This window comes from Scatophagus argus, chromosome 18 (assembly GCF_020382885.2).
Source record: "Scatophagus argus isolate fScaArg1 chromosome 18, fScaArg1.pri, whole genome shotgun sequence".
Taxonomy (NCBI): Eukaryota; Metazoa; Chordata; class Actinopteri; family Scatophagidae; genus Scatophagus; species Scatophagus argus.
The window spans coordinates 2,968,044-3,112,222 of NC_058510.1; the positions used below are offsets into that span (position 1 = coordinate 2,968,044).

Sequence of the window (144,179 nt, forward strand, 5' to 3'; positions counted from 1 at the left end):
ACTGCATCGCTTCTCTGCAACTCTTAGCACAGTTTGATTGATGTTTGTAACAGATGAGATGCACAAAAGCTCGTTTACATTATCATGTGAAAATTTAGCTTCAATCATAATTTTCCCAGCTGACAAATATAAAACAAAGGGATTTATTTTCAGACTGGAGAAACCTCCTGTTTTGATTGTATCTGTAACACAAGGAGGAGGAACAATCATAGTTCTTTTTTAGTTCCTGCTCAGTAGGTACTTTCCAAGCACAAGAGGAATGTTGAGTTCTCCGAGTGTGCTGTGATTGGTTTAGATTGGATTAGTGGAACAGTGAACACATTAGCCAGTGCAACACCATAAAATGCCATTTTTAAAAACCTGTGTGAAGCATAAGCTGTCACTTCAGCTTTCCTATTGATGGTGCGGATCCAAACAGAATTAAGCCCCTTAAAGGTATGTGATTCAAAGGAGATCCCCAGTAGGCACTTCCTCCCAGAAAGTACCCAGAACTGTTTGGTCTAACAACACCCAATGAGGTTCATGTTTGTTTAACAGGAAGACAATGTATCAACTAATTTTGCAGCTTTGGTTGTAAGCTTGTGAGTGTCTTCTCTTTTTGTGCAGTTCATCCTTTTCACCGTGAATACTATTGATTGACTGTGTTCTGTTCAGGGTGATAAGGACTTCACCCCTGCAGCTGCCCAGGTGGCCCACCAGAAGCCCCAGCCTTGTGTCCCCAAGCTGCCCCATGTGCAGCACATCAACCAGCACATCCACCAGCCCCGCAAGTGAGCCAGGCAGCAGGCTACAACGGCTACGCTAACTCCACCAGCCAGCCTTCCCCAATGGAACACATAGGATGAAGATGTTTCCCCAGCAGACACAGATCTCCAAAAAAAATCAAAGTAGTTTTTCTTAGGCTGTTGCATTATGTCCTGGCAATTTATCAATCAATAGACAACCACTGCCAACACAGCCATTGTACAAGTCCCACTCTTTACACCCCTGCTGCATTGGTGGTTCTGCACTTTTGGATCCTCTCCTCAAGAGGGACTGTTTTGACACTTAAGGTTGGATAAGTGGGCGATGGGTCTTCTAAAATGGCTTTCACTGTAGAATTAAACATTAACGTAGAAAGTGATTACAGATCTGAGTCTGTGGGGGAAAACTCTCACCCCAGCAATGTGCCGACCAATACCACACATCACAGTAACCAGCCAATCACAGAAACATATCAGTCAGACCAACTAACCAACCAATCACCTTGCAGTGATGAGCCTAAGCTCCAACCTTCTACCTATGATCTTCGCTGACCAAAAAAAAACAAATCACAAGGTTTAAACCAGTTTTACATCATTGACACTGTGTTGGAGACTGTTGCAAAATTGCACGACTACCGCATGGATCGGGTTAAAGTAGCCAATTATGAACAGATATTAAAGGTATAGTAACAATCAGTGCAGACAAGAAGTTTAAATATTATTGATGCTCAATAAGCAGAACCACTGAGATGCCGAACATGACCGATTTCTCAGTGATGATGGCTACTTGTTGGTGTCATGACTAAAGATATCCAGCTGTGGTTATAGCAGCAGTCCATATAACTTTCGGGCCATATCAAAGCCTGTTTAGCTTTTGCTACAAATTCCTTCAGTATTCTTCTGTTTTATTTGTCTTACTGGTCTCTGATCTGCTCTCCATCTTTGCTTGCCTTGTTGGAGTTGTCATCATGCCCATCCTTTACTGGAAATGTTGAAGGGTAACTTTTTATTTTCAACCCGGATCCTATTTTCCCATGTTTTGTGTCTAAATGACTAATGGAGACCACAGTTTTTAAAATTGGACCAGTCGCAACATGGGCTGAAATGTAATGCATGCAGGCACCATCAAAGTACATCCACTTAAAGTGCTTGTTTTTGCGACTGACAAGCTCAGATTGTTATTCTAAATATCGGACAAAATATGGAAAGGTTCTATACGCAGACAGACCTTTTTATTAAAGAGTAAGATCCTCTTTGGTTTAATCAGAAACAGCTGCTGTCACTTTCACCAGTCACCAGACTCCATTTACAGAGTCAGTAATTTCATCATTGTAAAATAAACTCCATTCAATTTCAGCCCAAAAACAAAATTAAACTCACCAAAACATCCTAATTCATCTTTTCCCAACAGTCACCAACTATGTTTTGGTCAAAATAAACCGTTAATTCTAAGATCCAGGTTGAAACATAGGTTGAAAATTTACCCTTTAACTAATTTTAATGCAAACTTCATAGTAAAATGCTTACCAACAGTGCCTCATTGCTTGGATTTCTGATTTTTTTTTTCTCATTTGACTCACATGTCTGTTGTGTCTGCTGCAAAATGCATTCAGTTACAGTGAAGCAACTGCAGGGTGCTTTGTGTTTGCATTAACATTAACATTAGTCTGAACATCATGAGGGAGTAATGCACTTTGATTACAAGTTGAACAAAGCTTTGGCAGGGAAGCAGTTGAGGCTCTCAAGATGAAGTTACATTCCATAAAAAAGTGTTTAAACAAACACGCCAACCGTGTGGCGGTTTGTCGGTGTATAAGGAGTGTTTTTCTTATTTCTACTTTCCAGAATATCTGCAGCTGTGGCTTGTTGCATATCACAGATCTTTATCAGTGCCCAAAGTCTAGATTTCCATTTTACCTTATAAACGATGCATATCAACACATACAAACACATGACCTTTATGCTTAATCACCCATCCCCTTACACTTAAGTGTCATTTATGGCAACACTAATGTTCAGGTTTCCAGGACAGAAAGAAAGAAATTTATCTAGCCAAGAATGAATAATTTCCTTTGTTAATTTAAGTTTGAAAGAGTTTTATTTTTGTTTTTGCTCAGTTCTTTTTCTTGAGTAAATTGTTCAAATTGTACAAATCTTTAATCATTGAGTGGACTTAGGTATTAGGTGTGGTTGTGATAGTAAATAAAGGTATAGACTATCTTAAAAATGACTGGACTCATTTATAACATTTGCGGTTCCAATATTTTGTACTCTGATGAAGTTCAAAGTAGTCCTGCTTGATGGGTTGTGTACGGTGGCCGGGAAGTGCAAAACATTACAAAATGTGAAACACTTTTACAACGTTTGACACAAATTTACATTTTAGAAAACATTTTTACATATCACAAAACAAAATTACGTTACCAAACCAAATTTGCGAGTCCGAAACAATTTTACATTTCAGAAAACAAATTAACATCACAGGAAACACTTTTACAAACGCCGAAACAAATCTACAAGTGGCGAAACACTTTTACGTTTTCAAGAATCAACCGGAAAGGGAATGTACCAACTCCGGAATTGGACCGGAAGTGATAGCAGGGAGCGGCTAATACGAATTATTGTCGTTGATGGAGTTCACGGTCATCCAAGATGGACAGCGAAAGAGTGAAGTTTTGCCCGTTCTGTGGACAACATATGGGCCGCTTTACGCGGTTTTGTTTTTCGTGCGGTCAGTCTTTAGCGTTTTTTAAATAGCATGGACCAGTCGGAAGGACCAGATATGCTGCCGCAGTGCTAAGATACTTTAACGAGGGACACTCGTACGCTGTAATCTCAGACATGATGTCATGTTTGCACGGTGTTCATTTCAGCTTGAGGTCTCTGAAAAGCAAACTGAATGAAGCCGGGTTATATCGCAGAAAGGATTACTCCTCTACAAACGCCGTAATAAGGGCCATCCGACTGGAACTTCGTTCACCTGGAGAGCTGTTTGGCTAGCGCGTGATGTCGCAGGTACTCAAACAAAAGCTCAATCTGAGTGAAGAGGGATCACGTGATGAATTTGCTCAGGGAGCTCAGTCCTCGATGGTGTGAGAGAGGAAAGCGTAGCACTCATTGTTATGATAAACTTAAGACATTCGGTTTGGCTCAGGCTATCTGGATGGATTTTCACGTAAAGTGCTGTGACTTGCATGTGGACCGACAGATAATAACCCAGGTGTGCTCGCCCACTATTTTCTGTCTTGTGTGCGAAACCTTGATGTCACTCCCCTGAGACTGAGGACTGAATGCGGCGTGGGGAACGGTATCATGGCTACAAGTCAGTGCACCCTACGCCAAGACCACAATGACTACCACTCTGAAGCGTCCAGCCACATGTATGGCTCATCCACAGACAACCAGAGGACTGAGTCCTGGTGGTCCATGTTCACAGTGATGTTCACGGTAAGTGGCCTTCATTAAATCATTTAAGATTCAAGAGTCTTTATTGTCATTATGCGAGCACAACGAAATTTTGTAAAGATTCTCGGCTCAAATGCACACATATAAATAGCAGTAAAAAAATTAAAATGAACACTTAAGAAAAATATAAAACACAAATTAAAGTAAATAAAGTGCACTTAGTGCCAGTCTAATTATGTGTAACCTTTGATTTCATTCATTCACTCATATGCTGAAAATTGTAAGTTATTATTTAATCAATTTCTGTAGGTGTCAGTTCTGGGTGGAGCTATTTGCAGACCTTAGAGATGCTGGATACTTCAATGGGAGTCATGAGCATCAGTGTACTGAGATATTGCTTTGGTGATGTTATTCAGAAGGACTTGGATGAGTGTGTGAGACTGTGGGGCAGCTGTGGCCTAGAGGTTGGAAAAGCGGCTTGTGATCGGAGGGTCACCGGTTCGATTCCCTCACCAGACGGGCAGAAAAAATTTGGGTGTGGTGGAGTGATTAATGCGAAAAATGCTTCCTCCCCCTTCATTAGCCGGCTGATGTGCTCTTGAGCAAGGCACGTAACCCCCCAGTATGCTCCCCGGGCGCTTGACGCTGCCCACTGCTCCTGTGTGTGTTTCACTGCATGTAATTTGCCGAGTGTTGCATGTGTTCAACTAAGGATGGGTTAAATGCAGAAGTCAAATTCAGTATGTGTATGTAAAAAATATATATACTGCCAAAAAAGTTGATTCTTCTTCTTCTGTGCATCAGTCACAGGATTCAGCCCTCCAGAACAGCTTCAGGTCCAGGAGGAGTGCCTAATGCTCTACTACTTACCACACAGGTAACACTTTGATATTTGTATTTGTTTTCCTTCTATCTTGAATTTAAATAAATGTAATTATGTTTTGTGTTCAACATAGGTTTGGCTCCAGAGGCTGTGGATTTAAAATTGAACAGGCTGAAGTGGATGCCTTTCCTGAGGCTCGCCTGACAAGAGCTCCATGTGGGGACGCAAACATGCAGGAGTACTTCGACTTAGTCATGGAGCACAATCGTTTACAGAACCCAGCGTACTGGCAGTCTGCAACTGAACTGTATCTAAGACTAAAAGAAATTGCTCAACTGTGAATGGAAGAAAGGTTTATTGTAATAGTGTAACATGTACACAAAGTGTGTGAATTTGTCACCCACAGCTTAATTATTTCAAAGTGGGAAACATGAAAAAAAAAAAAAAAAAAAAGCAAAGTAACTAGTTATTACATTTTTGTATAGAGAACAAAATCTCTTGAAACACTTGTTTGTTTTTTCATTCTAAAACTAAAACAGTGATTCATAAAGAGACAACAGTTTGAGAATCATGGATCTACAACAATTGACTGAGCAAAAAAAACATGCTCACATACTTTTAACATTTTAAAAGCGTCGTTAACAAAAGCTACTGCACATTTAGGTGCACCAATGACAACAGCAAGAACAAACAAGATTTTTAGAGTCTGAGCTCTAGGGGACATCCAGTCATATGGCTTACTTAAACACACTGTATGTAATCTAGGAGTGGTAATTTCAACAAATTTGAACATGTATTTGCCATTGGGAATGGAGAGTCATCCAGGAACTCTGTTTGTGGTAGTGGTTCCAAGCCAGAAGGGGGAAGTGATGTCAGCCCAGTTGAAAACATCAAAACATCCACAGACACAGCAGCCTCGCCTTCTGCAAAGAAAAAAAAAATGTTAAATGTTCAGATATACCATGGTAATGTGGTTTTCCAAGTAGTTACAAAAAACATACTAACCTTCACAATCTATGAGACAGTCTGCCCAGTAGACCAAGGTTTGAATTTCTTTTAGTCTCCTGTTACCACCTGAAGGGTTGAGGTCAGGTTTGAAGAGTCTCTCAAGCTCAAAGCCGGTGAGTCGATTTCCAGAGTGGCAAAGGACAGGGCCCAGCAAAGACAGGTGTTGCTTTAGTGCAGTGAGAAACTGAAGGGCTGAAAGACCATCTTTGAATCTACAAAGTGAACACAAACACTGTTTCACTGCTGTGTAGCGCCAACTGCATTTAAATAATCTAAAGAAAACTCTTCCAGAAAATTGCGATCCACCTGAACAAATGTACATTGGGGGTTGGCTGTGTGCTAATTAAATAAACAAAACAAAAACATTCTTTTGATTTGCACATGGAAAGGTAATTGTTACAAACAAAAATGACACAGAAACACACCTGGACGAATGACACAGAGGTGGCTGATTATTTATAGATTGGCACAAGACAGGGAATGGAGAGACAGACATCACATAGGCTATCAGTTGTAACACTACAGTACAAATTTTGTCACAGTGACTAACTGATAACAAATATAACATACCAAGAAAATCACATCAATAAAAATATGATCTTACCTGTCAATTGCAGATGAGTTACGGTCAATAATATACCATCAGAGGAAGTCTGCCACGATTTCTTTCTTTTCTTCCACAGCAGCCACATGTCTCAGACAGCCTGCTGTCTGTAACTTGTGCTGTGTCTCATGATACATTCTTGCAGAGCATCCAGTGAAGCAGCGTTCTCAATCTGAAAGAGATCACGAAAGACAAACACCAGTGAATAACTATGTATATGCATATTTTCATTCAGTGACATACATAGCATGGTGTAACCCTACCCCATCAAAAACTAATAAATGAAGCCAATTCTGTGTATGTGATATAGGTAGTAAAACTGTCCTAAAACACTACAGGACCTATGTAAAACCTACCACACTGTAGCTTTATGCTATTCTCACCTCTCACAAAGCTTTTCCTATTTCTTCATCAGTTATTAAATTAACTGTTGATTTGAATGAAGGCTGGCCAGCAAGATAATGTACAAGATCTTCTGACAGGAAATGGGGTCCTGGACCTCCATGTACAACTGACACTGCGATCATCTTTCCTACCAGGAAGTATTTATCCTCCCTAACAGCTGTGAAAGAATTCATATTGCAAAATTAAAACATATAATACATTATATAAACATGTGTTTAATTATCATTAACCAACCATTAGTGTAGTACACATCTAACCCTATGCATACCATTTGCATTGTAGACCAAGAACCAATGTCCTTGGTTCTTTCACGGTCTTTCACGTGTTTCATTAGCAGAGTTAAAAATTCTTGTCTTGGACCACCTGAGTCAATTCCCTCCTCAAAAACACCAGCATCATCTGTAAATCTGACCAGCATGTCACAGGTTTCAAAATATGTTCTACACTTGAAACCTCTGACTGCGCCATCCCAAACATTGGGATGTTGAACCTGCTGACCCTATTGGGATCAACAGGAAGCGACGGGTTTGCCACAATGTCAGCTAGTGTAATGCTCATCATCCTATAACGACCTTAGAGACGCCGGATACGTCAATGGGAGTCATGAGCATCAGTGTACTGAGATATTGCTTTGGTGATGTTATTCAGAAGGACTTGGATGAGTGTGTGACACTGAATCAGTCACAGGAATTGCCCTGTCCATTCAATGTTTATCTAAAAAAATGCAAAGATAAGGTTAATTTCACATAGGTAATATAAAAGAGTATACATACATCAGTGTTTCCCATTAATTATGGAGAATGTGGTGACTAGAAACTACACTCCAAATCGTTACACTGATATGCCCAGTTGCTTCAGCAAAGCATCTAATCTTGCACGAGAGCTGCTGTTATCCTGCCAAGAGTGCTATATGCTCTAAAATCTACGCACAGATGCACGCGCAAAGATATTAATTTTTCTTTTTAACTTAATTCAATCTGTACAAAAAATCTGACATGATACAAATCCACTTCTGAGTCGCCTCAAGTCAGACAGTCGAGTAAAACGAAGTACAAATACTTCGTTACCTTACTTAAGTAGAATGATTGGGTATTTCTACTTTACTCAACTATTTACTTTTGTACCTACCTTTTACTTCTATTCGTTACATTTTCACACAAATATCTGTACTTTCTACTAATTACGTCTTAAAAACAGTCTCGTTAGCCGTGTTTCCTTTCATTTAGGCCTATTTTGGAATTTTCGTCGTTTAAAAAAGCTGCAGCGCCATCCAGGTAGAGACAACTCGGTAAGGAGTAACAACATACCCTTCAGACATCCTATTGGTTTGTACGTGATACGCCTCCTCCGCACGCGACCAATGAACGCGCCTCGAAACAAGAAAGACGCGCACACACGCAGTTAAGTGGGGAAACTGACGACAGAATCTGTCCGCGCCAGAGAAACCTGAAATAACAAACGAAATGTGGGGAAGCGAGGAGGCTGGATTAGACATTAGATTTTGGTGGTAATCTGGCTGACCATCATTGTTTTTGGTTTAAACTGTTAAGTGTTAACATAATTTTCCACAGCAACACAACAATGACAAACATTTACAGCCTAATTAAACTGTCTAACAAACCCAGTGGCTAAATTTGGTGGCTATTGATGTGTATTGAGCATATTGAATAATAAAATGGGAATGCATGTACATTCAAATAAAGTGTGTTTAAAAACATGCCTACGTGCCTCACAATATTTAGGAGTACAGGTCATCATATCTATCACTGTAACATTTGTTGATGGAGCTCAACAAGCTCAAGTCGCTATAGTGATGTGACTTCCACCTAGTTTTGCCCTTAAATGTTTTTGCTTTTTTTTTTTGTTGCTTACTTTAAGGTATTTTTCAAACCCCATACTCCTGTACTTCAACTTGAGTAGAAATTTTGTGTCTGTACTTCATTTTATACCAAACTATTGTTAAACCCTTGCATCTATACTTCCACTTGAGTGACAAATTTGTGTACTTTTGACACCACTGAAAACAACTAAGACAGTTAGTACAACCTACCTGGACGTGTCTTCTTTCTTTAGCCCGATGTCTTCCTCTTGGCCCGTAGTTAAAAGACTGACGTTCTTTTGACTTGGAGTTTCTGGACTCCGGGAACTGCTTATGTGATGGGCAAGGTTTTTCTGCTGAAATGAACAAAGCTCCGTTTCAAAACAGAAAGCTAACAGCCGCTAACCAATAGCGCTATTCATGTTCATTCGCATACTTCAGATAGCCACCGCTATGCTACACTTACTTTGTTTAGCTTTATCCGGCTGTTGAGGTGGCCCTTGCGCGTTTGGTCCTTCCGACTGGTCCATGCTATTTAAGAAACGCTACAGACTGACCGCACGAAAAACAAAACCGCGTAAAGCTGCCCATATGTTGTCCACAGAACGGGCAAAACTTCACTCTTTCGCTGTCCATCTTGGATAACCGTGAACTCCATCAACGACAACAATTCGTATTAGCCGCTCCCTGCTATCACTTCCGGTCCAATTCCGGAGTTGGTACATTCCCTTTCCGGTTGATTCTTGAAAACGTAAAAGTGTTTCGCCACTTGTAGATTTGTTTCGGCGTTTATAAAAGTGTTTGGTGTGATGTTAATTTGTTTTCTGAAATATAAAATTGTTTCGGACTCGTAAATTTGTAAATTTGTTTTGGTAATGTAATTTTGTTTTGTGATATGTAAAAATGTTTTGTGAAATGCAAATTTGTGTCAAACGTTATGAAAGTGTTTCACGTTTTGTAATCTTGATTTGCACTTCCCGGCCACCGTAGATGTGACCTGTACTTCACCTGGAGTATTTGAGCATCCCATGGCAAATTAGCACCATGCACTGAGGGATTAGGGCTCAGGTGGTATTTTGAAATGAAACAGAAGCATCTCCAAGAGCTGTCTGCCCTTTTTCTTCCCTCCTTCAGTTCATACACACACACATACACACACACACACACACATACCCTCGATACACAGTGTGCACCAGGTGTTAGTGCATGTAATCCATCTATACACAAGCATCTGCGACCAGGTGTTCTGTCAGCTTATGTTAGCCCAATAAACAAGTCATTGCAGGCTTAGTTGGTGCGAGCCACTGTCAGCAAGCTGAAACACCCCATTAAAGCAGGCAAAATCTCCTCCACTCTCCATGGTTGTGTATAGTTGTCTCAGTGTGGCAGCGCTCTCATCCCCTGCCATGCCATGTTAGACTGGCTGGGAGAGCACACACTGGAAAGATGGGTTCACTTGTAGCTATCACCACTCACACAAGAAGCTGCTGGTTGTGGTGCTGCAGAAATGCTTTGAAATACCCATGAGATTTAATGGAATTAGGCATCTACTTAAACGTACCTTAAAAATTAAAAATTGTCTATTAAATATCAAATGAAAGGCCTGTAGGTTTACTTTTTCTCCCTCTTTTTGAAGTCTGTAGACAGAGGTTTTTCTAAGCTGGTAGATCTATGCATTGACTTGTAATGCAAAGCTGAATTACATTTTTGCATGCGTTTTTGTAATGGTCAAGGTCACAGTTACAGACACTTTAACCTCAGCACTAAGTCCTTCTCATTTAGAGGCGCTTTATTACATGAGCCGTGAGTATACACCACCAGCTGTTGACCATGTGGTCCTCCTGAGCATTAGAACTGGCTTCAACTAGCTGAGACCGGTCTGTGAACCCGGCTGAAAACCTTCCGCCGACGGAGAAGGTTTACTCGGTCAACAGTGTGGGAGGAAAAGGTTTTTAGTCATTTAGATCAGGAGCTTTGTGGATCTGCTCATAGTCATTTAGATAGGGCGACAGTGTTAACATCAAGTCAAGTCAAGTGGGGTTTATTGTCGTCTCAGTCATATACAAGTACACAGTGAGATGAAATTACGTTTCCCCAGGAACAATTTGGTGCTACATCTAACACTTTAGAAAGACAGTGAGACAGGACAAGACAAAATCTCTGCACAATCTATACTCTAAATATACACATTTAGGACACGAACACAGAACAAGACTGTTTTTTGTAGATATAGTAAGTTCACAGTTGAAAAGTAGTTAATATGTACAAAGTGTGTAGCAGTATATGCAAAGTATTTATAAATATATAGATATATAAACAGCAGCAGAGTAATATATGCAGAGTATTGTAAATATATAAATAGCAGCTGAGAGAAACATGACAAAGTCACAGTGACATTTTGGCTCCAGCTTCAACAAACTTCCATTTAAAAAAAAAAAAAAATATTCCAAGCATCAGCTCATGCCATGGGAGGTGCTGCTCATCCAGTGCTTTAAGTGGATTTTATGTGAAACTAACCTATTTGCTGTGGTGTTGCTGTTGAAAATGTCAAACAGAAAGTGTAATTCATCTTTTTGTATCAAGTTTGGGCTAAAGAAAAGCTCCTGGGAGTTCATTTTTTGTGTAAGAGAGCTGCTCTCCACCAACTTTTCTTCCCTTTTTATCAGCGAGGGCACCGCAGCTTGAGGTTCATCTTTAGTTCGCGCCTTGTAGATAATTCTGATTTAATTGTGAGACATATTCATTTATTCATACTTTTAAGTAATTTCAGAAATGGAATTCATTAAGAAGGACCTACTTTATTCCTGATTGCATCACAGTATCATTTCAAAGAACACTACAAAAAGAAATTGGATAGCTTCCATACCCTGAGCACTGGACCAGATTATATTCAGTTCTTACTAAATCAGAGAAAGTATCATCAGTATCATCATGACCCTTAGGATCACGTTTCTCACTCTCAGTGTGTATCGTTAATAACAAGATTGATCATTTAAGATTTGAGAGGTATGTTTTGTGGCAGTGTAATGTAATGGCAATAATGTCTCATCTTATCCCCTAAAAATATGCTAATTTACGTGTTAATCAAAAAACTTGTATAAAACTTCAAATTATTTCTTATAATGAATTAAAGGCGAGACATCTTTTAGTTAAAGAGCATGTAAAAAGGGAACACTAATGCAATGCTTCAGTTGCTACTTTATCGTACTTACAGATTATTTAATTACTGGACATTATTACTCATCAATACAAATGTTAGAGTTCTTACTTACTTACTTATTGATTGTTGATTATTCAGGAATGTAAATCCCACTCAAAATATCTTTTCTGTCACGTATCTAATAGAGGATTAGTGTCATCTTGATAAACACGCATCTTGTCACTTCTGGCAGGCAGAAATGCTTTAGTGTTGAATCAAAACAAACCAGCAGAGGGCCCCAACCGAGGATTCTCCTCGAGTTCACAGGTTGGACAGAAGCACTTATTGGGTGCTGATCTAGAATCAGGTCACCTCATCTAAATCCTTGTCTGTAGCATCACGGCACGACATGATGGCTGTCGCGCATCAGTGGATGGTGACCTGTTTGTTTGGTCACTTCTGAATTTAAGGGAGGGATTTGGGTCAGGGGAGTGGAGGGGGTGGAGGGGATCGCTGACCAAGGCCGAAGGGCTTCATAATCTCAGGTTACAATCTGAGCCCACAGCTGTTTGAGCTATAACGATGACCTAAATATCATCTGATGCATTCAGGACTAATAGGTTTGGTGTCTCTCCCACACAGCCAACACCCTCATGCACTTCATGGCACCTCACTTTGAGTCCACTGTTAATCAACATACAAAACACAAATATATTATGCACAAATAACACCAAAATTCAACAGTTTGTCATGAATGCAGGGAAGTGATGTCTGTAAAGATAAATCAACTTTTATATTCCAAAGACACTTATCACCAGTTCCCAGAAACACTGTGTGAAAATGTCCCATTCTGACCAAGAAACACCAACAAAACGAATCTGGTCAGCAAACCCTGATGAGCTGCACACTGCAGAGTGTTGGTCATGATACTGGCTTGCCAGCAAAAAAGCCATTTTCACAAGAAACATTCCCTCATGTCCTGCAACATGCAGAGTTAAGTAAGGGTGCACTTTGCTCATCTTTGGTCGCATTCAAATGACTTCCACTGGGCAGCATCTAAGCAGATTGCCAACTCAGAAGTCAGTGAAGTGTATTCGAAGAAATGATTTGACTGCGCAGTCGCCTTGTAACCCGGTAGCAAGTCATCACTGTGTATATTAGACACACACTCTTGGATGGCATTTAAACTGCTATCGCCACGAGGAGTTAGGACCGTGAAATTGTGCTCTCAAAAATCCCAACAACGTGTCACTGCTCTTCCCCTGGCTCAGTGTGTTTGAACTCACTTAATTTTTTCCCCCATTATTTTCACTGTTCTAATGTTAAAACATGCAGATGACCTCTTGTCCCATAATAGTTTGGCTGTTTTTTTTATCAGAGGAGTTCACATGTCGGCGATTATCACCAGCTCTGCTCTTACTGCACGTCGACCGAGGCTCACTCTGCTTCCTCAAACACCACTATTGAGTTCTTTTTTACGCGGTTGTTACTGGATGAAGCACGCCCTCGGTGCTAAGATGATTTATGAAAATCAAGAAGAGCAAAAGAATCTCATTATTTCCCCGTTAACTTTCCAGTAAAGATGGTGGAGGCCTTTCAAATTAGCAATAAGGAGTCACAGTCACCATCAGCAGAAGTGTTTATTTTGTCCACATCATCCACACCCTGTAACTTAGCCTTGTTCATTGCATGTTAGTTTACTGTCATTACAAGCAGTGTTAATGTGGTATAGTAATGTAAACACGATAAGATTTGAGTGTTACCACACAATAATGACCTACATTTCAGGTGCTCGTTTCCTGAACATTAAGACTAGAAAACACAGCAGTTTGTATATTATGTGGAAAAATCCATATTGAATAAAAATATTCGTCATCAAAAAGAATTAAAATCTCTAATATAAAATATATAAGCAAAATACATTCATGGGTTGGTCATTATAAAGCAAACCAAAAAGCATCTAAAACAATTCTGCCATTAGATTCTATATAAGCTTAGGTTTAGTATTCTCAGTCAATATGACATGCCCATTAGCATTCTCCTTTGAATTATTATGAAGACATTATTCCATTACAGCTTTAATAAACTGCTTCCATTTTTTAAGCAGAAAGAAGAACACATTTCTGCAGGAATGTGTGTTAATAAGTGTCTTCCCTCCAATACAGTCTAACACCCTGCAGAAACACTACTGTATCAAGCACCCAAAGTTTAACAAAATGTAGACTTGGCCATTCATCAAAAAGCAATAAATATGAAAAATAAGTTAGCTACAAACATTTCAAGTATCAAATCCCCTGGGTATTCACTGTTGGACATCACAACAGTGACACTGAACATCAAGCACTTCTCTCAAAGCTCAGGCAGCCATTTTTAAAAGGCCAGCCAGCGCGCCCCCCCACCCCCGCCTCGCAAAACTGAGCAAACAAAAACGACCTTCGTTCCTCCTTCTTTCAGGAAACACTGCTGGTAATTCTGGGCTCAACCTGAGCACATAAATTGTAGAAAAAACATTAAAGCCACAAATGTATCAGACTTAATGGTCTGTGCAGATGTTGTCTCTTTTTGGGATAGTATTCATGACATCCTCTGAGGCAATGATATTATTTCCTTTTCCCAACAGCAAGGTGTCTCTTGGTTACAGCCTCCAGCCTCCTCCTCTCAGCCTCTTCGGCTTTCCTCCTTTCTTCTTTTAGCTCCTTGTACCGCCACTTTGGAATCTGCAGCAGGTGCCGCCCTCCATCTTTGGCGCTGCTCTTCCTCCGGATCTTTTCTGGTTGGTAAGTGGGGGTGGGGGCCCTGGTCACCCTCACTTTGGGAATGCTGAACCCCGGCCTGACGCTGCTCCTCCTCAGCACCATGTGCATGGGCAGCAGGCTGGTTCTGCGCAGCTCCAGGGCTTCGTTATAAACCGCCATCCCCGGGCTGGAGCTCCTGCGCCGAGGCACCAGGCTCTGGGCCTGAAGGCTGGCCCGGCGGTCTGTTGCGTTCTTGACCACCAGTGTGATGCGAGAGTTCTGGAAGAGTTTGAGGTGGCTGTCCACCCTGTCAGGATTGATGGAGCGAAGCTCTTTGGCACGCTGCTGGCGAATGATCTCAGGAACTGCATGGCGCCGTTTGCCCACACTTGGAGGGCTGTCAGGACACACCTGAAACAAAATCCACAGTCTCTGATTGGCATTACAAGTTATAATAACAACACCATGTATATTAGACATTATACTGGATTTGTGGGTGCTTCATTCTGAAAAGGCAGCTCTCTGTCTCCCTTTTGTTTGCAGTATTTCAGCTGGTAATCTTGCATGAATAACCTGCTTATCAGATAAGACTGGTGTTAATTATATCCTTTAATAACTCTGAACAAATTCTATGAAAAAGCAGAGAATTTTTTGATAAAATGAAAGATAAATTAGTGCCAGATTTATCCTTTAATAGCATTATAACCATAAAGCTGTCATTACAGCAGTGATAGAGCAACTTCTTCCTTCTGCTTGACAGAAACAAAAGCAGGAGCAAAAGCACACAAATATTGACTGTTCAGTCAAACTTCAAGTCTGCCGAAGGCGATTTGCACATTGTACAAAAATATTTGGCTACAAGATGAGAAAATAAGCTCTGATATCTCCAACTATGCTGAGTATGTGTAGACACCGCAAGGAGTAATGCAGAGGACAGCAACTTTACAGACTTAAAAAAATCTTTCCTTATCACAAAGAGTAGTCATCTGCATCTGAATTGCTTCACTTTATCTTGGCTTACATTTGTGAGGTCATTCAGTGGGGGACGCCTGGGTTGTGGTCAAGGTGTTCTTGGACCTTGTGGGACTAGTATTTAATGCTGACTGGAGCAGCTAGTGAAGAGTAAACGTGAACTAAAGCTTGGTCACTCACTGTGTGGCATGCCACAGCGATCAAAGGGCTCCTCATGGCAGTCGTGACAGAAACCATGTGATCAATGACACCTTCGTCCTCAGGGTTGGTGACATTCGCGATGTTGAACACCTGCCGCACCGTGTCAGACAGCCGCTTCAGGCAGCCGCGGGGCTCCTGGGCTTTGGCCACCAGGGACTTAAGTGGGGGCCACTCTAGACTGGGAGAGCAAATTTGACATTAATACACTGCACTCTGTGGGGTTTACTCTTCAACATCATAAAATAAGTCTCTCAAGGCTATTTCTGTGTTTTTATGTGGCTTAATGCACGTTTATTGTATTTTCTGTACTGAGGGAGTACAGTTGCCTCGTCCCGCAATGTACTCTTCTCCCTCTGTCATGAATCAATGGCCACTAACACTGACCCTCGTTTTATCTACCACACATCTTTTCACCTCCTGTGCATGTAAATCCCCTGCGGCAAAGAAAAAAATGCAGAGTAAAAGAGCTGAGTTGTCAGACCAGACCTGTCCAGAAATGATTATAAGGAGATGACCTGTGCCCAAAAATGCTACAAATTCTAGTCAGAATTATTTATTTTCTACAAAGCCGGCTGGCAGGGATAGACAGTCTTCATAATCGGTTGTGGAATTGTTCAAGGGATGAGCTAGTGAAAAGAACTTGTAAAATAACTCAGTACCTTGAGGCAAAGCATTGCATCATCACCACATATGTTTCTGTAGCATAACTGTGTAACATAAACTAGTCTGTAATGTTTTCTCTATACATGAAATTCCATCTGCCTTCTATCTAATCCTTTAAATACTGCAGTGCAGTATTCAATTCTTCGAGACAGAGATACTGAGAAAACTCTGAGCTTACCTGTATGTGTCACTGTACTGATGGGGGCAGGGCCGCTCCGTCAGGCGTGACATTGCCCATACAGTTTCGTAACGGCCCGTAAATAAGGCCCACTCCCTCGCGGTCAAGTTGCGGCCAAAGTCACGGGCATTCAGGGAAGCTCCTGGTGGATGCCACAAAGAAGGTCAAAGATGTCAACATAAGGACACAGCAGAAGGTGGATGCATAAAGATGTGAGTTTAAAGATGAGGAGGATAAGTTAGAAAGAGTTGCAGTGAGTGAAGTGAATTAAAGATTTTGGTCTAGACCTGCTCTAATTGGAAAGTGTCATGAGATGACTTTTGCTGTGAATTGGCCCTGCATAAATAAACTGAATTGAACTGAAGTGAAAAGGAAAGCAAAGAAATGACTGAAGAGTTAAACATTTGTGTTGTGGCTCTAACTCTTGCAGAACCAGCTGATAGATAAGTGCAAATAGTAGCCAAAATAAACATGTTGAAAAGTTAATCTCAAGGAGTCATTTTATCGTTCAAATAAAATCCCAACAATGAAACCTGTTTTGATGATTTGGTATCAGAACTCTCCATTAGTTTCACAGTAAAAGGAGAATAATCGTCTAACAGCGGCGGTCTGGATCACAGCCAAAACTCATTCAAAGTGTCCATCTGTCCAACAGTTTTCTGAAAATCTGTTCACAGTTTTCTGCTGCCCTGATGCAGATACAGTAATGGCAAAATAAACATGTTTTGTAATCAGTGAGACATTTTTGGTTGTGTCTGCGTATGAAAATCCACACATTTCCTCCTTCCAGGTTGATGTAGAGGTTTTGCACCTCACCTGCCATCATGAGCGAGCGCACACATTCCACCCTGCCCTGCATGGCGGCTTTCATCAGAGCAGTGAAGCCATGGCAGTTTCTCCTCTCGATGTCCAGCCCGGCGTAGTAGTTGAGCAGGTAGTTTGTGATTGTTATGTGGCCTTTGAGAACAGAGAGACAGTCACAACATACACAGTAATCATGACGTTGGACTGGATGAAAGATGAGCTGCCCTTTTCATATTTCGGACGGGGAAAATCCACATCCATACGGCTGGTCCTTATTTGCTTTCACACACACTCGTCGCTTCTCTTTCAAAAAATACAACAAGTCTTTTTCATGCTCATCTGTGTGTGTTCATCTGTGTTAGCATTAGTGCCAAGCTGTGTGTGTGTGTGTATATGCATCTGTCCATGCATGTGCTCAACAGCACTGTGAACCAGCCTGTCAGTGTGTGTGTGTGTCTGCTGTGTCCTCTCGTGTGTGTTACCTGCTTGAGCGGCAGTGATGAGAGCTGTGTTCCCCTCGCTGTCCTGCCAGTTGACATCCAGATAGGGACACTGAGACAGCGCTATGACCACGTCCACGTAGCCTTGATAGCATGCAACCAGCAGCCCTATCTGAAGCAAAAAGTGACAGGGGAGGAGACAGGAGTTAAAAGACGAGGAGGAGGGAGAGGGAAGGTGGAATCAGCAAAAATGTTCCTGAAAAAGAAATTGCCAAAGGAGATAAAGTAAAACTGCAGTAAAGTGCTGACATGGGGAAAGTGGTGAAAAAAATGTGATCACGGCAGTGTCAGGAGGAATCCACAAGACCCGAGGATCTTCATGCATCTTTCAAAACTAATACCCCCAAATAAATATGACAACTTGACGACTGAAGCGTCTTGAAGTCGGCGGAAAAACTGGCAGCCTCTTTGTGTCTGATGTTCTGGTGTACCTTTGTGTTTATGTGCGCCTGTGTGTGTGTGTTCAAGCCTTTGAAGGGTGTGTGGACATATGTGTAAACGTTAGTCTGTGAGTCTTGGAGAAACTCCTGCAAAAAGTTGGGTGCTTTCTGGAAGGTGCACACCTCATCTGCCAAGACAAACAAGTTTAACCACAAGAGAGGGAGGAGGGACGGTGGGGATGGAGGAGGGGTCGGGGGTGCGAGCAGAACTCAGGAACATAGAGTTCTCACCTGACATACCGTATACACGCCGTGTTTACACATTTATATGAATTATTCAAGTCAGAAAGGAATGGCTTTGAGCACACGTGGATAAATGCCCATTTGGATTCTTTTCAAATTTGTCATTATGAGTATACGATGCAAGTAATGTGATGAGAAACACTTTTAAGGTAGGCCGTTGCATCTCTCCATCACTCACACGGCACAAAACTAAATAATACGAATGGGCTTTGCATCCGCAGGTTCACGAGCATAACTTCAGAAGCCGAAACTGTCGGAAAACCTGAATTTGCAACCAACTCAAACAAACAGCAAAGCGTTGTACATAAGGACCTGTTAATTGGCGAGCATTGAGAGACTCTACAGGGACTCTTCATTAGTGTGTTATTAAAGCCAGGTGTGCTGCAAAGGTCAACCAGTCAGACCTACTGCATGTTAAATCACGCATAAACAGAGCATGCATCGGCTGCAAAACAAATCTGTATTCCACTCCACGTACCTGCTGAGACTAACCGAGACGTAGTATAGTGTGTTCATTTTCAGCTTTAAAGGATTTCGCAATTAATGCTTGAGATTAAACCACCTTTGCTAAATTGAGGGCGAAAGTCAGCTGATTAAAACATTTGCAGAATCAGCTGTACCCTCCCAGCTGCTGTGAAAACTCACTGCAGAACAGACTGATGTATAAAACACCATCAAACTAAATTTGTGCATATCTAATACCACATGAGTATTAGTTCTGTGCCACAAAACAGACTTTGGAGAAATCAGTCCAAACTTCACTGGCAAAAGTTTTACAGTGCCATGTAAATTGTTACAGTTTGTACAAGTTTGACATTCCTCGAGTAGATTGATTTGTGAACTGGCTCCTGATGTTCTCTTCATGAGCCAACTCATAAAAACTATGTGTTACTTTGCACCTCTTGGCACGATGCGTTTTAAGTCCAAGTTCCCAAGCACACTGTGTTACTCCAGTATTTTATTCATTCAAACTCTGGTATGGACATGATCAAAAGTTCTGTCTCGCTGCAGTGAACAGACACAATGACTAAAGACTGGTACAGCGAGGGCCTGGAGGTTTATACAAAACTTGTGCCAACCTCCCCACTATCTGCCATCCACCCACACACACGATACTGACAGTTTGTGTGAAAGGATAAGAGTTATATGTGCATCTCCACATACATAACTCTAAAAAAATGTCACCACTCAAGTCCAAGTCAAACATGCAAAATGTTTACACTTTACTATATAAATCCTACCCTCTTATCCTCGATTTAACCAGCATGGAGACCATGTGAGCACAGTGTCACCTCAGCATGTGACGAATCAAAACAGACCCAAAACATATGTCAGGCTGGTAAATCCTAGAATTGCAGCTGTGTGAGTAGGATGGCCCCACCACTGCATTTATTTGTGTTAATCAGACTCAACACATAGTTTCGGATAAAGAAACAACAGCTAAGCTTTTGGCCCAGTTAAAACAGAGCGTTGCAGCCTTTACAGTACATGTGTGGCAGTTGTTTTCTCACCTTTTGGCTAAAACAAGCCAGGCAGTCAGCCAGCTGGAGATGTGCTCACATTAGACTTGTCAGTCCTGACAGTTTTAAGGGGAAAAGGTGCAGCGAGGTCTTGTGGAGTAAATGGTGGATTGTCTGAAGAAGTTCACTTACACTGGCACAGCTCCAGATAGCTCTGTCTCTGCACATGGAGAGCTTGTCTTTGTCTGTCTCTCGCTTTCTCAAACACACACACACACAAACACACACACACACATTGTTGGCAACCCTCCAGCCTCGCTATGATGTACTTTAGCAGCATGCCCTGCAGCACGTCTGGAGCAATCTCAGTCGTCTAACGATGTCCTATTTTCTCCGTGAACTTTTCTCACACACAGCATTTGACTTATCGTTTACAGCTTTCTCCCAGGCTCTGGCTCTCTACTCAGCTCATCCCGATCACACACGCAAGAATGTTTGTGACATCTACTGGGCTCTGAAGCACTTCATCAGTGGCTGCTGCGATTCTTGGTGACTGAAGAAGCTGAGACGAGAGCGCCAGTGAGTTGCAAGCACAAGCATACGACAGCAGAGGCAAACATGACTCAAGAAATGGAAATCATGTGCTACATATTATTATCCACTCAGCGGCTAACACTGAGGCTGAAGGGATAAAAATAACAACACTACCAGGTAACTCAGTGAGCCCGAAACAATCAGGAGAGAGAGGTACTGCCAGGGATGGACGATGAGTGTGTGTGTGTGTGAGACACAGTGACATGTATGGAGAGACTCTGAGCATGACTGAGGTTCAGATCGTCGTTTGCTGAGGGTTGTGTTTCTTGTGTGTAGGCCAAATGACATGCGCAGTACAGAAATTTCAAAGCTTTTCACAACTTGATGGTGATGGATGTCGACACATTTCCTCCCCTGACTGTGAATCTCCTCTGTTCCATTACACTGGACGGATTTTTACCCCTGGAGTTAACACACACATTTTCTTTTAAAATATAATAAGTAGTAAAAGTGAGGGTTGAACTCAAACCCAAATGCCCTGTAATGTGAAGTATGTGGCCTCCCGCTAAATGACAAGCCAGATGTGATACTACAGGAGAGTAGGATGCTATTTTATGTTTGTGCATGTATAGGGCCTATAAATGTGACATATGAGATGACAGGTTCAGCCTGAGCTCTTCCTGTTCAAATGGAGTCATATAGTAAACTATTTCTTTGTGCCAAATAGATAACAGTCAAACTACATCATCAGTCAGTACCAAGAAGACAAGCCGACTGAAGCACATCAGTATCAGAGGTGCAGTCACCGCATGAAAACAAATAAAATATACATTTTGTTTTCACAAGGACAATTTTGACTAAATAAGTACACGTGACACAAAGCAGTATGGCTGAAATAGCAAAAATGCATTTTAACTTCAGCTGAACTTTAACTAAAGCTTGCATTTGCAATCAAGGTTAGTGAGTTCTGATGCACTTCGATACGCAAACACACACAAAAAGTAATTACAGTCAACTTATTATTAGCCCATACAGACACATATACACAGACAAACAGACAAAGACAAACACACACACACACACACAAAGTAATCTGGGGAAGATCCAGAGCTAGGAATAGAAAGGCTTAGCCGTATCAGTCAGCAACAGAGCGATAGAGTGGTGGAGGGAGAGAGACGGAGCTCAGTGTCGTCACTTAATGTGAGAATGCTATAACAACCGGCTTCAACCACGATGACACAATATCCAACGTAACCCTAAAAATCCCTTGTACACTTTGAATAAATTCGGGTTTCCCAGCTTGCTGTTCAACTGTGTTATTAATAACATCTTAATCAAAACACATAAAGCAGACCTGAGTGCACGTTTGTGCTCGTAGCAGATTGACTGCAGCTGCTACTCAGATGAAAGACAATGCAGGATATTCAACTTCACAGATACTGTAACTAACTTGTAACCAATTATCACTTTACAGTTTTTGCTTAGAATAGGTTTTAAAATTGCTGCAAATAATCAGCTTCATCATGTACACAAAAAACAACTAGAATCTTCCCAAACAAGCAGAAACCTGTTTAATCTCCCCCACAATCTCTGGTGTTGGCCTTCAACTGCAATCTTACTCCTGCAAATCATAACCTGCATCTCTGCAGCCTGCATAAACCAAAACATCACTTTTGTATTTTACAGTAAACCAAGAACACAAACACACACACACACACACACACAGGCCATCACAGACACTATTGTACTGGGTCATGTTTCTCTCAACAGGCTCCCTGTTAACCGTCTTTCTGTCTGCATCTGAGCGTGCATGTGGCTGCGTCAAATCAAATGTGTATGACCGTCACTTTGATTTTTCCACTCGTCTATACTTGCTAGGAGCATCACTGCTACCATCTGTAGAGGCCAGTTTCTGCCTCTCTCCCTGACTGTGCCTCATTTAGTCTGCCCGCCGTTCGGCCCAGTGGTCGATCTGCGTGTTGGTCAGCTGAGCTTTCTGCCTGTCTGACACTCTGATGTTAACTGGTGCCTGCAAAATACTGTATGTGTCCTTGTTCTTCACCTGATTTCACCCTATTTGGAAAATTTGATCATCTTGTAGAGGAGTGAGAGAGTGTGTGTGTGCGTGTGTGTATGAGAGATAGAAAACAAATGAGCACGATGGCCTCATTTACGGTGATTGGATTCTGTGTGTGTGTGTGTGTGTGTGTTTTCATGTCCTAAACAGGGTCAGAGATGCCTGAGGACATTGATATATTAATGTGATACAAACACACACACACACACACACATATCTCTGAATAGTCAACATTCAGAAGAGATGGCCCTGATGTTTATTGACTTGCATTCATTTTTCTACTTTTTGCACAAAGCTAATAGTTTGCTGAAATCTCATCTAGCACCTCAGTCACAGTCACTACACTGACAATGCAGAGGTCTTGACACTGACAACAGAAATAATCACTAATTACATACAATAATTACATACACAAACTTGAATGTGGCCGACATGATGGCTTGCATGTTCGGCACTGACACTGTGTTTGAATTACACGTGGCCTGTCCCTCCTCGTCTTCTGAGGGTACACGGGATGGCAACGTTTGATTTAATTGCCTTTCAAAGGCCCAGCTGTGACTGGATTATTACACCAACTTTTCATAATAATAATGATAATGATAATGATAATGATTTAATAATGATTGCTTAAGTTTCATTTTGAAAGTTCTGATTTTTCCTGTTATGTCACAGCAGTTCCTTTATACCAAATGTGGCTTCAGGCTATTGGACTTGTTTTTCCATCCTCTCTACGTCTTATCCTTTAGCCATCTATTTTGTCTACGCGAGGGATTGCTGGATTAACTTTTTATCATGAAACCTCTTTCTTGACCGTATTAATGTGATGTAATTGATTCCGGCCTTGTGCTGTGCCCCATGGTACCAAACTCTACCTTTTCTGCTTGCCACAACATGTCAAACTGCACATATCTCGTATCTCATGGTACCCACATGCTTTAATAACTGATACAACGCTCTGTGCAGTAGGTAGTGAATGTACTAACTGGGCTACCATTAATCACAGGCTCAGGGCTAATCTCCTGTGTTGGCAGATATTCACCTTGCTGTACAACCTTTATGCAAAACTACTGGGCTGACCCCAACATCTGACCTCAGAAAACAGGCAACACATTCTTATCTGTGCACTGGGCAAATGTGGGCTCTTTTCTGCACTTTTAGAGTCTATTTAGCTCTTCAGCACAGTCTGCTAAATATTTACAAAGCCATCTTTTTGGTCCCACCTGTTTAATCCACTTTAAGTACAAAAGAGACATATATATTTATTATTTATTTGAATTAGTTCCTACATGAAGCTGCTCACAATAAGATCTGTGAATCATCTTAAGTAAAGTCATGATTTCTGGAAAGAAACATTACTGCTTTTCAAGTGCGTTTTTTTGGTTCTTTTTAGCATCACAAGTGAAGTGCCATCTTGTCCCATTATATTCATGAAAAGACGGACGTCTCTACCGCCGATATCTCCCAAACTCAGCAACTCACACCAAAACAGTCCAGACGGATAAAAAAATTTCACTACAGGTAAAGACGATGAAAAATAAGTATTTTTGATGTGTCCCTTTAACAACTCTACTGACATGAACTGCTGGTGAGACAAAGGGAAAATGTCCAAGCCTGTTGTGTAACACTCCTCTTTGTCTTGCACACCACATTATCAAGCTGTGTGCTATAATTAGGATGTTGACATCTGTGTTCAAATGCTGAACACACAAACACACACTAACTAACTAGCTTAACAGATTCATGTAATCGTGTGTTTCCAAGAAATGGCTTGCCTAACCTGTATTGTGTCTGGGTATGTGCACGAGGTCAGGTGGAATAGCAAAGCAAATGCAAATGAATTATCACACATCCTGATTATCGATACAAACCACTGACTGCATGTACAGATCAATGACATGACATGAGACATGAGAGCTTCCCAGAGGTGAAGCCAAAACAAAACATCCCCCCCCCGGTGGCTGGCTGCAGTACAGCTCGTAAGCCCCTTCATGTTAGCCAATGGGACATGGGCCAAATTAAAATTTCAAAGTACATGTTCACTAGTTTTTCCCCAGAGATGGTTTTCGTTATTTTAGGCAGTTCTTATCACACTGATGTATGTTCAAGTCTTCATTTTTCTGATCAGTTTGGCTTTACTATAAAAAGGGGGTGAAACATGCTCCTGACTGGGTCAGGTGGGTGTATGGGCAGGAACGTGCAACTATGCAACTCCACAGCCTGATCACTACTGCACAGACTCTGGCTCCACATGATGTCATCAGAACAAGACAGCAAACTTTAAACTGCAAACTGTTTGTTTTTCACACACACAATCATACAATGCAGGTGTGTGTTTTCACCTTTGGTAAAATCTACTGCTGTGTTTCTACTCTTCCTCCCCATGAAGCAAGGAGTGAGAGGTGGTGAGAGATATATGGACCAGTGAAAGAGTAGAAGAGACACAGACAGATGGGAGTAGCCTGGAGGTTAGAGACACATATCTGTGACATCAGCTCAGTACTATGAGAACTCAGCTGAGAAGGATGTAAAATAATAAAACATATCTCTCTCTTAGCAAATACAAGTTAGTTGCCTGTGATCAAGGCACTGCCCCCCAAGTGTCTCTACTGGAGCACTTTGCCAGCGGTAGAAACATTTACAGTATGTGCGGGTATAACAGTTTTCTGACAGTAAGAAAAAGGTGCTTTGCCAGCTCCTGTTGGGATAAAATGGGAGAACTTAAAACAACAGTACATAAAAAGCACGTGATTCCTGTTCAGCATAGGGCCTGTTGCCAATTCAATTACTATTTGTCAAATGTCCAGATGAATGAAAAGTAATCCATTGTTCTGTCATTATGGATTCATCTCTTTGCTCTGGGCTGCAGTTCTTTGGCAGGAGTGAAGTGATACACAAGGCATAACGGCATGCACACCCTGCCCGCACTGCAGATAACACTCCTAATGAGCAGGAACACGTCTGAGAAATTAATAATAAATTAGCTTCAGTGAAAAATTTACACTTTTTCCTATAATTTAAAGTCAGAAAACTGAATCTGTAAATAATCAGCCAACAGGCACTGCTACTTAGCTATTGTGGAATCCATGTTAAAATGCATGTTGGGTCATTAGCATGACTGCTCTCAGAGACAGTAACGCCATCATCTCATTGGTGGAAAATGTGTTTACCCACGGCCTCCCACAGAGCCAATCCAAATCTGGAAATACAATAAATGTAGTCACATGTACGCTCACATATGAATGCACCTGGATTGTGGACGGTGTGTTCTGCTAACTGAGAGAGACTTTTGTGTCTTTATAAAGGCTGAGGTTCCTCACACCGACCTGTTAGAATACCAGTATGATATTAAATAATGATCTCAGGATAAAACTGTTGGCTCATCATGAAAATAAAGCTACAGCAAGAATGATGCAAAGATTTAAAATGTGGCATTTTCAAGTGAACTGGTGAGAAAAAGTCCATTCAACTCACATGTACCTTTCAATCAATACCACACAAAGATTTGTTAATTAATTGATTCGTGTAATTCATGTAAGAACTTAAGTTCCGCACTGTGCCAAGCTCAGGCACCTCAGCAGCCACCAAATCTGTGAAATGTGAGACTTCTGAACAGAACCTGTTGCACAGAGAGACAGGAGGCTGATCATCACTGTCTGAGGATGGACTTCAGATTTCGTATTAATACACAGAAAATCAAGAATTAACAAAACGTGTTATTAAATTATGTAGGCTAACTAATATCTCTTGTGCTCTGTAATTCAACACAGCCTTGTCCTCCACCATCTGCTATGAGAGACGGTGACAAAGAGGACTCAAAGAAGGCCTTTCAGCTACTTGTAAGAAGTTACTCAGAGTGGTCCTGTTGTGTGCTCCATACCCTGTTATTCCTGTCCTTCTCCTTGACCTCCTCCTCCTTCACTCCATGCCGTATCATTAATCGGACGATAGTCGCGTTGTTGGTGCAGCACGCCTGGAAAAAAGACAGCGGCTGCGGGCTTTCCGGGGACGGCGTGCGCTCCGAGTCCGCGAACACATCATCCGGCGGGTAGAAGGAGTCGTCCGACGTGATGCTCCGACAATCTTCCAAGTCCTCGAAGTCAACTTCTTCGAATTCCTCATCGTCTTCCTCCCCGTCGCCGTCGTCTTCATCGTCCTCATCGCAGGAGCTCAGGTAGTCCTCGTCAGAGTTGGACGGCGGCTCCACGGCTAAGGTCGGGTAAACTTGGGTGATGTTGCCCCCGACTTTTTGCTGCTGTTGGAGCTGTTTGAGCCGGACAGACGAAGCGCCTCCTCCATCTCTGTCGTCTGTGATCAGCACCATCTAACCCCCGAGCCTTGGGCACTGTCCCCGGGGCAGAGTGCAGCCTGGAACGCGGGGCGCGGGCATGGGACTGGCTGTCTCTCCGGACAAGAGCGGAACCAAACTACTCCACCTCCAAAAAAGTCACTTACACCTCCAACTAGCGCTTAAATTAATGAAACTCTTCGAGCTGTGGTAGGTCACCTACCATTCAAGCATATTAGGCGTGCAGTTACCCGCCAGTCACCTCCGGAGAGTTGTTGAAACTGCGCCCATCTGCGCCGTGAACGTCCCACGAAGTGCGCCCTCAAAGCGAAACCACGTTGTAGCTGCAGTTACCCGGATCCGGAGCACAACAATGGAAATACGACAGTTAGTTACAAAGAGAAAGTGGAAGCAGAAAGTAAAACTGCTGCATGTAGGACGGAGAGAGACAGCAGGCTGTTAACCTACAGTCGCCTAATCCGATTAGATGGGACTAGGATCTCCCTCCCTCTCTCTCTGTCTATCGTACTGTGTGTGTGTGTGTGTGTGTGTGTGTGTGCTGACAAGAGATTAATTCAACTCTCAGCTACTACTCGTGAAACATGGATGTTCTAAGAATATTCACGCACGGCTCGCCTGTACGTTTGCAGTTCAGTTTAAAATACACACTTTCTCTGCATCCTACAGACCTTTAAGTAAGATGAGAGAAGAAAGTCTTACGTGTGACTTCCTCCCTATTGCTTTCACGCAACAAACACTGCAAAAGTCACACTTCTGTATGCTCGTTGTCTGTCATGATATGTTGGGCAAATAGTTTCTGTGGCTTTCATGTGATATTCAAATAAATAAATAAACAAGAACCTGATGCTCCACTCCTTTTAGAAACCCCCCTCCATGACTACTGATATGTGGTACTTTACATCTGATTCATAAAGCTTGGGGAAAACCAGCTCTGAAGTTCCACCTTACGGTGAGTCATTTGATTTGAGAATCAATAAGCTGTTGTTTTACTGTAAACCAAAAGGGATTCAAACAGTTAAAAACTAAAGAGAGACAGATGAAGCAGGTAAAGTTATGAAAGTGAGTCTGACATGCCGATTACGTTTCCCCTGATTGTATTAAGATCATATTTTGACTGGGAGATTTTACACCCAGCCTCAGTGTGTTGTGTTCAGCAGAATCTCGTTTTCTTGGCCTCCAGCCTGCTGAGATGATCGACACGTAGACTGGCCTCTGTTACTGTGGAGAGAGTTGGACTTGTGTTCATGCGTGTGTGTAACCAGTTTCAAATTCATACTAATCTGTAGGAAAGGAATTTTTTTTTTTTTTTTAGTTTAGAAGAAAAAGAACAACAGCAGGGGCTTCACCACAGAGAGTGAGCAAAACCGTGACCGAAACAATGTGTAAAAAATAACTTTGGTGGCCAAACAGTAACCCCAGAACAGGGAAGTAAAACTGTAAGGTGTCAAGATTGTACTGGAATAAAAGACTTTCAAAGTAATGCATGGAATATAAATTCATTATCAAACAGTTGGTGTCATTACAATTAGATATCATGTTCATATTGATCCTTTTCTCGATGTGCTGGGCTGCTTTGGGCTTCACCCGTGAATGTGGAGGACCTTGCTATTACATGATAAAGCAGAACCAAGAGGTTACACCAACACACAGTACACATTTGACCTCTGCATCCTGTTTTGATGTTAAAATATCTTTTACATAAGTAGCTGTTTTCATCATGCACTAAAAGTTAGCACCACAAACAGGCTAAAGTGAGAAGAGATTAGAATAATTTGCTGTTTCCGGATGTACGTGGTGTCCGCCTGCGTACAGAACCTGTACATCCTGTTAATGACACAACCAGATTTATAGACATGATCCATTTTTCTCTCAACAATTAATAACAGCAGTTCACTGACATCACCTGCTGTGGAAAAAACGAGTGCATAACAGTCCCAGTGTGGACCCATTACTGTTCTACCTTCATCTACCCCCAGCTGAGAGCTCTGCTGTGCTCTCCTGTGGCTCCTCCATCTCTATGGCATCAGGCTGCTGCTGCTGCTGCTGCTGCATGGCTGACAGTCGGCGGAGGAACTTCCAGAGATAAAAATCTGTGAAAAGTTTCACTGTCTGCTCAGGCCACAGACGCAATCACCAGAGAATAACAGCGTTATACTGTTCATGTTTGGTTAGAATTTGTGTTAGGTGAAATGTCTGTGGTGAAGGTTTGGGTGCGAGCAAAGATTGTTGGCATGTTATTGTTTTCAGATAACAACCTATAGAAATGAAATCCAAATTTTAAAAGTGACCTCCGGCCCAGAAACATCCAGGGACCCCAACTGTAAGGCCAAGAGACTAAAGATATTTGAAAACTTCATCAATAATCAGTAGTTTAACATCATTATAATAACTGAACTGGAAAGTAGTTGGTAGGCACATCATCTTCTCTTCTCATCTGTTTCCCCTTAAACGTTTCCTGATATTCGCTCTATTCTCATTGATATAAATGTGACACACAAACTAGTAAAAATGCAACTCAAGAAAACCACAAAATGTCCATAAAACTGAAACCACACCTCTCTGACATAATATGTCGTATCTGACAGCATTACTCTTAGCTAACTGGACCAAACAAACTGCCAACTTAGTGTATTTAAAAATGGCCAACATACGTTGTAAGTATTTATTTTATCAGTATATGTTTGGAAAACCTGATGCATTTTATTGGAATAAAAATGAAGTCTTTCAGCTGCTCACATTATATTGCTTTATGACATCTTCTGTAATCACAGTTGTGTTGCATTCCAGTTTTATCCTCTGATGCACCAGGCAGCAGTTCCAGGCTTCAGTCGGACAAAGCTGTCATAAAGGCAGCAGTTTGCTGCCAGTAAAAAGGAACTTAGCTAATATTAGATGTAAGTTTAAGCTTACATGTATTAGATGTAAACTGGTGACTAATTAGAGTCAATTAAACTGCAGAAGAAATACTTCCATATTGTAAATTCTAATAATAATAGAATACTAATAAAAATCAGCTTTTAAAAAAAGCTAAGCCATGTTTGTCTTTGACATTAATTGATATCATTCTCTCTGGTCAGTTTTTGTTTTCTACTTGCTCTTCTTTCACATTATTTTTGGACAAACGTTATGTTTGGACAGCTGTGTTATGACTTCCAATAAACCATTAATGCTCACAATGGTTTAGATTTGGTCCCAGGTCCACTTCCCAGTAATGCAGAATACTGCAGTATTGTAGAGTTCAGTGGTACGAACTCACAGTCATGCACACGCCTTCTGTGCACAACACTTAAAATACTATCACTTGTAGAGTCAATTGCATTAACTCAACATGGGCTCAGAAGAAAAATCTAAATCTGCAGACAGATAATCACAGTATGTGTGTGTGTGTGTGTGTGTGTGTGTGTGTGTGTGTGTGTGTGATGTAAAAGGTGAGGTTTATACTGGGTCACTGATCCTTTTAAACACTGATACTTAGCAAGAGACACTCCAAAGCTCAGACTGCCTCTTTCTTTCATGCCATTTGTTTAAACATTTGTAGCCATTTGCTCATTCTTTTGTAGGAGTCAAGTGTTGAGAAACCTAAAATATTAGTTCAAACTGTTTGAAAGGTTAGCACAGTATTCTTAAGGCTACAACACCTGGCAACAGTCTTGCTTCATGTGTGAAGAGGGAGGAGTGAGAGGGTGCACACACTGCTCACTTTCTCAGCCTCTTGCCTCGTTCAGCACTAATCCTGGCACGTTGCATCAGCTCTGCTTGTAGCCTGTATCAGTCTTTTATCAGCTTTTATCAGATTTTTTAAGTCTGTAAGCAAGAACAAGCAAACACTCTTGTTGGATATAATAAGTACCTAACACTAACAGCTACGTTAATCCAAAACAACAACAACAAATAAACTTCAATGTATAGATTCGTACAAAATAATCCATGCCGGTCATTACTTATGATCCACTAGAAATCTGTGGTGTGTGGTGTGGTGTCCCGTATTTTCTTATTTTCTCAGGTTTCACTCTGATCTGATTCCAAGTAAAACCCAAGCTGGGATCCCTGACAACAGTAAGATATGGATAATTTGTACGAAAGCTTGATAAAATGGCATTCTGTAGTCTTAAGAACTCCCACTGTTTGAACACTGACACATGAACCGATCCCTAAGCCGGAAATCACTTTCCCACAGTCAGTGACACTGATAAACCTTGGCAATACCTGGACAATGTCTGCCAGAACCAAAGGACTCACTGAAGTCTGTCTCACCCCAGCAGCACCTTCCTCCTCTTCCTCGGACCACCGCTGCATAACCTCATCATATTCTGTGTTGTGACTAAACCTCAGACGCTTTACAAAGGTTGTGGTGTTGGATCAGTTCCTCCCACATCCATCACATACAGCATTGTTGCTCTTCTGAGAACTGAAAAGTATGACATGAGTGTGTTTGTGGTCAGAAATCATCAATGTCAGCTCTCCGTCAGACTCCGTTACAGAGCCACAGTTTGCTTATGACTATGACAGGCAGGAGGAGAAGTAGCGTCTATCAACTGGGTGCTAATTAAACTGGATCCTGGTGATAGTGAATTTCTGTTGTGACCCTGCTGAGAAAGTACACTTTTACCCCAAATTTAGATTTACATACCGGTCTTGTAATATAAGAATCAACCCTAAAGCAGAATGCTTGGGATTTATTTGATGACGTCTTTGACAATCAGCACCACTAGCAAAACGTTCCTTTAAACTGAGAAATGACTGCAAGTTTGGTAATGTAAAACCCCTGTGTTGAATGCAAAAACTCATAGCTGTCAGTATCCCACACACGCCTAACGAGCACGTGACCTTGGGGCTGTTAGCTTTCAACAAGCTCCTCCAGTCATTCGCCCTAAAACCACAAACAGTCAAAACACCCCAACACTCCACGCTCTCTTCCATGGCATACCTGAAGCAGGAGAGCCATACAAAGATCTCCTGTGAGTTTGCGTGTGACACAAGCGCTGAACTGTTCAGGTTTGTGTGTGCGTGTGATGGGAAAGTGACAGTGTTTATGTTGGGAGTTTTAACGGGCCTGCTTGTGCCTGGAAAGATTTGTCAAAAATGTTATTTTCCATTTCATAGCAAAGGCCTGATAGACTAATGGCTTGATTAGGAACCCTTCATATTATTGTTAATCAGTTAATGAGGCCGGGTCAGACAACACTGTGTATTCAGAAGCTAAGGACCGCACTTCAGTGTAGAGACCGAGAAAGTGTTTGCTGCCACTTGAATACAGAAGACAGATTCAATAGCACAAAAGTGGTAATTAACTAATTTCAATCAGACAGCAATGGCCCTTAATTAAGTTTGTGTGATGTATTCATGTGTGAGTGACTAAATACAGGCAGAACAAATCATGTATTTCATGTATTGTTAGCATATTCCAGGAGACAAAATCAGTATTCATAATAAATACACAGAAACACTGGATATAACGAAAGAATTTATGCTGTGAAGTGTGACAGCTACGAGATAAAAGCCCAATCCGTCTTGCAGAGAAGCTAACAATTGTCCTCTTACACACACACACACACACACCTACCCTTGTAACGGTGAGGCAGAACAGTGAGGCCAGTGCGAAGGTGTCTTAATGGCTGCAGGATACTGACTAAAACAAATCCCAGAATCAGTTGGAAATCTTCTCCAACTTCCCTCTGCAGTACAAAACAATTATATATACATTTAACAAGGAGTTCAGGTCTCATTAAATGAATTTTGCATCTGCTGTTGTGTGTCACAGTGAGGATTATGACATAATTATTCCATTGATAAGAGAATGAGACTTAAAGAGAAAAATGCTTTGATTGAGAGGGGCCAGGCAGCCATGGAGCTTTAAGACAGAAGCTAGTGGAAAACCAAGTCCCAGGCTTTACGACGGCCTCTGAGGAAAGTATGGGTGATGTCATAATGTCCATGATTTTAGCACATTAGTTAAGTCATATGCAGTGTAGTGGCGGGCGTTCCCAGCTTACACTCTGTCTCTCTTTTGGTCACACCGACAGACACATGCAGGATTTTGTTCAGCTTTCACTCATAACAGGAAGCTTTGAGTTTGAAATGTCTGTCTCTAATAGTTCTTAGTCAGTTCTCGAGGCTTTTCTGGAAATTTCTGATGAGTCAGGAGGAGGTGAATCCATATCATCCCGATGGATAAAGTCCAGAGGTTTTATCATCCCATGCTGGAGTTCCCTGGAACACAAATGTATGCTGTCAGACATCTGTAAATGACATTTGTACTGTATGAACAACACATGTACAACTGAGCTGCTTAGAAAAATGTCCAGGTTGCTTACAGGTAACTAATAAAACAGCCAAGCCTAACAGTGGATTCTGGACTGATTCAATTATGTAAAAACAACTCATTCATTTTTAAACAAGTTCCTACAAACAGAGCAGAGCTGCACTGAGTACAGTAGAGCTGACTGATAAAACATCCAAGTGCAGCAGCTTCACAACACAGCATGAATCATGTTTTCCCTCATGCTTATGCTGAAATCTGTTACACAACGGCTACAGAGAGGAAAACTAAAATGAAGCCTTTGTGTCCGCTCTCCCTTCTCCTGTGTCTTTTGCACTTCTCTGCTACATTCGTCGTGTCCCTGGAGATGTGATGTTATGAGCAAACCTTGAAGAAAAGGCAAAGGTTGTGCAACAACGTCCACCCTGGAGATGAGATTCCTAAACCACTGACATCTTTTGCAATGACATCATGTCGCTCCTGAGTTCCAACATCTGAAAACAAAGGAGCACACAGCTCTGAAGCACTGTGGGAGCCCTGTGCTAGAGGATGCAACTAAAAATATGTTTCAGTTGCATGGAAATTTGAGGAGAGAGCTAGAGATGCTCTGTGAACATGTCACTGTTTCACACTGTACGGTGAAAAGTGGAAAGAATCAGAACAGCAAGAAACAGTCGGTAAATACGGGAACATATCTCTGTTTCAACATTATCTCCTGGTCTTCAACAGGAGGCGAAATAATCAATACAAGGTAACAAGGTCCTAAGTGGACTGTCAAGGTGAATTATACATGAATGTAAACTAAAGTCTACTTTTACTTACTAGAATTGTCAAACGAGACAGAAGTACAAGTACAACCTCTGCAAACATGACAGTTAGTGAACAGCAGAGTGTTGTTCTTGGTAGTTTGTGGTTGTGAAAATGTGATTTTTAGTCGAATGCTTGAAGGAAGACGAGCACAAGTGAAAGGTGGAAAACCAAAAAGGCAAGCAGCAGTGATTTTTTATTGGTATTTTTCTCTTTTAAACAGCCGAAAACAGTGAAAACATTTAGTTTTGTTTCTCTTGCACATTGTGTAACCTTGAGTCCACAACAAATCATAATTTAAAACATTAACTTAAGCTAAATTCCTACTGGATGCCCTGTGGTGTCTGTTTACAGTCTGAATGAATTCGGCCAACAAACTGCTGCAGTCGGTTCCACCAGTCAGAAATGTTCAGCACTGCTAACTCAGTCCCAAAAGTTCCTGGGCTACTGGAAAGTACCAACTTGAAAGCAGGGACTTTCTGGGACGTCTTCCCAGAAACTGTGGCTTCCAGAAGCAAAGCTAAAAGTACCTGATTGGATTAAAAAAAAAAAAAAAGTTTCTGGGTTCCTGAAAAAGTTCCTGCAGCCCAAGTTAAATTTGTGTTTATTTCTATTTAGAACAGTTTTCAAACCTTCTGTGAGACGAGTGCAGTTTAAAACTCTAAGTTTCTATTTAACTTCCAAGCTGGTTCGCATCCACAGCCTCATGCATAACAGGCAATGGTTATGTGATGATAATAATACTAAAAAAAACAATGTTCACAATGACGTAAATCACATAACAGCCTTCATGGCTGAGATGACAAATCAAATCTCTGCTCAGCAAAAAGGTCTACTGTGCGGTTTCCAAAAGGATCTCTGTTTCAAGTCCTGACAAACTTCCTCTTCTGCTCTGTCATGGGTGGAGATGCTACCTGTCCTCCAGTCCCATTTCACTCGGCCACAGCTGCAGTCCTGCAAGGCACAAGCTTCATGTGCAGTGTGTGTGTGTGTGTGTGTGTGTGTCAGGGGAAACAAACATGTTTATAAGAAAAGAGTGCAGTAGACTGTGCTTTCCCACTGGCACATTTTAAAATGGACTTGGATGAACTAGACTATTCACTCCTCAAAAGGCTTAACTCGTGAAACAGTCACACATTGTTGTGTAAGTTGGCAACCTGCTCATCAGGAGGGATACAGTGCTTCTTATCCAAAGCACGACATGATGTTTCTGCGCTCTATACACGCACACCGATGGGGAAGCCATCAGGAGCAATTTAAGGTTCAGTATCTTGCCCAAGGACACCTCGACGTGCAGCCAGAGCTGGGGATGGAACCACTGACCTTCCAATTAGTGGATGACCTGCTCTACTTCCCGAGCCACAGATACCCTGAAAAAATATGTGACCGCAAAATTATGTGCTGAAGCTTACAGAGACTGGATATGAGCCTCTGAGATTTCTTGGTGTGCTTTTTGAAGATTATAATAAACCTGTCTGAGGGTGTATTTGTACTTGTACAATACATTGAACAGTACATGGAGGAGTGAACAAAACACAGGGATATTTACGTCTTTAATGTGAGCTGAAAGTCACTCTCTTGTGCCCTCAGAGCTTATCTCCTTACCGCACCTCTTTTTCATCTGCTGGGTGAAATGAATACAGCAGCAGAGAGGCCAAATGAGGTGAGGCTGCAAGCTGATAGGTTATGTGTATGATAAATGAACTTTGGCTAACCCAGACATAGGGGAACATATACACACAGTCAGTCCCGCTGACAGTCTGTGTAAGGCAGCTTTGTGCCTCTCTCGCTGCTCATTAAAGATTTCAACTTGACTCAAAACAGCAACCTCATTCAGCTGGACAATGATGAATAATAACCCACTGTGCCTGATTCTAACAATTAATGAGACCAGTTTCTAGGCAATGAAACATCAGCTGTGCTTTAAGGAGCATTAGCTGGCCCATTTATTAATTGAACACTCATTTTGTTACTTCTATTCCTTCCTTCCTGTCTTCTTGCTGATGTGGAAGTTGGAAACCTGAATCATGCCGTTCTGCTTGTTGCTGTCGGGCAGAGAAACCAGCGCATCAGTGCAACAGCTCTTCTCAGCAGCACAGGGATTTTCACAACAGAGAATATCACAATCTCATACCATCATCTGAGGCCAGGGCACCTGGCTCAGCTCTTAAACTGTCTGTGATTCTGAGCCCACCAACACTGACTGGCAGAAATGCTGGGCCAAACAGAGCTAAAGCTAAAGTCATCATGACAGAACACACATTGGCACCACATCCTGTCGTTTTGAATGTGTTTCTGAATTTTTAAAAAGTCATCCTCATTAAACATTACATTTTAAAATGCAGTTCTAGTCAGCAATTCCACAAAGAAATCTGTTCCACACAAATTAATTATTTAAATTTCAAAGTCCTAATATGTAATGTTCAGCAGCAAAATGTTTACTGGATATTAAAGCTGGAACAAATGGTTAACTGGCTGATGGGTCAATCAAACGAGAATTAATAGCCAACTATTTTGATAATCAATTAATTATTTCAATCATTTTCTAAAAAAAAACAAACAAAAAAAAACAGTCAATCATTTGCTGGTTTCAGCTTGTTAAATGAAAGGATTTGCTGCTTTTTTGTCATTTGTGATAGTAAATGCAGAGTCTTTGAGTTTTGGACTGTTAATTGGGGAAAAAACTGAAATTGCTGAAATGTTGACTAACTCAAACATTGGGTCACTTCCTTATCTCAAGTGACAAAATAAACCAGGAAAAATAGATAGAGGGGAAAAGAATAAAATATCTAGAAGTCATAAACATTAAAAGCAGCCACACCTGCTGATATCGCTTCACCTTGATGACTGATCTTCATAAACAAAAGTGAAATAATTTCAGGAGCTTTGACTGGAGCTGAATCCAGAGGGGAACTTATTCAAATGAGAAAAATAATTAGGCTGTTTGAGACTGGGTAGCATATCTATTCATGGTGCATATGAAACAGGCTCACCCTCCACCACCCACATCCACTCTGCTTGCTGCAAGTGGAAGTAGTGAGGTAGGCTTTAATTCTATTAGACACACACACACACAGGGAGAGAAACAATTGACACCTACACTTGTCCCTGCAGGCTGCTGAGAAAGCTGTCAATGCGAACCTGTGGGATGTCCCCATCCAGGTTAGCCAGGTAGGTGTAAAGTTTGACAAAGGTGCTGAACGGGATCCTCGCAGCACCACCCTCCTCATCGTCTGTCAGGATCTCACAAGCAAACTTCAGAGAACACAGGAGGGTCTGACAAAGCGTGCACAGAGACACAGAGGAGCAAACAGTTTTGTCAAATGCATTCAGCCTTCAAAAACAATCTCTTGTCTGAGCTTCACAAGCACCCACTGCAAATACACCTTCACGCACACACACTGACTTGAAGGAGGTAAAGAAAAACAGTCTAATCAGTGCAGAACATGACTGCCCCCATGTGGTCAAAATGCTCAACAGCCTCATACAGGGCAGCATTCCCTCTAAATTGCTGACATTGAGGACATCATATTGGTAAGCTGAGCTGCACTTGCTTTTGCAGATTCTCACTCATCATCTGCAGAGTTCCCTGTGCTTAAAGAAATGTTCAGTCTCTACTGTTCTACCTGGAAATTGGAAGCGAAATCATAAATTTCATAGCATTGCAAAGATTCAAGTAGTCAGAGAAGGTCATTCTCATGGGGCCTGGGAACCTTGATGGGGAAGTCGGGATCACAGACGTCTGGATGTTGTTTACACATTAGAAGACTAGACTGTGAGAGGAACAAAAAAGTCCTGCTTGGGGACCTCCAACAACCCTTGACCTCACTGTAGGTTTTAAGACTCAATGGTTGTGGCATAAAGTGGCGTTTGCATTTATATCTGGCCTTATGTAACATCTCACCCCTCCCAGAGCACTGCAGCCCAGGGCGAAGAACTCCATCCAGTCAATGTCTGAGCCAAAGCCTCCCAGCGACAACAAGGTCTCAAACTGGTCCACGGGTAGACACAGACTGGTCCATTTCTTCTGCAGCTCCTCTTTGCTGCACGTTTGCCCAGGAGACAGCTAAGATCGGGTTCAAAGAGTGAAAAAGTAAAAACAGTTAAAGTAAAATATTTTAAAAATCAGTAATTATTCTGTGTTATTTGTCGAAATACACAGCAGTATTGGATCTGGGAAAAAAGACAGCCATGCATACTAATGATTTGTTTATCAGCAGGATTTCCTTTACGTACGTATTAAAACACAGCAAGGATAAACACATAAGAAGAGGTTATTCCCACTCCATCTGGTAAACTGTAAGCTACATGTCTGAGCTGAGTTTATGTCCCATAACAACAATACAGTTTTGTTTTTGTGCTAGATGCGTGGCTATAAAGTTAGCAGACTTTTCTTTAATTTTCTAGAGTAAACAGAGTGTAAAAAGCTCAGCTATGTAATACTAATATTACTGGCATAAACACAGAAAGAGAGCAGCATCCTCCCAAGGTTAAGTCAGCTCAAGCACTGGCCTTTGAGGTAACATTAATTTTTCAGCACTTTTAATGAATCCACCACACCAAGATGCCAGTAGATGCCCAAGGTGACATAAAACGGGCTTAACAGTATGAAACTTTAATAATCCACATCGGGAGACAGCATTACTGCAATATGAGGATATACACAAAAACAATTCAAGTGTAAGCAAACATGGATATTAAACTGAACCAATAATTACAACCATAGAACATAGGGTGCTGTAGTCAGAGTGCAGCCTCTACACGACATGCACATTCAAAACAGTAAAGCACAATGGAAAGTATGCAATGCATTAAATGCTTTGGCTTCCTCCCAACAGCAGCAATATGAAGCAAAAACATGATCAGTTCTGTTCTTGCTGTGGAGTGTAATACCTGTTTATGGAGAATCTTAAGCAAACCTGGAGTCAGTCCAGTGTCTGTCTTCTGGGTGGCAACATTCATCTCCAGTCCTTCCTTGACAGGCAGACACTCTCCTTTAGACAGTGCTCTGAAGTACCTGGGAGAGGACGCACACACATTATCAACACACGTTATTAAACACTCTCTCAAATAAAGTTATGAAAGCAGAACTTTTGAAATTGCGCACAAGTTGGCATTAATCAAATTAATTGAGTTCTCATTGGTGCCATCAGTTGAATAAATCATCATCTGCTGTACTTTTCGTTTAACAGTACATGTATTATGTTAGAGGACACACTGCTGCTTATCTCACTTCACAGTTCAAATATTATTTAACAGCAAATTTAATGGTAGCATGACTTTCAGCATCTCTGAGAGACAGCAGAGCCTGGTGTTACTTTAATCGCATATAAACATCTTGTAACCCAGGGGACAAGTTTTTATTTTGCCATATGGCTCATGTTTATTGTCTTTTGCTGTAAACACTGCCAAGCCATATTTTCCAATAAAATTGCAGATGATATGACAGTCCTTAGGTACAAAAATATTACTGATAATTTCATCCAGTACTTTCAACCTGCTTTTTTTGCCAGAGAAAGTCAAATAGTTTAACCGCTGCAGTAACACAGAAGCCCCTGGGATCCAATTAAAGCCAGTCAAGATGAGAAATGCACAGGTGAAAAGAGTACACCATTCATACAATGATACTACCTGTCGATATTCATGGTATTGCTTAACAGATCCAGACCGGAATAAAACACCATCAAACGTATTCCTACCCTCAAACCACCAGTGGCAGAGATGAAAACTTACTCTGCAGACCACAGCAGCAGGTCCTTGGGCTGTGTACGGATGGCTGCCTTAGTGAAGTTTTTGAGGATGTCTGGCAGCTGTGGGGGGATGTTGATTTGCTCGGCGCAGTAGATTGTGTCTGGAAGAGGCATGGCTGCAATATAAAACATCGCAATATTGTCCAATTAGCAGATGAGATCTCGTAGACAGAAGAGCTAAGAGGAAATAAAAAAGTGGCAGCTCCGGGGCCACTTAAAACTATACACACTGACAATAACACGACATAGAAATTCAATCCTGGCTCTACTGACTTAGCGTTTCAGTGTTGCTGTTACACTGGGGAAGTTTGAAACAAGTCAGGTAAAAAAAAAGGAGGTAAAGATCATAAGATCATCACAGAGGTACACGCAACAGAGACAAACATGGTTACGTTACAGTACTAACATCAGTTTTACATATTTCTTTGAATGATAAATACAGAAAAAGCTAGAATATCATATTTCTGAAAATTAAATGAGCACAACAGTTTGAGAAGTTTGAGAATATTTTCTTATTTGCTGGGTTGATTTAAATACATTCACATACAAAACGCCCCTTAACGTTAAGTAAGCTTTTTTGGTAATAATGCTAACAGGCAAAAACTAAGTTGGAAAATGATAACATTTTCCTCACCAGTGCTGTGTGTAATGTGCATTATGAACGGTCACGTTACCTGGCTTGTCGAATTATGAATATGGACAAAAAACCGCAGAAATAAGGGCTAAAATAAGGATAACTAGCTCAAATAATATTAACGTTCACGGACACCTAGCACTTGATTAGTCTATCGCGACACTGTCGCATAGCAACGGTGTCCTTCTTCTTCTTTGGTTTTTAAGGTGTAGCTGGAACGACGCTTAACGTGCATTACTGCCACCTTCTGCTATGGAGGGCACACAAAGGACGTCCTACTTACAGACCACGTTTAAAAAAAATTAAAATAATAATAATGGTGATTGTGATGGCTAACGGCGATGAAAGGTTTTTAAGATCCAATGTAAGGAACTAGGAAAAGGGGTTATGCTTTATAAAGCACAGTTGTCAAAAATGATACTGTTGAAAACATTCTGCAATTTTACATAGGAAATAAACACTGATATTCTTAAACCTCAACAGATATTTTCAAAAAGGTTAGTGCTTGCATTTCAGTCACTTTTCAGGCAAAAATGTCAAAGGCTTGCTGGTTCTAGTTTCTTACATGTAAGGGCTTACTGCTTGTCTTTGTCATTTATAACAAAGTCAGTAGGTTTTGGACTGTTGGTTGGATAAAAGAATGAATTTGCAGACATCGCTTTACACATCTGAGCATTTTTCACAATTTTTTGACATTATATAGACTGAACAATTTGTGCAAGTAAACAGCAGATTAATCGATAATGAAAATAATCATTAGTTGCTGTCCCAAATCATACTGCACACACTCACCTATGATAGACATCATTCTGTGCCACAAACAGGCAAAACATCATATTGAAGATTTTATTGTTTATTATTAAACAGCTTTTGAAAATACAGGTTTACACATACTGTGATTAGAAAACAATAGTACAACTACAAGGATTGGGTGACCAAACATGGACATGGACAACGTAAAAAAAAAAAAAAAAAAAAAAAGAAAAAGAAAAAGAAAAAAGAAAAAGCGAGCAACCACCACACCTGACGCTCAAAAAAAAGAAGTCAGCAATTACTACAGACCAGAGAGACAAATTCTTACCTGTGCAATAGGCACACATGCACATTCACACAATCACCGTCAGGTCATATACACTGGCAAGTGCAAATTATTTCTAGCACATGTATCGAGTAGAGTAGGTAGGATCTGATCTGCTCATGAACTCCCTTTCAGATCCAACTAACTTAACATTTAATGGGAACCGTGTAATACAAAAAGCACAGCGTTTACACTCCAAGTTCTTACACTGGGGCAAACAAAGTGTGCCTAAAAACGATAAGGATGGACTCTAGCAAAAGCAACACAGGTTACATGGACTACATAAAGGTCTATCCCGAGGTGCCAGTCCCCCTTTAACCCCTCCCGAATGTCATTTCATTATCCTCTTTATACAAAAATAAAACTGTGCTTCCCCAAATACCCACCCTGGCTACTCTCCTGTGCCTATAAAACTGTCTAGAATCAGATAACACCCTCAGCACTACGCTGTTCCGAACCAACTATTACCCCATAAGCTTTTTTCCCTTTACTTTACCTTACTCTTCCCTGGACGAGACTTGGGCCAAGTCATCATTTCAGAGGCATTCAAGTGCAGTTATGTGATTGACGGGGTTTGAATACCACGATGGAACCAGCTGCACTAACCATCCCACAGAAACACATCAATCTTGTACAATTTTCAACTCTCACAGATAACTGAACTATTTGTACTTGACCCAGCTCTGTCCATGGCTGGCATTCCCAAAAGCATTGTGGAGCTACAGATTATAGAGTGCACGCAACATCGAGACAATACAACATGGGCAGACTGTTTCCATACATGCCACTGTCTACTACACTGATTATGAGTTACTAAGCATTAATAAGACCAAAATAATACAGTTAAATTGTGTAAATGGGTCTGATAGGAGTGTGTGAATGTGAGATTTTGTATCAACTGACAAGTAATCCTGAATATGGACTTGGCAATTTGGAACTAAATTAAATCAAATCTGTGTAGAACAGTGGAGAACACAACTAGGGAATTACAGAAAGACAATGCTTGTTGGCCAATGGGATCTTCTTTTTCTTATATACCTCCAAAGGGAGATCCTGTGTTGCTGTTTCATGGTGAACTCAATCCCATCCCTGATGAGTTCCTCAACATTTTCTTTATTCTTTTCTTGTACAATTATTATAGCACTTCTATGCTTTTGGGAGACCAGGCCTTACTCATTACAAACTCCAAGCCGTTCAGGTGGTCAGTCAAAGGGGTCTGTCCGTCCTTGCTTGGTTCTATCTCTTGCCCCTTTTATTACCAGCAGGGGGTTTCTTGAGCTGGAGAAGGGGACCTCCTGTGCCGAAGGCTGCAGCAGGCTGGTTAGACACGCCGAAGGTCAGGCCAGCTGAGGGGTTGATGCCAGGGTTGCTGAAGTTAAAGCCTGAGCTGCTGCTACTACCAAAACCTGGAGAAATGAGAGGCAGGGGACACAGAGGGACAAACAAATGTTAGAGAATACAAAAGAAATGGAGCAAATAAAAAATGAAAATAAAGGAGAGTGAAATACAGATTTTGTCTATGTGGTGTAAAACCTCACATCTTAAAATATAAAAAAGGCTTACATGGCTATGCACAGTCTTGTTGACAAAGTGAGGAAAACAGAGAAAATTGAGAACAATTTAAGCTTGAAGGTTAAACAATGTCTGACAAAATATTGTCTAGAATTTTTTTTTTTTTTTTATTTTTCAATAACCACATTGTATTTTAAACAGCCCTGAAATATGTGGCACTTGGCATGGTGCACACCAGTACACATGCAAACATGACTAAAACTCAATCAAAAGGAAAAAAAAATCTGCCCCATTAAGTCATTTTCATTAGATGAACCAAATATCATGCCTTGTTAACATTAGCATCAGATGCTAATTTTTTATAAAGCAACATTTGATTAGGTAGACAGGACATTTCAGTGATAATTATGTCAACATGTGATCTAAATGTGTACGTTAATAAAATAATCGTAATTTGAAATGGTTAGTATTTCTGGTGCTGACTAGCGAGGGTAGGAATGTTTAACTGACAAGCTGACTAATCGCGCACATCCCTTACAGGACGCTTGTCCACCTACATCTGAGGACATGTTCTCACAGTTCAGGGAGTCCACTTACAAACACAAGCCTACTCGGACTCCAGTTTTACCGTAAGGTTTTGGGGCCAGTTGTGAAGGGGATATATACAGTACATATGTACCTGCACTCAGACTGCCTCCTGTGGGCTTACTGGTGGAGGAGAAGGCAAAAGAAGACCCCCCAGTCCCCACCCCACCAAATCCTGGCCCACCACCAAAACCTGTGGGAGAAAGTGACATGGAAGTCAGTTTGGCCTAAGCAAAAAGAGGCTGCACTAGGAATGAATAACAGGAGCAGTGCCTCAGGAGCACAGGCAGGCATCAGCAAACATGTATGGAGGACAAGGGCCACAGCACTACGCACAGCTCAACTTCTGCCCTGAGACAGCAGAACAAAACAGTAATCACAGTACACTGCATGGCAAAGCAAAGGCCAAAGGGAGAAAAGTTTTACCAAACACAACTACAAGAGAACACACTGACTTGGTGTGCGTTCAGACTACCGGTTTCCCACACTGCCAAATTACTTTAAATTGCCTGAAGTGGATTTGCTAGTTGTCATCCAAATCATTATTTTAGTATAAAGGTCTGGTGTTTTTCTTTTTCCAATCCAAATTTCTCTTCACCGAGGAAAGAGATTGTCTCCAACTTGTCACGTGTCAAAGCACAGTGACCTGTGGCAAGTGGTTGCTCAGTCTTCTTGTGGTGTGAACGCACTTGACCTCTGGCAAAATGAAGAACTGAAAAACAAAAAACTGCCAAGCTCTGACTGCACCACACTCTCAGACACACACACACACACACACACACACACACACACACACACTGCCTGCCAGTGCCTTCATACACTGACAACTAAAACAAACAGTCATTAAACGCTAGGAGGCATTAGGGAAATGGTAAACTGCTTAAGGCGAGGGCAAAATAAAAGAAAATATTTGTTTATTAAAAAAACAGCAGGGGTAATACCTCCAAGGGTAGAAGAGCCCAAGCTAGTGCCCACTGCTGAGGCAAAGGGGTTTCCGAACCCTGCCCCCAAGGGTGCCTGGGTCCCTATGGCACAGAGAGAGAGCGACGCTTTACTGCTCTGAATGTGTTTTGTGTGTGAGGCAACCACTGTTCCTCGTCTTGTCTGACAGAAAACCATCACTGTTACATACAACTTACTTCACCTTGACAAAGTGAAATTTGAAAATATGCTTCTGAAAAAAAAAAGAAAATCCAAATATTTAGGTTTTCCACACTTTGTTTTAAGAAGTTCTAACGCACCTGTAAGCCAAATGTCTGCAACAGATGGTATACAAGCAACCCAACAGTGGTTGTGTTTACGTTTGTGCCTGCAGCAGATGAGAAACTTCTCTGCAGCCCTCACAAGGTGCTTTCAGGGGATGCACCGTGCTTTCACAACTATCCAGTGCACAAATAGATGCAGTTTAAATGTTCTAAAGGTTACAAACTATAACATTGCAGCTAATCAGTAGTATAGTAATGGTTGCTGACAAAGTGTGGAAAAATGCCGCTAGTTCTTTCACTCAGAAACTTGTCTTATTTTACTCTATGCAATTTTTTTTCTTTTCTGTATTCAAATTTTGCAACACTTCCAATTAGTCTGCATTGTTGCAACAACTTCAGTCGAAAAGAAACAAGGACAAACGTTTCTTTGTTTAAAAATGAATTTATTGTCAATTTAATATGCAATTCCACTTACATAAAACACAAACAAACAGAACAGAATTTATTATTAATTGCTAACTGCTACTGCATTTGACAAGTTTCCAAATTTTCAAGATTTCTGAGAGTGAATGAACTAGCACACGCCAAAGAAAAGCATCACACAATTATTGAATATAGTTTAAAAGGCACACCATAGTATTATACTGTATCAACAGGCATTGGTTATATAAGTTTAAAACACATTCATCTACAAGTAAAAGCACTCGAGATTTAAGAAATGTGAATTTGGCATCTACGGCTGCCCCTCAGTGTAAACTGATCAGAAGAAAAAGAAACTCAGTGATATGTTACAGTTTGCCTGTGGAAGTCAAGGTGGTCAGGAACTGAATGACCTTTGTGGTCTGTGTTTGTTTGAACACCAGTGTGTCGTTAGACACCGTAACAGCCAAATTCTCTATGGTTAACAGCAGTCCTTTTTAAGCATAAAAAGCTGCACCTTGGATAAATCTACACATGACTAGAGGCTACACACACTTTCCTTTCTTTTATCAAGTCAGATTCAGGTGGGTCTAATTGTAAGATAAACATTAGTAAAGGTTGAGCTTATCAGAGAAGACACAAAGACCCCCCAAAAACACAACTTGTGATAGTAGTACCTCCTGGAATCCACATACAGAAAAACCACCACAAAAAATGCATAATGTAAGCATGTGATTAAAGGTCAAAGAGAGAATAAGGACATTCAAAACTATCTGCAACAGCCAACCACTCAAAAGACCAGACTCTGTTTTAGACTAATCGGGCCTGTTTTATAGAACCGCTGTGCTGAAGCTCCAAGTGAGACACTATATGCACAATTCAGAATCACTGAGAATCAGAAAAAAATTGTGTTTCCAGTAGTGTGCCAACTTTTGAAACAAAAAATATATGTATCACATTTTAATTCCTTCGGTTGTCTTGACAAAGAGGTAAATGGATCATTCCCACTGTTGTAATGGCATTTAAGAAGTTACAGCAGTCAGCATTTGCATACATTTTACCGACAGATGATGGGAAAATACAGGAATAAGGGGGCTAAACCGCCGCTATCAACTTCAAGGTCCAAACAGCTTTGACAGGCCAATAAATATGACGTTACTTAATACTTATTCTTGTGCCAAGTACAACGGTTGAGATATGGAAGACAATATGTTAAAGTGTAAGCTAAAGTACACAAAAGTCAAAAAAGAACTTGAAAATCTAGATAGATATGCCCAGCTCTACCCAAAACTGTATTGCAATCATACAGAATGTTTAGGTGTTTAACAGAGGACTGGAGTGTCCAAAGCAGCAGTTTCTCTCTTTGACACATGGCGACTCCACCAAGAGAGTATCACTTAGGTCTGACTCACCAGGCACCACTGTTAACGAGCAGCAATATGCAGATAAGTGCTGGAGAGTGAACTGAAAATCAGTTTATATCACAACACACTGAAGTACTTTATTTTGTCCTCACTCTTCTGAGTAAGCTCTCACCAGGATCGAACAACACGCAACACTGAATCCTGTCATCATAAAATGGGGGTAGATAAATCACCCAGACAATGAAGACGTGTACATAAAATCTGACCACACTGATCTGTCTTGTTTTGTTTGGCACAGATTTAACTGGTACCAGCTGGATTTAACTGGACCAGCGCGAGCAGCAGAACTGTCAGTGAAACTGGACTCAATTAAGGACATCAAACCAAAATGAGAGTCGATTTTCTAATAAAGACATCTGTCTCGGTCCACACAAAGTACCACCACCTTGGATAAAATACCTGAAATTACAACTTGTGAACAGCATTTTTACTCTTCATTTTAACTGAACTGATTTTAATGTGAAATAATGCAGACCTGTTACACTGACAATAGCCCTTGAATCAAACTGCTTAAACCAAGTAACAGTGGTAATGGCCTCATGCAACCAAACCAGCCAAAACATTTTAAAAACAGTGAGATAATGCAGACTATTTGTCACAGGTTTTTTTTGTTGTTGTTGTTTGTTATTTTAAAACATGGCTATCAGCCTCGCTTCCACTTCAAGATCAACTAAGTGCAGTGATGGAAAGACGATTTATATGTTAAAAATTACAGTTTAGGTATTTACATTTTCAGTCCTGAGTCTTTTGGCACCTTTCACCTCATGCCCAATGAGGGAAGAAATTTGAACAAACTTTTGTCCACACACTCAACCACTGCACTGACAAGCACATGAGTCAAACAAGAGTGTGCCTGAAGTAGGCGCCACCCAGCCGAATGGTTAAGAGTTGCACATGCCGTGATTCTAGCCACCCTCCACTATGCAATTCCAAATATGGATTAAGTTACACACACACACAAACACAAAATTACAATAGAAATAAATAAGAAAAATAAATACTGACAAGACCAAGATATCCACCGGTGATGAGGCTTAGTCCATGAAACAAGTCAAATACTAGTGAACAGACACTATTTGGCAAAAGGGATGGGATTTTCTAACTGGCACTAAAAAAAAAATAAAACCAAATCATGTAACTAAGTACCCATGTCTGTTTTTAAAAGACTTGCAAAGCTCTGAGTCAGAAATAAGTTACAGTGCAATGCAGCTTTTTAGACAGCTAGCATACCCAGAGCAGCAGAGGGTTACAATAATCAGTAACTGATTTGGCTTTAAGTGAAACAGAATGGACAGCAACATAAAAGAAAATCTTCAGCAGATCTACTGTGACAATAGAGTGTGTTTGTGAGGGGCTTTTTTTTTCCTTCATACTGTGGTTAAACAATAGATTGGTGAAATATTCCCATCCCTATTTGGCACATAATTGGTTAGGCTAGATGCTTATTCAGAATGTAACTCAGGCATGTCCTGCTGAGTGATCAAAGGTATGTGAATGTTCAGATGTTACTACACTGAAAAAGTAAGCCCCATTCATTGTCTGCGTAACAACAGCTGGTTATCAGATCTGATAACAGTCCAAACAGACTTGATGGTTTTAGTGAAAAGAAAGCAGCAGAACATTTTTTTGTTTTTGAAATTTGCAGTGCGAGAATTTTGCAACCATGCTGCTTGTAAAATATTGCTTTCAGTCTCTTTACTACGCTTGATTTAAAATTACAGGGAAAAAAAGACAGCAGAAACATGCTAATATAGATAGTAGCTTAGTTTGTTCATAAGTGGGTGCCCTGATATGCCAGTAAAATGGCCTACAAACTGAAGCCTACAAAAAAGGCTGAAAATTTGTTAAACACCTCAGAGATGTGGCAAAAAACATAATGGACACTACTCACTACTACTAAAATAATTGTAGTTGTAAAATGTCTCATAAAAGCGAATTTGTGTTCCGCTGAGGTGACTGAAACAATATTACTATTACCTGCTTGGTTATGTTTTATAATATTAGTGTATTGGGCTTTTACCCATCACCAAGTCTTAATAAAGTTTGCCATCAGACCTCTGAGACGAAGCAGCATTTGTACTGAAAAGATCAGTCTTCGTCGTTCTGCTTATATTAGATAATAATAGTGAATAATATCTATTAATATAGTTTAGTTTTTACTCGAGGGAGATGAAAAGAACATGTTTTGTGATTGTTGATGAAGATAATTTACATTCTTAGATAGTTTGGACTGGCTTTAATTTTTTTTTTTTTTTTTTTAAATACAGGTTGATGTTAGCATTAGGTAAAAAATTTGGTAAGACCCTGAACAAGAGAACCCGCATGCAACTATGAACAACAGTGATACAATCTTCACATATATTCTCTTCTTTAAAAATGTTTAAGATTCCTGTATTTTCAGGGAATTAAGCTGATGCCATTTGGCGGGTGATCAGTTGGAGCTTCCCTTACATGAAGAGGTCTCTTGACTTAGTTGGACTAAAGCGAGTAGGAGCTACATCATCATCATTTTAAACCTCATACACAAAGTGATCACCAAGACATAATCTAAAAGAAGTATGCTGGGTATATGTAAAATCACAAAGCGAGTTTCTAATGTTTCTAAAGCATTACATGACAACCCTCATTGAGTTGGCTCATTTTAAACATCCTGTGAATAAAACAAGGGTACGAGCTCAAATGAGCTTTAGAAGCTCAAATTCTAACGTCAAGACTCAAGTGGGTAAAACTGACAGAGCTGAACTTTCTCCTGGAATTTCTCCAATGCCTCATAAACCTGCTCTAACATCCTATTAGAAAGAGCACAGAGAAAAATTAGGTGATGTAGGTTATTGTATCCTTGGTATTACTGTTTGCATGACCTTCTCAAGTGTAAAGACTTGGCACCAATACTACCAGTTTCTGGTGTTCATTTCTAACTCAAACAATCTATAAAATCTCCTCACTCTGCTGTAGTGAGGCGCAGCAGATGAATGTGTTCAACCCTTGAAGGGAAGAGTCAGAGACAAGATGGTAAGGCAGCACAAAACTTCCTGTCGGTGTTCTTCTCTCGCTTTCTCCTTCTTTCTTCGCAAGAAGACGCAATAGTTTGGCACCAGCTAGGGCTGGGTAATGTTTCAAAACTTATGAAACCAGTACCAATACCAGCACCTTTAAAGTGATGCTGACTACTTCATTTGATATCCATTATGTGAATGGTAAACATTCAGTTGTGTAAAATGCCACCAGCACTCCTCCCCATCCAAATTTTTTAAAGTTTTCATATTAATCAAGTGTGTCAAACAGACACCACTTTACTCCACCACACCACAGACTATATGTTTTATAGCTGCTGCAGTAGTGGGCCAATCACACCTCTTGCACTTGCTATGATTGGATGCAAGCACAACGATGCAAATAATCTTTTTTGTTTCCCCTCAGAATGGGGTAACAGGATTGAATGCAAGTATCGTTTGACTGGAGACGTTTCAACCATACTTGGTACTGGCTTATCTTGATTGATACTTTAAAAGTATCGAGCACAGATACCCAGCCCTAGCTCCAGCTAAGGCTTTTTCTGTTTTGTTTTAAATTATTTTTGATCATCCTCTGTCCGACTGCACAATTATCTCATTTTAAAAACACTCTTATAACGTAGTATATTTGTCTCTCCTTTACTTTAAAGTGAGGGGAGCTGAATTTTCTAGAACTTGTAGGCAGTCAGACCTGGAGTTGGCTGCTGTTGCTGGGTCAACGTGGCTGCCATGGCAACCGCTGCAGCGTTGGGGACACTGGAGAACGGGGCAGGCCCAGTCGTGACTCGCGGCACACTCTGCCACTTCCTGTTAGATGCCCGTTTGGACTCAAAGACGTCAGTGGAGTCTTCCAGGAAGGCCCGACGGTAGGACAGATACTGGTGCTTCAAAATCTAAGATGTCAGAGATAAACAAAGGGAAAGACCAACAACAACAAAAAAAAGAAGATTGTAATTAATCAACAAATCAAACAAATAAACAAAAACATTCTATGTCTAATTTCCAAATCAGAATGTCCTAATTGGAAAACAAACCTTGAACAGATATCATCACAAAACAATTCTGCTTAAACTCAATAAATGTCTTATCACACAGCACGAGTCATTGCTAAACAAATTTTCAGTGGAATTACATAATCATTTTCAGACAAAGTCGGAGGAGCTGACCTTGACATTCTCGTGGACAGACTGGAGCTGGGCAGCCTGTGCAACAAATGTTTGGTACAACTTCTGCATGGCCAAAGTCAAGTCTAGAAACAAAAACATTCACAATGTCATCATGAGTGTGCAAATCCAGGATGATTTATATTTCCTCAGATTTTGATGATCCAAATGTCATCTTACCCTGAGGAGTGATGTGAGAGCCGCTGCTTTGTGTCGTCAGGTGGTTCTCGAGTTCTTCTATCTGCTGTCGATACTGCTGCAACTGTACCTCAAACTGCTCTATCAGGCCACGGAAATAACTTCAGACAGAAACATAACAACACATATTTTCATTTTCGTCCAATCCATGAAGTGTTGATGATATGTAGAAAGCAGGGCCACACTGGTTTAACACCGCAAATAATTATCTTGTCCAGTTTCATGAGACTCAAACCCAACTTTCTCACACACACACTCATTTGATTTGCTTCGAGACTGCTGTCCAATGGCTTACTTACTCAGATGGAGCAGTGTTCTCATGTTGAAGTCCAGGGGGAGTCTTTTGTGTGCGCAGGGCTATGTCAGCATTTTTGAGCTCCTAAAGAAGAAAGCAAAGAGACAATTAAAAGACAGATTTCAGTTCATAGTGTGAGTAACACCGCTAAAAACTTAAATCTTCTTAGTCTGTAGCTATGCCTTAGAAAAAATACTGGTTGTATCCATCTACCTGGTATAGAACAGGAGGACTTTAACACAAGTCTTACATGTAGTCTGTGATTAAAAATATGCAATAGCATGTACACGCAAAATGTGTGTCCATTTAAAAAGACCAATTCTCAAGTGTAATTACTGACTGGCTTTGAGGAGGTCAAGTGTTCTTTGAATTTATGCTCAAACTGATTATGGATCAGATTATGTACCAGAACTAAAAAGAATCAAAGAGTTAAACAGAGTTGAAGTCTTGAGCTGTAATTTCTCACACTTAAGCTTGTGTGGGCTGATGAACTGATTTTACCTGCGCCGTCTCCAACTTCAGTTTGTCGATGGCCAGACCCTGTCGCTGCAGACCGCTGGCACTGACAGATAGAAGCTGTTTGAGGTTCTTGATGTCATCTTGGACTTTAGAAATGGCCTTAGATGACATCCTGCTAATTTCCTCCTGAACCTGTTTCTGGTCTTTCACAAATTTTCTTGAAAAAGGAGAGAGAAAAACCATTCTAATCAGACAACACAGTAAACTCTAACTTTATGATTCTATGATCTTCCCAGCTATGTTTACAACACCTAACATAAATAGGACACCTCCTTTGGAACAATAGCACTACTGATAAAATAGGTTTCCATCTGCATCTTTAGACAAATTACAGAACTGTAACATGCCAAGCAATGTGCCCAGCCACAGGACCAAAGCCTGTGACAACATATCCACATATGACAATACTTACTGGAAATTCTCAACATCCTGACAAATGACTGGGGGCAGGTTCTCATCTTTTAAAGCTTTACTGTCCCTGAGGGAGAAAGAGAGCATTATTACAACAGACCAAACAGTCTCTGCTGATCAGATATACATTAGGATAGGAAGCAACTGAATGTCTGAGTAAACAACTGTTTAGACGTTTTTAAATTATAGTCCTAACATTTCAAGACAGTTGTTTCCATTAAGTGAAGACTAAGGTGTGCGTGGGTCTGGGGAACTTACTGTGCATTGACTCCAGATGAAGTGTCGCTCTTATTCTCAGACGAACTGCTGAAGTCAACTCCACCCAGGCCAATACTGGGGGCAGGGGCTGCTGATACTGCTGTAGAGGTAGCTAACAGAGAACCCAAGGTTAACCCGCCTCCTCCGAGAGTGGTCGGACCCAAACCTACAAAACCAAGTAAACATGTAGATTATAACACGTTTATGCCCTGTGAAGATTGAGAACCACATCTCAAATGGCCATAATAATGTTTTTCCATTTTATTGTCTGCACACCCTGTGCCAGGTTCATGTCATGCTGTCTGTATCTCACCTGTAGACGTGCCGCTGGAGAAGAGACTCCCACCCAGTGATGGGCCTGTTAAGGCTGCTGTGGTGGTTGTTGTGCCACCAAGGCCAAGGGTGAAGCCTGTGGCTGCAGGCTGCTGTGGAGCTGTGGATGTCAGGACAGAGCCAAATGATAAACCCGTCCCTGCAGGAGCCGATGAGGAGGTGGTAGCGGTGGTGGTGAGGGAGAAGGGTGTTGCTGAGGCGGTGGGCTTGTTGAAGGCCAAGCTGAAGCCAGTGGATGCTGAAGTGGCTGGGGTACCTGAAACAAAGCATATGTGTACATCACAGTTACAATCTGATTTAATTGGCTTTTCAAGATCTTAGTTCAGCAATAGAAGAGAAATACAAACATACCTAATGTAAGGCCTGTAGTGGGTGCAGCAGCACCTAAAATACAGCAGCACAAAACAAGGTGTGAGACTGCAGCAGGCAGACATGTAATCACATATTAATTTATTTCACTGATGTACAAGTTTTCTGTATGGAGTTATTACTTGAGGCAGGTGTGTTGAAAGAGAATCCTCCAGACGTTTTTTGACCAAAGAGACTGCCTCCTAGGCCAAGAGATGGGGTAGTACTGGTGGTGGGGGCTGCGGCTGCAGCGCCCAGAGCAGTTCCAAAGGTGAGACCACCAGTACTAGCAGCAGGTGCACTTGAGAGGCAAAAGGCAATAAATTCAGTCCCTGAATGACATAAAGTTAGGTGGCAAACTAAGAAACATCTCCCATTGTCACAGTAATGCAAACTGACCTTTTTCTACAAGACTTTTTTTTATATAACTACTCAACAGAAAGACTGATTTTTTTAAAAAGGAAGTGGCTTCCTGCTCATGACGTTAAACGTTTAACTTGTGCATACAACGGTAAGTTACCGGGACAACCCACTTAGTGGACCAACGTAAAAGCTGTAATACTTCACATTTTTGCCTTAGCTTAACACTTAGAACATTACTTTGAACTAAAAATAATCATTAACAGAAATTTCTTCACTCTACCAGTGTTCTTAACAACAGCAGATTTTACACTTTTGAGGATAAAGTAAGGCTACTGCTATAGAAATATAGTAATGTTACAGTCATGTAAGTTTTGCTACCTGCTAATGACAGGTTAACTCTTTGCTATGCTAACGTTAGCTATGTCGGCTGTCCGAAATATGTCATTACCTGCTTGCGGCCCCAAATGAGAATGCCCCGCCAGCGTTGCCGGAACCGAGAGTCCCTGATCCAAAGTTAAAGCCAGACATTTTATGTTAAGGAGCACGCATTTAACACACACTGGCTAATTGGACTTCAGCTACAGATACAGAGGCTCAGCCAGCAACCCAGCATTACAGCTAAAACGCTAACGTCAGTTAGCTTTGAAAGATGACCGCGTGAGGGCCAAATCCGCGGTCTTGTTTTTACTCAAAACATTCTTTGGCAAAAAACGTTTCCTTTCCCAAATACTTTTGGAACTATTCAACTGTAGTCCGTTATGTCTTCACACCCAATTATATTGTTTTTAGCTGCCAAATATTACAGGATGAATTGTCGCATGGTGCTACTTTTCCTATTCCCCGCCTGGCATTTCCAGAGTGCGATTGCATTTCGGGTAATCTTTTTTTCAAACTACGTTTCCCGTCGTCCCTATCGCTGTTTTTGCGTCGCGTGACACAGCACACATGCGCAAGGTCCCAACTGTGGCTCTTGGTGATATTTCCATAAAGTGTAAATGCACGACAAAAAATACAAATTGGTTCCGCCTAAAATGTCAAAATAAAATACGTCATTTGGACCGTTAGAGCGAGGTCGATTTCTTCGGCCAGCACCTATCTATTTGCAAAATTGTGTACAAACGCTTTCTCCACAGACTCTTTATTTTTAGTCAGTTTTTTTCACTTGTCGTCTTCATCATTGTGTCAGTTATTGCTCCATTGTATTTCGATTTTTTGTAATACAGATTTTTCTTTTTGTAATTTCGGTCGATAATTTATTTTTCATTACATATAACAAATTTTAAAGCCGAATTCACACTGGAAATATAGTGTAATTTACTTTACATGTCGATACCACATCTTAGAAGAGTCTGTTTTGAAGGATGTAATTAAGCCTGCTTCGCTATATATTGTCTATATGTGGTGTATTTTACTAAAATAAAGTTGTGCTTAATCAATACAAGAAAAAACAAACCCTTGGATATACAATTCACAGTTAGTGTGGGACCCTTATTGTCAGGTCTAAACACCTACATACGCCTGAGCTTTTATTTCGAAAACCCCACACCGTACGTGTTGACATTATTGCCAGTATCTTCATGCGGATGGAGGAGTAAAATTAATGATAATAAACACATATCATATGCCTCCGACAAAGTAAAAGCGGTTTGTGCTGCAGTTTGAGCCATCATATCATCAATGATACTGTTATCTCCGAAATTCGTCGTCTGAAGACTCGCAGTCGCTGACAGCTGTTTCGTCTCGGAGAAATGGAGCATATCCGAACGCCAAAGGTAGCGTTAGCTAACATTTCAAGCTAATAGAAAATGGATTGGATACAGTCGGCAGCTCGGTCTGTCTTGCTGGGATTTGTGTAACGCTTGGTGTGGCGACGTTTGCCACATATCAACGTTGAGACTTTGTTTGTGTATCTCTGTAACGACACGATGTCTAGCAGGTGTCGCCAGTAGCTTTAAGTGTCAGACGTGACGAGCATCAATGAGCTGTTTGTGTTTAGCTGGGTTTTCTTTTTGTAATGCTCCTACTTGTACGCCCTCTTATTGGCTGAGTTAACGTTAGCTATGAATCCAGCCAGCCATCTGGTGAGATGGCACACCACACGGGAGAAACCAAAAACAGCTAAGCACAATGGCATATGGACAGACTTCTCAATTACAGAGCTCACACTCTGCCTGACAGTGTGAAGATGTTCACACCCAGTGGCGCTGGCAGTCCTTTTCCTATAAAAGCCTTACAATTTTAATGATGTGGAAGTTATCCTAATCATACCAGTGTGTAACAGGGGAACGCTTCGTGCACAAACAGCACTTTTCCCACACAGTAAGACTCAGTGCATTACAAATCCAGTGTGCTTAAATACAAAGGCAACACACCCATAAACTGTCACTGTCCAAATACTTTTGAACTGCACTGTGGATGGTTGAACTGGCTTTGCTTTGACGTATGCCACCCAAAGTCTCTGTGCTTTAGGCCTAAACCTAATGTATTCTAGTAGGTGTAACTGACGGTGTGACCTAATTTCCTGTCTCAGTGCTTATGGAATAAGGATATGCTGGGATCAGGTGGGTGTCATTGCGTACACACTGGGTGTGGCCCTCACTGTTGAAAGTCCTCCTAGTTATTTGCTTGAATAAAGCAGCAGAGGAGGAACCGCTAATGTTGCGTGAATATGTGGTTGCGAAAGCATTATTATTATTGGATAATACTGTTTAAATTGTATTAACTAGGGACTGACCAGTATGTTTTGGGTGTGTTTGTTTTTTTCAGAGCTGAACAGATTATTAGCAGTGAAGGAGATCCATAACTTCTATGTGGATCTGGTTTACATTTGCAGTAAGAATTATAATCTCATTGTCAAAATGAGAATATTTACTGATAAAATGTATCTAAGAACAAGTTATTCACATATTGTTGTCAATTACATTTTTGTGGGACTTATTTTTTATTTGTGTATTTCAATTTCCTGCTATTTTGGAGGCACACATTGTACTTTTTCTTTCACTGCGTTTATTTGATCATTTTAGTTACTAGTTACTTGCAGATTCACGATATTCAGTGTTGACAGCGAGACCACAGAGTAGAGACTCCAGACAGGATGTTGCATCACAACCAAAATAGCACATTTTAAAATTCATTTATTATTTATTTACTCATTATTTCATCGTCAACCTGACAACAAAACTCCAATGCCAATAGCCGAAAAAGTACTGAATATTGAAGTGATAATCGGCCAATCCAGATAATCAGTCCATCCAATCAGTCCATCCAGTCAGAAATAAATTGACGCTACTATGAAAAGTGGTGAATATTATATTTAAGGTACGTTGAAGCATAGCTGACATTTTGTAGTTCACAAAAATATAAACATTCACGTCATCATCAGCTTTCTCATGGGACCAACTCACTTTTTAACTCACACACCCCTGGATTTCATTATGTGCTAAGAAGCCTGTCCATGACAAAACCAAACAGTGTCCCGCTGGTTGCTGGGAGACAATCATTTCATCATATCTGAGATCGACAGGAAAAAGGAAACCAAGGAGAGGATGTCTGAGTCAACAAGAGAACCGCTGCTAGTATGAACCGTGGACGTTTAGCAGCCAAAGCAGCAAACGGTCCGAATGCAACAGCCTGGTGGCTTTTTGGCCACAGAGTGTAGGAACAATCCTCTTTTTGTTTACAGTAAGGAGAATTGTTATTCACATAGGTTTTTGTGACAGAAAGGGATTTGAGGGGAATGCAACAGTCTGGGCTACACATGTATTTTAGAGTGTCGCAACCTAAGCAGACTCCATCAATAGTATTTTCTCAGAGCATATGCCTATCATGTTATGGAAGATCTTGTTGTCTCCTTCAGCCTAATTCTGAGCAGTTTGTGCTCAAGGGTCTCTCATTGTTGTAGTGATTTACAGTTTTTATCAAAACCTATTTCACTGACTGCCCTGTTTTATGCCGCTGTTATGTACTGCTGACTCCTCACTCCTCTTAGCCAGCCAGTAGGGTACAAGCGATCAGCAAGTTTCACATCAGGTTGGTGTTGCTGTATTCTTGTTGGCATTTTCATTTGGAATTTGACATTTTAAATTGTTGGCGTTTTTGGAGCTTGCTTATTGTGACCCCTCCCTCTCACTGTCCTGAGTGCATGCTTCCATTTAAGGTGCATTATTTATGGACAATATCCATACATGTGTCCAGGACTGGAATTTTGTGTCGAACCTTATTTCAGGGCATGGATACGGAGTGGACATTCTGACCACCAGAGGTATTAAAACCTGTTGTTTACGAAAGCTAGTGGACCGCGACCTTCTTCCTGTATGAAATTGTGTGACTTGAGTAAATGTTCTACCATGAGCATCTCCAGTGTGGGTGCTTATGTGCATGGAAAGGATTACAAGAAGGCTGTAAGACTGCACCCCAGCAGAATATCAAAATACTTTCAGAATAAGTGAGAAAAAGCAAAATTAGAGGAAAAAATAGTTGTGTTTGCTTCATGTCAGTGGGCAGTAACTGTACTATACTGTATGTACTATATATACTGTACTATGAACTATAACTGTTCAGTCAATACCATAATTAGACTTCCATCCCATAACCAGAAATCATTTTGACTCTCATTATAATGGAGCTGGCAGCTGAAAGTTGGGCCCAGGTGGTCAGGATTAGGTGGTGTGCCAGCTGGAAGCAGTGCCGAACTCATTTTGTGACAGGTGTCGTTTCTGTTATCAACAGCCAGTGTTTCCTCTTTTCCGTATATTCTGTATGCGGGTTTTATACCTTGTTGAAGAAGTTAACCACTGATTTATGTTGTTTGGCGTGTGTGTGTGTCTGCAGGTGGAGCAGGTGCGACTGTTGGATCGCTTCAGCAACAAATCCATAAATGGCACATTGTACCTCACAGCCACACATCTCATCTTTGTAGAGAGCAGCTCTAACAGCTCAACATCTGCCGGACAGGAGATCTGGGTGAGTTTCTTTGGTCGGGACTGCATCCTTCCGGTGTCACATGAGTCATTCACAGTTCCACGAAGTCTATTACATGTGGATGCAACCAAAATAAGTGTACCACTGGTATTACTTTAAAAAAGTGAAGTCTGCAATATGTGATTTATGTGCTCCCACTCTTGAAGGACACGAGCTGTTTAATGTTGCCAGTATCTTCTTGTGAAAATCATTGGCACCGCTTATAGAAACTTTTATCTTTCCTCCTGAATTTGCTGCCGGTTTTCTCTCTTTGTCAGGGCTCCAGATCAGCACTTTGAGACAAACGTTTCAACTGTAAATACTAAAGCCTGTTACGTGCTCAGTGTTACGTGTTCAGTGTAATGTCAGTGTCACATCTCAAAAGTCATGCAAAAGAGACATCAGGGCGACCACAGCGAGGACGTCTGCAACCTGCTGGAGTGTGTCGTGGTGTGTTGGTGGTCTGTTGAGCAAAAGGAGAGAATGTGCAAGCTCGTATGTGGTAAGAGGAAGTAGAGTATATGTTCAAAAACCACATTATGTAGCAGCAAGTTATTTTGGTGTTAGACCTGCGTGTGCATGTGAATTGTGTATTCATACATTTTACTCAAACTTATTTAATGGCCTCACCAGAGTCCTGATGACCTTTCACACATTTGGTTAAACAGTAATTTGATTTACCGTAGCATTAACTTTTTGTATGCTGTTATATGATGTAGTAAAAATAGTACTCCAGTATTTAGGTACCCACAGGGCTGGTCTGTATTGTGATAGTGTGGTTTAAAATGCTTTGGGCAGCAGATCCTTCCTGAGCCATGACCTCCTCTCCACCATATTTCCTGCTTTATTTGCTGAGAAAGGGAACTTTGACTTTTCCTCTCTGTTTTTGCACATATTCTGGTGGAGCACGCAGTGGTGGTGTTGGTGGTCCTGTTAGTGTGTGGAGGAGCTCCTGTGCATGTCCCATGTGCGGTATACTGCATGTGTCTGCATTTGTGGAGGCAATTTAGAATCACTGTGTTGGTCAGAGAAAGAGAGAGAGACAGTTTGTTAGACTGTTTGTGCCTCATAAAATATTAAACAGCAGTTGAGTTACTGTCAGTCTCAACAGCTGGTGAGGTCAGCATATACTGTGTGTGTGTGTGTGTGTGTCTCAGTTGCCTGACAGGGTGTTTCAGTGGTCATTACCAATGCTGATGAATGTGCATGTTTATGATTTCTTGTGGCAGAAATTCCTGTGGAAATTCACGCCGTCCTTATTAAATATGCTGATGTCCTTCTTGCCCTCCGTACTTCATATTAAAACAATATATGATTGTGTGAGCATACATCATAAGCTTTTTTAATAACTTTTCTCAGTTCATGAAATCTTTGCACATCTTTAAAAATAGCGAATCTTTTTGTTCTTCAGTTTTATTTTCTACACAAATGATGGTTAATTTTTTCAGATGCTGCAGTAGCAGAAAAGGCTCCTTCTAATCGCCCCATTTTACAAAGACCCTTAACACAGATTACAAACATGCTGTGAGATGCTCTTCATTAGTCAGATGTCAGTGTGCAGCAGGTGAACCAGTGTCCAGATATACACCAATCAGCCACAACATTAAAACCACTGACAGGTGAAGTGAGTAACATTAATCATCTGTTTACAATGCAATGTTCTGCAGGGAAACTTAGCGTTCTGACAATCATGTGGGTGTTCTTTGACACACATCCACTAAGTACTGCTGCAGCATCCCTGCAGCTGGACACCATATACACCGGAATAACCCGAATCCACCCTTCCACCAGGCCCCCCACCTGGAGGCTTCACCCTCAGTGTACAGGACCCAGAGGATCCAACATTCTGATGCCAGTGACCACAAATTATCGTCATCATGTCTCTTTGTCTGTCTGTTTCGCTCCCTTACCTTTGCAGATTTTGCATCACCACATAGCATCTGTGGAGAAGCTCTCCCTGACCACCACAGGCTGCCCTCTGGTCATCCAGTGTCGCAACTTCAGGGTGGTTCATTTTGTGGTGCAGAGAGAAAGAGATTGCCACGACATTTACAGCTCACTGCTGCGTCTTCTGCGGCCTGGTGCGTTTCAGCGTGTCCATTCACATGTATTCACCTCTGCCCTCTATGGCCCTCTTCTTTTTACTTTTTCTCACCACACATTTGTTCATTTACGCATTTAGTCGATATATAAATACATTTTGTTTATTCATTTTGGTCTGTTTTTGTTAAGGCCTTATCTCTCGTCTGTGCAGTGTCCTATGAGGAGCTCTACGCCTTCTCCTACAACCCCAAACAGAACGACCAACAGAGAGAGGAAGGGTGGCAGCTCATCGACCTGAGGGCAGAGTTTGAGAGAATGGGTGTTCCCTGTGACCAATGGCAGGTCACTGATGTCAACAGAGACTACAAGGTAGATCTGTCTTCTAAGTGTTCTCCCTCTGAGGAGCTAAAGTGAGAACACTGTTGGAGGGAATTTAAAAGGAGGCAACTTCTTCTTTCTCTGCGGGCTACAAACACCACTCGTTTGTTGACTTTACCTGATTACCCAACTATAAAGCCAGATGGTCAGGTAGTATATTTTGACACTAGCTACTACTTTATTGTCTTTGTAACATTATCTAGGCTGGCCTGAGGCAAAAGATCCCTGTGTTGTAATAAGCTGGCTATGAGTGAGGGTGTGGTGGTTTAGCTTTAAGAAAATCAGTTAATACAGTGTGCAAGAAAAATGAGATGGACTTAACACGCATTATTAAATGGGTCCAGATGAGGGCGCTGGAGCTTCACTGTTGTATACAGTGTTGACTATTGCCTCCAGCTCCTGTATGATAGACAGGCAGAGCTACAAAGAAAGTTGACACTTTCTGTGAATAAGTGACCGCTGGGAGCTGAGAAGTGCAGTACGGGTTTGTGACGTGTGTGTGTGTTGTGTTTGGCTTTTCAGGTGTGTGAGACATATCCTCGTGACCTGTATGTTCCCATCACGGCCAGTAAGCCCATCATTGTGGGGAGTTCCAAGTTCCGAAGCAAAGGACGCTTTCCTGTACTCACATACTTTTATCAAGAAAAGAAGGTACTTTAATAAACTGTAATAACTTCCACACGTTACAGTAGTAGCAGTAATAGTAATAGTACTGTACGTGTACTGACCATTTTACAGTGCTGTAAAATGTATTTCCCATCCTTGTCACTGCACATTCACAGTAACTGTTTTAAAAGCAAATTACTAGAATCCCTGCTAGTAGCAGTTAGAGCTCAGTGGATGCGATGGTGTACTTAGGTATAGATCAGGGGTCGGCAACCCGCGGCTCCGGGCCCGCGTGTGGCTCTTTCATCCCTCTTCTGTGGCTCCCGTGGTTAGGAGAGGGCCAACATATTTTGGGGGAAAAAAATGGTGTGAATAAATAATGGACAATTAATTTAAATTGATTTCATTCTATTTATTCATTTATTTTTTTCCTTGTAATAGTTAATTCATTGGAGATTGAGGTGCTCACCAAATAAGTGACTTATTTTGGCCCCCGGTAAGCTAGCAATGGACAAAATCTAAGAGAAAACTTTCAGATGGAAATAGAATGTTTAATGTCTCATCGTTTCGTTTGCTTTTATTCCTGACAAAACTGGTTTAGCCATATGCTTAATATGTGGTGAGAAACTAGCAAACAACAAAAAGTGAGAGACATTTCCAGAATAAGCACACTGCCTTTGCTGAAAAATACCCAGCTGGAGATGAGCTAAGAAGTGTAATTTGGGAACTACTGCAGAGAGCTGATAATAGCAAAACAAAAAATGGCAGCAAACATCACCAGTCAACAAACTGCGGACATTAATTCGTCTCCAGTGTACTCAGTCACCTGTGATGAATCAAAGATGTCAGTGATATTGAGCAAATAGTGCTGTTATGCAGGCATGTGAACTCTGAAGTCATTGAGGTAATACATATAAACTGACATCTTATTAATCAAACGTAATATGCTACAGCTGTGTGAGTTTTACAATGTCAGTGCAGCCAGCCTTCTTTTAAGTCTGAAAAAATTCTAATGAGGGAAAAACTCCTGAATGTATATTTTATTTGAAAATAGATGTATACGTGCCAGTGTCTTTTTCTCTCAAAGTACAAAAGAATTAGGTGTTTTGCGTTATTAAAAATGGAGAATTAAAATTTGTCGTTTTCTGTTTAAAGTTTATTGATTTCATAAAAGTAACGCACTATAGGTCACATATATAAAGCGGAAACTGTATAGACCTATGTGGTGTTTTGTGGCTCCGTGTAGGTTTTAATTTGGTGGGAAACGGCTACATGGCTCTTTTAATGCTAAAGGTTGCTGACCCCTGGTATAGATGAAAGATCAGCACATCGGATAGCTTTGGGAATAGCTTTCCTTTCCAGTGAATTTTCGTGCTCACTTAAGCAATTGCTGTTGGACGGGAACTGCCAGCCTTGTTTGACTCCCTCACCCACGCATGTATTTGAAGATTCCTGATTTTCTCATAAAACTATCGTAACAGAGAGCAGACGTTTCGGCCCTTCCACATTCCATCACACTTTATGTCATGTGTTTTTGGAACAGCGACTTCATCTGGGCACAGTTTATGTACTGCACCACAAAAATGGCTTAGTCATTATCGGTTATCCATTAATGATTGGAAAGTATGTGTTTCCTGTCGATAATCCAAATTAAAAAGTGAAATGGCTAACAAACGTGACCTCTTTGTCAGTTGACTAGAGATTGGGAGCTGTAGTTGTCAAGGTGAGACGTGGGGGAAGGCAATGAGGGATCTTCTAGCTTTAGCTGATAATTCATTATTTTGTATTGTTCTAACTGTCCTTTTTTGTCTGTCCACCCTGACAGGCGGCGGTGTGTCGATGCAGTCAGCCTCTGTCTGGGTTTAGTGCACGATGCTTAGAGGACGAGAGCATGCTGCAGGCTATCAGCAAGGCCAATCACAACAGCCGATTCGTCTACGTCATGGATACCAGGCCAAAGGTTACAGCCCAGAATGTGCCGTATGTTCAGCTTCATCTGTGAAGGATGTTAGTTCAAAGGCTCACGTTTGTTTTTGGCTGTCCTGCAGTTGAATGCTCTGGCTAATCGAGCCGCAGGCAAAGGCTACGAGAACGAGGACAACTACTCCAACATCCGCTTCCAATTTGTTGGCATTGAAAACATCCACGTAATGAGGACCAGCCTGCAGAAATTACTGGAAGGTTAAAAACAGGTTGCTGTGGCACATCATAGCAGTGTAGTCAGTAATTGGTTCATCTGAAATGACTCTGTGTGTGTGTGTTTGTGTCTCTCAGTGATTGGGACTCGTTCTCTTTCCATGAGTGACTACCTGGTTGGTCTGGAGAGCAGTGGCTGGCTGCGGCATATCAAAGCCATTGTAGACGCAGCCATCTTTCTCACCAAGGTAAAAGGCTTTCGCTTTCCTGCTCCTTCATTTAAGGTGATTTTTACTTCAATAGGATATTTAAACTTTATTTTGAGCAATATACCACATGTTGCTTTCACATAAAGACTGTCTGTCTTCACTCTTGACTGCAGGCGGTGACAGTGGAAGGAGCCAGTGTTTTGGTTCACTGTTCAGACGGATGGGACAGAACAGCCCAGGTCTGCTCGCTGGGGGCGCTGCTTATGGACCCCTATTACCGCACCATCAAGGGCTTCATGGTACCAACCAAAAAAACACGCACACACTCCGTTTGTCACTTTCTAAAAAAGGATTGAGAGCTGAAAAGAGTATGAGCTCAGTCTTTGCTAAGTCCTTATGTTTCTTACTTCCATCACATTTGTCTTCTAGGTTCTGATAGAGAAAGACTGGATCTCCTTTGGCCATAAGTTCGCTGACAGGTGAGGTGTTTATATTTTAACACTATATTACTGTATGCCATTTATACTACTTGGTTCTGTAGTAGTTTTTGTATCACTTTTAACTGACTTGTGTAACTGTAGGTGCGACCAGTTGGATGGGGATCCAAAGGAGGTTTCTCCGATATTCACTCAGTTCCTGGAGTGCGTCTGGCAGCTGACGGAGCAGTTTCCACAGGTGTGCGGGGATGTGTGAGCTATGTGACACACGTATTGTATTTACACAGATCTGTGTGTCCGTCTCGCACCTGGATGAGTGTTATTATGTTTTATTATTATTATTTGTTTAACAGTTAGCTTGTCTTTAGGCATTTGAGTTCAGCGAGTGGTTCCTGCTGCAGATTCATGAACATGTTCACTCCTGTCAATATGGAAATTTCCTTGGCAACAATCAGAGACAGAGAGAGGAGTTGCAGTGAGTCCAACACACACACACACACATTTGTATAGTTTGTTTTTTCTGGTCTTTTCTGTTGTCATCAGTTCTGAAAGGATAAGATATTGAAGACTTGTAGTCACAATACAAACATCTCCTTCGACCAGTTTATGTCTCTTACCTGTTCTCAACCTTATCTGCTCTGGAAGCATGGATTAAGCCAAAAAACCTGATAGAATGGACTGTGACTGCTCTTCTGGATGGAGACATTTATGACTGTACCGTGAGCTTTTGTGTGTGAAAAGCAAAAATCTTGGTTTTTAAAGGCCTGAACAATCACCCCGCTGGGCTGTGTTGAAGTGTTTCACGTCTCTCTAGCTGCTGTTTTGTTTTCCAGGCTGAGAGAGCGAACTCACTCACTGTGGGCGTTTCTGATGAGTGAAAAACAGAACTACTTGAATCCATTCTACAGCCCTGCCTACTCTGACGCACACCCTGTGTTAGCACCTTCCACTCTGCCCTACAATTTCAAGTTAGTGCAGCCTTCCATGCCTCCCTGCTTTTCAACATATTTGTAGTGCTCTGCTGTGCTTTTATTCTTCCAGTCTTACCACCTCCTACCAGAGAGTCGCCGATGTTTACATCATCTCTGAGGAATCTCACCTGTGTGCTTGTGTGCACTTGTGTCTCCAAGGTTCTGGAGGAACATGTACCATCAGTTCGATCGGTCCATGCACCCACGTCAGTCCATCCTCAAAACCATCCTGACTCTAAGAGAGAACAGCCGCAAGGGAGAGAGCACGCTGCAAGCTCTGGAGGGTGTAAGTTGAAACACGCCGGGGTCTACAGCTGAATTTAGTCAGCCGTCATTGATCAAAATGGGATGAACACATTAATATAATCTCCTGCCATCCTCCAAAACGATCAGACAGTTGAATCTATCAACAGTGTTGTGAAACATTGTTTAAATCTGATAATATCATTATTAAATATGTCAGCATATTTAAAACGTGGTATTTCACACACTGCATCTTCCCTTGAACAAATTATGATGAAAAAATAAACACAGATCTGATTTCGGAATGAAAATGTCTTCCTTTGTGCCGTCTTGTCCCTCTCTGTCTATCCAGCGACTCCGTCAGCTCGGTGTGACCCCTGTCGTGACCTCTGACCCCCCTGCACCTCCTCCCGTCAGAGATCAGCGTTCCAACCCAAACGCACTTCCGCCACGTCCCGACTCCCTCATTCTGGGGGCACCCGTCAACCACAAGGAAGTGCAGCGACAGGTGGAGGATGACGAGCAGGAGGAGGAGGAGGTGGGCGAGGAGGCCACAGAGAGCACCGACACGGAGCGGACTGTAGAGGGCAGCAGTGGCACCGAGAGCAGGAAGCAGAGCTACGGAGAGCTGGAAGGGACATACAACGGCGAGTTGGCCAAAGAAGAGCCAGCTGTTGTTAGTCTGGAGTTTGGAGTGGCACGCATGACCTGCTGAGACCAAACAGGAGGATTGTGGGATACTGAGGGACAGGCATGACTGAATGCGAGGGCTTACTGAAAGTGTGTGTATGTGTGTGTTAAGGGGAAGATGTTGTTCTGTGTGTGGTAATGTGCTGATTACACAATGGCCCTAAATGGGCCGAATGGATGAAGTTGTATGTCTGTATAGTCTGAGTCTCAATGGAAAGCCTCATTATTATGTCATATGATGCAATTAGAGGAAAAATAAAAGCAAAAAGCTTGTTTTTTTATGAATGTTGAAAAGCACTATAAAGAATTAATGAATAGTGTAAGAGAATAAATTCATCCAAAAAGTCTTCTAGTCTGTTCCGTTTTACTCAGTTTGTGTATAATCTGTTTTTAAAACATATGGCCTTGATATTCTTAACAAATCGTCATATTTCTCAACATGAAAACCAACAGAAAATCACATTTTCTGGCAGCAGAAATACTTCATCTCAGCCAGAGGCTTGAATCCAGCCTAATCTGAATGTTCTGTGTGATTTTGCTGCAATGTGACTGACTGAAAAAATAATAATATATAATCCAGCCCTGAAAATCAAGCAGAACCAGATTGGCTGCACTATGAACTCTGCCTGACTAAACACAGTTGATTTTTAGGTAATGATGCCTTATTTAACTTTTACTGTGACTATGGACGCATAGACTGTGATGTTGAGACGGTGAAGAGGTTCAGCTGTTCACTGTCACCCGCATTGATTATTGATCTTATTTTACATCTCACATTGATCAGATAATCTGACTAAAGCACATTGATCCCAAAATCCCATTGGCCGTATCCGTCTGCCATGTCAGTGGCTTATTGTGTATGACAGCTCACCCTGATCGGGTCAGTGTCACAGATGCATTGAGGTTAACGGGTCTGTCTGTTCAAGTACTGTTGAACGCAAGACATGACTGCTGCTCATTTTGAAAGGGAATTTTGATTAATCTGACTATAAGATTTGACAAAATGAATTTTATCCTTTAGGGGATCGACAAAAGGAGATATTTATACACCCTTATTTTAACTGGGTCAGGGTTACTTCCATGAGAGTGTGGCATGTGAATTTAGGCCACAAGTGAACATTAATTTTTAAGCCAGACTGTGTTGTGGCTCAGCTTTTATTTGCTGAAACCTTAATAATTCCAGACTGAGGCTGTAACTTCATATCAGAGCTTAGAAAGGATTTGATTTTCACTGGATTGGAGTTACTACACAAGCAAAAATCTTCCTCAATCGGACTGCTGGAGAAAAAACAAGATGTAAAACCTGCAAGATGTCAGCATATACAGAATAGCTGTGTGATGTTTGTGTCTCTGCAGATTTGTGATGATTTACATATGTTTTCTTTGCACAGGACTTTGCATTTCACTCAAACAAGCAAAGCAGGGCTTCACAGCACTGTTTATTGTGTTGTGTTTTATCCAGCTCGTGTGCTTCTAAATACTTAATGGAATTTGTGCCAACAACATCGGCAGTGAACTAGTCCCTCCTCCCTCACCACTCCCTTCACTGTCTTCTCCTGCTGTAGGAATAAATGGAGTTTTGTGCTTATGCACACATTCAGACAAAGTGACCATTGGCTTCAGACAAATCAGTATCTAAGTGCAGCAACAGCAACTCAGAATAAAGACAGACTGGCAGTGTAGGGTCATGTGTTTACCCCCCTGTGTCAGCTTTCTGCACAGCTCCATACTCAGTACACTAAGACAAAAAACCCATGGTAAGCAGAACATGGACTCCCCCTCCCCAGTTCATCTTTGACCTCACTTACTTTCTCACAAGGTTCTTATTTTTTTAACTAACGTCAGTGACTTTTTGATGTGGTCAGTCATTTATATGCATTATTGTTCGGAAGGTTGAAACGCTAAATCAGATTAATGCACCTCAAACACAACGTCACTACTCTCTTCCTGTAGCTCACTTGTGCACGTAACCTCACATGAAACATTGAGAGGTCTCTTCCTGGGACAAGCTGCCGAGGGCTCTCCCAGGGCTCTGAATCATTCAGATGAGTGCTGCACGCCACGAACACTTATGAGGACAAGGAGGGACTGCTGTACTCAGACTCAACATGAAAATGTGTACACAGACAGAAAGCCCACATAAATATGCATACTGTGTACATGCACTACATGTAGATGGTCCACATGGTTGTATGTGTATGTGGTGTAAAATAGGTTTGGGTTTCTCTCTGTTATGTGTATCAGACTTATAGGAAGTTGTAGGCATGTGATGTTTTGACCATACAGACCACAATATGCCAAGAGCATCTTTAATGATAAGAAATTGTAAACCCACACTTTGTGTGCTGCTGAGGCTTGTTGCTCTTTGGTTAGTGTGTGGCACACAGACAAGTACAAGCCTTTGTCATGCCGGAAATTAATATAATTAATGATGGCTCTGCTGCATTTATGTGTGTTTAAGCCAAATATGCCAGCATAGATCAGACCAGGACTCTAGATCTGATACATACCAATGGAACAGTCGTTGTCAGTTACGGTAAACAATAGCAAAGGAGCAGTCAGTCTAATTATTTTTTTTCCCCCTTTTTATATTTCAGGTTTATTAATGTGTGTGGGGTTTTTTGGCCTAAATGAAAAGGATTAAAGATCCTCACAGAGATGTTGTTTATTCTTTGGAATGTAAAAGTGTCGGAGAGGTTTGTGCTTAGACAGCTTAATAACAGTTAGTAGCACTCCCCGTTGATTGCTAAAGTAACAAAGCAATCCCAGAGGGGTTTAATACTTTACACATGCTCATACACAAACATGAACATGTGCGCTCACGCTCACACACCATGGCTTAGTTTAATCTGGAGCTGGAGGACCCTCTGTCCCGAAACAAACTGACCAACAGGACCCCTGGTGATGATGATGATTAGTGTGTGTGTGTGAGTAATCTGTTCTAGTACAACACTCCCCAAACAGGCTGGGTTTGTTTATGCAGTTTAACTAACCATCCAAAGACAAGCGGCCACACCTGTGTCTTGTTTGCATTACAAATCAGACCTAATGATGTGCACTATTGTATTGTACTGATATGTCTATGCACATCATAGGACAGGCAGATTACACTGAAATTAAAACGTGGATATCAACTATGGATTCTAATTCTCTCATCCCTGACAAGAGACATACATTTACATGCACACCTGTTCTTATTTAAACTGATTGCTGCAGCACTGCTGTCTTAAGGTTGGAGCATGTTATTCATCTGTCTAAAACCCAGCTAATTCAAGTTAGGATAAAAGGGGTTTTTCATCATCTGGCCAAAGATAGAACACCTGCTGATATTACTGTGACAACAGAATGTGTTTAACAATTTATGGTTCTGATATTGAGTCATGTAGTCTAATTATCTTAAAGCAAGTATGTAATGATATGCTTGTGGTTAACCAGGTGTCAAAAGGCTAATTGGAGTGAAGCATTCATGCCTGTTGAGACAACACAGTATTTATTTGGCACCAACTTTCATCTCATAGAATATAATTCAAGTTGGATCAGAATCAGAATCAGAATTCCTTTATTAATCCCTGGAGGGAAATTCTTGTTTTTACAGAAGAAAGATCGGGAGCGTCTGTAACAGGCTGGACACGTATCGACGCATGCGCACTGACTCATGATCATGAAGTCATAACATGAAGGCGCTGTACTTTGAATACTTGGAATTACTTCAGTGCTTTACAGGATGAGGAGCTATTGTATGTTCAAGCTGGCTGCAGTGAAAATTTCTGGAAAATTGTTTTGCCTCGGTGAGGCTACACACATTTATTTCAATAGCAAATACTGATATATGAATACAAAGAGGCAAGTTACAAGGGATTGCTTCAGTTTTCAAGGCAGCTAAGTTCCAGTGTCAACTGTGTCACCATATCAGGAAGATCCCTGACATTCACAGCTTGTACACTCTGTATCCTAACGTCAAATGGTGTAGTAAAATCTACTGTTCCTCTGCTGCCACACATGCATATCAATATTTGCATCCTGAGGCTTCTTGCTGGCAGAGCATTAAAAGCACATCCGCGTGTTGGTGTACTGAAAATGGACACACTATGCTGCAAGTTCACTCAGACAAGCCATATTATTAGGAAACACAACAAGCTAGAAAGTGAAGCAGAGAGAGAAAATGTCCTCTAACTGTCCCACTTACTGCTGAGCTTCACTCAGGGGGCTGAAATGGGAACCTTATTCAGAGAGATGGGAGGAGGAAGAGACTGTATGTGTGTCTGTGTGTGTGTGTGTGTGTGTGTGTGTGTGTGTGTGTGTGTGTGTAAAGATAATGGGATGTGTGCTTTTTGCTTGTGTGCATGTGGCTGCCTTCTCATTCACAGCAGGAGAGAAATAAATTAATCATTAGGTTCTGAAGAAAGCACATGTTGCATTTTGCAAACACCAAACTGACTAAAGTCACCCAGAAATATCCATTAAAGTGAACGGTGGACCACAGTTGTTGTTACACCCTCACTATGTGATGGTTTAGCCTAATATTATACCTTCAAATACTGTTTATACCTCAAAATGTAAAATGGGTATTATCCACTAATACAAATCCAACTCAGTTCAGCACTGTGAAACAGATGATAATGTTCTGGATTGCAGAATACACAGATATTACATACCACTAGTGATGAGTTAAGCAGGATAACGACATGTATTTCCACACTAAGAACACTGCAAAATCCTCTGTGTCATCATGTGATAACTGAACCCATTCATCAGTGGTAGCGAGCCATCTGCTGTATAGAGTCAGCTTCAAGTCCATCCAATAGCCAGCTGACCTGCTGGCATGGCGTAGGGCGTACTGTCTGAGTACCTGATGTATCTGAAAACCAGCACACTGAGTGACTGACTGACTGACACGCTGTCTTGTGGGCTGAGCGGGTAGACAATTTTTCTCATTGGGGGAGAGCAGAAGGAAGATATGCTTCAGTGCTTCACTCTGGGGAAGCCCTCAAAATGTGTTTGTGTGGGTGTGAGCATGTCTGTGGATCTGTGGGTGGGTACGTGTGTGTGTTGCCTTTGGCGGATGAATGCAGACATTGTTTGATTGCAGTGGGCTGGAAGAGGAGAGCCTGTGCCCAGAGCAACTGAGGAGAAGGAGGAGGAGAGAAAAGGAACAGGGGAGGGAAGGAAGGAGGGGAGAGGAGGCTTGTAAGTGGGTCGGGGTATCAGGGAGATTCATGGGGGGTTGGGAGGATAGACGTGGCTGTAAAAAGAGCACCCACAGTGGATCACGCTCTGCATGAAAAAAGGAGAATTCTGGGTGAATCCACTGCAGGTAAGGATGACATATTTTGGGAGAGAACAGCAGCTCAACAGGACAGATGAGGCGCATCTGTTTTTGTTTTAAACTGCCAAAACACCTCAATTAATGCAGAGTTTATCTTTTTACATTTACATAATCATCTGCTTCATCAACAACTATAGACTTTGAACCCTCATACATATTACACTTTGTGTACTTTGAAGAGAATGAGAAAAGGACAGGAACAACAAGGCAACAAGTTAGGACTGCACACATTTTGTTTTTCCAGTTAGTGAGCAGTTAATTCTGTTCTGAGTGCCCACGGAAACTCTGCTAGTTGTCAAGGTAGGTGCTAACAGTACAGCTAATCTACACAGAAAGATTGCACTGTTGATTGAATAGCTGCAGCACACACACACACACACACACAGAGTTATATTTCCATCACTTCTGGGGACATTACATAGACTTACATTTATTTCCCTAGTGGTTTAAGCACCACCAAAGCATAACTATAAACATTACTTGCCCAATCTTAAAACACACAACACACAACACACACACACACAGTTAGGATGATAGGATGACAGTTAGATGTGTTGTCACAGCTCTGAGACACCTGGTTTTGTGTGTCCATATGGAAGAGAGCTCCAGGCCATATGGCCTATATGTCTGACCTAAACCGTACCGGAGACATGTCCAAGCTGTGTGTGTGTGTGTGTGTGTGTGTGTGTATGCGTGTATGTGTCTGTGTGTGTGTGTCTGTGTGCATTCGTGTGTGTACATGTTGATAATGCTGTTGATGCCCTTTAATTCAGACTTCTGACACTGATATTTTTGTTTACACTGAGCTTTTCCATGCTCTTTCTCTCTCTCTCTCCTTCTCTCTCTCTCTCTCTCACACACACACACACACACAACCACACACAGGGCTGGGTGAAGTGAGTAATGCTGATAAATTTGTAATGTCAAGCCATTGTTTGCACCAAGCCTTGCTATGACGTACTTCACAGGTTCATAGAATAAGGAGGCACAAATTATTCGAAGACGTAGATGTAAAACTTACAGTCTTTCACTTGTTAGATTTTTTTCCCACCTTCATTGCCCATGTTCTGGAGAGGTGTACAAACAACATGTGTTCACTCTTTTTTATTATTCACTCAGTCTGATGACTGAGCATAAACATCATACTTCATCATATAATCCATTGCAATTCATTAGTGGGTGTGTATCTCTACAAACAAACTGAGGCATGTACAGCACAAGCACACACAGACATACATACAGGGATGAAGGGTGTGTGTGTAGGGCAAATAAATTTATGAACAGTCAAAAGAAAAGAGCAAATAGTACATTGGTGAGGGAGAAGGTAGAAGAAGAGAGGAGGAAGAGGATGGGGGATGGAGAGGAGCACAGACACTGGCACCACGCCAGCGTTGACGAAAGCTGCTTAGCCCACCCAGTTGCCATGGATACAGTGAGGAGCAGCTCCCAGCATGTGTGTGTGTGAGAGAGAGAGAGACAGAAAGAGAGAGAGAGAGAGAGAGAGAGAGAGAGAGAGAGAGAGAGAGAGGGGAGGGAGACTCAGAGAGAAAACCAGCAGGCAGGCGTTAGAGCAAGTCAGAGTGGGAGTGAAAGAGCACCAGACAGCAGGGTGTAGAGAGAAAGAGCGAGAGAGAGAGAGAGAGAGAGAGAGAGAGAGAGAGGCGAGTGTAAGTGTGGCCAAAGAGAGAGAGAGAGAGAACAGAAAGGCAGTGAGAGAGCTTGAGGGAGACGAGAGTGTGGAAGCGATACAGTGCTGGATAATGGAGGAGCAGTCAGAGTGTGTGGAGCCTCCTGTGGCCCCTCAGTGTGACCCCCAGCCCACAGGGAAGATCAACAAAGCTGCCTTTAAACTCTTCGGAAAGCGGCGCACCGGCTCTGGAATGGCCAGCTTCTTCTCCTTCAGGAACAAAGGGAGCGGGAACAATGGGAATTCTGACAATGGGAACCCTCTGAACGGAAACAGCTCAGCGGCATCAGTGGAACTTGTTAGGAGCAAAACCCACGATGGACTCACGAGCTCTAGCAACGATGCTAATGGACAGAGAGGGGAGGGACCTGCTAACTTGGAGGCGGGACCCGTGAGGTCTCTCAGTAAATCGCTAAGTTTCTTCTCTCTACTCCGACGTGGGAGTTTCAGGTCGAGTGAAAATGGAGGGGCGGGGCTTGTCAGAAGAGGGAGGGGCCTAAAGGGATTTTTTAGCAGCATGCGATGGAGACGCAAAGAAAAAACAAACGAGGGAGAGGGGGAAGAGGTGGAAGGGAAGAGAGAGAAGGATGGGGATAAAGCCGACTCTGAAAAGGTAAAAGATATTACGCTCACCCTTGAACCACCACCGCATCATCACCAAGAGGATTGTGGGGATGCAGAGAAAGAACCTAACCTAGAGACCCCCACCATGAGCGTTACCATGACACCCACACACTGTGTTGCCATGCCAGGGCCATCTGGTGAGCCAGACTCCCCCTTTCCTTACACACCCACTGACTCTCCACTGCGCCCTCCCATCCAAAAAGCCAAAGCTTCAATTTCCAGCCTCACCCCCTCTCTTGCTACACCCCCTTTGGATCGCTGCAGCACTGGTGACCCACCCTCAGAGCCTTCTGTTGACCGCCTCTGTTCTCTGCTCTTCAATGACGTCACATCCCTTAAGAGCTTTGATTCACTGACGGGCTGTGGTGACATTATTGCTGATGCAGACGAGGAGGGGCCAGCGGGTAATGGAGGCAGTGGCACTAGCAGCAGCAGCAGTGGAGGAGGAGGAGGCAGTGTGGGAACAGGTGTCGGGAGAACTGTTGGTATCACAAGTGCCATATCTCGTGGCTCCCCATCCAAAACCCCTCTACCTTCCCAGCTGATGCAGCCCATGTTCTCTGTTTCCCCGAGCTCAGTGCCTTCCTCCCTCCCAGCCCGGGCCAGGGCACCACCTCCCCCGCAGCAGCACCCACCTGGTAGTGGTGTGGTGGCCTACATGGGCGGAGGGGAAGAAATGGCGAGTCCAGAAGGGGTGGACGATGCAGACATGCAGGGGCTCTGGCACATGCTACCCTCCACAGGTGACAATTCCCCTGCTTTGCCCCGATCACACCAACCTCCCTCTTCTACCCCCACTTCCACTTACCCCCCTCGTGCAACCTCTAGCCTTGTCAGCAGCCACTTGCCCTCAGCCCCCAGGAGTGTAGACCGGAAAGTACCCCAGGTGAAGGCACTAGGGCTCAGTAAGATTCCGATAGTTGGTGGAGCAGGAAGCCGGGCAGCTAAACCCCCGCTCCCTCACACACATGGTCGTCATCCTACATCACCTGGTGATAAAGAGCCACTAAGTGATGAGGGCTACTGGGACACACCCTCAGCAACACCTACAGCAACACCTGATGAGAGTGGGTTGCAGCGTAACCAGAAGATGCCAGCCCTGTCACGCGACAGCTGCTCTGGAGACCACCTGTACGACCTTTACAACGACCCTGAAGAGGAAGGAGAGGATGAAGAGCATTTGGGAGATGAAGACCCAAATAGTACTCCCTCTCCTTCCACTGAATACAAACTGAGCCCTGACACCCAAACAACTCCTCCTTCCTCCTCCTCCTCTTCCTCCTTCAGATCAATGAAAGGCAGCACCAGCCTTCCTCGAGAATCCAAGATCCCAGTAAGCAGCAGACAAACCCCGCTTCCCCATTCTGCAAGCCAGTCAGCCCTCTCCTCTGTTCTAGAGGCCGAATCCCCTCCACCAAAGACCTGTGCACCTCCCTCAGCTCGTACCAGAATCCCTGTATCAAAGGTGCCCGTTCGTCGTTCAGGGAACAAACCAGGCAGCACAACCAGAGGAACAGCCCACAAGAAATAGTTCCTGTCAAATGGGTGGTTCTCTACTACTTACTTATCGACTCGAGTGGACTGTGCAGAGCCAAAAGTTTTCCCAGACCAAGAAAAATGTTGAGCTGTAGAGTTAACAGCCTATAAATTCCTCTCAAATCTTAAAGGCTTTCATTCCTCAAGTGTTTTGGCTTACGACAGCCTAGAATAGAATAAGTGGGTTTGTTCACTTGAGAAAGTCACGAGGAGACTCCAAAAAGCTGGTTTAACACTTCACAGCTCTCACTGGAACTTTGGAGGTTGACCTCTTGACAATCCGCGGACTCTTGATAGACACACTTGCCTTGAACCTTTCCTGGAAAAAGGTCCTGACCTGCTGAGAGTTTGACAGCTCATGATTGCACACTGAAAAAATAAGCAGAGCACCTTTTTTATCTTTTGCATTTTTCCTATAGAATTCCACATGGCATAACATGATTTGCTCGAAAGGACCTAATCTAATCAAATCAGAGTTTGTCATTTTGTCTAATCTGTAACAAATTACCTCCTAATCCTTTCATTTTAGAGCCAAAGTTAAAAAAAAAAAACAAATTTCATTTCACAGTCTCAAATAGCCTTCTACAGACCCAACAGTATCTCAACAATAATAACAGCCTGGAATAACCCTTCATTTTTTGTTTGGCTGTTGTGTGTGTTTTTCCTCTTTTCAGATGTTCTTCTTATCGTTTTCTTCTGACCGCACACTGATTATTCAACTGTTTGTGCAAACATACAAATGACTACTGGTATCTGAAGTTTAGTTACCTAATTACATTGCAGCTACAAATGTGGCCGCTGCAGAAGGCCACACAGTGTGTTACATTTTTTGAAAGAGGAGACTTCCTCTGTTTTGACTGGTTATTTTTATTTTATTGTGAATGGAATTCAAGTTTGGCTTCAGCTTTTTGCATTTGGATCTCATTTATATCTGACTGCATCACCGAAGCACATCCGTAGGATGTCAGACTCTGGGATTTACAACTGTTGAACTATTGATGGAAACCTACAAAACTATCGCAATACTCAACCTGGATGGATCCCTTGCACTGATGCTTCAGTACACACAAACACACACACACACACACACACATACAAAATCTTTTATATTTTTTCTCCCTCTCTGCATGCAGAGCCACACATACAAGGCGCAAAGGTCAGGGAGCATCATTTAATACTGACTGATTTTAGTTACACTGTTCAGCCTTTGGCAATGTCTTAGCTACACTGGATGACTTCTCCAAGCACACATACACAAACAAATCTTCTTCGCTGGATTTCATACTGTTTTTATAGGCTGCTGCTTTCCAACGTCATACTGCACAGATCTGTAACTGTGATCACACCAGCTTCTTACTCCTCTCCTCTACTAACATGCTGTAAAGGCTGATGTGAACAGGTGACAAGGGAGACATCGTTGTTGTAAGCCAGTTTTAGAGAGCCAGAATGTTCCTGCAAATGTTCTTTCTTAAATAGGCTGTAACCCTTAAAAAAGAAAAGTAAATACTGAGGGTGAGGGTTTCTAAAAAACAATTGAGCCACGTAATTACTTGGATTACATGTTAAGATAATAAACAAAATTTGGGACTAATACTAATCAGCTCAGAGTTCTTCACCCTACGACTCTGGGTGTCTTAGTAATAAACACAATAGACTTCATTCTAGGAACCACCGCAGCTGTGCGTGAATCTGAATGTAGCCTAACATCATCGTAGCTCATTGGTCAGCATATATTATCCTCTGCTGGTCTGTTTTTCTCTTTGTCCCTCTTTCGTGGGGGCAAGACAAATGGTGGAGTTTACTGTTTAAAGTCCCCCGTGCTCTGAAAAATGAAGACAAACTACCACACAGTTGCAGCCTTGCAAAGCACCACTTGTTTTAAGAATGAGTGGGTGTATTGCAGTTTTAAAAGGCCTTTGTCAGTGATTCAGTGTGACAAGTTTCAGGGAGCAGAGTGTTCACTGCCCTTCATTTAGAGAGCTAGAGGGTTTTCATTCCACATTCAAGTTTGCTCTTGACCACAGTGAACCACAGCTCCAGGTTCAGATATCTTTCCAGCATCATCATGATGTAGAGTAGGACAGGCCATGGGGAAACCTGATATGAGATGTGCAGTGCTTCTCACCCGACAAAACGAACAGGCAAAAGGTCATTTGGAGAGCAGAGGATGATCAAGTCCCTTCATTGTTTCTCTACCTACACTGTGCTCTTTTACTCTTTTGATTTATTATGCAATCACTTTCGTGACTTTCCCTCCGATGGAGTACTGACTGACAAAAAAGTATTTGATGGAAAGGGATGTCGATTGAGAGGGGAATCAATTTAAACCTTTGGCAGTATTTCTGATAAAAATGTAAAAAAGAATACTTTCTTTAAACAGCAATTTTTATGCATATCGATTGCTGACCAAAACAGTTGCCTGAAGTGTTAAAACTTATTAATTTTACTGTATGACTGAGAAACCTTATTAACATCAACAATCAAATGATCTTAAAGTTAGGACTGAGAGAGATTAGGGAACTATGAACTGGACAAGAAGCGATCATTACGCATAAAATGTTTTGTTTAAATATGGTGTCCTCCTCGGTTAATGTCCCACTTGCCGCAGGCATGTGTGTAAATAGAAGTTATTTCTCCAGTTCTCGCAAGTATGAGGAAGTGAAAATGAAAGTTAAACACACTGGCACATACACAGTTATGACAATAACCACAGAGTCCACCATATTACATATACTATTAGTTACTATTAGGCTCAGTTCCTTGTATTTTTTTCCAGACTGATACTTTTCTTTCTGATTACAAATCTGGGCCTTCATATGAAGCACATCTTGTTTTCCTTTTTTGCTCCTGTCTCTCTGTTCACAGTGTCTTTCCACTTTTCATATTTAATGAATAAAACTGTATTTGCGCTGACAGATCAACTTGTGACTTATTGTAACCACATCTACACAAATATCCATACACTGTAATGTCAGAGGATTTGTGTACTGGTCTAATTAGAGATAATGTAGGCAGAGCCCTTCTCTCCTCGACTCCCATCCTTTGTCTTTCCACCCCCACATCTTGGTGGCTGAAATCCCCATGGAGTAGGTTGGGTGAGAAAGAGGGTGAGAAACAGAGATGCTTTTGTGTGTGGTATTTTTGTTGTGGTGTCACATTTGGAGAGAGAGCTGCTTGGCTTGGGAGTAATAGGTTATCAATACATGTTATTGATCATTGAGATGAAAGCCTGAAAGATGTGTTTTTGTCTGCTGTTGGTCTCTAGTGGGGAAGACATAGAGACAGGGACAGACCTCTAAAATGATGACAAAGACCAGCAGCTGATGCACTGCTGATGCTATGTGTCCTGAATACAGATGTAAGGGAGCATCCCGTTGTTTCAAGGAAAAAATATGTTTCTAGAGAAACCTTATATGTTGTTTTGGTGCAGGTGTGTATGCATGTGTGGTGCAGTTTGGTGCAGTGCGAATCCCCTTTGTAATGGTGCAGCAAACCCTCCTCCCTCTCTATCCAGCTCTCTCTCTCTGCACGCTGAGGTTTATGTAAAAGCCTTACGTAAGACCATAACACTCACTACCAGTCCAGCAGATCAAAGCTAGCAATGCAGACACTGAGAATGGCGCACGATGGTGTGAGCACGTGTGTGTATCGGCTGATCTCATCATTAATCTGCTGCTGCTGCTGCTAGGGCAAGCCTTGTTTGTACCTGCATGTATGTGTTTGTTTTGGCACATGAATCTGGTGTGATTTGAACAGAAGAAGAATCATCTTTATTGGCAGTATATATATATTTTTACATACACACACTGAATTCATCTTCTGCATTTGACCCATCCTTAGTTGAACACACACATGCAACAGCCAGCAAATTACATGCAGTGAAACACACACAGGAGCAGGAGAGGAATTGAGGAAGAAAAACCTGAAGGAAAAAATGGGAGAACAAGATTTCTAGGTGTATGTGAGTGTGAGGGTCTGTTTGGCTTCATTGCCCTGAAAAGAAGGTTTCACTGGCCTACATAACTTTTGAGGAATAGCAGACACAAGTAGCAATAACTTGATAACATTATGCTAAAATATGGGGTAATAAGAGTACAGTAATGTCAGTTAGGCATCCAGTGCTATGTCTACCAGACAACATTAGCCACCAGCTGCTGAAGGGGCAGAAACTCATGAGAATACTAAATGGAACAAGTTTTTATTACTTTTCTTTCAGCAGTCTCTCTAAAGAGCTAACACATGATACTGTACCTCAGGCAAACTGACAAAGTGAGGAGGTATTGAAATTTTACAGCACAGCGGAGTAGTGCTGCAGAAAACCATCCATTCTATAGAAGACAAGAACACATTTTAGCTTTTCAGAATGACCAATTACAGAACAACAAACAACCCACTAAAATACAGATGCTTGGCAGGAAAATCTCAGCACAGGAAGAGCAGAGTTAAGGTCAGACTGATATTTCCAAAAAAAATCTCATCTTGATGGTAGATAGGGTTTTCCTGCCCTGATAAATGTGTGTGTTTGTGTGTGTGATGGAGCCCTAAGCGCCGTTCAAAAGCTGTACCCCACATTTTGCATGGCAGCCTCTCTACAGTCGTTCCCATAGTAACTCCACTGGGTCAACCAATGAAAAGAGGGGGCTGGGCAGGAAGGAGGATGGGAGAGTGTTTGGGGGGCGGTGGCTTTATCTGACACAGTGTGTGTGTGTGTGTGTGTGTGTGTGTGTGTGTGTGAGAGAGAGAGAGAGAGAGAGATTTCTAAAAACACACACTAAACTAGATTTACAAAATGTAAGCATCCCTTAATAAACCATCAGCAGGAGCATCGGAAAAGGAGGCATGCAGTGATTGAGGTTTCACTGTCAAAACAGAGCTCTGACCTTTGGCACACATCTTCTGAACACATCACTTCCTCAGGTAAAGGTTTCACTTTGTACTACTGGTTTTCACCTCTGCAGCCTCATGGGAAACCACCTGCCATATTTTTCCTCTCTCGGTTGGTGTTTGCTATCCTCCCTCATTCTCTCACTTCTCTCCCATATGATGCCACAGTTTCTCTCTGGGCTGGGTTGTGTAATACTCCCACTTGTCAATAATTCATCAGCAGACAAGCTTTTGACTCTGTGAATGAGGGTTAGCCTGTGAACACAAGAGCCCGCTGACGGAAGCTTTAACCCCTGTAGAAGTCAAACACGTAAATCTGGTTTATACTGGATCACCAGTTTAAGGGATGAACAAGCACGTGTTAATACGATTCTGACGTTGAAATGAACAGAAACAAGACATTCAATTAAGTTCCAGAGTGAAAGGAAGCTTGTGAGCAGCAAAATAAAATATGAATTAAATTATGAATCACAAGATGAGATGACTAAAATATCCTTTACGGATACAGTGTCAGGGAGGTTAGTTAATGATCTGATACACAGTACAATGGCCTTAATTTAGTATTGAATATTGAATTAGCATTTCCACTTCATTGGATTTGTGCTTAGACTTCTGACGTCCTCAACTAATTCCTCTATTAAACATATGAGACTAATTACCAGATAAAAACTACTTTACAGACTATGAACATATGTTGGTCCCACCTGCAAAGTGATGCCTGCCATTAACTGGAGAAACAATACTGAAAAATTCATGAAGGCGTTGGGCAGGGCTGTGTATGTATGGCTGTGAGTATGTGTGTATTGTGGGCAGAGGACTATAGAGTCTTCTTTCCAAAGCGACTTCTGCGTGACTGGCCTGGCAGGTCATATTTCTCTGACTCCTGAGGCCACTGAATGTGACTCTTACCAGAAAAGCAACCTGCACGAAGCTGTAGACTGATATTAGTGTGGTGATCTGAATGCTGTTCTCAGAGAGGTCACGTCAGCTCTTTGGGACGCTGAGGGGAGGAGTTGAATTCTCACCTCACTTTTCACCGGAGTCGGGAGTGAGTGATACTGGACATGAATGTTTTTCATCATGGAAGAGGAAATAAAAGAGAGTCTTTATGTATTTAATCATCTTAAAGGAACAGTGCACCCATAAATGTAAATTGAGTCATTATTTACTCCCCCGCATACCTGCTGTTTTTGCTGTGAAGCTCCAAAAATGGTTAGTGGATGAAGTAACGTAACCCAACTTTCCATCGGCACAGAGGTGATAGTGACTGGATTTTCATTTTTTGGACAACTCTTCTTCTAATACATGCTATATTTTGGCATATGCATAGTCTCCAAAATAAAACATCTGAGTTATCAGAGAGAAAATAGCAACTTTTGAAAACAATCAAAGTTAAATACTTTGTAGTCTGAAATGTTGCTCTTAAAATTGACACTAATCTCTTTTGTTGATGCCTCTCTTGGTTGCAGGTTTCCAATACCAGCTGCTTCATATTACTGAGGACAATTATGACAGAAGCCTAATATGAGCGTTGAAGAACTTCATACATCCCAGCAACAGCAGCATCGTATCTGATACTTGGGAAACACTGTCTTCTATACCACTAAAGAGGACAATTAGATCTGCTGAATACAGAGAGATGGGCAATGATAGTTTGACTTGCAAAAGCAGTTTAATTAAGTTTTGATTTTCGAGGAGAAGCACACAGTGCTGGATCATAGTGAGCACACATTTCATTGCTGTTCTTTACAACAGCTTAAACATGTTTTCTGAAAGATTGCTACAGAAACCACTGGTACAATTGTACAATGATACTGCATTCCAAACACAAATAACAGTAAACCCATCCGTGAAAAAGAATTATTTTAGCTTCATTCTTACCCCGGGGCAGTCGAAAGTTTAAGGAATCCTGTCATAATGTAGTTAAATATCCTTCAGAGCCGATGGATTTTTACAATTTGTTTTAAAGGAAACCCTTGCTGCTGATGTGCACCTACAGTCACAATAATGTCAAGCAGAGAAGAGTTATTTTTTTGTACAGTGAAGACAAATTAGAAACCATTGTATAAATGAGACAAATATAAAACCCCTTTACCCCCTCACTGGCTATATAAAATGCTGCACAAATATCTCCTGGAAGTAAGTCGTAAAATGTCTCTTGCGTCTCTTGTGTCCATATTCTTGTCCACTCTTGCTTATCTGTGAGCAGACTGTTGATTATTGCAGTGTTTGAAATCAACAGAGAAGCTCAACGTCTCACTGCTCCATTTAAGAAATACACTATATAAACAAAAGTATCCATACACACCTCTTTATGGGGCTATTGTTCAGAGGCTGGGCTCGGCCCCTGACTTCTAGTGAAGGGAAATCTTAATGATTTCCTTTCACAAGACATTTCGGACTATGCTATGCTTCCAACTTTGTGGCAACAGTTTGTTGAAGGCCCTTTTCTATTCCAGCATGACTGTGCCAGGCCTTTTGGTCCAACATCAGTGTGTGACCTCACAAATGCTCTACTGCATGAATGGGCACAAATTCCCACAGAAACACTCCAACATGTTGTGGAAAGCCTTCACAGCTGTACGTTTGAAATATGTGTGGGGGTAAGGAGAAATATGAATTTCACATTCTTTTTTAAAGAATGGTTGTCAATCACTGAAACTGCATATATTCCCAGCACTTAAGTTAAGTTGACAGTTACTTTATATTTAACTTACACACACACACACACATTTGCGCACGATTGCATTCGCGATCCTTACGCACACACCTTAAACACACCCAAGACTGTATAAGTTGAGTTCCAAATCTTTTTCTTTGTATCTTGAGACAGATGTCGCAAGCACCAACCAGGATCCACATCCTCATTCAGCTTGGCGGGGCGTTAATATCCACAGTGATAAAAGTGTACATTCTATCCTTCACAGTGGCCTTGACTGTGTAATTAAGAGTATTGAGCCCATCTTTATCCATGGTCCACTTGGTTTGGCCCAGTTTTCCAGGATTCGCAGGGTTTGCCTCATTGTGCTGGTCTCTCGTGTGTTTGACCATCTTGTACCTTCCCGTCACAAAGTCAGGTCGAGAAATGGACATTCCACGGAAGATAATTCGGTTGTAAATGTCGTCGTCCTCACCTCCCCAGCCCCAGTATGTGTTAGGGAAGCCATTAATCTTTAAGTACTGGTCCTTGGACAATGAAGAGACCCCACCAAAGAAGGTATTATAGGGTAAATGGAAGTTAAATTTGTCCATGCCCACAGCCAGGTGTCGGGGATTGTCGAAGCACCTGTAGAGGTTCCGGTCATCTAAAGGAACCAAATCGACATCAGAGAAGACGAAACAGTCATAGTCGTACTCCTTCAGCGCTTCAACATAGCCTACATTCATCAGTTTAGCCCGGTTGAAGACCCCCTCTCCATCCTGGTTGATGACATACACCCCGTAGTCCACCTGCTGTCGTAGCAGTATGGGGTGCAGGTAGTAGAGCCAGTGCTTAAGGTGCTCATGCCGGTTTCGGAACGGGATGATGATCGCCACCTAAACCAATGAAATCATTACATTTGGCTAGGACACAAATCAAAGTGAATCTTTAAGGTGTTTTTGCCCTTTAAACGGTGTAATATCAGTAAGTCTGGAGAGAAATATGAGAAATAAAAGTAGTCATTGTGAACTAAAATGTTTTACTATTATACATGATGTGTCTGTATTAATATGAAATCAGGATGAGCTCATTTTAACTACTTTACATACTGCTGGGTAGTTTAATGTACAAATCATCAAAGACTGTGAGCTTTTACATCCTGTGAGAAACAGATCTCGGAAAAGTTTCATGAGCTCGGAAAAGCTGCTCTGTTTTCACATAAAACAAATCTTTACGTTTATCACAAACAAATCAAAATCACCACATTTGGAGATACATGGTTTTCACTGGTCAGGAAGGCCGTGAAAAATGAGTTTTAATCTGAAAAGAAAGTGAAACTTTCCGACAAATGCAGTGGAGGGGAAAATACACTCTTTCTCTCTGAGTGGAACAGAAGCATAAAGTATCATTAAAAGGAAATATTCAAGTGAAATATAAGTACCTGAAGTCGTATCCTTGAGTTAGTGTGCTTTATTACATTTCATGACTGCCTGTTTCTGTACCGGGATGATTAATGACTTTTCTGACAGGTTATACAAACAGTAGCAGAGTTTATATGATATTGTTCACATAACTTTCAGCGCTAGTTTTCAAATTAGATTCCAAATATCTAAAATCATGCAAACTCTGTTACTTTTTTTTAAATATACTTTCACGACTCATGTATTTTATTTGTCTTCTTCACCTACCTTCTGTGAGGCGACACAGTCTTCTGGCTTGTGCCTTCCTCCCTCCTGAAGAAAACTGACTTCCTTTCTCACTTCATCCAAAGTCCGATCAAAATTAAACTCCACACGGAGTGGACCCACAAGCTTTGGAGGGGGGTCTGGACAGGGCTCCAAAGTCTTGACCTGAGGAGCTGTGGTCTGTGTCACTGCCTGCTTGTCTTCTGTAGCTTTGGTGTTCAGTTCCCACAGTTCTTGTACACGCTGTTTAATCATCCTGGCAAGAGTGTCATTTTCTCCTTCTGCATAGTGTGGTTTAGTCAAATAAGTTAAAGTGCCGTGTTTGCCGTAAAACAGAAGCACAACAAAGCACGCCAGGCTGAGCAAAGCAAAAAGTGACAACACTCTGAAGAGTTTTTTCAGCATTTTTGCCATCCCTGAAACTGAGTGCTGTAAACTCAACAGGTCTCGAACAGCTCTGGCAACAGCATTTCTCTGAGCAAGTCAAACGTGTTACAACCATGAGAGCAGCCAGACAGGTTTTCATTTTCTATGAGCAACTTCCTTGTTCAAGTCAGCTGATCAGGTGGGAGCGCACACCTGTTGTTAATAATTAATTGTGTCTTTATATCATTTGTTTCCTTTTATCCAGAATATAGTGACTGACTTAGTGAGTATTCTGGTGTGTCTGCTTATATCTACAGCTATATTATCGTAGTTACTTTAATTTGTATATTATCACCAAGTACTTTTAGTACATTTAATACATTTATTTGAAACAAAACAAAGCACAAAGCTAGTGTACTAAGATAAAAAGGTTCAATTATTGACTATTTAATTATTGATCAAATTACTGACTTAATTGTTTTTGAAAAATACAATTTTACTAGTATAAATAAAAGAGCAATAATGATACTTCCTGTATGTTGACAAATGGGGCCCTCTTCTGGTGTGTGACTGTGCTTGCTGAATTTCCTGAGTGTAAAAGCTGACAGACCTGGAGGTGATCCACAGCCAGTCCTCAGAGATCAGCTCTCAGTCGTCCTCAGACTGATCCTTCACAGTAAATTTGGAATACATGCCAGCTACTGACACTTGGGACATGAAGACGTGCATGTGTAGTCTGTGTTGCAGCTCATCTTGTTGAAATGCTGTGTCCAGGGAGGACTACGCCTTAGAAACTGTGCAGCTTTCTTTGTGAATGGAGACAAATGGGAGGGTATTACTTACACTGGTCACACCCAGATTCACTTTGCTCCCAGCTAGACCTTATCAGGTATAACTGTGAAATGGGACAGATTTCTGTGTTAGCATATATCCCGTCTTGAATTTGGCTCTTGGGGGCCAATAACCCAAACACACAAACTATACATAACAAAATACAGGCCCACCTAAGCCACAGGTAAACTCAGCACAATCATGTTACCTTAACATCATCCACCACAAGATTCATCCATGACAGACTAAACTCATGACCTCATTTAAACTAAATGTACCCCAGGTTGATGTTAAACCTCTCAAACAGCGACCCCTAGTGGTACTCTAATCAAGTCACAGCAAGTTTACAGATCGAAAGTCGAGCAAGCCCTCTGAAAGCAGAGTAATCACGTTTAAGAGGCCTTCGTGTTGGCCTCAGAAATGCAGGTGGTTTTTAAGTGTGGACTGGATTTTCTGTTTTTGTTTTTTTAACCAACTTGTCATTTTAAATGCTGTTGCATTGCTCTGGTCGACATGAAAAACACTAGTTGCTGAAACTAAAATTAGTGCCTTTGGTAGGTTTTGCCAAAAAAAAGAAAAACAGAAAAAGAAAAAGAGCTTCTTAAAAGAGCTTTGTGTTCAGTTTAGTGAGTGCTGCTTGTGTGGTGGAAAGACAGCTGAAATGAAGGCAGTCTGGTGTCATCTGTGCGAGCTTACAACCACCGTGCCGACTGACTGGCTTGTTTTCTCAGGCTGCATTTTTCTGTTTTACTAACTGTAATGAAATAAAAACAAATGTCCCTCTCTGTACAACAAAGGATGATTTTCTTCATCACCATAAAGATAAACCTTTCCAAATGAAGGTTTTATTGCAGTTTATTCCCACAAACTCTATCCAGCAGCTAACTATAGTTATGTAAGCCATGACAGTGTTGCTGACACTGCAGTGGGAGGAAGGGTTAAGAAATAAGCAAATGTTCCCACATTCCCTGACATTTTCCCAGGACTTTGATGGAGATGTTCCTTTGTCCATTTACTATGGTTCATCATGTTCACCATGGGGATTCCTTTTTGTTTTCATTACTGCTTTGGTTATGTGATATACATGGTTAATATGTTGACGTTGGCGCTCAACTGAACTTGAGTTCTCAGGGCTGAAAAATAGCCTGAAGTGCCAACTGAGATGTTAAATGTTTGCTTAAATCATAATTCTGTCTAAAAGTATTCTATTAGCAACCATTAAAGCTGAACTTTTTTACTCCTGAAAAAGAAGAATAATATATGAGTACTTTTCCAGCCTCAGATATTTCATTAGCGGTTTGTGGTTGAAAGACAGGATAATACAACATGGCTGACCCCCGCTGTGCCAGACCACGCCGTTCTTACTGACGATACGTTCTCCGTGTTTCGTATGGATAGGACCAAGGACTCTGGTAAAAGTAAAGGGGGTGGCGTATGCTTCATGACCAACAACAACTGGTGTGACCCGAGGAACATATCAGTTCTGTCCCGTTCCTGCTCGCCGCATCTGGAACATCTGGCGATTCTCTGTCGGCCCTTCTACCTGCCCAGGGAGTTCACTTCAGCCGCCATTGTTGCTGTCTACATCCCACCACATGCGGATACGGACACTGCTCTGGCTTCACTACACGATATCATTAGCAAACACCACAGCAAACACCCGGACACTGCCCTCATAGTGGCAGGGGACTTCAACAAGGCGAACCTGACAAAGGTTATGCCGAACTTTTTCCAACATGTGACATGCCCAACCCGGGGTGTTAACACGTTGGACCACTGCTACACTCTCCATAAAGACAGCTACAAAGCCACAGCACTACCGGCTTTTGGTAAAGCGGACCACGCCGCCATCTTCCTCATGCCAGAGTATAAACAGAAGCTAAGGGCGGTTGCTCCGGCAACGAGGGAGGTCAGGCGCTGGACCGACCAATCAGAGGCCATGCTGCAGGACGCGCTGAGTGACGTGGACTGGGACATGTTTGAGAGGAGCTCCGGAGATGACGTCAGTTTGTTTACGGAAGTGGTGACGGACTTCATTGTTAAGCTTATAGATGATATCGTTCCCGTGGTGACTGTGAAGGTTTTTCCTAATCAGAAACCGTGGGTCGATAAAACTATTCGTGAGGCTCTGAAGGCTCGAACCACTGCCTACAATGAAGGACTCATCTCCGGCGACATGGTCCCGTACAAGGCAGCGTCCTACGAGCTCCGGCGGAAGGTGAGGACGGCGAAGCGGCGGTACAAGGACAGAGTGGAGGCTACACTGGGCGACCGGGACAGCAGACGGATGTGGCAGGGACTTCGGACCATCACTGACTATAGAGGACGGAAGGATTCACCGGCTGCAGCGGATCCTGCGATAGCGGAGGAGCTGAACTCTTTCTTCGCACGCTACAACACCGCTAGCGCCGCGGCTAATGCTTACGCGGAGGAGCCTGGCAGTAACTCCGGTGAGTCCCGCTTGCTGTCCGTCTCAGAGCACAACGTGAGGACAGCTCTGAGACGCGTGAACAGCAGGAAAGCTGCTGGCCCTGATGGCATCCCCGGGCGTGCACTGAGGGCATGCGCAGATCAGCTGGCTCCCGTCTTCACCTCTATATTCAATATGTCCCTGGCTCACTCTGTTGTCCCTGACTGCTTCAAACGCTCCACCATCATCCCCGTACCCAAAAAGCCCAACCCTGCCTGCAACAACGACTACCGCCCTGTTGCCCTCACCTCGGTGGTAATGAAGTGCTTCGAAAGACTGATAAAGGACTTCATCTGTACTTCATTGCCTGCTTCTTTTGACCCCCTCCAGTTCGCCTACCGCACGAACAGGAGCACCGACGACGCCATCAATCACGTCCTCCACTCCACCCTCACCCACCTGGACAGCGGTTTGGGGAACTATGTGCGGCTGCTGTTCATCGACTACAGCTCCGCATTCAACACCATAGTTCCCCACAGACTGGTCTCTAAGCTCAGGGACCTGGGGCTGAACTCCTCACTCTGCTCCTGGGTCCAGAGCTTTTTGACTGACAGGTCACAGGTAGTGAGGATTGGTAAACACACCTCCAGCCCACGCACCCTTAACATCGGCACCCCCCAAGGATGCGTCCTGAGTCCTCTGCTTTACTCCCTCTACACCCATGACTGTAAAGCCATGCACCCCTCCAACATCATTGTAAAGTTCGCCGACGATACAGTGGTGGTAGGTCTGATCTCCAATAACAGGATAACGGCCTACACGGAGGAGGTGGATGCTCTGGCATCATGGTGTCGTATGAACAATCTAGACATGAACGTCCACAAAACCAAGGAGTTGATTGTGGACTTCAGGAGGGAGAAGCAGAGGAGCCATCATACCCCTCTCAGGATTTATGGGACACTGGTGGAGAGGGTCAGCAGCTACAGGTACCTCGGCGTCCACATCTCCGAGGACCTGACATGGACCACCCACATTTCCACCCTGGTGAAGAAGGCGAGGCAGCGGCTGTATTACCTCAGGCGACTGAGGAAATTCAGGGTCTCCACAGCGCTGCAGAGAACCTTCTTCACTGCAGCCATACAGTCTGTGCTCACTGGGAGCATCACTGCCTGGTATGGCAACTGTACGGCACAGGACAGGAAAGCTCTGCACAGAGTGATCCGCTGTGCTGAACGGACTACCAAGACAGCATTGCCCTCCATGCAAGAGGTGTATGCCAGCAGGTGTACATCCAGTGCACAGAGGATTTTAAAAGACACAAACCACCCGCACAATAGACTCTTTCAGTGGCTGCCATCGGGGAAACGTCTCCGGTCCCGCATGGCCAAAACTGAAAGACTGAGGAAGAGTTTCTTCCCCCAGGCCATCAGGACACTGAACTCTCTTTCCCCCACTTAACTCACCCCCCCATACACACACATGCATACATGTATACTATGTATACGATATGTATATTTATGTATATTTACATTCCCTCTGCCACTGAGGTTAGATCTCTATCTTTACTTTATTTTTATATTTTTATTCTTCATTCTTTATTTTTTATTTTATTCTATTCTCTTGTATTTTTGCACAGTTGTTAAAAGGAGTGTTGTTTTTTTCATTTCACTGTGGATGCACATCCACATGTGACAAATAAAGAATTCTGATTCTGATTCTGATTCTGATAATAAGTAAGGAGAAACTATTCACTCACATGGAGTAAATGAGTGTCAACAGTTGATTACTTTAAAATATTTGTGAAACATTAGGTGCAAACAGAGGTGTAGAATTACAGAGACCAAACCACTGGTATACACACACATTGTTGTTTGTTATTTGGGTTATTTAATGGGAGGAGAACATGCAGTTTAACGCCTGTAGATATCATGAGTGTAGTCCTGTTTAGAGCCACTAGAGGGTGCTCGTGTATCACCGGTAAAGAATGTGCATGTGAGCCACACTGTACTGGAAGCCTATCTGAGATTACAGACATTTTGCATGCCTATATGTGTAGGATTCTGTACATCCCCCCAAACACATACAGTATATACTGTACACACATATTACATGCAGCCATGTGTACTAATGTGTGCGCACGTTACAGCACATGTGAGGGAATTCGGCTTTCTGTTCTCAACCGCACACTTCTAGGTAAATGGGCTGCTGTTTGAAGAGAAATCTGATCCCGAGGCCTCTTTAGGAGGAATCTAGCTTTGGTTTGAAATTTTTAATAGAATTCCCCCTCTCTCTCTCGCTGTGTCTTTTTTTCATCTCCTCCTGCTTTCTCTTTTGCTTATTTTTGCTGCTCCCACCAACTTAAGTTTCAGAGCAAGAATGATGCTTACTGAAACATATTTGTACCCAGAGAAGCAGGTCTGATGGCCCAAACTGAGCCAGCTGGTAAACCCCTGCTGATTTAGCCACACAAGTCTCTGCTGGCACTGTGGTATCCCTTTGGAAGTGGGCGGGTCTGCTTTTTTTGGACCCACAATTTACTTAGCATGCATGCTTGTGGTGTCAGAGCGACATTTATGCAAAACCTGTGCAATTTCTTAATTAAATAGATGACTGGAATGTTGAAACATGTGTTTTGCTTTTTGTTGAGGAGTTTATACAACTGATCCACAATTTATTTATTCACTGTATGAACTCTGTGGCGTGATACAGAGAGCGATTGTTGTAGGTTTAATCAGTTCTCCAGTGCCATATGACTGAATAACGTAGAACACCACATACACGTAGATGCTGCTGAACTCTGAAAATACCAGACTTTTCTCACACTCAGTTTGTCCTCATGTGGACGCAACCTATTTGATTCTAAAATTATCGTAAATACTGTTGGTCTTTTCAGTCATACGTGACAGAGACCACAATAGCGACAAGAATAGAATAACAATACCAACTCTGTGATGGAAAAGCATTATTTAACAAAGTATATATACATCTGTAGATTCTGTAGCTTGAAAAGTCAAAATGTCAAGTATTTTTGGCTGAGTTCATGCCCTTGAGAAGGTCCAAATCTTCCTATAGGCAGAACAAAATTCTTCCTACCATCTGAAAATCTGAATACATAGCAAAAGTGGATTTACACACACACACACACACACACACACTAAACCACAGCTCTTAAAACAGCCCTAGTTACAGCCTAGAGAACTCAGCAGTTTAGTGAAACATGATGCCCAGACCATAAAAGTGTGTGTGTGTGTGTGTGTGTGTGTGTGTGTGTGTGTGTGCGCGGTTTTGAGTGGTCTCAGCTGTGTGGGACTCACTGCAATGACAGCCAATCAGAGCTAATTCAGAATCAGAGTGGTTTTGACGGCTCCATGGTCTACCCGGGGGAACAAAGCCATTGGTGTGTGTGTGTGTGTGTGTGTGTGTGTGAGACTGTGTGAGTGTGTATGTGTGCACACACCTCTCAGCCTTACTCTGCACTCCACCTGCTTCTCATTGCCCAAATGGTCTGACAAAATCTGTTTTTTGATATATTCAGCATTTGTATTCCAAAGCTTTTCTTCCATGGGTGCAAAATGACAGAAATGCATCAAAGTTATTTGAATTTGTATTGAAAAAAAATTAATTAAAAAGCTCTTTTCCCACGCTGCTTATGAAATCTGCTTCTCAAGTTTACAGCACGAAACAAAGTTCTCAGCTGTGTTAAATGTTTAAATTAACCCCGAATCCATTAAAGAGAATTAAAGAGATGAGATCCTGCTGACACCTAATATTCTCGTTCAAATTTTTCCAGTTTACTTCCACTCTCTTTGTAAAACCAAAGAAATTACCATGTAGTTTTATGCTGTAGTTCACACCTGGCGTGTGGTTGATTTGGTATAAACCTAAGCATAAAATGTTTTATGTAGAAGAACTAGATGTCAGATCATCAGGTCATCTTGGTTTGTCAGAAGTGCAGCAGAAGTGGGAAAATCCAGTTAAAATCTATTTTGGTTACCTTAAGCAAGTCATGCCACATTAGTGGGCTCAAGGGTTGTATTTATCTTCACTGGTGGTCTGACCAGTAAGGAACTAGCAGAGGAATATTTGGACATGAACATTTGACCTTATCCCTTATAACAACATGAAAGGCCTCAGGAAGGAGGGAATGCTTACCACAACAGAGGAGATGACAACAGTTATTAGAGAGTGAATTGGGAAAATACATCGTGTAGACAAAGGTATTGGGACAGATCACATTATTGCTAAATTCAGGTGTGGTACGGGGCTGTTTCTCAGGGGTTGGCCTCAGCCTCTGACTTCCAGTGAAGGCAAACCTTAATGCTTCAGCATACAAAGACATTTTGGACAATGCTATGCTTCCACCTTTGTGGCAACAGTTTGTTGACAGCTGTCACAAAGCAAAGCTCCATAAAGACATGGTTGGATGAGTTTGGTGTGGAAGAACTTGACTGGCCCACACAGAGCCCTGACCTCAACCCCATCCAACACCTTTGGGATGAACTGGAACGGAGATTGTGAGCCAGGCCTTTTGGTCCAACATCAGTGTGTGACCTCACAAATGCTCTACTGCATGAATGGGCACAAATTCCCACAGAAACACTCCAACATGTTGTGGAAAGCCTTCACAGAAGAGTGGAAGCTGTTAGAGCTGCAAAGCTGTCTGTGTGTTTAGAATACGATGTCATTAAAGTCTCTGTTGGTGTAATAGTCAGGTGTCTCACTACTTTTGTCTATATAGTGTATGTGAAGCTTGGATTTTGAAGTAATGCAGGTGTCACTCATTCATATAAATCAACCCAAAAATAATGAAATTCCATTTGGGTTCGATTTTTTTTCCATTTTAAAGTCACATGAGGTGCACAGTCTTTGCCAGGTCTACTAGAACATCAGGCTAAGTGCCTTGCTCATGAGCAGTACTCTTCCACCTGCAGCCCCAGGTTTCCACAGCCTGTCTTCTTATTTGATCAAGCAGTTTTGTGGCCTCAAGTCTGCCACTTTAGCCTTCAGGCTACGACCATTTGCGATGTTTAAGAGAAAGCTGAGCTGGCAACTTCAGTTCTTCAAAAGTTGGTGAAACATTAGGCCCAAGTCACAGGGGCTGGGGGTGAAAATCCAGGGAAGGAAACCCGATAAGCACCCCTCTGCTACCCCTCATCATCCATCGCTCTCGTTTTCTATGCGACGTGAAGCTGGCGTTCTCCCAATAGCCCCTGGGGCGATGTGTCAGTAGCAAGTGGAGAAAGAAGGAGAAGCGCTCAATTAGGGTCCATTGACGTATGGTCTTCATGCCTAACTATGTTCTTCTCCCATTCCTGATAGGTTACTCTGTAGAGGCTCACTCTCCCTCACTTGTTCGCTCAGTCACACCTCGAACACCCACACAGTATAGCTGTCTCGCTCACTCACGCACTCGTTCACTCATTTCCCTCTTCATTAATGCAGACCTTTTCTATCGCAGGTAGATAGACTTCCGTGCTCATTTATTCGCCTGCCACCTTTTGAAAACGCCGTCCTCCCTATTCTCTCCTGCTGAATGAGAATATCTATTCAGCAACGCTGTCATTCACTGGGAATTTGATATAATAGTTGCTGTTGACTTTATGCCAGCATGTACAAATAACATGGCTCAGATCTTTTTCTCATCACAAGATACATTAAAATTCATTGTAATCAAAGACAGAATTTGAAGACAGCCCTAAATACAATAGTCAAAGGAGGATTCATTTGCTTTGCTCAGATGAATAAATGCTTCTGAATGGAAATACCAAATCTTCTCAAGTTAGTTTTCCAAAATCTCATTTCGGGTGTTCCTCAAAAATGAAACTGAACTAATATTACAATAACTGCACTGGAAATCACAGCGGCTACACAATAATGCTGCCTCACACAGCAAGAAGGTTCTGGGTTTGAAGCCTGTGAGGATTGTTCCTTTCATGTTCTTCACGGCCTTAAAATACATGTGGAGCATTTTAGTAGAAGGAATACTCTTTAGGCCAAAGTCTCAGAGTCAGAGCGGTTCATGTGGTTGCACTAAATAGATAGTCGGGCTTTCTTGCCAAGAGCTGGAGAAGAAGACCGAAAGCGCTCACAATTTAACATCATTTCAAGGAAAGGTCCAGTAAAGTTTCTGTCGGTTGCCTGGCATCTGGTCTTGGCCAAGAAATAGTCTTCAGAGCTCAGACAGTTCAGCATTATCTATATCTGTATCTGTTTTGTCCAGCTTTGTGTCTGCGACGATTAATTTATGTGACATTTTGAGTTCATGACAGAAAAAGCCTGGATGGAAAGTTAATGATTTAATGCTATGATTAATATAAAACTAATGCTAAATTACAATTATAATTAAATAAAAATAAATAAATATTTTTCCCCCGTGCATTAACCCTAGAACACTAACGTTAAAATTAGTAACACCATCACTAACGTTGGGTATATTTTACCCGATATAATATCTCGGATAAAATACAGTTTATCACACCAGCGTTCATCATGCCATATAGGACACACAGTGGCCACCTCTTGGTTTTTCTTTCACAGCTGTACTGAGCACACATTTGGTTGAAAGTATCAACACATCCCTTCATTTGGTTGTAAAATTCGATCACTTCAAAATTGTGTGGGTGAAAATCACCCGACGTTAGTGTTCTAGGGTTACTCTTAAAAAGTTCAGTTTTGTCTTGAGGTTAAAGGTCACGCAAGGAGTCAGAGTTTGGCCACCAGCTGGACGGTGTTGGCTACTGTCATCATGGAGGACAAGAGGAGAATATTCTGTCGTTATATGGAGGAGAATGAAGAACACAACAAAACGAAAAGGAGGAAAATAAAACGGACACATGCGTCAAAGTGTCTCAAACTGCGTGGATGTGTGACGCTTCCGCTGGCGCCGCACAAGAAGCCCGACAGCAAACACCGCCAGGTGGATTTACCGACCTGAGAGGAACATCCCGCCAGACTCCATCACTTCTACAAGGTAAGGAACCCCGGCAGAAGTTATTTTATGGGCTTTATTCGCTAAGTAGAAATAGTCCCGAGGTGTCTGTGGACTGTGCTGACTGTTCAGGTGTGGAGCATCAGTGTATGAAGTTGTTTGTCACAGTACCGCTTGTGACATGGCGTACAGGCCCACTCGGCCACTCTTGTTCACATTTGCTTTCTTGTGTTGAGCTGTGACGGGGACGGTGAGCTTCTTTCTCTGCTGGTTTTGTCCTGTGTTACGGTGCAGCATATGTCTGCGTTCAAATGGTGACCGCAGGTGCGGTCGTGCTGTAAAATAAAGGCCGCAGCGCAAGAGTTGTGTATTTTTCTGCAGGACCTTGTGTGGTATGTTTAAAGAGAGAGCGTCAGTGTGAGCTCATGTGGCAGGAAGGTCTGGGCAGAATTTGAAAGGCTTTTCTTCATGGCTCGTACAGTGTAATTGGACAGTTTTCAAACAGCTGCAGCACTTTGGGAGGTGTGCCACACCTGCGGTTCCTGCTCAGCGCAGCGAAGCCGCGATGCATGTGTTCATCAAGCTGCGCTCTAGAAATCAGGTTTACAAACACCTGATTAGCACCAGCAAATGTGTTTAGGATGGAAACGTAATGCCAGCCAATTACGTAATTTACGTAATGATGAAATGTAGTTAATTTATGTATGCGGGAAGTCACAAAAATGTTGATGCAGAACACATCAGATTATTTTATTTGTTCTCCGGAACATTTAACTGAAACAAAGATGTTTCCCTAACCAAGGTGCCTTTATTGTCCAAACCTAACCACAGACCAGGGTCCGGACCCGGTTGTGGTTTCTGGTGTCAGAGTCCTGCACTCCAGCCGCCTCCCTGCTGCTCCGGTGCAGCACATCAACAGGGTGTTTGCTTTTGTCAGGCTGAGTGGTGCCAACAGCATCTGATGAGCGTCCCTCATCAGCTCAGGTAGACACACGCAACTGGGAGAAAATCGGGCTGCAGAAAGTAGAATGAAGGTCATTTCATCTGCGAGATTCCCAAAGCTTTGTGATAAGATCTCTTTTCAAATGAGTTTAGCAGTGTTGTGAAGCTTTTCCCAGCAGCTGGGCATCCACTTTATATTTTTCTGTGCTGAACTAATTTGCGTAATTAATGGAAAATGTTCTGCACTGTGAGGGATCTCTGGCAATCTTTGAATCTTCTCAGAGCAGAAGAACAAATGCAGTCTGTAGGACTCTTACCTCCATTATTCCTCCCCCTCACTCCCCCCACTCTTGTTCTTCTTCTCCCCCTCTCCCTGCCTCTTTCCTCTTGACATGTGTCACATTTTGGGCTCCTGCTCTCGAGGGATAAATGCCAGATTACATGGTGTAGTATTTTTATCCGTAGTACATTAACCGGCAGAGCTTACAGCATCAAAGCTTGGAAGAGATCATCACACACACACACACACGCGCAGGCAAACTCACATTCGTATCATAAGCGAAATGGAGAGTGTAAAGTGCCTCCTTTGATCTCTCCCTCCCTCCTCATCCTAATTACCCCAGTGACACACATACATGCAAACACACACAATGCACAGATGCCCTGGCATGGTCTCACACATGCACACAAAGAGATGAATACATCCTGGGGATCCGTGACATCTAAATCCAAGAAAAAATGGTGAATTAGATGTCAAATGTTCATCTGCCCAAACCTGAACAAAAGCGGCTTGCTGGGTGCCTGATTACAGATTACTCATTCTGAAATTATGGCGATATTACATTACCTTCGCTAAATATGCAGAAAATCCGGAGCTGATAGAGCTGTTGGAGATACGCGTAGCATTTTTCAGTCCGTCATGTACGACTGCTTTGGTATCAGCTGTAACTGACATTGTACAGGTTTTAGGAAACGACTAGATGTTCCACTGACACAAACACCAAGACTTTATAGATAATTTTGAGTCAGATATTACTGAATAACTGACTCGGAGCAGCTAAGTTTGACTATTTTTGTGAACCTGAAAAGAAAACATATCTGAAGCTCCCAAGCAAAATAAGAAAATAGCAAAGCAGGGGCTGTTGTATGCAGTTTATGCAGAAAATGATATGAGGCAACACCCTCACTCTGCCAGTTCAGACACATCATTACTGTGATATTGTAATAGATCTTTCAGCATCACTCATACCCCAAACGTGAGCCAAATGGCATTACTCACTTTGTAAATTCTCCTGCACTAAAATCACTACGTGTCTTCTCTTTGAATAAATACTGAAAAAGGATTGTAAACACTGACACAGTTTAAAATCGGCTTATGTTTAGACCGTTTGACTGTAGTAAAGCAGGCCTGTTTCAGCAACCCTTTAAGGCCCTCATTTATTTTATTTGCCAGCATAAAGGTCTATTCACGTTTAGTGAGTGAGGGTTGTTTGTCTTGGACTGTGCTGACATTACACCACTTGCTGAAAAAATTCAGCATTATTGTACATCTTGGACAGATTAACATTAAAACGGATTACTCAGCTGACTATATTTTAACAAGGGCGAAACTCGATCTGAGAGCAGCTAGACACACCAGTTAGGCAAACTGGACAGACGAAAAAAGACTGATTTGAAATTGCTCAAAAGCTATTGGCTCATCTCATTCAAGTACTGAGAGTTTCTCACCTGCTTGTCTGTTTGCCGGCAGAACCCGATGTGGCCCATTCAGGCTGCTGAGAACGCTGCCTTGTTGACCTTTGGGTGCCGTCAGCCGATCAATGAAAGGATATTTTGCTCCGTTTCCGCCACTGTTGCTAGAAGTGTGAAGAGCCTCACCCTACTTCATGGGGTCATTTAGGAAAGCTTTGAGTGGTGGGGAGAGGCTTTGTGCACTGTGCATGTGCATGTGGTGCATTGGAGATTGAAACTGTGTGTTTGTTTACGGTAGGTGTAAGTTGCGTGTCGGGGAGATGGAGCAAGAGTGATTTGTTGAGAGGCTCAATTGGCCCTACAGTTCATGTTGTTTAGGTAAAATCAATAAGGATCTGTTCATTGAGTGCCCAGCTCCAGGCTTGTGTGTTTCGTCCACCAGGTAGGGATTAGCGTTACTGCACGTGTGTGTCAGTAGGTGTGTGTGTATCTTCCTTATCAGGTGGCTAAGTGTGTTCCTGATGAGCTTATAACCTCGGGGAGGGAATTTCGATCCTTCACTTTGACCTTTCACCCCTTGAGGTTGACTCCTGTGTTACTGCAGGCCTCACTTGTAGCCTCTAATAAATCAGGAGGCTGAAAGCAGGGGTTTTTTTCCAGATATTTTGGCGTCCCCTAAATAAGTTTTATCCAGCACCAAAGGAAAATCACCAGCACCAAAATGATAACTGAGAATAAAAATAGCCATTCAAATTCTCTTGGGATGTGTTTAAGTTTAATTTTATCAAAAAACTGTCAAACAAGCAGAACAGCTAAGCTTTGTTCTCCTGGTCTTCATTAAATAGGTCATTAAAAATGATCAATAGTATCATTATTGAAATGCAGCTCGTGGTTGTGATAAATATTCAGCCCCAGCTGTAACTCCTCCGAGCCTAATCGTACACGTCCTCGTCATGCTTACTGTTGTGCGTACGTCACACCTCAGAGGCCCAGGCAGAGCCAGCAAAAACCCTGGAAAATGTGGAATATGAAAAAATAACTTATTAAATGGTGAAACACTCAATGATTAATCAACAGAAAAGTTGATTAATTGTTTAAGTCATATATTAAATAAAAAAAATCCAATGTCCTCTTGTTTTAGTAACTCAAGGGCGAACGTTTGCTGCCTTTGGCTGCACATGTGCCGAGACTTATTTCGCTTCACATACGTTGACAGTCGTAAAAAGGCGTATGTGTGGGTTTACTGCTGTTGTTGTATATTTTTTTTCACTCCGGGTAAATGGGAGTCGTTTGAGGTTGAGTGTGGTGTTAATGTCTGTCTCTGCTTCTCGGCGTGGGGTACAGTACTCCCACCGGGGGTGACTGACAAGAGATGGCTGTGGCTTACCACACACTGAGAGTGCTGCTCTTCTTTAATCTCCCCTCCTGCTCTTTCTCTCTGTGTTTCTCTCTCTCTCCCCCCCATCTTAATTTCTCTCAACCTTGACATGTAAAAAGCCTTCCCTCCCATCTTAAATGCCGAGCTAATCCTTCAGCAGGTTTTTGGGAGTATCGTGCTGTTTTGGGGCTCTTCTACTGACACAACGGTTTAGTATCATAATGGCTTGCAAACACCTGTCCAATTAGACTGATTGTGATGCACCTCAGACTACTGGACGGATCCTGCTGCGTGGCACAGAGATTTAGCAAAGCACGCTAAATACTTCTGCTCTAGAGGGATGTTTTTGCAGTTTTGTGACAAATGTCTTTCTGTAAATCCAGGTTTAGTGAAGGGTAATTGAGGAGACTTCCGGAGTCAGTTGTCAGAAAAGGACAAAAGTCTTTCCGCTAAATTTAAGTTCCAACGTCAGATAACTCTGTGTCACAAAAGTGGTGGGAATTATGGGTTGTCCAAGGTTTCGAGGAGGGCTTTTTAAAAACCATTTTACAGAGTTGAATTCAGACAGGTCTGAATTTAAAAAGTGGTTCACTGGCTTACAAGTTTTTGTGTTTTTATTAAAATGTAGCACAAGAAGAGGTGACGAGATAAGCAGAGACTGACATTTCAGACATTTCAGAGTGTATTCGGTAACAGATGATCACTCAGTTTAAGAATTCATACGTTAGGTTTTTGCCAGCCCAGTTAAGCACACCGATTTATATCCATATTGGCTCTATATTGTGGTTTTGCACTTTTAACCACATGGTGCAACCATAAAAATCATGCCCTCCGTCAGTCACATTTTCTTAACTCCTCTACAGGAGAGCTTGGAAAAACTAACAGGGGTTGTGTTTGATCACTGAGTTGGTTCACAGGTGCACAGCAATGGGATTTTTGGGGAACGGCAATTGTTTGTGTTGCATTCAAGGACAGAATGCTTAATGCTGTGTATAAACTCCACTCGCTGAGTGGTCCGCCTCAGCATTATCAGCTGCCATGTGAGCAGTGGCAAACAGAATCATACAATAGCATTCATTCCTGCAGGTGAGTCTTAAAATACACACGTCTCTATGAGCTTGAAGATCAGAAAATCCTCACTGAGACGAACTGAAGCTGCTCCACACACTGTGAATGTCTCAGTTTTTTGAGCTTTGGAATGACTGACATGACATGTAACTGCTCAAGATCAATATTACAGCCTGAAATAATCATACGTCAGCATCCTTTTTTGTCAGCTTGGTGGATACATTAATTACAGTGAGCCCAAGAGCCCACTGTATTCATTAAAGAAGCAAATGAAAAAATCAACCCTGACTGTCCATCGCTTCATGTTTTATATAACTTTTGATGGAACTCTTTCTTTCATTATTATTTCGGACTTCATGGGTCCACTTGGCTGCTTAGCACCCGAAATCCAACTGGGACCAGAGTCAGGCCAAGTCCAAATTATATTCATGTAGTGTGTCAGTGTCATTGCAGATGAAAAATGTGTTTTTGATACACAGTGTAGTGAGGGAATTGTGAAGGGCAGTTTTTAAAACCACATGTATTGCTTCATTGTGATCGTGGCTGCTTATTAATCGGCTGTGCCTCATGCTACAACTCGCGTTGCTGTTTTCTCTCTCTCCCTCAGGTCTTTTGAAATCTTAAATTTATAGTCCATTTCTCTCAAGCAGCAGATCTAAGGTGCAGCGCAGAGTAGCCAGCGTGCAGCTAATCATCGCTACTGGGGCATTGCGTGGAATTTATTCTCAGTGGAATTTATTAAACTGGCACAGATTAGGAATTTAAAAGGCTTTGAAAGCTCTAAAAGTGGGCCTGCTCATCCAGCAGCTGAACTTGAGGTTGGACCTGCTCTTCATGTAAGACACCACTGTCCATCTTCTGTAGTCTCCTTCCAGCTTCAGGAAAACAGTGAACTGAAACGTTTCCATGTCTTGTTCTCCGTTAAACCCCATAACCGTCAGCACAGTTAATGGGCTTTTACCAATCAAGTTATTTTCTTAGTGACAGGCTCCTATCTGCACACATACTGTACATTTTCTTCATAATCCTTTTCTGTAGCTCGCAGCCTTTTGTCCTTCAGCAGTCTGTGTGTGTTTGTGATAATTTTTTTGTCTTTGCACATTGAGAAGCTCTGAAGGTTTTAATTGTCTCTGCGTGTGAGTGTGCGTAAACGAACGATAAAGCTTGTGTGTGTGTGTGCTGCAGTAAGCATGAAGGCAGTGGTGGTGTAGGAAGACATCATCGCTCTTCAGGCCAGGCAGATAATGAAGCACAGTGTACAGAGACACAGATGAGAGGACAGACTTATGAACATCTCTCTCTCTCCCTCTTTCTCCTTCTTTCGCTCACATTTCCTCTCTCTCTCTCAAACTCCCTCACTTTCTCTGTCTCTCTCTCATCACACACACGCACACACACACGTAGCGTAGACGCAGTGTGTTTCTCCCTTCCAGCCAAACACACTCTCGTTTTCTTCCTGAGCATGATTAGAAGAAAATAGTTGTCAGAGGGAGAGAGAGATATGGAGTAAGAGAGAGAGAGAGAGAGATGAATGGAGACATGAAGGGACATGTCATACCATTCACACAGCACTAGGTCTGACAGGAACCCTCAGGACATGGCACTCGTTTCAAGTGGGGACCAAATGGAGGTGGCACCAGGCTGTCAGTGCTCTCTAGTTAATTAGAAGACATTGCCATTCTGGCTCAGAGAGGGCAGTTGGAAATCACAGTCAATTACATCCAGGTTATAGCATGAGTTTGGCACCGCAAGTCAGCTTGTCACAGCTTGTCTGATGCTGACCATACTATACATTTACAGGCAGCCATGACATGTCTGCACACATACTCGAGTCGACTACCGTGTGGTGATACAAAATTGAGTTTTTGGTTGTCATTCTGCAAGAAAAAAAATCTGTCATTTGGTAGTCAAAGGTCACTCTGAGCTCACAAACACGTTTTTAGCTGTAGCTCTAGGATTCGTATGCTAATTATGACAAAGTTTCAACGTCTGACAGGATAAAATGATGAAGTGACAAAATTTTATAAAAGCTCAAAGGTCAGTTTCACTGTGACATCATAATGTTTTCTGTGCATTATTCAGCAGCAGAGCTCATGAACAGAAGGGCAGATTGTGATTGTACTTCACCTTTGGTCAGATACTGAATTTGTGACACTAATTCTGGTTGAAACTGTGCTGATTGTGCAGATCTTTTGTGCTGCTGGGTTGAACATGCGTGTGAAGCCTCCTCCCTTTTAGAACATCTAGCTTCTCTGCAGCAACATACGTATTTGAAGCCTTGTATTCACTGCAAGCTCGTTGGTTTCGATGATACTGAGCATCAGTTGTTGTTGCACAAGCTCTCCATCACTCACTCAGACATGAACAAACTTGGAACTTTAAACTGCAACCGGAGTCAGACAACCATGAGGCAGTAATTCTAGGTGTTACAGCAGGGACAACAAAAAAATTGTAGAGATAACCTTTATTTTGAAAAGTGCAAGTATGAAGTGTAGCTCGTTGGCCACGAGTAACAGTGAGGCCACTCAAAGCCACTGGCATATTAGTAATAAGAAAAAATAAATCAAATGTCAGTAATGCTCTGTTGTAAGACAGCAATCTGTTGATAATTCTTCAACAACTGCAGTGACTAACTTGCGTTTGTTTATGCAGGGCAGGGATGACAGACTGAGTAAGATGGATATGTGACAGCTAAAGCACTTATATACTGAACACCTGTAATCTAATAGAGCTAAACACTCCGAGTTTTATCGACAGCTTCTCAATAAACACAGTGATTATCGATATGAGAAGCTGCCTGAAGGAGCTTCCTTCCTGTCTGTTTTGGGTTTATGCTGCTCATTTACACATTCTGTATTGTCCTTTAAAGCTCCCACACAGTGGAGCAGCAACACTGCATGTGCTTCACCAAACAGACAGTAACTGTTTAGGTTCCAGCGAGTACGGAGACGAGGACGCTGCGAATCAAACCGAACGTCCTTCCCCGAACGGTTCGGTTGAATACGCGCACTGTTGCTTTGATTCGTTACAAGCATTGTAGAATTATTTTCGAGTCTGAGAGGTAAATCGGAACTCCAGAAACAATTTAAAAAAAAAAAAAAGCCAAAAAAAAAGCAAAAATGTTAATTGTCAAGTCAGGAGAATTATTCAGCTTTAAGTCTTTAATTTAAAAGGATAATAAGAAATGGGGCAGTTTCTTTTAATCCAGAGAGGAGCTGTAATATTGTGAAATTTTTGAAAAGACTCGTTTTTTGAAAGTCTCTTTTTACCCATACTTTTTAGCCATTATTGATGCTTTTTATGTTTTCTTTTTTTAGTCTCTTTGCATTAACATCTTGAACAAACAAATTTTGAGGCGATCCCTCAGTACATCCTGAGATCCTAAACGGTCATCCTCCAGTCCTGTCTGATACACCCTTTATATTCTGTACCGTTCAGTACAAGAATACAGCCAAAAAACAAACAGAAACTGCACGTAAGAGAAAGAGAGAAGTATTTTGGAGTTGCTTTTAATACCTTTGTTCAGGCTGATGTGAAAACGTGCATGAAGTCTCACATTTGGCCTTTTCAAACAGGTTCAGGGAAAATGTTTCTACTCTGTATGCAGAATTTTTCAGCAACACCGTCACCAGCACCACTCAGTGCCTGATCCCCATCTCTAAACACAAAGGAAAATGCCTGTCAATTTTTGAAAGGAATCGTGTACATTTTGAAAATCCATTAGGCAAGGCGTGGAAGCTGAAGGAACTGAGAGCAGATGAAAGGGGTGACTCATCCAATGGTGCTGCCGTGTGTTTTGAAGATGGAATATGGTCTCTCACTCGGCCACATGGGTGAAAACAGAGAAGTTCATCGACGCACGGCCATGCTTCTGCGTAGGCATGCATAGACATGGGTGCAATTGTGCGCTCTTGGTTATTGATATGGACGTGCTCATGCACACATGGAAGCACATTGCCCTCTGTGGCTTCCTGGTGCTGAAACCAAAAAGCTGCAGGAAGGCACACAAATCACTGCTTGTAGGCAGGAGGACAAGTTGGGTGGAGGGCAGGAGGGGCAATCAGACGAGAGAGCACTTGAGGAGAAAACGACAGGCTGTTGTTCTGGTGCTCCTGTCCCCATCTTCTGTAAATGAAGGCCTGTTCTTCTCTCTCCGTCATCTTTGCTGCGTTCTTCCCCGTCTCCCCGTCTTTTAGGTAAACCCTATTACCAGAAAAGCGCTCTAACTCTACTTCAGATTGAAACTAAAGTGCTTATTGTTTTCATGTACCACATTTACTGCGCTCCCCATCTCTCCGTTTCTTTTTTTGGCTTAAAAGGAAAGAGAATTGTAAGCCCAAGCTTTTTACCATCTGCAATGGTTGAGGGCCTCACTTGTTTGTGATCACTATACTTAATATCCATAATAATGACAGGAAATATGGAAATACCTGTTTTTTTTTTATAAGTCTGCCTCATCTGGTGTTTTTCTCTTCAAAACCACTCAAAGCCAAATGAAGTAAGTCAATGAAAGATAAGTGAGGCTTGCAAATGACCAGAGAGAAAGAAAGATCATAGACCTTGCATGCACTTCACTTCAGCTGGAGTTCAGTCATAAGAATGAATAGGGTGAGTCCATTAGTATCAACAACCTTCAATTTTCTTCAATTCAGTTATCTGCTTTTTTTTAAAAATTGTTTCTTTTTTCTGTATTTTCCACATCTTTCTCCAAATTTGTTTGCCCAGCGTGTGCTTTGTACTCCTTGTCATTGCTGACAAGGCCGTTGGCTTTGGAAGACAGCCGTGTGTGTGTGTGTGTGTGTGTGTGTGTAGTATATGACATGTTTTTCATGCATTTAATATTAATTGTTTCACAAAAAATGACTGCTGTTATGCACTGTTTGAGAGTAAAGGGAAGACGTCGACTTGGTAGTTAATTGATAATGAAGTAGTGTTCTATCAGTTTTGCTCCTTGTCTGCTGGTAGGAATGAAGGGCCTTTTTTCCCTCAAATAATGCAGATACCTACTGACACGAAGCAGGCCCTCTGGCTGCTGATCAGGTCTTACAACTCGCCACCGCTGCATTTGTTAAGCATTTGGCTTTGTCCATTCGTTTTTCCAGTCCGTGAAAGATGCACTGAAAACACGTTAGTGATGTTCTGCCTCTCATTTCATGGTATCATTCATAACTTTCCTCTTCAGTGGTTGACTGGTCTGCAGGATGGCCTAATGGCAATGTAAACACACACATACACACACACACACACACACACACACACACACTCACTCACAAATCATATTGTCCTCATCCAAAACGCTCAGCAGGATTTACATTTTGCCTGAACCGCATCCAACACAGACTTAAAACAGCAATTATTACTGCCATTTTTCAAGTTAAATTCTGATTGCAGATGTCTTGTGACTTGCTTTAAGTAATCTATACTTCGGTGTAATTGAGCAAGACCTAAGAGAACACCCCGAATAGAAAGCCTAAAAATATATATAAAAGATGCCTGATAAGGCTTAAAAATAACATTAAAAAGTAATATTTATGGACATATTTAGGCCACATTAACTGCCTACACAGCATTCTCCAATGTAAATTTACATTAGCATATATTATGACTTGGTGAGCTATGCAAATAAGCTGCCTTAATTAGGGATAAAAAGTAATCTTTCCCTCTCAAGCAAGTTTTCTCCAGGCAAGTGGAGCACTTGGCTGTCAACAGGGAATTAACTAAACAAAAGCTCTGTGGAAAAGCACAACTTTCCCCTCATCTGACTAATTCCCAGTGTTTTCTTAGTTAATGGTGTCATGATTAGTGCCTCACTTAGTGGTCTCAAAGCTCCTCAGCTGTGGACTCAGGCTTTGAGCAGCTTCAAACCCCAGCTGAAACAGTAAATTTGATTGGACATTTCTGGGTTGGCTAGATGGCACGTTGGATTAGTTGCTGTATTAATTATGCTCTTGGACAATCAACAGCTAAGACTAAGGCTCCACTTTGATACTGAGCTTCTTTCTGCATTGCATAAAGTGTAAGTCCTGCATGGATATGTGCTGAACCAGAAACACAAGTGTTTTTTTTTTCTTTTTAAATATAGTACATCTTTTGTGTGCAAAAGTGGTGTTAAATTGCTTTAATCCCAGTTTTGACTGGAGATACATATGAAGTACTTCAAGCTGCAGTTCCTCTATTGACCACTAGATGCACCACAGAAATATTAGCACTGTAAATTCTCTGTAGTTACTTCACAATAACTATGAACATGCTTTATTTTTTAATGAGGTTTATTTAATATAATCAATTTCAGTGATGCTTAGATCTGAAATAAAATCTTTTCCTTAAGCCGTTTTTTTTAAAATTGTTTGGATTTTTGAATCAAGTTATTGCATAACAAAATCCTAATTGATTACCGACCTTCCTGTTGGTGACCAAATATCGTCACATTTGCACACAATGTGCCCCACGTTCATCGAGCAGCAGACTTCGTGTGTTTCTACGAGGTTTCTCTGTATGTGCTCGACTTGGCCCTTGGTCCAAGCATTTCGTGGTTTGGTCACATGGTCACTATTGATTTTTTTTCTTTTTTTTCCCCTCTCTCTTGATGCCACTGGCTACCGTGCATCACCTGGGAATAAGGAGTTGTGTGTTTGATTTCATGGAGTTATTAGAGAGACACAGGGGGTTCGGGGTAGTTTGAGGATCCTATAGCATGTGCGCACACACAAACATACACTCACACACATACATACCCACCTCTGCTTGGTAGGGGCCGATTGTTTCAGATGATGGATGTCACACTCTCACCCGTCAGCACAGTGCCCCTGCTGCTTTTAATTGCCCAATCAGAAAGCTGGAACATTTGTTATTGTGGGGCAGTTAGGGCCAGATGGCAAACAGTACACAAACACACACACCAACACCTCAACACGCACAGCATCTACGTTTCTTTAATCATAGTTTGATTGGGGGTGAACAAAGCCTAAAAGAATATGAGGTGTCTGTACTTCCCGTATGCGCAGTGTTGGTGACGGTGCCTCGCGCTTGTCACAACACATTAAAACGCTATCACACCTGTAAGTACGTGCTCTCTTTGTAACGGTCCACTTTAATCTCGAGAACAGCAATCACAATTTAGCAATGAGACACAACAGCAGGGTTGTTGTGCTGACATGGATTCATGACAGAACACCACATTTTTGTACAGATAAAACGGAAATAAGTACAGAGAAAAAAAACAAAATCTAATCGATTCTGCTTCGGCTTCACACATTTTTACTCAGTGATGAGCTCTCTGCCAAGATCTTTCCCTTGGGAAGTCAATAAACTCGACCAAATCAAGTTTATACTGTCAAACTATGAGCTCAAATCAAAGTTAGACATGTCGTCTTGCTGTGGTGCGAGTCCTTGTAGTTTGTGTGAATACTGCTTGTTGAAAAGATGTGGGACAGCAGGTTTCCTCACACACACTGACTGACTGACATCAAATGTTGTTCTCTGTGTGAACAGATGGGGGCAGTGTAATACCAGAGAAAAGGAGATTTCATCCAGCTCGTTGCTTCATATTTCTCTCTCTCTCTGTCTATCTGTCTCTCATTTTACCCTCTCCCTCTGTCCTCTGTTTATCACTTTTTCCTCCACATCCAGCTCCATCTCTTTCTCTTTATGTGCCTTTCTTTCTCTGAGACACACACACACACACACAGTATACAATAATGCATACACACAGAGAGCCACACACGCACAAGTGTGAAGTAATCTCAAGTCTGATACACCCCGCTCAATTATGAGCTACAATGCGTGTAATTAGAAAAGAATAAAATGCATTTCAGTTTTCATTAATGAATTTCATTGATTGGCTCTGTCTCTTTGTTCCTTGTTTTGATGAAGTTAACTTTGAGGGGAATAAACACAACATTTCCAGCGCAATCAGACGTGCATGTGCGCTCGTGTGTGGCACCGGCCGTGTGTGTCGTCTCTGGCCGATTTGCGTCTTTTTAATCTGTCCAACAGGAGAAAATAGAAATGGGCCCTACCACAAAGCATAACAATCGTAACAGAGAGAAAGAGGATTAAAATCAGAAGAAAGAAGTAATAAATCATGGGACGAGACGGGGGCTGAATAAAGAGTGTGTGTGTTTAAAAAAAGGAATGAGTGGTGGAGAGCAGGCTAGAATAGAGGAGGTGAGGGGAAAAGACATAATTGCTACTCTGTTTGGGGACATCGTGCTGCAACACAGTAAAATAAACCGCAAAAATACGAGTTGGAATAAGAGCGATGGATCCAAATTGAGAGTACTCGTGTATATTTCGGACTATACAGTACAGTGTGTGTGTGTTTGTGTGTGTGTCGGGGACTTATTGTGTTTGCTGGTGGGATGCGTATGCCAACTCTCTGCATATGGATGTGTGTTTTTCATGCCAGCGACCCTGCCTGAATGGATGGGTGCACTTAATGCCCACACCTTTTGTTTTTTATGCATTGTGTGTGTATGTTTGCCACAAGCTTGTGTGTGTGTTTCCCCAGTTTGTGTGTGTGTGTGCACGTGGTGGAACAGAGGCACTGTGTCAGCAGTGGTGCGCCCTCAGTGAGCCTGTCTCTAATTACAGTCTAGGGTTTCAGCGTTTCAGCCCGTCCATCTCCCTGTTTAAACCCGACTAAGGCAGCCAGGCCCCACTGAGCCAAGGTAAACCATACAGCTAATTAGACAGACCAGCTTCCATCTCTGTACCAACGGGGGAGGTGGGTGTGGGGTGATGGTGGTGGTGGAGGAGGAGGCAGAGAAGGAGGGGCATGAAATGTAGGGAGAGAGTGAGAAAAAGGATGGAAGAAGGAAAGGAAGTTGGAGAGAAAGCGAGAGAAGTGGTCAAAGAGAGAAAAAAGAATACAGAAAGAAAGAAGGATGCGAGGAAAAAAGAAGAGGGGGGAAGCAATTTACGGTGTAAACTAAGTGTCAGAAGTTAAATGCAAAACCCTGCGATATTAATAAGTCCTCAATGCACAAAACACCCCAAACACTTCATCAAACACCTCATCATACAACATGTTATGCTGAGTTGCTTCAGTTTCATTTGCACTTGTGCACTCTCATGTGTGAGCATGGGGGAGACGACGGGGGGTGAGTCAGTTTTTGTGGGAGTACAGTGTTACTCTGAAGGTGTTTTGACACCCTCCAGTGCATTTTTGAACTCAGAGGTAATTTGCATATTGTAAACAAATGTAAACGTGGGGGAGAAGGTCATTGGTCAACCTGGGGCAAGCTAATCTGCATAATTGGCTCCGGTGGTTCAAATTATAGCCTGCTGCTGCTTTGCTGAGAGAGGGAAACAGAGGGGGAGAAAAGGGAGGGGTGCAATTATGGTCATATGCAGCCAATGAAAAAATGTCGTTTTTCTTCCTTTTTTTTTTTCCTGCAGCCTTTGCCTCTCCTCCCTGGTTTTTTTCTGACCAATAAGAGCGCTCTATGCTGCCCGACAGCAATCAGAAATTCATCTCGCTCCACGACAGCCAAACCCCCCCCCCCCCCCCCCCCCCCCCCCACACACACACACACACACAGACAGAGGAATGAACGAGAGAGAAACAGAGAAAAGAAGAAGAAAAGAATGAAACGGAGAAAAAGTGAAAGCGGGAGATGGCATCTAGACTCCCCAGTCTGGGCGGTACAGCATGTGAGAGGGGAAGGCGCAGGGAGGGTGAGGATGGGAGAATAAGGGTGAGAGGCAGACATTGGCTGTGGAGAAGGAGCTAAAATGAGAAGAGGACGCAGAGAGCAGAGAAATGGAGGGGAAAATAAGATGCTACTGCAGTCAGAGATAGGGTGACAGATCTGTTCTCCTCGCACCAAACACCATTTTCTCCTGCCTGTCCTGTCCCGAGTGGGAGAAAAAAAAAATCCACATTTGCAGATTCTACCTTATCACTGCAATACTAGAAATCATGTGATTGTCTGTGTGTGTGTGTGTGTTTGCAGGGAGAGGTTGGATAAGGGCACGGTAAATAAATCATGGGGGGCTCATTGGAGGAAGGTCACCGGCTGGACCCTGCCTGCGCACACACACACACAAACACACACAAACGCACACATGCACGCACACACGTCCATGCGTGCTGACAGGCCCCTGCCCCTCATTTCGGGGTGCTCTGGGTGATTCTCCCAGTGTAATGGCTTCTACCCCATTTCCAGTCTCCTGTCTGACAGAAATCACACACAGACCCTCCAACGGTAGCTCACACACACTGACATACACACACCTGGCCAGTCAGGCATTTGGGAAAGGGAACGGATGGAAACAGTCGGGTAAATACATTCTTTTGTAGATATTTGGTGTTTGTCTGCGTCGGCATGCTGTATGTACAATAGCCTTATCTCTTCTTCTTTTTTTTCTCTCCTCATTGTCCATAGCGTTGTGGATTTCCAGTCTTAGCTGTGTGGTTTTGTTGGTTTCTGCTGGTAAACGCATTCTCATTCTTGTGTTTGTTTAAAGAGGCCCCTGCTCGAGTTTGGCCGTCTTGCGTACGGGTCTTGTTTCTTCATAGCGTGCTGCTTTTGTCAGGGAAAAAGCCCAGTAAGTGCGTGCGCAGGTAAGGCAGCGCTGCAGTCAAATTTAATGCACTGAACAGTGAGGTGAGTTGTGCTGTCAATGGGGATGTTGCCGAACCAGTTAGATGGATTTTTCAGCAGTTACTTGTCACACGTTAAGACTCAGCGTGGAGGAAAGTTGACACCTTGAGGGATTAAAAAATGGCTGCAGTGACTTATTGAAAACTCTCACGGTCCATTGAGTTGATTTATTCATGTATACTGGTCATGTCGTGTGGTCTACAGAGTTGACGTTCAACTTTTCAGAAAGGCAATTGTCAAAATATCTTTGTTCCTCATGGAAGCAGGGACAAAATTTCAATAACATATAAATTAGAGCAAAGATGACACTTGTATGTTAGTTTCAGAGTGTGTTTGAGGCCTACTATGCATGAAACCTAAAGTGAGGCTGAAGTTGAGTCAGTTTTATTATTGACTGGTTATCCTGGCTCACAGGGCTGAATTAAAGCACTATTAATGGTTTACAACTTGTTGACAATTAGCATGTTTTCATGTGTTTAATCGCGTGACTGAGTGGATTAGCAAGCGAGTGGGTGAGACAGACGGAGGGAGCGAGAGAGACAGAGAGAAATGCGAGGAAGGAGCCAGAGAGATGCATATGTCTGTCTGAATTTCTATCTGTCTGTGGAGGGCGGCGAGTGGGAGGGTCTATCAATCATTCCCAATCATTTATATTCAGCGGCTCGTATCACTCCACCACGATTGGGAGTGGGAGAGAGTCGGCTCATTTGCATAGCGGAGAGTAACTGTTGAAAAGCTGTCAGACCAACAAAATATATGGCTGTATTGATGTATACATTTGGTGTTTTTGTTCAGTGCGAGGAGCTGAGGATAAATGTGAGTGTGCCGTTTGCTCGTGCGGTGACGGATGCGATCTCACTGCTGTGCATGAAAATAAAAAAGGCCTTTCTGACGACTTCTGCATTGCATTTGTTGCATTTCTCACTCGCTTTGCACCTGCCTTCCAAAGCTACAGTCAGAATTCAGTTTCAGAAGAAAACAGTTTCATAACAAATGTCTAAAATTGAAAATGTGACCAAGAAGTTGTTTTGAATCTTTTTAGTTTATTGTATATGAGTTCTTTGATAAAAAATTAAAATATGCATTTTCAGATCCTCAAAGGGTTGAGAAAATAAACAACAAAAGCAGGAGAAAAAAGTATTTAGTGGGTGCTGCTACTATACTAAATAATTATGAGAATAAGGACATTTTTCTTTTACATTTAGAGACTTCTGCCTACTTCACAAGGCTTGGCAATGTGAATTAAATGCTATATGTAATTCCATATAATAATACTGATATATAATGTGATGTAGTAGGTCGTCAGGAAGTCATTCAGAGATCACTTGATGGGAGGGTCTGTTTTCGGCTAATCCAGTGAGCTAAGTGCATAGGAAGTCAACGTGCTTCATCACCTTTTCTGACAAAATGCATTGTCATTGTTCAACCCTGCTGTTAAGGTTTGAGGCTGCAACTCACCATTATTTTTTCTCTCAATTAATAATCAAATTTTTGTCTGTGATAGGAGATTGCCTCAGATATCGTGTTTCATCCGATGTTTCGCATTTTTTTCTTTCACAATTTTTGCTTTAAAATGACTAAATTGCTGGATTATCAAAGTAGTTGCACCTTATTCTTCTGTGTTGTTTGTAAAATCTCAAATATTTTTCCTCCACTTGGAAAAATATGGGTGCCCCCTAAATCTGGAAGTTTATGCTAATACGAGCCAGTCACTGAGAGGAAAAGAGAACGAGTTCTTCTTTTCGTGATCGCTCTTCGTCTTTGACACGTTATAACTGATAAAGGCTGCGTTATCCAGTTTGTGAAAGGCCTTTTCTTCGCCTCCAGAATGTCTTTCAGAACAGAGTAACTAAAACGTGATCATGCTGCACCTTCCCTGTGTCTTCATTTCTTCGTCCGTCACTCACTCCTCCATTTCTGCCAGTTTCTCTCCGACTCTCTCAGTGTGTGACCTTGTGCTACTTCTGTGTCAGTGTGTGGAAATTGGGCACACCTAACTACATGGGCTTAAGTATAATCATGTATTTAGCTGCAGAAATGTACTGACGCACTGTTCCTCCCTGGAAAAAGAGAACTCCCAGCATTAATTGAGGGATATTACTGTTGAGATCAATTTCCATGTTCCTGACAGTGATATTCATTCCCTGAGACCTGAACAAATATTTATGTCTGCTTGAAAAATAGAGTAAATTACAGTAAGAGGAAAAAAAACATCAATAGGAAAATTATTTAATCATTTTTAGAATACTTGTAAATGAGATAAATGGGCAGTTTTGATTGCATTTACTGGTAAATTTCCACTGTCAATTTTTGTGGCATTTTCATGCAGTTTCCTTTCTTTTTATCCATTTTTTATGTAATTATTTTTTTTTAAATGTGATTAAAATAACATCATGTGACACAAATACATTTCAGGACAGTTCATTTTAGTCAGAAAAATAGAACTAAACATAGCCTGACCATTTGTAGAAATGCATTTCTGCCCATTTGCATGCATCACTTTAGATGCTGTCTAAGTTTAGACCGCCAATAGGGGCCAGTGTGTAACCAAGTATAGGGCCTCAGCGAGGCCGTTGTTCATTGGTGGAGCAGGGAGAGAGACACAGGCTGGGGGGAGCAGGTGGGGAGGACGGAGAGAGAGGAGGGAGTGGGGGCCATTGTTGGAGGGGTTATTGTGAAATAGGAAACGGCAAACAAGGCGGTCTTTAACTCTGCTTATAGAATATGTTAAAGTGATGTCTGTGATGCGCCGTGTGAATTATTTGCCTTATCATAAAGTGCATTTATGACGCACAGCCATAAATATGCATCAGTACGAGTGTTTTCAAAATTGAACCTCTCCCCTCTCCTATTCACCTCCCTCCCTCTTTCTCCCTGGCACCCTCCCCTCTTGCTTTTTTTTTTGCTTTGTACTAACAACACAAAAAACAACATTTTTAAAATGCAACCCACCAGTGGATGTTTTGGAAACATTTCCTATTCCCTCCCCTCTTCTCTCCCTCTCTCTCCTCCTCTCTGTCATAGCTGCTCTTTCTTCCTCTCTCTGTCTCTCCTCCTCTCTTCCGGTAAATCTGCTTATTGTATTATAATATGGGATGATTTGAAAAATGTTTTGAAGTCACAAAGTAATTAGAAAATTCCACGAACTGGTACCATTGTACTTATAATGGAGATACTACAAGTACACACATTAACGGCTCTCTTGCTCTCTCTCTCTCTCTCTATCTCTCTGTCTCTCTCTCTCTCTCTCTCATCTACATCATCAAAATCCTGTTTCTAATTTCTGTGGATTTCCTGCCAATAGCAGCCATGGCGATGACCCCCTTAACTCGTACATATAATGTTCTTAATATCCAGATTAAAATTTTTTCTTTAAGCTCTTTTCTGCAACATGTGAAATTATTTCTGCAATCAACCACAAAGCCAACCCTGCCCACACCCTCTGTCCTTCCCTTTCCCCTCAATCATGGCCTGGCCTCCACACACACAACTTCTTATGCAGATGCTCTGAATGCATCCGCCCACCCAGCCTCTCTGTGCAGTGTGTGCGTGCACACACACGCACATGCGCACACACACACACACACACACTCATCTCCCCCTGCTCTTGTCTCTTTGCAATTACTAAGTGAAAGACTGCAATAAAGGTGGCGCTCTATGAGGAGGGCAGTTAATGAAAGAAAGGATTATGGGTAAAGGCAGCATCAAGGGGAGATTAGGAAAGGACGACCGGGCTCGCTGAGACAAAAGATCCTACTGACAAGAGCTGCTTAGAGCACACGTATCTCGAAACACACACACGCAAATACACACCATCTACACATCTTCTCTTGGAAATGTGCACTCACACGTATGTATCCACAGAGCCATGTCTATGAAACACATGCATCAAAGCGCACTCTAACATAGACATGCACAAAAGCTGTCCATTTTACACCAGCCCAGATGTGCAGGTTGGTGACTGTGTCTCAGAAGTGCTCTCTTAAGGGAAGCTACAATTTCAGTGACACATAGTGACAGATCCTACACTAAAGGATTTAACCAAGCTTGGAATTAGAAGACCCACCAACCCTCCTGAAGTTTTCACAACCAGAGAGCAATGGTTTTATGAGGGACAGTTGTATGGATAGAAAAGAGCAAGTTTGACAATGATTTTACTTTCAAAGGATTTTTGGTCCAGTTTAGAAAAACAAATAGCAGACAGTAATTCTGCTGATATTATTTGTAGTGCAAGAAAAAAAATAAGATGTTTGTTTTCCAAGCCTTCCAGTGCACTGAACGAACCCCTTGCCTGTCCACCACGAGACAGGCAGGCATACGGTCTCTTTAAGTAAAGTGATAAGCACTTCGGCCTTGATGCTGAACAGGGAACAAATTGAAAGTGAAGATTGCCTTCCCATAGACTTTATCTTTTCCCACTAAAACAGGGAGCGGGCGGCTACGACTACACCTATTGATTTTGCAATTTCAGCAAATTAAGAAGGAGACAGCCGGGCCTATTAGAGAGCTGTCTGTGGCTTGGACTAGCATGGCCACAGTGGTCTGTGATGGTGATGCTGAAAGAGAGAGAGAACAAGGAAGAATGTGCATCTACTCTGGACTGTTGTCTAATTATGTTGCTTAGCAGGATGTATATGAATATGTATGTGCCACTCATCACCTGATTTCATGGTTTATAATATGTCACCAGCAGCTGCTCCAGCAGGCAAGCAGAGGCATATTGCACTGACGTATAAATATAACACAAGGCAATCAGGATGAATGAATTACCTACGCATGTGGCCAGCCTCACATTTCAGTAATAAAAGAAGCTAAAGGCCAATCTGTACTGCTCTAATATCCACAGTAATATCCACTGCAATATGAAGAGTAATGAGAGGAATAAAAATTTCTATAAGGGCGAGAGAAAGAGGTGCAATTCAATTATATGCATCAAATAATGCGAGGTTCCATAAACGTGTTGTTGGTTTGCACATTTATGTGTTCATGTTCTTGGCCTGTTTGTTGTATAATTTGTTGATGTGTACTGTAAATTTCTTGTGCTTTTATATGTTTTATATGTACCGTAATCAGGGACTCCTTGTAAACGAGAGCCTGTTGTGCCCTGCATGTTTAAATAAAGGTTATAATAAAAAAGGATGATAACACATATATGAACTTGGTGGTGCGTTGCGAGTGTTTTTAGCTGTGATGTTACAGCTCGACTTGAAGAAACAAGATGTTTACCAACAGATTCAGCCCCCCCCCTTCGGAAGCAACCATCCCAGCGCACTAATCCGTGATATACATTTATCGGCAGGAGGTGAATTTTTCTCAATTTTCAATCTGATTGTGTTATCAGCCTATATGACTTCCATATTGGAGTTTTAATACAGGAAATTCAATAGGAGCAGTGATGGATGATTTCTCTGGTAAAGGGTGCACATTTTTCATACTGATAGCTTTTTGGGTCCTCTAAAAATGATGAAATATGAGGTTTTTTTTATTGATCATTAGTCTCAGGACTGCACCTGCTTCACCAATTTGTATCCAATCAAAATTGGCATTAAGATTCATATTTGGCATCACAGCAGCAACATTTTCTCATTATTCATTTGATAACGAGCGGGAATTACAAAGACAAAGAGCAATACAAAACACCCAATTTGTTCAATTTCCTCTATTGTGATTATTTTTAATGCCCCCCCCCCCCAGCCTGTTTTACATTGAATTTTAAACTGCAGCCCTCAGGCATTATAGGTGTGTATACAGAAGGAGAAATGAAATTCTTGACCACTTTGCTTACTGAAGGTGCAAAATGATTTTACAATCCACCTTGGGATATAAAGTCAGCTAATTGGGCCAAGTGTGAATTAATTCCTGTATTCTGTGCCATATAGGCACTTATTCCATATATGTGTCAGCTGTGTACAGTATGTGTGAGTGTGTGCAGACAACGTGTCAAAGAATAGCTGTATGAAGTGTGGAGAGCGCAAATGGGAGGGCTCTTGTCGCTACTCAACATGGGAATCACAAGCTAATTCATTGATTGCTTCTTGGAAGAGACGGCCGCTAATTGTTAGGTAATTAACATGGCAAGCTGTAATTATGTTCGCCTAAGGACCCGATTAGCGTTTCTGCATGTCTTATGGGCGCTGAGGGGCTGTATCTGTGTGTGTGTGTGTGTGTGTGTCTAAGCCTATCTGTTGGCTCGAGGACAGATGGCACATTGTCAAAAGCTGACATGTTTTGTTTTCCCTGATGTCTGTGTGTGTGTGTGTGTGTGTGTGTGTGTGTGTGTGTGTGTGTGTGTGTGTTGAGAGAGAGAGCAATGTACAGAGAGAGGAGACAAGCTGCGCCCAGGGACTTGTCCTTTTGTTTCAGCATTGTTAATTAAGTGCTAATTGAGTGTAATTATTTACATCATCACACACAGCAAATGGAGATGTCAAGTGGCAGTGGCACAAAGGCAGTTGGTGGGAGGCTGGCAGCTGAGAGCCCACAATCTGTTGATGCCTGCGTGGTTACAAGCCTCTGGCAGCTGAAAAGAAAACAATTAGCAACAAGCTGAAATCTCCTCACCAAACCGTGCCCAAAAGTATTCATACAAACCATGTACAAACATACACTGATTTTTCCCTTTTCACTACTAACATTTGATTTTGGTTAATCTTCAAATCCCAAAAAAATTAGAGAATGGCTTAATATGTCAAATGCAAGCAGAGACACAAAGAGAGAGCGGAGGGGGTGACGACGGAGGGTGACATTGATCAGTCAGGATGAGAATGAGATGAGGCAGGATCTGCTGTGTTAACACCTACAGCTAATCAACATGACAGAGTTTAGACTTGCCCTAGAAACAACACACACACACACACACACATACACACACACACACACACGAGATATCCATAACCCTCAATTTCGAATCATGCTTTTGTGTAGGATATTAATGTTTTCTAATTTGACCCTTTCCTGATTTCTACTATTTTTGCATGTTAGTCATGCTTAATTGTTTCAGAAATGCAAGCCCAGTTTAACACAATATGCAGTTTTTAAAAAATTATTGAATTTACTGAATGACAGAAAAATCACAAACACGCTGTGTAAAAAATAAAAGTATTTGAACTGAACCACTGGCTGTGCCACCTTTAGCCACAACGACTGCAACCTAACGCTTCCAGGAGCGGCAGATTGCTCTCTCACATTTCCCTGTGGAGGAGTTTTGGATCCCTCTTCTTTGCAGAACTGTTTTCATTTAGCCACATTGAAAGGTTCTCGAGCGTGACCTGCCCGTTTAAGGTCCTGGCACAGGGTCTCGATTGGACTCAAGTCAGGACTTTGTCTGGGATGCTCCAAAACTGTAATTTTGTTTCTTTTGAGCCATTCAGATGTGGATTTCCTTTTGTGCCTCAGAACCTTGTCTTGCTGAGTAATAACCCACAAGGGTGTTACGATTCTCCAAATTCTCACTTCAGTTTGATTTTAAGGTCATGATTCGACTCAATTTTCAGTTTAATTCAGACTTGTTTTACACGCATAGGTCTTTGTGGAGTGCTGTGAAAAAATATTCTTTCCCTTTCTGATTTCTTCTCTTTTTGGGTATTTATCTCACAAATTTGAATCCAAGACAAAGACATCCTGCACCAAAAGTGGTTTTTAATTGTGCTGTTACTGAGTGCCAACATTTGGATTTTTATCCACGTGAGCACCCTTACTTCTTAATAGGTTCCCCCACCTCCTGGTGAGACTCGTGAATTACTTTGCGAAACATCTGGATTTATGACAGTCAACTTGCACATCAGCTTACTGTGCAGCTTCATGTCTGTGCAGACACACATCTCGTTTAACTTGAAGACTACAGCACTGAAAATGTCCTTGTTAAAATGGATAAAAATGTCAGAGGAAAAACAAACAGGATAGGACAGGAGGAAACTTCAGAACGGAATTTGTTGTTGTCATTAGTTGCTAAACACTGCTGCTTCTGATGTATCTGTGTCGAAGTACTGGCACCTTTTTTGGTCCAATTCAGGCACTGGATTCACCACAGCTTTTCTCCGTTTGGACATAGTAGCCCTCACTGTGGTTCACTGGAGCCCCAGACACCTAGAAATGAGTTTGCAACCCTTTCCATACTGTTATAGTGCAGTAACTTTCTTTCTGAGCTCGTTCTGGAATTTCTTTTCATTGCAGCATACTGCACTGTACATGTTGAGACATTTTAGCCCACTGATTTCCAGAAAAACTTATATTTAAGTGATGTTTAGAGTCTACAGAACCAGCAGCAATCAGGCTTAATTGAGTCGAGTTGAACTGAACCCAATTTTGAATTCAGTTTGGTTCACTGGTTGAATAAGTACTAAAGGGGCCATTACTTTTGCACGCAGGGCCAATTGGTGTTGGCTAACTTTTTCCTTCGGTAAATGAAAGGGTCATTTAAAACTTGTATTTCATGTTTAGTCAGATCTGTGTCTCATATTAAATTTTGTGTGACAAATACCAAAAAACAAAAAACAGTAAGGGAGAGAATACTTTATCACAGCACTGCACATAGATGTGTGTATGTAAAAGAAGTTTGAATCTTAAAAATCACCTCACTCCACTAACATCCTCTATGTCTTCATCAGAAAACCACTGAACCCTGAATCAAATCTGGCAGCAGCTGGACTCCTTTCCTCTGGTTTTGTGAAGACAAATGAACAGCAATGAATCTTGATCATTTTCTACTTCTGTCTGCACATAAACACCTCAAAGGCCGCAGAAGGCAGAACCCGTACTGGTTCGATGATTGTGTGAAGCATGAAGAACATGGAAATTTGAATAGCTGTGACCCTCGGTAACAAAGACAAAGTGTTCCCCGAGACAGGAGAACGAATGTCACTTAAATACGAGTTAACAAAAGGTCACTTAACAGCCAGCCACAAAAAAACCAAAACCCAAGGGTTTCAAGAGACGCACATCATGCAGTGTTTTTCGAACACGGTGCTTATTTTGAAGAATCCCAGTGAAGCAGCTGTGACATGCTGTTTTTAGACTTTAAATGTATTAAGAGGGAGCCAGCCTATATCGATGTTGTAAATCAATATCGCTGGAGTGGGGAGCTAATGCTGTGGTATCAATTGTTCTATTCAAAACTTGCACATTTTAACAGGCTGTGTGCCAAGCAGCAGCAGCAACACACCACCACACGTAATGTTATCTGTTGGTCCTTTTTGTGTATTTTAATCATTGTATAAATAGATTTCAAATGTATAAGTTTGGGGACAATTAAGAGTTTCCATTTTGGTGAAGTTACGTCTGTGAAACAGTCTGATGGTCTATTTAAAGGCAAATGAAGGCACAAGATGACAAACTACCTTTTTGCGATTCATCCTGATCATTTGATGTTTGTCTTGAAAGACAAAAGAGGACCAAATTTAGCTTGTCTCCCTAATTTACATGCAATTTGTAACTTTTTGTAATTTCAAAGTTCAGTGTTAGATTACAGAGCCTTACGGGAAAAGGGAAATGCTTTCTTAAACACACGCAGTTTGGCTGCAGCTTGGAGGCGACTGACAGCCTTGTGATCAAGACTGAATAGTGAGCAGTGAGAGCAAATAAGGACTATTCCATATTCAGTATGTGTGCTTGTGTGCGTGCGTGCATGCGTCAGTCTGTGTGTGCACACAAGTGCTTATGTGTGTGCGTTTGTGTGCTTAAATGTGCGTTGGTGGGTGTGTGTGAGTGTGCAGAGGGGGTTAAGCAGTGGGGTATTTTCGCCTCTGGTCAGAGGTGGAATTAATTTTAGCTGGCAGTCCCACGCTGCGGTCATTTGGTTTAAAGGGAGGTGTTATTATCCTGATTTGGCCGTAACGGCTGGGGATTGGATACCCAAGTGGCAGCTAGACACTCTCCTTTAAAGACAAAGGGGCTGGAGACTGTGTGTTCTTTTATGACTGAGGAATAAATAAAAGAGTGGGGAAAAAAAAGATAGACCGGAGTATCCATCAAAATGGTACTGAAAAACTACTTCCTCACACCAGAAATCAGACACACCTTAGTTTAAGGTGCATTTACTTTCATAAGTTTGAAGGAATATGAAAATTAAAATGTGCTGTGGAAGAGGACTCTTTGAAAGATGTTACTGCTGTGTTGCAGTTAGCAGTTCTTCTGTACAATCTGTTTTGCAGTACATCACAGATGACACTGCAGAAGTAATTTAGGATTAATGATTAACAAGGTACATCAATAATTGCAATCAGATACGAAGCAAATTGTGATTAAGTGTGTGTGTGTGTGTGGGTCACCAAGTGTTGAATAAAATGCAGCAAAACGTACAACACTGGAACAGTACAGCCACATAGATTCACATGCACACACACAAACGGAAATGCTATGCTTAATATAATCAGAGCTGGTGGTTATAAAGTAATTGTATTGTATATTCTTCAGAAATGAGCCTAAACCCCCATTTCATTAAATCAAAGATCTATCTCATGACAGAAATACCCAAATGACCACATACCCCATTTTAAATACCAGCCATCTGCCAAGGAGGGCCTTTCAGCGGCCCAGTCATTTGCATAACCAAAAGATGATTATTTTTCCCCTATGAAAGTTGAAATGACTGAATAATTATAATGTAGTGGATTAGAATGAGGGGAAAAAACATGCCTTGATGTCAGAGAAGATTGCTGAGTAGTCACTATAATCACTGCTTAGGTTTTTAATCAGAGTGAAATATGGGCCATAAATTATTGCCTTTCATGCAAACTTGTGTTTTTGCACCGGCGCATCACAAATCTAATTTATCAGCATTTTTAAGAGGCTTAAAAACAGTTATTTTTGCTCAGAAACTCTAAATTAAAATTATACTCCATACTGTAAGGTTTTTCTTAGAATGACATTATAAACTGAAAATAACCTGCCCTTGCTGTAGCACAACTTTTCATACATGCCAGCCAGCTGACATCCAAACATAATGTACATGACAATGGACCTTTAACTTGCAGCCCACATTGTGTAAGACCTGGAAACCTTCATCTTAATATCCTGAAGGATATCCTGTGCTTTGCTAGGCTGAACGTATTGCATCACTGTGGAACCGACAACTCATAAAAATGTGTGCCGTTAAATCTTCCAGCTGACGTACGCTACTGCACCACGGCATAGCGTGGAGGGAAGAACTCTTATATTTATTTAAAATACCTTTCAGCTGGAAAGTGAAAGATAGTTTTAATATTACAAAACACCTCAGGATCCAGCCGCGCAGATAAGATGCTCCGAGGCTGGAAAAGAAAAGCGGCACACACATACGTACAATGGGTTTATCTGTGGGCTCCATTCTTGCTTCTCAGGCGCTAAACACAGCAAAGTCTATGATGCCTGCACACCCCCTTATCCTTAACAAAGCAGCAAAGACAATCCATTGCGCCAGATCCATCTGTAACAAATTCATACATCCATATCGACACACCAGGAAACAAGACGCCCAATGAGAGGGGGATAGAGGGATGGACAGAGAGACAGAGGGATATATTTCTCCTTCTCTTTTTGTTTTGTTTGGGGGTGTTATTAATCAGAGTCCCCCTTTAGTCTTTACAGCTGCAAATTGCTTTGCCACCTCTTCCCCCAGCAGTCTGTCCTGCCAAATCCGCCCATGATGTATCATTATCACAACTTTGGGTGGAAATCCATAGAATCAATAGGTTTGTCAGGGAAACTCACGCCTGGGATTGCTTACACGCTGTGAGGCTTGTTCATGCACTAGTCAGGCCTATCCTGCCACAGGCAAAAGCAAAACAAGGCACATATAGGTATGTGCAGAATGCACATGAATGCACATGCACGCATTCACACAGGCATATGCAGACCTGCAAACAGATAAATAAACACACAGCATCAGTAGCATGAAGACACATCTGTCTGTCTATATATATCCGCCTGCATGTCTCTGTCTAGCCTGTCTTCCTGTCTGCCCTTATCTTTGCCTATCTGTCTGTGTTTTGCTTCATTAGTCGAGCTGGTCAGCAGGAGCTGGACGGACGTCTCTTCCCATGTAATTACTGTCCGGTAAACAGGTCAGAAGGGTAGAGTCCAGCCACAGCTGCTGGAGCTTTCAGCAGCTCTCACACACGCGCTCACACACACACACACACACACACACACATACACAGGCTGTGGGTCCTGAGCTTTCAGAGTGGTATTGATTGGTTGGGCTGTGACATCTCCTAAGCCATGTCACCCCTGTGAAAGAAGCCTCCAAATTGACCAATAATAAAGTGGTGGAAGTTGTAGTGGCACTCTCCTGGGAGCTGTCCGTGTGGACTGTGTCACTGTGTGTGTGTGTGAGGCATGTGTATGTATATTACTATGTTTCTAGTAGGTGCGTATGAGTGTGTCCTTTTCTATTTGCTGTCCCCATCAAACCCACAGGGATCGTCCCTGTTTTGAATGCATTAATTGTATTGTATGAGTATTTTTCATCGACCGTATGATAAGAAAAGAATTCAGTATAAGGAAACAAATCAGCAGTAAAAGTGTGCTATTATTACATCGACTGCGTTTTTTCTACTGCATTAATATGTGGTCCGTGAACTGTGCGCGACACCTTCTGAAGACAATGATTCGGACTATAAGTGAACAAAATGTTCGCTGTTTTTTTCCACTGTTGGTTGTCACTTCCCTCTCAGTATTAGAAGTTACTGCATCAGGTTGTATTCGAGCATTCGAGTGTAGCGGGGTTTCGATATATCTCAGTTGATTAGGGAAACTGTGTCTGAAATCTGGTGATGTGATTGTGGACACTAACTCCTTTCTTTTCAGAGTTCCATTTCATTTATACACACAAGGCCACGAATCCAACATGCTTCCTTTCTGGGACCCACTTTAACCTTCCGTTCTAAGCATGTCATTATTGCACTTGCAAGCGCCCAGCAGTGCACAGCACACATTATGCAAATGTGGTCGGCTATACTCCCTTAAAAGCATGTGTGAATTAAGTGCGCATTTGAACTCTATTGTATATGAAATTGAGCTTTTATGATTCTATGTTGTATGCATTTCAGTTAAAATGGGAATACAGAAATAACCCTCATTGCATATAAAAAAAAGCCAGCTTTGTTTAAAAATTTTCCACTTGTGAACTTTGTTTTTATTCTCAACTTTCTGCAGAACTTTTGTTGTGAATTAAAAATCTTTTATGTGGGTTAGTTATAAAGTGAGAAAATGCAACTACTTGAGATGATGAAGGCAGGCCCCCCCGCCAATCCCACCCTCGCCAAGCAGATATGATGATGTGTGATGATGTGTCTCTGATGGTCAGACACTATGATTGCAGCCCCACATTTGTTATATGTTGCAAATAGACCTTTTCTCTTTGCACTACATCAACTCGCTCTTTTGAGACCTTTCATTTACTGAGTCATGAATCTTCTCAGAGAGAGATCAACCTTTATACAAAAATAAGTGTGTGTGTGTGTGTATGTGTGTGGGCATACACATTCTAACACCAACCTCATTATAGCGCTGCTTTATGCACAAAGAGTGTGGGGTCACATTGATTTGACTCCCTGGAGTATTAGCATGGGATTACAGCAGTCAACAGGCCTTCATTGATGTGTGTGTGTGTGTGTGTGTGTGTGTGAGGGAGTGAGTGAGTAAGAGAGATGAGAGAGATGAACCAAGGGTAATTAGTCCATAGAATAGTCCGACATGCCACTCCACCATGGAGAGTGTGTTTGAGCGTGTGTGTTTCTGTGTGAGCGAGAGGGCGAGTGTATTTGTGCGCCCTCATTAATTCTTTGTGCTAATACAACCACCACCCTGCTTGAAGTGTTAGACTCTTTGAAAGCTTCTCATCTTTATGATTTAACAGTCTGATGTGAGAGTAGGATTGTGTGTGGGCGGGGTGGATGTTAGTTAATGTTGGTCTGTGTGTGTGTGTTGGGCTTTGTATTTACTTGTGTACATTTGTTTACTTGTGTTCAATAACTGTGGATGAACCTGTGTGTGTCGTAGCTTCACCTGTGTGTCAGTGTGTTGCCATCAGAAAGAAAATGTATCCAACGTTTCACCATCGGCTGGTCCATGGCATGTGTGTGCGTGTGTGTGTGTGTGTGTAATGACAGCCATTTCAAACACTTGGTGGATTACTCATCATCATAATTTGCATAACTTTGAAGTATTCACAGCATTAGTGAGGCAATTACAATAATTAACATGGGAATCCATGTCAATGGGCCACCGCCATGAGGCAAGTGCAATTACAGCTATGCTAATTAGGGTTTGATTAAGCTTTTAAAGAACAATCGGCTTATTTAACTGAACATATTCAAGAGTCTGTAGAGACATTGAGCCCCCCCCCCCCCAGCTCACACACACACACACTCCTACTTGGAGTACTCTTACACACTCGGATAGTTTGAAACATGCACGAGTACCCATGTGTGCATATGCACAGAGAAGACACACATAAATATGTAGAAGCACCAGGTGTGCAGGGTGGTGGCTGCACATCTCTGTCCTCACTCTGTTTACACACATGCTGCAGACAGACCCACACACACACATACATATCCATGCCCTCATGCACACACACATGACTGCACACTCACTGTCCTCCCTCCCTCCCTCTCTCCCTCCCTGCTCCTTTTGTTTTGTCCGTCAGTCCTTCTTTCCACGGAGAAGAAGGCAGGATGTTTTTTTTTTCATTGAACAAGAACAATTTGCTGTCTGATGTTGGAAGCCTCATTGTGGTGACGGGGCCTAAATTAAAGTGTGGGCTTATTAAAGCCACTGTGTGTGTGTGTGTGTGTGTGTGTGTGTGTGTGTGTGCGCGCGCGCATGAGCTCCTGACACTGATCCGCCCAATAAACTCACTGTCCGTGACTAAGAGTGCGCTCGCAGCAAGACAGACACAATTGCCTGTTAAGTCAGTGTTGCTTTTATTGAGCGTCCCTGAACAATGCCTTGATGTGTGTCACGGCTCAAACCGACATCAAGACAGGCCGAGATTATTTTAATGAATTAAGGTGTCCTCCTCTTTTCTGTCAGGGCGTTTTCTGATTGGTGATCAGTACACACCTTTGGCACCTGTTCCATTGTTGCCAGGTCATCTGTATGTCTCTATTTTTTCCCACTAAATTCGATTTTTCACAGCCGGGTGAAATCCGGTTTCAAATCATTTTTACGGTTTCTATCAACCAGAATGGGGAAAGTGATTTTGGTTTCCTTTTCTTCATTAAAGTCTTTCCAGTCACAACAGAATCCTGTTGCTCTTGGAGGAGAAGTGAACAAAGAGTTTAGCTGTTTAATTCAATTCCAGCGCTGAAGGAGAACAGTGAACCTCCTCACTGCGTAGCGCCAGACACTTTTTTGTTCAGTGCTCCAAGCAGAATAAAACAAGGCTCTAAAACACAATCTTATTCCACCCAAGTCTGAGCAGAGGTGTCTCAATTTTTTTTTTTTTTTCAGGACACAAATGAGTAATTTAATCTTTTATCACAGGGCTGAGGCTCATTAAAATATATTGCTTTTTTGTCCAGTGGGGAGCTGCCAAAAACAGACCCCTGACCTATTTTTCCATCCAAACTTGCCGTCAAAGCCAACGCTTTTTGAATGATCTCTTAAAAATCAGGGATTAATTTTATTTTATTTTATTTTTTTTTTGATGGAAATAAATCAAAGTAGGAAAGAAGTGAGCGGTGGAGTGAAACTGTCAGTCATATGGTCTGACTCGGTCTCGGTCAGCTAGTCGATGAATGTCACTCACTGCCATGTCAGGGTCACTACAGAGCAAGTAAAGAGGTGCCTTGGAAAGTCCATAATAACCATTGACAAGCTGAGTGCTGTTTATTTGTTATGACACACACACGGACACACGCGCACACAGTACAGGTACAGTTCATACCCACTTACTCACGCAGACAAACGCACAAACACTAAGTACCTCCATTCAGCTTAAATCCATCTCTGCTCCCAAGTTGCTTTTTGAGATCAGTTTGTGAGACTGCGTGTGTGTGTGTGTATTTGTGTGAGCTGTTCTGACGTATGTGTGTGTACATACTGTATTTCCATATGTCTGTGTGTGTGTGTGTGTGTGGTTGTGTGGTTGCACAGCTATCATCATTACTCCAGTCAATACCCACATGTCCACGTATTGATCACTCCATCGATGAGCAATGAAGTATCTCAGGCTGCAGAGAGCCTCGTGGATCTGTTTAGACTTTTAGTGAGACCACACAGCGAGATCAGCTTGAGTTCAGCTAAAGATCACCTCCAGGGCAAGATTATTGGCTCTTAGACGGCTTTACAGTCAGCATCTGATTACAGTTTATCAAATAAAAATGCGTATGATTTCATGTGCGATTTTTTTTTTTGTTTTCTTAAAAAGATCTATTTTTTAATCTTGATGAAATTTTTAAGCTTGAGGGTTTCATTTTTCTCTGCAGGCATTCTGATCAAATGTTTGCTGCAGTTGAGAGTGCAAAATTATAAATCAGAGTTTGCATTCATTCTAAAGCTACAGTAAGTTTTTAATCATGAGGTTCAGTCATGTTTATGGTTCATTGCACTGCAGTCAGAGACAGTAAGTTGAAGATCCACTCCCCACATGGATGAAGGCATGCATAAAAATTCTCTAATGTGTGTCTGACATGTCTTTCATGGAAAAAAAGTTTAATTAGCATATCAAAATCTTCTTCTGTCTTTGCATATTCACGTTTCTGGAATTTTAAAATATTCTTCATGTCCCATGGACACGAGATGTCTCCTCCTTCACTGTGAAGTCCAGGCTCAGCGTGTGGTGAACTTAAGGCTACAACAGATGATATAACAAAATACATTTTTTTTTTTTTTTTTTTAAATGCTCTTAGCACAATAGCAAACCACTGGCTAAGGTAATAAAGCGTGATCTGACCAGCACACTGGAAACAGTACATTCACACAGGGTCTGATTTTTCAGACACGTGCTGCTCAGTAAATCTAACTTAAAACTGGAGATGTCATGCTTATTTTAAGCCAGAGGTTCTTCATCTTTTTCAGCCAAAATTAGAAGTTTAGTGTCTCAGCCTGAAAAGCAGGCTCATTAAAACATATTACTGCTCCTGACGCGTAGGAGCTCACCAGCAGCAGCTCATGGCCCCTTTAACTCCAGAGCCAGAGTTCATGGACCCCATGGACAGTTTGCATGCATAATTAACACAATGAACATACAGTATGTGACTGTTTAAGAGCTGCTTCCCACTAAACTTGATAATGACTGTGTTCCTGCTGTATATTTTTTTACTGCGTGTCTGCTTGTGTCCTTACATGCGAGCACTAAAAAAACAGCTGTTAAAACATACACGTGTTTTTCTTCTCTTTAGGACACACACACATTATTGTAATGCTTTAGGCAAGCTTTTTTTTCTTCTTAGTTGAGTTTTTGCTTCCCTTCTGGAAAAAAATATAGATTTTTTTTTTCATATGAAATCATAGTTCAGCAGCTTGTGTGACACAGTTAAACTTACAGTTGCTTATTGGTAATACTGTAGTAATTGTCTAAACTTGGTTTTGTATTTAAGACATTTAGTTAACAGCTAATTATTAATGTGAATGTAGAATCAGTTTGAATCCACAATTACGAACAAAGTGGTAGTGAAGTATGCAAAGGTCAGGGCCATGCAAACAAAGTGAGATTCTAACAGGAACAGGTGTGAGAACAGTAGGAGAGTGTGAAGTTATTAGCCACTGGAGGGGAAGGCAATGGCTTCCTAAAAATGACACAAAGAATTCTTTGAGACTAAAATTTGATTGCATTTGCCACAAGTAAATGGTTCCACGCTGATGGAAAAGCCTGCCAGCCACAGTAAGAGCAGGGGCGTCCCTCTCTTCCTTTAAAAAGCTCCTGAAAACTCACCTGTTCCAACTGCACCTTTTCTCCTACCAACCCCAACCCCCTGACACCTAACCATGTTCTCCTGCTTTCCACTCTAGGCTCTTCTACTTAAACACTTTTATTTATGTTTTAGCTCTTAATTGCTTTAGCCAAATTCTATTGTACTGAAACTTGTTATTACTCGTTCTGTAAGTTGCTTTGGATAAAATGAAATGTAATGTAATGTAATGTAATGTAAATGTCCACAAAGTGACGCGTGAGTCCAGTCTTGGGAGCTGGCCATGATGGAGAGATTTTGAATAGCAAAAATGGTTTTATTTACAATCTGCAGGCGGAAATTTTGTTGTCTTTTACCTCTGATGTTTATTCCATATGGGATTGTACGTTTACATAAACATCATCAGATGTATGATGAGTTCTTGCACAAAGCAACACTGATATTCAGTAGGTTTTCTTCAGCTTGCTGTGACAAATGCAATATGGAAAAGCCTTCAAGCACACCAGACTTGTGCCTTTTACACAGAAGAGTTTACACAGAATTATGTGATGTGTGAATGTTAACAGCACATCATGAAGTACATTTCCATGACAGCGTTGCAGCATAATGTCTGTCAACACAGACAGTTTGTCTGAGCAGAAATAAATAAATAAATTAAAAATAAAGAAGCCTTCAGGCCTTTTTCTCCCTCTTCAGCTTTCAATTTCTGACCCCCCTCATCCTCTTTACCATCGCTCTCCCTCCTCTGCCCCGGCCCAGGCCCCTCCTCCTCCATCCCCCCAGGGTGTCCTGAGACCCTTCATTACTGTCGCTATGGTAACACCTCAACCATTTGACAGTGGTCCCGGACACTCCCCTCCCCCTCCCCCCCGTCCTTGTCTTCCTCCCCTCTTTTCTCTCCAAACCCCCTCCCCTCCACTCCCCTCCCACTTCCAAACTCCCTCCTGCTCCTCTCAAAACATGGCTTCCGGACAAAAATCACCAAATCACAGCGGCAAGTGGGGCATATGATGATGGGACGACCCCCTGAGGTTTTTCCTCTCTCCCCAACCACTCCTTAAATGGCTGGAGCAATCATAACGTCCTAACACTTTGAAGTCAAGTCCCAATTCCACTCTTTTTACTTTCTGCGTCTGTCTGTCCGTCTGACCGTCTGTCTGTCTCCATTTTTCTTACACGCTTTCCTCAAGATTCAAATTGGCAGACGCGTGGGCCTCTATTGCCGTGACAGAGCGATGTTGTGCTGACTATTTCTGAACCAAATCAGTCGGCATCCAATTAAACATGGGAATATTGATCTCATGCCTCATTTCTGAGGATTAGTCTTCCCTTTGAAACATGCTATGTTTGAAACACGGCCATGATGAAAACACACATAGACACCCAAACGCGTGCACATCATATACATGCTGAGAGACATGAGCGCTGCTGGCTGCCAGCCCTGCAGGTGCGACAAGCTGATCGCGTGTCATTACGGCTCGCCTTCGCGTTGGCGACAGCCGATGGTGTTGAGATTTAAGGCCACCCCTGTTGCTTGCTGTGATGCCAAGCTCATGCTCATACACACACACACACACACACACACACACACACACACACATGCACACACAGGGTCAGACCAGTTCTCCCTGGCCACCTCGGCGCTCCGTAGCAATGTTTTAATCATGATCGGGTTTGTTTGTAATTATAAACACTCTGAGACGCCCATATCAAAGAGCTTCATAGAATTCAGGCCTATGGGTATCCTTGGTTGCTTTTGAAAAATGCACACTGCCCCCCCCCCCTCCACACACACACACACACACACACACACACACACACACACACACTCAGACACTTCACTTCAAAAGCAGACCCTTCTTTTTGAGGTGTCTGCGTGGCTTCGCACACACCTTAAAGGCCTTTTGCCCGGAGCCCCAAGGTCAACACAAGTTGTTTGTGCATGTCGTGTCGAGCTGTCCCCTGGGCTCATCTGCTTCAGAGGCTGGGGCCCGCATTTCTTTTCTTTTTTTTGTTGTGCCCCCTCCTTCAAAGTCAACCCCCAACATCTGAAAGGGAACAAGACTTTGAGAGCTAAAGTTGCAATCAGCAGAAATGAATGTAATAGCTTTAATTTAAACAAAAACAAGATTCTGTTTTCCGAGTGGAAAGTTGGCAGCTCAGAGGTTAAGTGACGTTTCGCAGTGATATCTTCAAGTGGAGCCCTGTTACCAGCCGGCATAATCTTTAATCCTGCTGTTTACAGTACCGACTCCCTAAGAGATGGAGGAACACTCGGTCCACTATAATAATGACGATATTCTGCGGTTTATCCTTATCCCTGTCATTATCAAACTCATCAGCTGAATGCCAAGTTAAATTTAACATTTTCATGTTAAGCTGCAGTTATTTAATCTTCAAAACAAATAATAAAGCAAAAAATAACCTAAATCCTTTATGAACCCAACCTAAAAATGATTTCATATGCTCATGCTGGACCGTGCACTGGACTGAATGTCTCTTTTCAACTGCGGGAAATGGGACGGCCAAACGCATCCTCAGCTTAAACTGGAAAATGTTCTTTTTCCACCCTCCTCACTTTAATGTTTTTCAAGGTGCACAAAATACGGAAACTTTCACTAACTCTATCAGCTGCATTTTAATTGAATTTAATAATACAACCCTCTCACCACTTAATGTTATTTTGTGTACTTCTGCCTGTCTTTCAGTCGCATCATCAGTTGCATTAATTCACTTAGAGCCTCTGACTGTTTTGATACGGAACAAGAAATAATGTATAGTTTATTGAAGTTTTCAAAGTGTTAATTTCATGAATAGATAAATCTTTGCAACAAGCAGACTGCCTTCGGCCGTTTTAGACACGTTCGAGTGAAGATGTTGCTGACGTGAAATGGATTATTTGTGTGTGAGTTGTGCAAGACAGGACTGATCAGGCAGGTTGTAATGAGTGTGTGGCGCAGAATTACTGACTGTTGCATAACCCACACAGAAGCTTTTGTGTTTCTTGTATTGAGGGAAGTTGTTTACCTATTTGTTGATTAGTTTTATGATTGTACTCTCATGAATGGAAAACAGTTCCCATTGAAGGGCCCCACAGGTATGAACTGCTGGACCAATGAATTTAAATAAAACATTTGCTGAGGCCCCTGGTTCAAGTTGAAGACCCGCATCTAACTTCAGCATGAATTATAAAAACCGATGTCTTTGAAAACGACCTTGTACTTTCACTTTACTTTTTTCCCACTCTCTGTAAAGACCATGAAATGAAAGAAATATGTGTTGTTGTTGGGGCAAAGGAGTGCATGGTGTCTCCAGAGTCATTTTCATTCACAGATAAACACACGGCAGCATCGGTAAACAAGATTCACGGGGAAAGAGTGAGACACATTTGATAGTCATAAAGGATTTTTTCCCCTCAACGAGCAGAGATCAAATAAACTCTGTGTGTCTGAGGTGCCGCGTAGCCTCAAGCAGTGAAGCATAAATTTAGAACAAATCTTGTTTCTCTTACAAGGGTATTACTTTAATTTCTATGCTTGGGTGAAAAAAGGGAAATGTGGGGGGCAAATTATGAAAAAATAAATAAAAACACACACACACACACACAGGAATATAAAATGTCTTCTGTCTAACCTTCCCATCCGTCAGAAAATATGCTGTATCCGAGTTCAAGTTGTCACCTCACATACCACCTGACCCTGTAGCTCCCTTCTAAAATCAGTTTTGTTTCAAAATGAAAAAGCAATTTTCCTTGGCTTTATAATCTTCAGTAATAGTCAACCATCATTTTTAATCTTTAGATGCATTTTAAATCCAAGCTGTAATGTCTTAACTCTCCGCCAAGGTCAAATATCTTAGCAAATAAGGCTTAAGCTTTGTTTTATATGAAAGAATTACATGATTAATACCGAAGAATTAATCACGTACTCTTCAGATCTCCCAGATTGGGTTTGTGCTAAAGGATTATGCTGTCCTACTTTTTCACATGGCATAAATTGACATGGAGGTTTGTTTAGCAAAGTACTGCTAAATACACTCCTTTTAACCCTTCGCTTGCACAGAGAGCCTTGATTGAAGGCAGCAGCATTCAGAGATGCCGCTTTTCTCCACAACTTGCTAGATAATCTTTTAATATTTATTAATTAGCAGTTAGTGCTGCACCATTCAAACGATGACAACTGTGTCATAATAAAGTTCAGGCTTCAGGCTGAAGAGGTTTTAAAATATCCATAGTTGATAAGAAATACAAAAGTCATGGAGGGTGAATTAAATTAAGCAAGCTGAAGTTCTTTGGTATGTGAATTTTTCTTGGTTTTGACAGAAAAGTCATGCTGCAGGAGTTAAAAAGCCATTAATTCCACCTTGAAGGGCATTATCCAGCTTATATCTTGGTCACTTGCAAAAGGCGAAGAAAAAGTAAAGTCATTTATTTAAATTTTCATGCCTTTTGCCATCCAAATTCTTTGCAGTCAAAGTTTTTCACAAGCTCCAACTCGGTTTCCCTGGTAACACCTGAGGGTTCGACTGAAAACAATCATTCTCATCCCTTCTCGTTCTTATGCGATGGAAACTACTGTGTCTATCAAAATTTAGAGTCTCAACTTTTTTTGTTACGTGGCTTCTGTCCTAGAGCAATTTGTAGAGAATTTTTTTTAGACATTTTTCAAATTTCCTGTGAAAACATACATTTACTCCTGGGGATGAATTATTTTGGTGGTTGAAATGGGTTTATCAAAGTCATATGCTTACAGAAGCAGTGAAATATTCTGAATAAAATAGTAGATAAATGTGTGCACTGAAAGTTTGTAATGCCATTTTCTCGTGTAGAACTGTTGTCGGTCTCCCTCTCACCAAATGTTAGAGGGACTGAGATAACTGAGATTTCATCAAAATGAGCTTTAGTTGACACCCTGCAGCCAATCAGAATCGAGCATTCGCCCAAATCAATGGTGTATAATGGAAATATGAGACATGACGCTTGCATTGACAGGAGAACAAATCCTGTCCTGTTGATAGTAAGCTGAGACACTGTCAATGTGACTTTCAAAATGACTGAACACATCATGTGACATTGTAGTTTATGACACTGAGAATACAATGACACTTGACTTAAGTGTTCGAATCCACTAAGTCACCTTGTCGTTCTCTCTGCTCCCTGGAGTACAGCTTTGTCAAGGAGCCTTTCCTGGTCACAAATACTGACTTGGCATCCAAGTCTGTAATGTTTCACATTTTCCTTTAAAGCATTGCCAGTCGACGGAACTTGAACAGCCATTCTCTCCGCAGAATCACTCATCTTCCGATTCTCCAAACCCAAATCATCAGCTGCCACCTTGTCTTTCTGTATTTACGACCACCCAGCGGGGCATCTCTCATTAATGCACACTTTTATAAACTGGACGGCAGTTTCAGTCCTCAACCCCCTCCTGTATGTCCAAACAAACTGTGATTTATAATTCACATGATTTATGATCTATCAGAGCACCAAAGTACCCGCCGTCTACTCAGCCGTTCGCTTATACATGCACCCGCTACAGATAAAGTAAAACTAGATGTAGATGCATTGGATGATTTCATTCAAAACCAGCTCATGTGTTTATTATGCACAATAAATCTTAAACCACTTGGAGTGTCAAAGCAATCTGTTGCCTCTGCTGCACTTTCATTGCGGGGCAAAATGATAAGTTGCTTTGTAAATTGCAGGGATAGCGACACATGCATATTAATGGAAGATTTCGGATATTCCAGCGTTTTGACCAAAGCAAAATGCCTAAGTGCTGAATGTTCTGTGGCAATGGTTGTGTCACAGTGAAGCTATGGAGAGAAACGGACAGAGATATTTGAATCAATACCTGCCAGCTCTATATTCACGTATTTATGCATCCATGGCATGCAGTTTATTGTCACATATTTTAATTTTTTTTTTTTTTGAAACACAAAATACTCACTGACTCGCAGTGTAAAACACTCTGATCCAGCATCCCTTTATTTTACCTTTTTATGTGAAACGCCTGAAATGAGTTTTATGAAGTTGGTGTGAGTGCATGCGATTATCACATGAAAGGTTCTGTTTGACCCTCCCGAGTCAGTTGCGTTTAGCATCCATTTTGAGTCGCTCTCCCCTTTTGTTCTGGATTACCTTGGATATCACCTGGCTGTGACTGTGAGTTTAATGAATGCTGATGTCTCTATACGTGATGGGTATTACACAATAAAAATGTTTCAGTAAAACTCACTATGTGGGGTAATTGGTGCTGTTTAAAAATGCATCAGGTTCAGCGTGGTGGCGTAGGCACATGCACAGACACACATGCACACACAGACACACGTACACACAGTTGCGCGCCAAGCGTTTTCTGATCTGACCCGTCAAAACTCATTAAGGCTTAAAACATATTTCCAACTGACACCCGAAGTCTCCATTAGAAAACCGCCAATTACCGCTGAAAGATATCCCCCCACCTGCCTGCCGTATTTGCATATGATTGGAGCGATCAGTTAAAATGAGAGCATTTTGGCGCTGCTCAAAAATTCACAGTACGCTGCCAGATCAAGGGTGGGGGGGTGGGGGGCATAGTAATGTGAAGTCAGCGCTTTAACTGCAGGTTTAAAAGTTGCTTGGACTGCGGGGGTGAGAGTGGGGTTACGTCCTCAAAATCACAGTTACAGATGGTATAAGTTGGACGGCAGTGCCCCGTCTTTGCGCAGCTCTCAGCATTAGACTGTTTTGCCAGCGCAGAGTGGATCTAAACATCTCTCATTTAAATACATTTGAATACAAGGACGAGAGATAATAGGTACTGAACATGTAGCGCTATTGTCGTGGGAGTAAAGAGTGCAAGCAGTGCAGTTTTTGTGCAATTATGAATGTTTTAATAGCAAAGTTGTGCTCATAGATTTTTTTTTTTGCATGGTTTAGGAGTGTGTGTGTGTGTGTGTGTGAGAGAGAGAGAAAGAGAGGGAGGTTTAGAGCCTTTGCATCATGGTTTTCAAGAAAAACAGCACTTAAACCCATTACAATCAAGATCATTCATGTTCAGCTTGTCCTCTCTCTCTCTCTCTCTCTCTCTCTCTCTCTCTTATTCTTATTCTTTTGTCTCTGTCCGTCAGTCTGATTGTCTGACCATTACTGCCTTGATAAAGTTGTCTGGAGATGAGAAGTCAAGTCTTCAATCAGTGCAGAAGTAGGCCAATAGATGTGAATCCAAGCATATGTCAATCAGAGATGTAATCACTAAGCCTCTGGCTGAGGTGGGAACTCTAACAGTGCACACACATACACACACATACACACACCAGTAATGCACACACATTCATGTACATGCATTCACTCACACAATAGCAAGCATGCATACACAGTTTGAGTCAGTTCGGGTCAGAGAGCTTTAAAGATTTCTGATTATGTGTGTTTGTGCTACAGAGTTAGTTCCTATACACCAACTACAAACCAAACACAACAATAAACATCAAGTATCTGGAGAGCTGTGAATGAAAGGTGCAGTCCAAGGAACAGAGTATACATTACCTCAGCCGGGACCATCAAGCTTTCACGGGAAATGTTTCAAGAACAGATGTCATATCATGTCATACACACACACACACACACACAGAGAGAGTTAAAGTCAACAGTGTGATTTCTGGACACTTTGCTGTCATGTGTTGGGTTGGTGTGTCCTTAAGCAGGACACTGAACCCTCAGATGTACCAGCTCACACGGTGTGAGCCACAAACACTGTCGCATGAATTCCTCTGAAAACACAAAGGTAAAAAAAACAAAACAGGACCTCAGATTTCATCACTCATGGTGATGATGACGTCGAGGCGAATTCAGGAGATCTGACAGATCTTTGTCTTCCCATAACTATATTAATTAAAAAGATCCATATGGCTATCATGTTGTGCAGCCTGGGCTTAAATTGCATTGGATGAGGTTGTCAGACAGGACGCTAAATGTGACCAAATTAAAATGTAAATATAATAGGTTGAGATAATGTGAATTGGGTTATCACACTGCTGTTGGAAAAAAATGGTGATGACATTGATTGTAAGGTGTGACACATTTTCTTTATATGCAACAGACAGTAATGACCGTGCTGATGGCAGGACGATCATTATCACCATAATAATCATTGGTATAATCAGTACTGTTTTCAGTGGTAGATTGCTTTGAGCCTCCTGTTGGATGATCAGTGTGAAATCGAGGGACACACACAGACACGCACACACACATAAACCCAGCAGCTCTAAACGAGGCTCTTCATTGTTTCCCATGTGATTAAAACCGAGTGCCATTGAGTCTCTTATATTGTCATCAGCCTGCTTTTGTGATGTGTGTGTGTGTGTGTGTTTGCTCTCGATGCAATGGCCCTGCTCTAAATGAATGTCAGCTTGCCTTAGTACAAGCATGGGCCCCAATGCGGCCGATCGATACTTCATTAGGCCTGGATTGTCTTGTGTCCATGCAACCTTGAAGCTGTTCCTTAATTACCCCAGCATTAAGGGCCTGGACGGTGCTACAGACCACGCTACACTGAGGATGGCCAGACCCAACAAAGCAACCCCCCCCCCCCCCCCCCGCCACAGCACCCCTTATCCCTCCCCACCCCCTGATTCGCTGCATCAGATGCAAAAATGCACACAGATATACAAACACAGACTTATATAGGCTCAAACACACATACAGGAATATGAATCTGCACACATTCTTGCATGCATGTATGCTGCTTCTCTCTGTCTCTTGCACACACACACACATGGATACACAGCACCTTGAGGCTACAGTGGAAGGAGGGGTTTGGCAGGCCAAGGAGGGGGAAAGAGGAGGGAAGTAAGGGGGGGGGGACAGGGTGAGGGAAGCAGGGCAGGAGAGTGCAGGGGAGAGGGTGAATTGAGGGCAATGAGGGAGAGACAGAGACAATCAGCAGGAGAGGAAGGAGTCTGAGTGAATTTTCAAAGTGTATTCCTGATAATCACTGCAGGTGATGTTGCCTTGGAGCACAGAGGATGGCAGAATATGATACAATCTTTTTTAGTTCAGTCACCACGTGTCACATTTTTCTGGTCATTTTTTTACTCATAAATGAAAAATATTTTATTGCAGTGTTTAGTGTGGCACTCACATTGCTAACCCCTCCTTTTCAAGACCAGAAACGGACTGCACACAAAATAAAATGCTGAAATGTCACCAGGCTTGACATTTTGACTGTGCATGTGTGTGCTTCTGTGTACTTAAATGAAGTGTGTGTGTGTGTGTGTGTGTGTGTGTGTGTCTTTTGTGCTGAATGACAGTCTAATCCTTTCCATTCACCAAGAACAGAGATTTCTGGGAGGAAGAGGGGAAAGAGGTGGAGGAGTTGAAGGGGGAAAAAGAAGAAGAAGAGGAAGTGGGAGGAGGAGAGAGAAACAGATGATGTGGAGACAAGGAGGAGACAAAACATTTAAATAAATCCCATCCCTTTGTTCATGTGCACTGACTCAGAAACGGGTGAAATTTTTACGAAGTTAGAAAGACTGTGCTGCTGTTAATGTAAGCTTGTTTAAAAAATGGAGGCAGGAGACGGAGAGAGTAAAGCCGCATAAGAGGATGAAGAAAGAGGAGAGACAGCAGAATGTGTTCAAATAGATCATTACAACGAAAAGAGAGGACGGTAGAGACAGGCAGGCAAAGAGGAGGAAGTTGAGGAGTGAGGGGCACAAGAGAAAGGGTGAGATGTGGAAGAGGAGGCAGATGGGAAGGAGGTGGGGGGAGGGAGGGGGAGAGGGGGTGCAGTCAAATGGCACTCATGACAAATGACATCCCCTGTCTCCCAGTCCCCTCTCCTCAGCACCATGATTTGTCATCTCCACTTCTGACATTTTTCATCGCACTATCAAATCACCCTGACAGAATGATATTTTCTAATTCTCCCAGCCTTGGAGCACGGCAAAAATAATGGCCTCCACATGCTATGCACACTCCTTTTCTTTTTCCCCACCTTTCTTATTTTCCATCCTCTGTACTGCGTAAATATCTGGTGATTCTTTAATAATGAATATGCTGCATCACAAAGACACTGTAGGCTGGACTTGGCTGGAAGCGATCTGCCCCTCAGAGTCATTTACACTGTCTCATTTAAGAGGTGCCACCTTTAACTGTCACTTTCTGTTGCAAGTTTTTGGATTTGTTGTTTTGCATATGAGATGGAACAACAAATAACAATAAGAAGGCGACATTTTTTTTTTTCTCCCTAGGAAACAGAAAGTTAGCGTTTTTGCTTAGGATGGAAGAAACTCAGACAAGAAAATGTTTACTGCATTCCAGGTGACTTATTCCTGCAATCAGTTTCAACTTTTACTGTCTGTTTTTCATTAATACCTTGACAGGCTTGAAGTTGTTGTATTTGCTTTGTTTTTGCAGTATTTTTCATGGTGGACACGGTGCTAATCACTATGGTAATCCTTTATCTTTTTCCATGCTAACGGAACTTTGACAGGCGCCACCTGCTGAGCCTTTGATTTTCCAGCGTATCATCCTCCATTGTTTTATTGAATATTAATAAGGCCAGTGTCATATCTGTCATGACCCACCTTTCCCATAATCCAGGTCATGGCACTGCAAATGAGTTTATGGTTAATTCCATCTCAGCAGGAGATCACTATCCCTGTAGCCCAAAGGCATACGATGACAGGAATCTCTTTAACTCCTAGCGTGACTGCTGGCTTTGGATCCATTTGATAACCAAACACTGTTTGCCATTCAGCAACATGGAAATCCACGGACATCTCAGATGCTGAGATGTTTGGGGGGGAATGTGACAGTAAAAAATCGAGGATTTAGGGATGCAAATATTTTTCTTTTAAAGCAATTACAGTATAAATGTCCCATTTCAACCACTTTTTGTTTCACTCACACATGTCCATTTTTACTTTGTGACCTTTTATATCATTTGCATTGTCTTTGAAAAGTTACAGTAAATACTAAGGTATTCTGATGTGCAGCTAAATTAAGTTTGTTGCAAATTAAGATTTATTCATAAGTTTATGAACTCAGTAAAAGCCCAATCTGACATTTTTACAAAAACAAATAACAAAGTAAATAAACAACTTTAGGGTATTTCCCCCAAGAGATCTTTTTAGATGTTTAGATCTGTTTATGTGTGTGTGTGTATGTGTGACTGAATGGTAAGTTGGTTTGGATAAAAACACACTGCACATGCTATTCATTAATACTTACTCAGTGTGGAAAATGTTCTTTGGATGTCTTGTCTTGTGTGTGTGTGTGTGTGTGTGTGTGTGTGTGTGATTGTGAGACACAATGTGTCCTGTGTTTGTAAATTATTCAGCTGCAGTCTATTTAATTGTCTTAGTCAGTCATTTGCTGTGTATGCACTGTTTAGGTGACACCTCCCACATGTGTAAGCGTGTGTGTGTGTGTGTGTGTCTGCACCAGTTTTACGATGTCTGGAGTAATTATGCATTATCCAACAAGGGATCATTGTCTTGCTCTAAGCAGAACCCGGGTGTTGTTGTTTAATGTAATAAATGTCATGTATGCATGGCTTCACATGCGCTTCGTTAGCGGTTAAGTGCTAACCGTTGAGCATCACCAGTGCCTCCCAGCTATGAGCCAACGTCTGCTAATGACACCAGCATTTAGCTCAAATCATCACGTAGAGAAGGATAAACGCTGTTCATGAGGCCCTACTGCGAACCGCAGTGAGAGTTGGTTCATTATTAGGAGCTGAAAAATTATATGAAATTTATATGAAAACACATAATGTGCAGTCGACATGCTTTGGTTATTTTAGTGCCAGCTGAATGATGTCTTCAGTCACATTTACTGTCTGTGAACTACGTTTACTGTTTGGTTGAACCAAAGAGCAATCTCTAACACTGAAGTACCAAAAACTAAAGTTCCTTGAATGACCATGATCAGGCTGGCTCCGAAAGTGAGTCAGCTCCCATAGATCTCCATGTTACAGTGTCCAAACTTACAGCAGAAATAGGGGATGTAGCTGGGGAGAAATACTGGGGGGGGGGGGTAGCTGTAATTAGAGGTTAATTAAAGATTCACATTTTGGAATTACATTCATAGTGTTGTGTTTATTTTTTGTGATTTAGGAGACCTGTCATTGACCTACCGGACTCTGATGCTTTGTCCATGAGGATTTGTTGTGGTCACAGGAACTTCATTGTGAAGTTTAAACATTTAAAGTTAACCTGATTTTTTTCTCGTTAGTCAACCCTATGACTGTGCCGTTGTAATATAAAGCACTATGCCAGCAACACACTGAAACTGAGAGAATATTAAAGCAATTTCAGCTCTGCCCGCTCTGAGATTGGGCCACAGTCAAAAGTAATACCAAAGCAGAAGAGATCAGTTTTCTATCATCTTAGAATTCTCTAAAGATGAAATAGGCCTCATAAATGAGTCTCAATGATAACCGATGTATGGTAAATGATAGAGAGAAGATAATATGGGAAATTGGGCGAATAGCGTCTGGAGACTGAATCAATTCATTTCGAAGTAGAAATCTTCTGTGGGCCTTACTACTTTTTAAAGGAATAGTCTGTGCTGTGTCTCAGATTTCATATTAAGTCCCACATCATCATTTGCACACATATGGTCAAGCTCAAGCACACACTCAGACATAAGCACAGATGTGTACACATACACACACACACTCACACACACACTCACTCACTCAGGAAATGAAAGAAAGGGAGTGGATGAAATGGTGTAGTAAAGAGGCCTATTGGTTATCTGCCTACACATCATAGGTTTGAAGTCTGCTAAAGAGCACATCCACTGGTCACATGGCTGTTGACGTGCTATTCAGCAACACACTGGTCGCTTATTCTGTCTTTGTAGGTTGTTCCTGATAAGACCGTCTGACTGAACCTGAGTGTAAAATGTAGGGGAGCGGGACAAGAAGGGAATGGAAGATAAGTGGAAGAGAGGGAGGGATAGTGGAGTAGATAGAAAGGAAGGAGGTAAAGGAGAGAGAAGAGTAGTGATGGGGGGGAGAGATTGATTTGGCCAGCCAGGAGATGACTGCTGATGAAGGCCTCTCATAGACAGATGGGTACAGCGTTGGGTCCCCGCTCCTATAAGCCCTCAGCCTAATCCGCCTCAAATTTCCCTCTGATTGCTTCTAAATTGCCTTCTCCCATAGTTTCCTGCTGATTTCTCACCGTGAACTCCTTCCCTCTCTGTCGAACAGGGAATGATGTCTTGCCTGGCGAGCTGCTTCCTTGGGTTTGACTGAAGAATGTGCTAAGAGAGCGATAGGAGAATGTGTGAGGGGTGATGGCTCCTGTGCCCTTGTGTGTGTGTGTGTGTGTGTGTCCATCCATCCCCTCATAAAACCAGTCTGAGGTCTTGTCATTAAAATGCATCATCATCCCACTGTGTCAAGAGAGGAGACAAATAGTCGTTCTCTCCGCCTGCTATCTCTGTCTCATTCTTATTCTCTTTTTCATATACTCCCTGACTCCATCTCTTCAGTGTGTGGAGAAGTGCTGGTCAGGGGGTGTGGGGGTAGGGTTCTTCATCTTTTCCTGCCCTGCCTTCTTCTCTCTTTTAATTTCTTTCTTCTCTTTTGTCACTTGCTTTAGTTGCACTTAGTTCTTCCCTCATTCTTCATAAGGCCGTATTACACAGCCTTTGGAGGTTCCTCAGTGGACATCTGTGTAAAAAGAGCGAGCCGGCAGGATGGGACAGGAGCATGACGTGTTGATGACACCACCGCCACCACCGCCAGAGGATTTCAAAAGCAGCTAGCAGTTAACTTAAAGAAGGAGGACAGGGAACCAAATTTGTCAAAAAATTGGGTGGACAGCAAGGTCCGGGAGCTCGTTTTTACCGTCTGAGGAGAGGACGAGATCAGTATAACAGGGATGGTAATTGAACGTTATTGCCATCGTGTGGAATTCATTCATTGTTTAGAAAGCACAAAGGTGTGCTTCGTTGTGTTTCCACTCATCTCTCTCTCTCCATTTTGTCCCTTTCGTTGTCTTTCTCCGCTCCTCTTTATGCTCTCACTTTGATTCTCTGCGCAGAGTTGGCAGAAATGTAATGCAGAATTCGAAAGGGGACTTTGTTTTCTCTCAGCAGAGTGAGAACAGAGCTATCGTCGAACACACTCATTTGTTTGTCACTCATTTATCATGTGACCTTTCCCTGCTATCATCAATACAGAAAAAGAGGGAGAGGTGGACAGAGAGAGGACGGACATACGGAGAGACAAAACCAAAACCAAAGAAGCATACATTCAGAGATGCAGAAAGAAAGGTCAAGTGAAGAGACAAACAAGGTAGGAGGGAGCCTTAGAGAGAATAAAGGGAGAGTGAAGAGAAAGAGAGAGAGAGAGAGAATAAAATGGAGAGAGAGAGAGAGATAGCAGGAAAGGAGTGGAGAAGATTGCATTTCAGAATTACTGGCCAACACCTAACAATTTATGCCCTCATGCAGTGCTTGGCAGCAGCTGGAGCCTGCAAAGCCTGCGGTGAGTGTGTGTGTGTGTGTGTGTGCGAGAGAGAGAGAGAAGTGAAAGACAGTAAAGGTAAGCTACAATACTCGACAGCGGTGAAGTGACATTATCAAGGGGCATTAACAGAAAGGTGTTCGCTATCACTGCCTCCATAAAGCAGTGTATGTTTTTATTCAGCAAAACAAGCTTCACGTGACACAACAGCAGCGTCCCGCAGAAAGAGAAGCGACAAAAACACAGCAGCTGCGTTATATCTTATCCAACATCTCCCCTCTTTTATCTGTTGATTCTAAGGTGAACTCAACCAGACATACATTACATAATGACGCATTACAGAGGCAAGAAAAATCCTTCAACTGAAGGAATATCAGCAATATGTTTACTTTCTGGTGTTTTTATATCAGAACCCCCCAGAAAACAGAATTTGCACATTTTTGGATGTCATCTCTAAAATGAGATATTTTGAATTTACAATAAGTTGACCTGCAAGAAAGAGTGCCGACTGATAAGCCTCATTGTTGTGATAATTTCTCTGTGTTGTGAGGTCACCACCAGACTGTGTGATCAACTCCACAAGGCCTGGCAGACAAAAGGACTGCGCGAGCCTGTGAGTAGAGATGCTAACGTGAACCATTTGTAGTGCTGCTTTTTTATGACCAGTTAATCCACTACAGCATGAGATTTTATTCAAGAAAACTTTGATCCAGTTGGGGGCAAATAAGGATAGTGGTTATTTTGTCAGTTTGTTGATGGTTGCAAAGATTAAAATAAAGTGCAGTTCTTGTTCTTAAACGACCCCCGCATAAAGAGGGTTTAGGGAAAAAAGGGGAAACAATATCAGTCATAATAATGTCTTGTTATACACATTTTTGCACGCACACACACACACAGAGGCCTCATCATAACCTGCTAGAGACCACAGTGAGCACAGTGGGCAGTTGGAGGTGGTGCTGAGGGCCAGA

General features: G+C 42.0%; 7 protein-coding genes across 12 annotated transcripts in view; 3 read left to right on the top strand and 4 right to left on the bottom strand.

Annotated features, from left to right (window-relative positions):
- Positions 1-1,345, top strand: part of LOC124049924 (death-associated protein) — an 11,426-nt gene extending 10,081 nt beyond the window's left edge. The window contains exon 4 of the mRNA XM_046372054.1: positions 655-1,345. Coding sequence (XP_046228010.1) covers positions 655-774 — 120 coding nt within the window. The 3' untranslated portion in view covers positions 775-1,345. The remainder of the gene's footprint in view (positions 1-654) is intronic.
- Positions 1,346-13,567: 12,222 nt separating this feature from the next.
- ankrd33ba (ankyrin repeat domain 33ba) lies at positions 13,568-28,003 on the bottom strand. Its single transcript, XM_046371707.1, has 6 exons — positions 26,631-28,003; positions 17,982-18,111; positions 17,512-17,652; positions 16,696-16,837; positions 15,834-16,032; positions 13,568-15,092 (listed from the first exon to the last, which is right to left on the bottom strand). The coding sequence occupies exons 1-6, from the start codon at positions 27,072-27,074 to the stop codon at positions 14,547-14,549; spliced, it is 1,602 nt and encodes a 533-aa protein (XP_046227663.1). The 5' UTR covers positions 27,075-28,003; the 3' UTR covers positions 13,568-14,546.
- A 4,629-nt stretch (positions 28,004-32,632) lies between these two features.
- ropn1l (rhophilin associated tail protein 1-like) lies at positions 32,633-40,684 on the bottom strand. 4 transcript variants are annotated; one of them, XM_046370675.1, is made up of 6 exons: positions 40,510-40,674; positions 39,859-39,991; positions 39,019-39,142; positions 38,030-38,191; positions 37,226-37,380; positions 32,633-33,269 (listed from the first exon to the last, which is right to left on the bottom strand). In XM_046370675.1, the coding sequence occupies exons 1-6, from the start codon at positions 40,529-40,531 to the stop codon at positions 33,158-33,160; spliced, it is 708 nt and encodes a 235-aa protein (XP_046226631.1). In that variant the 5' UTR covers positions 40,532-40,674; the 3' UTR covers positions 32,633-33,157. The 4 variants fall into 4 exon arrangements, with proteins under 4 accessions (XP_046226631.1, XP_046226630.1, XP_046226633.1 ...); XM_046370674.1 differs by having other exon boundaries at positions 37,226-37,401; positions 40,510-40,668; XM_046370677.1 differs by having other exon boundaries at positions 32,635-33,269; positions 37,226-37,401; positions 40,550-40,684.
- A 662-nt stretch (positions 40,685-41,346) lies between these two features.
- nup58 (nucleoporin 58) lies at positions 41,347-54,556 on the bottom strand. 3 transcript variants are annotated; one of them, XM_046370671.1, is made up of 14 exons: positions 54,084-54,556; positions 53,416-53,573; positions 53,276-53,308; positions 52,905-53,180; positions 52,592-52,757; positions 52,335-52,400; positions 51,905-52,079; positions 51,408-51,487; positions 51,091-51,209; positions 50,914-50,996; positions 50,439-50,640; positions 44,626-44,709; positions 43,779-43,877; positions 41,347-42,993 (listed from the first exon to the last, which is right to left on the bottom strand). In XM_046370671.1, exons 1-14 carry the CDS (start codon positions 54,161-54,163, stop codon positions 42,824-42,826), a joined length of 1,791 nt encoding a protein of 596 aa, XP_046226627.1. In that variant the 5' UTR covers positions 54,164-54,556; the 3' UTR covers positions 41,347-42,823. The 3 variants fall into 3 exon arrangements, with proteins under 3 accessions (XP_046226627.1, XP_046226628.1, XP_046226629.1); XM_046370672.1 differs by lacking the exon at positions 44,626-44,709 and having other exon boundaries at positions 54,084-54,554; XM_046370673.1 differs by lacking the exons at positions 43,779-43,877; positions 44,626-44,709 and having other exon boundaries at positions 54,084-54,550.
- Positions 54,557-55,178: 622 nt separating this feature from the next.
- mtmr6 (myotubularin related protein 6) lies at positions 55,179-66,654 on the top strand. The gene is made up of 15 exons (XM_046370670.1): positions 55,179-55,407; positions 58,466-58,597; positions 60,513-60,675; positions 60,849-61,006; positions 61,538-61,666; positions 63,447-63,581; positions 63,670-63,802; positions 63,896-64,005; positions 64,140-64,265; positions 64,396-64,445; positions 64,548-64,641; positions 64,772-64,878; positions 65,237-65,371; positions 65,534-65,660; positions 65,970-66,654. The coding sequence occupies exons 1-15, from the start codon at positions 55,384-55,386 to the stop codon at positions 66,330-66,332; spliced, it is 1,986 nt and encodes a 661-aa protein (XP_046226626.1). The 5' UTR covers positions 55,179-55,383; the 3' UTR covers positions 66,333-66,654.
- A 6,579-nt stretch (positions 66,655-73,233) lies between these two features.
- Positions 73,234-78,432, top strand: amer2 (APC membrane recruitment protein 2). The gene has a single exon (XM_046372085.1). It carries the CDS (start codon positions 73,394-73,396, stop codon positions 75,473-75,475), a length of 2,082 nt encoding a protein of 693 aa, XP_046228041.1. The 5' UTR covers positions 73,234-73,393; the 3' UTR covers positions 75,476-78,432.
- Positions 78,433-82,019: 3,587 nt separating this feature from the next.
- Positions 82,020-85,260, bottom strand: LOC124049868 (beta-1,4-galactosyltransferase 1-like). Its single transcript, XM_046371964.1, has 2 exons — positions 84,694-85,260; positions 82,020-83,901 (listed from the first exon to the last, which is right to left on the bottom strand). The coding sequence occupies exons 1-2, from the start codon at positions 85,102-85,104 to the stop codon at positions 83,233-83,235; spliced, it is 1,080 nt and encodes a 359-aa protein (XP_046227920.1). The 5' UTR covers positions 85,105-85,260; the 3' UTR covers positions 82,020-83,232.
- Between the last annotated feature and the right edge of the window lie 58,919 nt (positions 85,261-144,179).

Bases quoted from the DNA above. Each gene is read 5' to 3' on its own strand.
- LOC124049868 (XM_046371964.1), bottom strand. From the start codon at position 85,104: ATGGCAAAAATGCTGAAAAAACTCTTCAGAGTGTTGTCACTTTTTGCT. The intron at 83,902-84,693 runs GTAGGTGAAGAA...TCATTGGTTTAG, and splicing joins ACTGTGTCGCCTCACAGAAG to GTGGCGATCATCATCCCGTT.
- nup58 (XM_046370671.1), bottom strand. From the start codon at position 54,163: ATGTCTGGCTTTAACTTTGGATCAGGGACTCTCGGTTCCGGCAACGCT. The intron at 51,488-51,904 runs GTAAAATCAGTT...TTTCTTCTTTAG, and splicing joins TGAAGTTGGAGACGGCGCAG to GAGCTCAAAAATGCTGACAT. The intron at 42,994-43,778 runs GTACATATGTAC...TCATTTCTCCAG, and splicing joins AGGAGGCAGTCTGAGTGCAG to GTTTTGGTAGTAGCAGCAGC.
- mtmr6 (XM_046370670.1), top strand. From the start codon at position 55,384: ATGGAGCATATCCGAACGCCAAAG. The intron at 55,408-58,465 runs GTAGCGTTAGCT...GTGTGTCTGCAG, and splicing joins AGCATATCCGAACGCCAAAG to GTGGAGCAGGTGCGACTGTT. The intron at 63,582-63,669 runs GTTACAGCCCAG...GCTGTCCTGCAG, and splicing joins TCATGGATACCAGGCCAAAG to TTGAATGCTCTGGCTAATCG.
- ropn1l (XM_046370674.1), bottom strand. From the start codon at position 40,531: ATGCACATTACACACAGCACTG. The intron at 39,143-39,858 runs GTAAGTTTTCAT...GTCCTCTCCCAG, and splicing joins CTGCTGCTGTGGTCTGCAGA to GTACTTCAGAGCACTGTCTA. The intron at 37,402-38,029 runs GTGAGATGTTAC...ACGCTTTGTCAG, and splicing joins GCTGCAGTGCTCTGGGAGGG to ACCCTCCTGTGTTCTCTGAA.
- amer2 (XM_046372085.1), top strand. From the start codon at position 73,394: ATGGAGGAGCAGTCAGAGTGTGTGGAGCCTCCTGTGGCCCCTCAGTGT.
- ankrd33ba (XM_046371707.1), bottom strand. From the start codon at position 27,074: ATGGTGCTGATCACAGACGACAGAGATGGAGGAGGCGCTTCGTCTGTC. The intron at 16,838-17,511 runs GTGAGGTGCAAA...GGCATCCACCAG, and splicing joins GCGCTCGCTCATGATGGCAG to GAGCTTCCCTGAATGCCCGT. The intron at 16,033-16,695 runs GTAAGCTCAGAG...TTGCTCTCCCAG, and splicing joins CAGTACAGTGACACATACAG to TCTAGAGTGGCCCCCACTTA.